General features: G+C 40.4%; 7 protein-coding genes and 1 long non-coding RNA gene across 13 annotated transcripts; 4 read left to right on the top strand and 4 right to left on the bottom strand.

Moving 5' to 3' along the window:
* Positions 1-10,720: 10,720 nt before the first annotated feature.
* Positions 10,721-17,284, bottom strand: MS1 (RING/FYVE/PHD zinc finger superfamily protein). Its single transcript, XM_039129360.2, has 3 exons — positions 15,946-17,284; positions 14,781-15,072; positions 10,721-12,255 (listed from the first exon to the last, which is right to left on the bottom strand). The coding sequence occupies exons 1-3, from the start codon at positions 16,244-16,246 to the stop codon at positions 10,881-10,883; spliced, it is 1,968 nt and encodes a 655-aa protein (XP_038985288.1). The 5' UTR covers positions 16,247-17,284; the 3' UTR covers positions 10,721-10,880.
* A 19,905-nt stretch (positions 17,285-37,189) lies between these two features.
* Positions 37,190-41,268, top strand: LOC103708609 ((1S)-1,7-diacetoxy-luvungin A aldo-keto reductase-like). Its single transcript, XM_008793620.5, has 5 exons — positions 37,190-37,598; positions 39,397-39,640; positions 39,720-39,899; positions 40,593-40,821; positions 40,921-41,268. The coding sequence occupies exons 1-4, from the start codon at positions 37,291-37,293 to the stop codon at positions 40,809-40,811; spliced, it is 951 nt and encodes a 316-aa protein (XP_008791842.1). The 5' UTR covers positions 37,190-37,290; the 3' UTR covers positions 40,812-40,821; positions 40,921-41,268.
* An 857-nt stretch (positions 41,269-42,125) lies between these two features.
* Positions 42,126-56,237, bottom strand: LOC103708610 (uncharacterized). Of its 4 annotated transcripts, XR_001879545.4 has the most exons (14): positions 55,926-56,237; positions 55,715-55,811; positions 55,493-55,580; positions 51,396-51,545; positions 50,983-51,114; positions 48,920-49,070; positions 48,794-48,832; positions 48,635-48,709; positions 44,595-44,654; positions 44,365-44,429; positions 43,152-43,242; positions 42,889-43,071; positions 42,589-42,780; positions 42,126-42,454 (listed from the first exon to the last, which is right to left on the bottom strand). XR_001879545.4 is itself a non-coding variant. In XM_008793621.5 (12 exons), the coding sequence occupies exons 1-12, from the start codon at positions 56,040-56,042 to the stop codon at positions 43,030-43,032; spliced, it is 1,107 nt and encodes a 368-aa protein (XP_008791843.1). In that variant the 5' UTR covers positions 56,043-56,237; the 3' UTR covers positions 42,789-43,029. The 4 variants fall into 4 exon arrangements, 2 of the variants coding, with proteins under 2 accessions (XP_008791843.1, XP_088577577.1); XR_015986915.1 differs by lacking the exons at positions 42,126-42,454; positions 42,589-42,780 and adding an exon at positions 45,898-46,167 and having other exon boundaries at positions 42,789-43,071; positions 55,926-56,213; XM_008793621.5 differs by lacking the exons at positions 42,126-42,454; positions 42,589-42,780 and having other exon boundaries at positions 42,789-43,071.
* A 2,485-nt stretch (positions 56,238-58,722) lies between these two features.
* On the bottom strand, positions 58,723-66,812 carry LOC103708611 (transmembrane 9 superfamily member 2-like). Of its 2 annotated transcripts, XM_008793622.5 has the most exons (7): positions 66,473-66,812; positions 65,804-65,844; positions 65,119-65,704; positions 63,312-63,449; positions 62,970-63,126; positions 62,315-62,799; positions 58,723-59,256 (listed from the first exon to the last, which is right to left on the bottom strand). In XM_008793622.5, the coding sequence occupies exons 1-7, from the start codon at positions 66,634-66,636 to the stop codon at positions 59,037-59,039; spliced, it is 1,791 nt and encodes a 596-aa protein (XP_008791844.2). In that variant the 5' UTR covers positions 66,637-66,812; the 3' UTR covers positions 58,723-59,036. The 2 variants fall into 2 exon arrangements, with proteins under 2 accessions (XP_008791844.2, XP_088577576.1); XM_088721450.1 differs by having other exon boundaries at positions 65,119-65,844; positions 66,473-66,763.
* Positions 66,813-72,797: 5,985 nt separating this feature from the next.
* On the top strand, positions 72,798-74,178 carry LOC103708661 (fasciclin-like arabinogalactan protein 21). Its single transcript, XM_008793697.4, has one exon. It carries the CDS (start codon positions 72,798-72,800, stop codon positions 74,079-74,081), a length of 1,284 nt encoding a protein of 427 aa, XP_008791919.1. The 3' UTR covers positions 74,082-74,178.
* Positions 74,179-75,267: 1,089 nt separating this feature from the next.
* On the top strand, positions 75,268-106,973 carry LOC120103720 (uncharacterized). 2 transcript variants are annotated; one of them, XM_039129357.2, is made up of 11 exons: positions 75,268-76,005; positions 80,325-80,748; positions 81,010-81,345; positions 83,861-84,485; positions 84,635-84,818; positions 87,895-88,246; positions 89,118-89,228; positions 92,518-92,875; positions 96,302-96,527; positions 99,562-99,783; positions 106,607-106,973. In XM_039129357.2, the coding sequence occupies exons 1-11, from the start codon at positions 75,461-75,463 to the stop codon at positions 106,758-106,760; spliced, it is 3,537 nt and encodes a 1,178-aa protein (XP_038985285.1). In that variant the 5' UTR covers positions 75,268-75,460; the 3' UTR covers positions 106,761-106,973. The 2 variants fall into 2 exon arrangements, with proteins under 2 accessions (XP_038985285.1, XP_038985286.1); XM_039129358.2 differs by lacking the exon at positions 106,607-106,973 and adding an exon at positions 103,355-103,625 and having other exon boundaries at positions 75,277-76,005.
* LOC148703329 (uncharacterized) lies at positions 103,680-104,142 on the top strand. The gene is made up of 2 exons (XR_015986914.1): positions 103,680-103,800; positions 103,895-104,142. It is a non-coding gene; the product is annotated as an uncharacterized LOC148703329 (long non-coding RNA).
* Positions 106,974-118,027: 11,054 nt separating the features above from the next.
* On the bottom strand, positions 118,028-119,815 carry LOC103708614 (uncharacterized). Its single transcript, XM_008793626.4, has 5 exons — positions 119,608-119,815; positions 119,368-119,519; positions 119,176-119,254; positions 118,567-118,776; positions 118,028-118,481 (listed from the first exon to the last, which is right to left on the bottom strand). The coding sequence occupies exons 1-5, from the start codon at positions 119,765-119,767 to the stop codon at positions 118,192-118,194; spliced, it is 891 nt and encodes a 296-aa protein (XP_008791848.3). The 5' UTR covers positions 119,768-119,815; the 3' UTR covers positions 118,028-118,191.
* Positions 119,816-143,825: the final 24,010 nt, after the last annotated feature.

Below are 143,825 nucleotides of genomic sequence, written 5' to 3'. Positions count from 1 at the left end.
TTGGTATAGTGCAACAGTTATATTGGTGTATGGGGTATAATTTACCCACATTTTGGCAACTACAAAGTTGTAACCCTGCATGGACCATTGCGGGGACGGTCATCCGTTGATCAATGAGACTCGCAAGCTGATCAGGAAGATAAAATTCTTTCAAGTTGTACATGTATTTCGAAAGGCAAACCGAGCTACAGTCCGTCAAATACTCTGGAGATTTTATCTGGACCACGACCATTGATATTTTCTTTTTTTATCTTTTTTTTTTTTTTTTTGATTTGGCTGACTGTACGACTGAAGAGCTATATGAAATGTCGGATTAATCCAAAAAAAAATTGTAACCCTGCACAAAAAATACCATCATCTTACGGTGACCTCTACATGATTTGATGTCTCCAAGGCTCCTATAGCCGTCGACCGGCTTTGTCCCATCTGGCCACGTAATGACAAAAGGAACTGGCTGAAACGTGGCGGATGTCAGGGACCTTAGTGAGTGGAAGACCAAACTAGGGCCCAGCCTGGCGTGGGTTCCAGCTGGCAGACAGCAAAGATTAGACCCGCACCCATCACCTTGTTTTGGGCTAGTTCGATCGTCCAATAGATAGATTGGGCCTGTCTGTGGGCCCACCAATCACGCCAAATGGCATCAAATCCGATTAGCAAGAGACTAGCGTTGAGACCTTGCCCTATTTGGCTCTTCTGCAGACCTGTACCCTCGATCGAGACGGTCCATCGGATGGGCCAGCTCCACTTCTGGATGCCGCGGGGATCATAGCCATCCGATCGGGTTGCCAATTTGGCTTTTGTGCCCGTCAATCTCTCCAATAATTTTTATTCCCTCAACCATGTTAGCTAGTGGACTTGTTATGTTTGAATAGAAGATTTGATTTCAGGCCTTGGCACATCTGTTAGTCTGTTTCTTGCTAGTCTTGCAAGATTGGTTGTTTAGATGCATCATTGACAATTGTCAGTCTAATTCGATTAAGATTGTTCGATCGTTGGGCCAAGTCCTAACCCTAATGTTGGATGATCGTATCCATTCAGTGTGAACAACAATTTGGCTTTTGTCTTCAACAAGCTCTCACATTATTTATATTCTTCTCTTCATGTTAGCCAAGGCATCTGCCAGAAAGCATGTCCCAACAAAAAGGGTAAAGGTCTTAGGTGTTAAAGGGACAAAATCTAGCTTCCACTTTATAGTGCAATGGTGGGCCTCTTCTTGTTGTAGATCCATGAGAATTTAATAAAAGAACAAGTTTATAGAAGGGGGGGCGAGTATTTATATGAGTCCTGTGTCAAAAATCATCTGATTGTTATGGCTTTTACGATCTATCCATCTAGCAGAAGCTAATCAATGAGAATAATGGAATGCAAGACACGTCTAGCTGCTGTCGATCTATAGTACACCTATTGGAGAATGTTTTCTAAGTTAGAGTTAGTATAAATTGCCATCTCAACCGCCAATGAGGCAAAACAAAGTGATTGATTGGTTCTATTTTTGGGACAGTGGCTCATTGTACCAACCCTCTAGGATATAAGGTCTATATATACAGTAAAGTTTGGAAAACATTAAGTTTCGATATGCTTTATCTTAGTAATATTTGGGAATGGTTTAACTTTGTTTAATGATCTAAAAGTGGTTGTTATAGTCATGGACCACCAACATGGAGTAATTTGTAGCTGGGTGAAATTTTCAGAGTAGCCATGATAACATGCAAGAGTTTTGAATGTGAAGATCTTTGGTAGATGGAAGTAGTGAGATTCATTTTTTTTGTTGACAATATTGATGATGATGATGACAATTAAACAATGTAACGGATGCTATTCCAACCAAACCTATTACAGGATCAATTCAGATTGGCTCTTATTCGTTTAGAAGATGCGGTTCGAGGAACTATATGTGGAGCAATCAGGCATAAATTAATACCGACTCCTCAAAATTTGGGCTTGACTTTCTGAATCAATTTTTCTTTGTTCTGCCAATAAATAATAGTTTTTCAAGAAAACTTCTCATAGAATAGAATAAGTGATGTGGCATGATCCAATGTTCTATCTATTCCACTTACTTTATTTTAACATATTATCTACATATAAAATATTTTTTTTCATTAAAAAGTAAAGTGAGAACAGCATACTAGGACAATAACTATTAGCCCGACTGGTTGGTGTTTGTCTTCTAATTAAGAGCTTGCTCTTGGAGAGGCATAGGGTCCTAGCTTTGATGAGGGCATATTGACACCATACTACTCACAAAAATAAAAAAGGGCTTCGTCCGCTGGCCACACATCTCTACTTAGAAAGTGAGAGGTTATATGTTTGATTCTTTTATATCTATATATATAGGGTAGGTTAAAGTGACATCTAGTGTAACTCTATAAAAGTTGCACCCTTTTTGAATAGGATGATTCATTAGATGTGAACTACTATTTTTCAGCTGATATACACCAAAAAATCATATGATTTGGAAATCCTCATCTTATATATCAAGTGGTTAAAAATTGGGCAGTTTAAATAACACAAAAATAGCTCACTCAATTCATATACCGGGGATCTTTAAATCATATATTTTTCATGAATAAGCAGTTTAGGTTATATATATATACATATATATAAGAGCTAAGCATCCAAGTGCACCTAAAAGGGTGTAGTTGATGTTTAAAAAACATTTTTATAACTTATGAATTATAGAACTACTGTATAAACAAAATTTGTTTGATAACTTGTAATAAAATAAAGGTGCTTTATACAAAAAGGTTCTTTTAAAAAAAAAAAAAAGCTTAAATTTGGCTTATGCTTATATGATTTGCATTATTTCCTTATTGGACAATGGATTTACTTCGTCCAAGCACTGTTTGGTTGACAAGTTCTGCAAATTTATTATATAGCCTGGTTGTTGAGTTTAATAAGATATATATATATATATATATATATATATATATATATATATATATTCTCCTTTTTTTATATAAAACCTGTTTTGTAGAAAATTATGTTTTATAATTATCTAGCTTAGAAAAATTCAAAAGCAATCAAACAGTCTCCCAAAGTTGACATATTAAAGGTGCACTTGAATTCAATAACTTCAAAGCTAATCAACTCCTTATATACTCAACCCAAACCCAACATATGGTTTTGCAAGTCATCTTGAAGTTCTTAAGTTGAATCAAAATCTCAACAAAGTTGGATTTAATTAAGCGTGTCATAACTAAATCTGTTGACACCAAACAGTCAGAAGAAAGCAAATTCCACATATATATCTGTTACCACATACTAAATAGTAAAGAAATGCTTCTTTTGATGGTTTATTCTGAGAGACAGAAATGCTGGGTTTATTCTCAGAGACTGAAATTGAAACCTTATACATGCTGGGCTCGGCGCTCCTTCAATGCTCCGTTATAGAAGGAGACCTTCGGGTAGCATGGAAAGGTCTATGTGCTGCACCTATCAAGACTCTAAAATCTGGCTCGAAGGGAACTCTGCATCTGTTATTCCTGGATTAATTGTCAAACCTCCTCCAAGTAGGCTTTCCTTCCAACTCCCATCTGATGATATTTGGAACACATCTCAGTCCCCAGTTTTGAACCCCATACGTAGTTGCTTCAACATTTGATCCATGCTGACTGAATGAGTTGTAGCTTTCAAAGACATTAGTTTCTTCTTTACTATTTTCTTTCTTGCTCTTGTGGCTTTGCTTCCCTGTAACCACAAGAAAAAGTAAAAAAGCACTGTCATTGTAGTGCTTCATATGAGCCATCTAGAAAGCATAAGCAAAGCTAAACTGCAACAACCTACGAGCTCAACCGAAAAAACTAGTCAGAAGATGTTATTTAGATATTTTGGTCTCATATGACTACCCAGATCTACCGATTATATAACTGATGTGAGACTAAACACATGCTTGCGTCAATCTTCACATACACTCTTTATCCAAACCTTCACATCCTTGGCAAGCTAAGCGTCTAAATCATTTAAATCCAATTACAGGTATCATAATGCCTATGGACAACCTAAATAAGCCCATACTCAAGCATGCCTCGTCCACATGGGTCATAGGCTAGGTCTGCTCTAATAGAAATTATAATAACCCGAAATTGATTTCTTTGGTTTCATATAAATACATACATGCTCGCATGGGTCATTACATATTGAAGGAACCCAAATAATGCCACATCGGCTATACACTAAACAGTAAATTTTGGATATTTATACGGAAATAAATTAAGAGCTCAAATGTACTTTCTGGCTAGCTTTTTTAGGTAAAATTTTGAGTTGTTACCACATGATATCAGAGCAGACTCAACCTATGATCTATATGAACTAGGAGACACTACGACACGAGTCTATTAACATCCCCACCTAGAAGTTGCTTGGAATCTCTATTTACTCCTTGCTCAGTGAAGCCAACGTCCATGGAGGGTTAAGATCTTTGAGACGCCATTCCCTTCTTTTATAGATGCACTGCCGTTGCAGCGGAATAGTCATACCTTTTCATGCCTTCGTCTGCGCCCCCCTCCTCATTAACCCCCACTTTCTTCCCATAACTTGCACTCTCCTTAACAAAGACATAATGATTCATGAATACATGTCATAAAAAAGAGAACAAGACAACTAAAACAAATGGGTCTAAAGCATCTAGAGTTAGTGGATGGAGGGTTCTCTTCTTTTCCCCTTTGCTATATTTTTACTAGTCCCTTCCACCCTTCCTCTCTTCTTTTGGTTGTCAAGTCCCTTTTTGTATGAGCCACCAGTCCATGTGCTCCCATCAACCTCACTCGTGGTGGTGGATCATCTCACATGAAAGACAAAAAAAATAAAACAAAGAGAGAAAGAGAGAGTGGTGCAATGTCACACTGAGAGGAGATGGATAAGAACCAAGGAGGGTCTTGATGCAACGCAAAAGTAATGTCTGAGTGTGACAGAGACAAATGGAGGTGCTCCGGGGAAAAAGAAGGATCTAAAGAAGACTTTGTGGTACAGGGGTTCAAATAGTTGTATAATGAGGTGGTTGCTTTCTTTTTAGCAAAGATAGACTCGAATCATTCAAGGGGGTTGGGGATCCTTCTATTTGGGCATCTCGGGGTCATTGGCCGCTGCACCTGTGTAAAGCTTGGTAGGAGTTCCTTTATTAAAGGTCCTTGTGTGACCACCTTGGGGCCACAAACAAGCCATGTGAAGCCCCTACCTATAAAATGGAAAAGTCAAAACATTGGAATCTTTGGGATGAGCTACTCCTTTTACAAATGGAACCCCACCTTGGGTCACTCACTACTCTAATAGCTTCTGAATCACTTAAAAACATTTTGTGATGTGCTGACTTGTGACTAGGGAACTACCCTCCTTTGAGGGACTTGATGTATGTCTCTCTTTGGTTGCTTTTTGGGCTGTTATGTAGTGTAGGCCATCCTTATAATCTAGTTAGGAATATTTTTTTTTTTCCCCTGTACACATGCTGTCATGCATGATGTCCATGTCTGCATGTGCATGTGCATCTTTGTTGTGTGTTTCCAAGATATTGTTATAATTAACCTAGATGGATTTTTTGTTTTTTGGTTATATTTTTGTCGTGAGTGCGTGCTTGTACACACACGTGTGCGTGCATACTTGAGGCATGTCCTTTATATTCAAAATGATAATACGATGTTAATGTATAAGTATCAAAACATCAAATCCTTGTTTATGTGCACTTCGGTATTTCTTCTTGTCTACGTTGGATCGGTCGAACACCTTACCCTCAATCTCCTATTAGCTGAAAGAGAGCTCTCCTAAATTTTAAAAATCGATGGGCAATATGAACATACTTTAGTTGTTATAGGAAATTACGGCCAATAGTTCATCAAATAAATCCCTTAAGCATGAATATGGAGATTTACAAACCTTATATAATGGCACGAGTATAGTGAGTTTGTAGATGATGCCGAGATGAGCAGGGCTTATGTGATATACCTACCGTTTTGTTTCAAAAATTAGTGGAATCATGACACCCAGGCCCAAATCAGGCTTAGCCCAAGTAGAAGTAAGGTAGCAAGGTAAGAATATTAGTGGTTTTGGATGCCTATGCAAATGATCTCAAGGCAGGTAGATTATGCCTATTATAATTAAAAAATTATATCTTGACATTGATGAGGAATTTCAACATGAGATTTTATCTAGGTAATGTGCATTATGTACCTTTTAAGTATATGAAATTTTGTGAATTCCTGATATCATTTTGAAGGTCAAATAATTACATGAACTCATCTATATATTCTGCAGAACCTGTCAGCTTCCAAAGTTGATACTAGAGTAGGCCAAAACCTGGCACAGAATTAGTATTTTCACATAAAATTTGGTAAGTTTTGGTAATAGTAGTGTAATGCAGTTCTGGAAAGTATCAAATTAATTCAATTGGTATGTTTATAAAGTTTCAAGATTGTCCTTGCTGGTTGCTGGAAAGACGCAGGATTTGAAAGTCTGAAATACCGGTGATTGTTACTCTGTTTAGAGATGGAACTAGGACCAAAAATTTGGTATGTTGTAGGCGGGGTTAGTTCAATGATTCACTGAAAATTTCATGGACATTATTTATTTTGAGGATAGAAAATACACAAATCCAAAAATTTTGTGTCATTGAATCATGAATGTAACCGATGTATTACTTAGTATTTTGATATGCTTTTTGTTTGGAAATTGTAGAGAATTATTGGTTACCTGAGTACATAGCTTGAACATGTGTTTGATAACTAATCACATCTACCGATGCCTGTCATGGGGTGTAATTGTGACAATATATCATTAATGCCCGATCATGTGACAATATATAATTGTGATAATATTAGTGATTCTTGGGCATGGAGTGTAAGCATGATATCTTGTTACCGATGCCCATCCATGGGTTTGTGAACGAAATCTTGTTATTGATGAGCAGTCAAGAGGCGTAGGCATGATATGTGATTGATGCCCGATCGTAATGTACACATGACAAAATATTAGTAATGCATGGTCATAGGGTGTAAGTGGGACATCTTGTTTTTGATGTCTAGTCATGGGGCTAAAACACGGCATCTTCTTACCAATGCAAAGATGAGGCATAAGTGTGATATGTGATCAATACTCAATCATGGGGCATAAGAATGACAATGTAGTAGCTATGCCCCATCATGGAGCATAAGCATGATATCTTGTTATCAATGCCCAATCACAAGGCATAAACATGACATTTTGTTATCAATGTCTAATCACGGGGCATAAGCATCACATGTGATCAATACCTAGTCCCAGAGTATAAGTTGATATTGCCTTATTTATCAGTTTTGATTTAGTTCTATAAACATGACATAAGCCAACAAGTGCATAACTCAAATAAAATGTTCTAATTAGACTGACTAAAACTCTAATGAAAGTATTTTCGAAAGAACTAACACACATCCCAAGTCCCGAGCCGTCATACATCTAGATCTACAAAACAGAAAAAATATAATAATAAGCTACACTAGCCGAGTAAGCAACATAATACCCCAAAGTGGGATCAAAGCATGTCAAATAATTTAGTTAAAAGCACAAATTTAAATTAGAAACTAAATTATTTCTCAAATAATGCATATTTCTTGAAATATACTATAGTTTACACAAGAAATGCCAAAAACAGAATCAGGAATCAGAAATCAAGCTATGGCCATATAACTCAGTGGCATGGGTCGTACAAAGTTTCAGAAACCACTATTATTAACCACAGGTGGCCGCAACGGTGTCCAAATATTACTATTCTAATCAAGGGGGATGAAATATCGAAATCAGTTTCTCACAGATTACAAGTCGACAGGGCCAACGAATAATCTTTATTCGTGGAGCCAAAGCAAATCATAGCCATGCTGAGAATGCATATTTATATAACAATTTTTTTATGATTTTCCGAATCATATTTTTCATATTTCATAATATAGCACATAATATATTTTAAAATCATAATATTAACATACCTGACCTATTTAACTAAATATGAAATAGATATTATAATTAATATTTAATTAACTAATTATTATTTTATCAAAAATTTAGAAAATACACTTTGAAGCATTAGCTACTTACCTCTTCTTGCTTCAAAAATTTTACTTCAATTAGACGAGTTAGATGCACCTGTTTAAATATAATTTAAACATCATAAATTTCATCATTATCGAAAAAATCAAGTGAAGTCAAAATCAAACACTACTAGCGAACAAACTCATGCCTCTAAATCAGGTCAATTAGGTGAAGATCAAAAATGGCTAAATCTAGCTGGAGATGAAGTAATGGGCCAGTCTATCGCCCGAGCATCGAGGCGGTTTAGGATCTTCAAACTGGATCAACTTGGATCCGAGCAACAAGAAAGTCAGTGCTTACTCTAGCATCCCTAAGCTTGTCTAGAGAGAGTCTCATAGAAAGAGAAAGTCCTATAGCGAGAGAAACTCCTGTAGGAAAAGAGTGGAGAAGAGAGAAAAAGTAGGAGAGGGGAGAGAATCTTAGCTCTGGTTTTGCTAGAGTTATGGGTTTGGGTCCGTCATAGTGGCATAGATCATCACAACATCTGGCCCATGGGCCAAAGAAAGAAATTAGCAATTTAGGAAAGAACAGCAAAATTCATATATTTATAGGGATTAATAATTAAATAAAAGAAAGAACGGGAAGAAGAACAAATAAAAACTAAGAAGAAGAAGAAGAAGAAGTCGGAAAGAAAGAGAGGGAAAGAAGGAGAAGGAAGTGGCCGAAGAAGAAGGTCTGACGACGACCGAGCCTGGGTGGTCGACGGCCAGCCGTCGGCAGCAAGCCAGAGCTCAATCCCTCAGCGGCCGTCCTAACCTCGGCTTTGAAGCCAAGAAAGTGGAGATCCATAGGCCAAGGGGGAATGGAAGTAAAAGAAAAGCAAAAGAAGGGAAGAACCCCAAAGAGATCTGATGAGAGAAGAGATGAGACTATGCATATCTTACCATACAGGCGAGAAGCTGAGATATCCAAGAAGAGGCAAATCTGCTGAGAAGCATCTAGCATCCGAACCGAGACCCACCGTCCATGAGCACCGCCAGATCTCCACCCACCATGCCAGGTCCGTCCTACGATCAGATGCAGGAAAGGACTGAGACCTAGATTTAGGGCAAGAGAGAAGAGGTCGGCGAGATGGGGATGATCCCTAACTCCGCAGCTTTATTTTTTAAATCTCAAATCAAAAGGAATTTCACCTACTCTCCGGATACCCATCTCTGCCGGCTGCAGAGATCCACCACTCCTGGGAGCAGCGGAGGTCGGGGTCCTCATAGCGTCGGCGACAGACTTGCTACATATGGAGGAGAAGCTTTCCCCCTTTCCATTACTGTCGTTTCCCCTCATTGTCACCTCCAACGATGCCATATCACGCCCCCCGCAGGAGATCTATCATCCATGCCCCAAAATTGAACATTTCCTCCGGTCAATCGCCTCCCCTAAAACTGTAGATATCGCTTCGATATCTCCTTCGAAGCCTTTGGATATCTCTCTCTCTCTCTCTCTCTCTCTCTCTCTCTGTCTCTCTTACCCCTTTCTTCTGAGCAAGACAAACAAAATAAATAGAAGAGACGGGGATCGGAAGGCAAGCGACGGAGAGAGGAGGGGAGGGGGCTAGGGATTTGTAAGAAGGGGGGAGGGCCTCCAACAACACTTTCCAAAGCGTCGTTGGGGGTGGAGGGTGTTGGGCAATCAGCCTCCGACGATGCTTTAAAAAGCACTGTTGGGGAATTAGCCTCCAACGACGTATTCTAAGGCGTCGTGGGCCATTTTGGTTTCCAATGACGCTTTTTAGCGTCATCTAAATCTGGCTACCGCTCGGGGGGAAAGCGTCGGTATCTCTCGACGCTATTTAGAAATGTCAGCAAATTTTGGCGCGCTGGCCAAAATCAGTAGTTAAGTGTCGGGAATAACTATTCTTTCTGTAGTGTACGATCAACTGTGGTCAATGGGTCTATGCTACAATAATCCCTTATCCGCATAGGCTGGGTCCCCTTTAATATTACTTTTGATAATACATGACCTCATTCAAAGCTAGTTGGAATATATTATTTGGATTCCTTAGTCATATATAGGTATCCAAAATACCCACTATGCATAACTAATGTGGTACTAAATACACGCCCTTACAAACATTCACATGGTTAAGCTTTTAACTGTGTAAGCTTTTCACAAGAAAACTGATCATCCAAGATGACATAGTATTGGGTAGTAACAAATGTTGGGTTGTTCATCAAAACGACACTAGAAGCATGTCGCTCGTAGGCTGAATGCTATTGTTAATGGAGAGCTAGTGCATATTACCGCGCTACCCCTTATTTGCTCCCAAGGGATCAAACAGCTAATGGCTTCTATATAAATCTAGATCATGGTAACCTTTCATGGAAGAGTGGCCGTTGTGCCTCACTACAATTCTCAAAAAGGATTCTTATTGCAACTTCGGAGAAGTCGCAGTGCTAATTTATTGATTCCCTGAACTCTCCTACGTACATCAAAGGATCCATCGTTGATGATGTCTTGTTCCAGACAAAGAACTGGATCTCTAAACTTCTATTTTTATGCTTGGATAGTTCTCCAATCTGGCTTGCTTTCTTGGTTGAAGGACCACAATGTTTCCTCAGTTAAGCTTCCAAGGGACCCGGAGTTGCTTCAACTGGATGATATATGTCTCATATATAGATGAAACATTTGGGACAGCAGAAGGCATGACTCCTCACCCGATGGGATCCACCCTATATGTTCCCCAATTCTATGTATTCCCATCAAAATCAGACATCTGTAACCACAAGCAACACTTTAATTATCTTGTTAATACAATGCATACTTCAGTATAATTCTTGTTTATCATCAACTAAGCCCTCAATAACTACTAAACCATTGAAGATGACCGCACTCTAATGGTGAATAGAAGGGAAGGAAACAATGCCATTCTCACACTGTCTACAAAGAAAGACATGAGGAATGTCCTCATCATTTGGAATTCTTACGCATCGAGTGTGCTGCCAAACTTCACATATATCGCAGCAAACCATCCGTTCACCATCCTCCTCCCTTGCACCACATGGACAATCTACCATCCCATTATTTTTCCCACATTCATAAATCTCCTCTTCATCCTTCTCAATTCTTCCCTCAACGATGATGCTAGTCCCTGACTTGATCTCCTCAGAAACCAAATCCGAGTCCTCTCCCTTGGCATCGATCAACATCTCAGCTACGAAGCTCTTCAGACCCCAATAAGTCTCCCTGAAGTACCTCTCAACGTCCTCTTTTAAGTTGGCCATCCTTGCATGAATAGGTATAGCTACTATATCGTACGGTGGCAACTCCTTCATGGTAATTTCCACTTTAGTCTGATCGTTTCTGATCCGGAGCATGCACGTTAGTTTCATATGTCCTTCGCTTTCAACTTCCCTGACTGACGGGAATGGTTCTTCGCAGTCCTTCACAAGGTGTTTGATGTCAAGGATCATTCTTACTGCCATTGGAATAGCACCAAATATACCTGTGGCTGTTGTTGGCCTTTGCTCTTTGAGGATGTGCTTGTATAGATACAGCATGTCTCTCATGATCTGCACCCTTGTAATCTGGAATCCGACCCTCGCCTTCCAATGACCGCCTGATGGCAAGCCATCGAGGTTAGGAAACACACTTGAAATGTCTTCCAAGCAGTATTCCAACACTTTGGTTACTGGATTCACCATTCTTCGAACAATGTAGTTCCCCACAATGTGGTTTCCAAGCGATTTGAGCACGTAGTCAAGCAGGCCCGTATCGCCAATGTAGTTTCTAGCAGCATCCCTGACCTCTTGCCTTGTTACCCATTTGAACTGAGACTTCTTAAGTGCTTCCACAATCACCTGAGCAGCCATCTCCACACGTTTCACTGACCATCTGCATGTAGCTTCGGTTATAATTCCATGGTAGTCCATAGCAGTGGCAGGGTGTTGGGGTAGGCGTGCCTTCAGTTCAATCATGAAGTGAAAGAGTTGGCCTAGGGTTCCAAGTGTGTGACTGCAGACTCCCTGATATCTGGTGACAATCATTGAGATTTCATGACTGGAGAAGGCAAAGTGGGGAATTAAAAGGCAGAGTGGGAGGGCTCGCAAGGCTTCAAGAGATTGTTTGTACATTTGATGAGTGATCCCATAGCTTCCATGGCCAAATTTGTAGCCCCATTGTCCAAACCAAGACTCACCATAGGCCACCCCATGGATTAACCTTAGCTCCATGGTTCCCTTCCTTGCCTCGTCAATCAAGCTCACCTTCCTTCAAAAAATAAGAATAGATAAAATTCAGCTTGAGTTTTTTTCTCTCTTTTCTTTTGTCTAAAATCATCACATGAGGTTTATGTCGTGCATTCTCTAGAAATGAGTTTAGTAACAATTGGAAATTAGAACCAGGCTAATCTATATTGGACATGCATTCCATTTAAGGCCAGAGTTTTTACATTCAGGATGTATGGCAAATCAGAAGCTGTGGAACTGGAAGGAGGGAACGCTTGTGTAATTATGATTTTTGTAACCAAAAACCATGTCTTTTTCTAATTGCAATTATGATCTCTACCTCTAAACTTATTTTGGTACCACATGAATCTAAAGAGATGGTCTCTGGAAGTTATGGGTGTATGTAGGGAAAGCATACATCCATATCTGGGCTAAGTTGAAAATTATTGAGTATCTCATAGATTGAAGTACATACGGGGATGTAGCTCAAATGGCAGAGGGCTTGCTTTGCATGCGAGAGGTGTACGGGGTGTGACACCCTGCATCTCCATTGCTAAAAGTTTTTGCTTTGAGCTTCCAATTTTATTTCTTGAAAAATGAAATAATCTGGACTTCCACTACTCAAAAAAAAAGGGAGAAAAACATGAAATAACAAAAATAACAAACTCTTACACAATTATTTAATATTCATGATATATAATAATACATTGAAACCAGTGAGGACTGATAGGGGTAAAATAAATTTAAAGAAAAATGAAACAAGGTGCAATGCCTTTAATTAGTGCAAAAAACAAAAAGGAAAAATGACAAAAATAATATTTAAGATATGTTGTGCTTGGCTTTTTTAGGATTTTTTTCTAAATTTTGGAAAAAGTAGAGGTTTCTCTCTCCTATTTATTTAAAAAGGCATACATATTTACATGTATGGATTTTGCTATGAGATATTTTTAACATATTTTAAGGTGGTACTCATGAAGCCTAGCCATCCATTTGAGAAGGGGTAAGAATATAATTCTGCATATAATCCGGTTTCATTCGAGTAATCGGAGCAGCACAAGTTGTGGTAATGCATGAATGGTGAAAGATCAGGTAGAGATGGACTGCCGGAAATGGCGGCTTGGAGCCTGAGACAGAGAGATGGGAAAGAGGCAGTAAATCAGAGTCTTGAAGCTATTTTCATAAAGAATTATCATGACTAAGAGCACGGTGGTGGGGAATCTAAGCCAGAGGTGATGAAATGGTACTATTAGACAGCTGTGGAAGGGGAATGTGATGGCTGAAAGAATTGCGTGGAGAGAGATTAGGGCAAGGAAGCCGATGAGAAGGAGGGGTTTTAGATTGATCAGAAGAGAAAAATGGGAGGATATCAATTATGATCCTCCATTTTTTTCCAAAATATGGTATTTGCCATTTTTACCTGGGCTTCTCACCAGCTTTAACCGGTTGTCATAGGAAATATCAGGGGACATTCATTATATACTAGCTAGTAGAGAAAAAATTCTAAAAGTTATTTTGTATAGATTTTAGGAAGTACTATATCAAAATCCTAACACATGTATATACATACACAAATACATACATATATATAGATATATAGATATATGGGCACAGCACCAATGGATCGAATTGTTGGATGTGATCTCCAAATTGTTTTCTATTAAAAAATCATGTGATTTGGAAGGTTGCTCTCTTTTAACCTAGAAGTTATAGGTCTATAATACGAAAATAGCCTCTCTATGTGCAAAGATAAGGCTGCATACATGTGACCCTCTCCAAACCTCACAATAGTGAAAATTTATATATTGAGCCATCACACATGCACACTTGGCATTGTTTAACAACTAATTCTGAAGTTAGGGTTAGGGCTAGAAATAGGTCGAGTAGGATCGGGCCATGCCCCTACCAAACCCGACCCAATTTTTTTTTCGAGTTTCGGACCGAGCTTAGGCCCAAAATTTTTTGAATAATCCAAGCTCAAATCCGACCCGAGCCTAGGCCCGAGCCCAACCCGAATCCGATTGGGACGGCCTTAATTATCCGTTCAAGCCAAAAATAGGGCTGGCCTAAATCCAATTGAAGTTTGATATTTCATAATAGTGTTTTAAAAATAAATGAGTAGCTAAAAATTAGGCTCTCTCCTATAACACAAGTAAATAATGCATGATTCATTATTCTCAGCTAAAGTCATTTTAGTTTGTCTTTTACTTCATCATTATTCTATCTAAATAATAATATACAAAAATAAGTTGATTCGGGCTTGAATTCAGGCTCTATTTCCGGCTTTCTTCGAGCTCAGGCTTGGCCCAGGTCCGAGCCCGGTCAATAACATACTCGAACCTAATACGAAAAGTAAATGGGCTTTACATTTAAGTCCAAATCCGATCTGAACTCTTTCGGACCTAGCCAGAAGCCCGACCCAATGGGCCTCGGGCTGGCCCGAGACCATTTCCAGCAGTAATCAGGTACCAAGTTTCCAAATTAATAGAGTTTAACATGTAATGTTATTTTGTATTTATTTTCTATATTCCTCCTCTTAATTCAAATGGAAAAGAGAGGGCAGTGTGCTACCTTACTTGTAATGCGCCGCATATTCGATCCCATAAATCTAGAATTTGATGACCTGAAACGAAATAAGAACCTCCTTCAAAGCCATTGATGCAAAGCAGATGCCCAAAACCATTTGAATGAATTACGCCATGTAGTAAGTGGCCTTCCAAGTCCTGTGATTTTGATCCTGTTGTTGCTTTCTTGAACCCTTCATTGCTAACCTTGATGCTGAGTTCCTCCGCTTCTGTTATAGCATCCTTTGCAGGTAACACAAAGTGATATCTCTTGTTGCAGATCATATGGTGACCCCAACCTACAAGGTGGACCTCTCAAAGGAAAACAAATCATAATTTCTCCAAAGAATACAAGTAAATTTCTTCTAGAAGATTATGGCAGAAGCAAATATTTGAATTTCCCTCAAAAAAGAAGTAAATGTTTGGAGAAAAATCATCTTAATGGAAATGGAACTGGTATTTTACCAGATGTGATTATCAAGTAAAATTTCATCAAAATACCCTTCCAAAGATTAGCTATGAAAGAACGGCTATTAAATTTAATATATAGTTATATTAATAATGTTGCCTCAACTCTGCAAATAATTCAATTTTTCATAGTTTAACTCACAACTCCTTTTTCTTTTTCCCTTTGAGTGGAAATTGTTTAATCAACAGGGATTCATTTCATCAGAGGTAAGACAAAACAGTCAAGAACCCAACAAGCACCTTGGTAGAGTTGTAAAGGCAAAGGTATACAAAAGAATGCAGCAGAAAGCCTGCTAAGAAGGTAAATAAGAAAGAAAGAACCAAAGAGTCCATTAAGATTGTCTAAATTTCTTTCTAGAACAGAGAATTCAGAAAATTTACTCTAGTAAATTAGAAATTATATATACCAGAAAAAAACTGGAAATAATGTTTAGTAGTTAGTAATCCAGCCCTGAAATGACCAACATGTACGTTCTTCTACATTTACCGGGTCGCCTAAGGTTCAATGTAAGGGATTCCTCCAGCATTTTTAGTATATTTCTCTTCATCTTCTTCTTCATAGTATTAGATTAGCAGTAAAACTTTGCTTCGATCATTGTTCATATCAATTAACTAAATCATAATTGAGATTTGATGTTTAGATGATTCAAATTCAGGTGAACAAAAATTAAGACAAATTAACTAAGATGCCCATATGATAGTACCAGCAGAATGGCAATAGCGACATCGGCGGCAAAGTGACATTCCAACCAGTTCTTCGACGATGAACAGCCTCAAAATTGTTTGAGGATGGCGATGGAGTTCAAGTTGAAACGATCGAAACTTCATATCTTCATGATCAGGAGCCTCTAGGTGCCCATACCCTAAGAGGGCTTCAATGTTCTCTTGGAACGTGCCATTGAAATCGGTTGGCTGTCCAGGCTCACCGAAGGAATCGAACGTATAGATTTGGTCCCCTCGCTTCCTCTTTCTTGAACCTCCAAGGTTGTTATGCATCTTTGCCATGAACAGAATCTCAGAGCTGAACTGAACGTGAGGCTTTTATTTAGATGTGCATGAACATGAGATGTAAGTCTATAAAGTTTGATCACACACTTAGTGCCTAGCTATTAAATTTGAAAGGAACCAAACATGCAATGCCTTATCAAATTGGCTTGCATGACTACTTGCTTTCAGCATGATCCATTTCTAAACTCCAAATAGACCTTCGATCATGTCGTGGGAGCCTATGGTATGATGGAAGATTCGAGTTTTTTAATCGAACCATGCTTTCGTTCATGCACCTCTCACTGGTGAGAAAGGCTCGTAGCGATCACCAGGAGAGTCATCAATTTCTCCATAGTCTCCGACATTATCTCAAAAATGGAGAGATGGAACAAGGATAAAGAAAAATAAAATGTGCCTTGGCTAACCAACCATCGAGAAGTTATTAGTTTAAAGAATCATCCTATAGGAGTTGATTACTATTCAATTTAGGAGAATGGGATGCATGCTCTTCTATAACTTCTCCTCTATGTGAAATGTATGAATTCCTCCTGGTTTCTTTGAGTTAGGTAGCAAATTAGTTAGGGGAAGATTGCAGGGAGGAACCAAGTGGAAGAGAATCAATCTGGAATCTACATTCATAGTTTGGAAGAAACTGAATTTTAGTAAAAAAAAAATTGTCTTGGTTCGAGCGATCACAACATTGGCACTAGGAGAAGAATCGAAGCTTAATAAAAATGAAACCACGTTTTATGTGTTTAGCTGTATCTATATGGGCTCGAGTTATCTCACATTACATATTGGCTTGGTCCAAGTTGTGAATTTTCTAGGTGTTATATTCTTTTCGAGTTATCTCACATTACATGCATCCTGTTCAGATTCAAATTCAAACGCTCTATAATCTGTATGCATTTCATGAGAATTGACCATGCTTTCATCAACTTGATCCAAATGTTAGTCACATTAAATGTGACAAGAAAGTATATATCAAGCACATACAAGGTGAGAATAGCCTATGTGAGGATGATTACTCTCGTATGTAAGATCCATAACCCTAGAAATGCCAGTATAATCCTCTTTTAAAATGATTAATTAGTAATGGCCAAACTAGGTTACTGATTACTAAACAACAAATCAAACATTAAGTAATTTTTCTGGAAAAAAAAACACCTAGGTAATTGAATGCAACTAAAAATTTTAGCACATGGATTGCATGTGAATGTGCAACTAACGTATTGCCATTAGAAATAAAAAAACTTGAACACAAACACATCCACAAGACCAAGAAGTTCAAACTATGCCCCTAATTCCTCTGTGAAATAAACAATCAAACATCCGATAGTATGCAATTATAGGATTAAATGAGCCTGGAGTTAAAGCATATTAAACAAGATTTAAGAAACCATGCATTTGATAGAGCCTAGGATTATAGCATATCGACGGGTTGCCATTGAATGGAACAAAATATTTGTTTTGGGGACCACTACATGTAATAACTCTTGGATCTTACCCAGAATGACTAATTGGAAGTTGTTATTTGAGTTCCTTGGCTCTGTATAAGATATAAGGTCTACACCATGCACAACCAACGTGGGATTAAATATAGAGTTTTTTTTGCATGAATACCCTTCTAAAAATTCAAATTTGCATGAATACCATCTTAAAATTTATATTTATTTTTGTATCCTCATAAAATACTATTTTTGTACAAATGCCTCTAATACAACGTGATCGTCTTATAAATAATTCTTTTTGTACAACTACCCATTAAGGGTATTTTAGTCATTTTAATTTGAAATTATTAATTTTTTAACGGCATTAGATGGTATAGGTACATATGCAAAATATAAGGATAAAAAAAGAGTAGAATAGCAAAACAAGTGTTCTATGAGGATATACATGCAAATCTCAATTTGAGAAGGGTATTCATGCAAAAAAACCCAATATACACCTACACAAGTCCTCGCGCACTCTCTTAATTTAAGCCCTAGTATGTATCCTCACTAGATTATGGGTCCAAATCTAATAAAATCCGATGACAAACACCATAATTAGTATATAGTCAACTCCAAATGAACCTGTACTATAGTGTCCTAGTCCACATGGGCTATAGATGGGTCCGCTCTGATACTATCTATACTAATTTACAACCTCATCCAAAAAAGTGAGTTAGTATTTATATTCCTTGGCTCTATATAAGTGTCCAAGATCTACCAAGTGCGTAGCCGATGTGGAACTAACACATATCCACATAGGTTCTCACAATCTTTCCGAAAGAATTAGCCCAAGTCATAAACACTATGATTAGCCTGTGATCAACCTCAAAAGAACTTATGCCGCAATATCACTAGTCCATATGAGCTATGAACCGGTCCCCTATGATATTATTATTAATAACTCAAGATCTTACTTGAAAAAATAAGTTGAAAATGTTATGTGAATTCTATGGCTCTATATAAAGATTCAAAATCTATTGTTGTATAGCCGATATGATACTAAACATATGCCCACGCAAGTTTTCATACTATCTCTCCAATAAGTCCAAATTTGACGTTGTTCTCGTGGAGAACTATCTATCTTCTTCTAATTGATTCCCTGTAAGATATCTATGAACCGAAGTCAGTAGCAATACAGAATAGCTATGCAAGGAATTCAACCCACTTTTGGTCCCTTTGACGCAAAGTAGGTGCCGTACCTGCGCCCACACTTTTTACTCGGCTTGAAAAAACGGCATTGTGATTGGGTTACGAACTCCCCGTATATTCCGAAAAAACTGCTGTCTCACAGACAAGAATTAGAGCACGAGGCTGTTAGCCAACAGAAATAGGGCTGCAAGAAGTTGAGTTCTTGAATTATTTAACATATTTTAAAATATTCCCAGGACAACAACTTGATGTGATCCTTAAATTTTCTCTTACAAAAATTTTGCCCTTGAATTATTATGGCTTGAATTTTGTGCTTAAACGATCATTATTTATAATGCTGTGAACCAAGAGAATCACCAAATTTGATAAGAACTACTTTAGCCACCACGTAGAGGGCTGGATATAGAGTCCAGGAACGAGATCCATTAGATCAAAAAGCCGAACCATGATCCAAATTTCTGGAGCCAAACCAAAAAAAAAAAAAAAATCGACAAAGATTTTGATCAATCCAAGAAGAATCATGCGAAGCAATAGAAAGTAAAGTTGATATACAAGTCGAAATCTACCTCAGAATTTTAGCTTCATCAAGTTTATTTCTACTAATTATATCAATTTTTAGAGAGCTAGTCTTATTCAAATTAAAAGAAAAATCCGACTCAAATTGTATAAGTGCGGACTTCACTACTACTACTATAAATAGAGGCTATGTAACTTAGTTTTAATTCATCAATTGATCAATGAAAAAAAAAAGGAGATGTAAACCGTACTTCCATAATGTCTCCATCTTTTTCTAAGTTTCTTTTGAAAAATCCAAGTTGAGTAGATTAAGAAAATTCTTCCTTCTCTTCGATTGGATCACGTTTCTAACATCTCCCTCTTTCCCAACACACCCCGCAAAAAGAAGGAAAAAGAGGATATATAAAGATAACTTTTCAATCTTAATGCATAAATTTGCACACTTATATTGTGGGGACCATGTAAGTTGTGTTTAGTCATACATCGGCTACGCTAGGTACATTTTGGATAGTTATAGAGGGACAAGAAACTCAAAAAATATTTTTTAAATAGCTTTTTTAAGCTAAAGTCTTGGTTTATTATAAATAGTATTAAAGCAAATTTAACTCATGGTCTATGTGGACTAGGGAACACTGCAATATAAGCCCACTTGAATTAGTTATAGATTGTTCGTAGTGCTTGTAATTGAATTTATAGTTCTTGTGAATAGATTTGGACATTTACTCTTGCAAGGACTCCATTGAGTTATATGAGGGGAGAATGTGAGGATGTTTTTAGTTCTACATAGCTATACATTAATAGATCTTAGGTACTTATATAGGACCAAAAAATCTATCTTATATATTTATATATGGCATGGTTGGCGAAACCATCCTAAACCGCCTTGTTTGGGGTATACCAAACCATGCCGGTGGCGGACCAGGATGGTTTCAGCAACCAAAATAATAAACCAACGACGGAGGGGGAGAAGGAGAAGAAAAGAGAGAAAAAGAGAGAAAGCAGGGGAGGAAGGAAGGGAGGAAAAGAGGAAGAAAAAAAGAGAGAGATAGAGGCCGGCCGGCGGAAGGCCGGAGAGTCGTCGTGCATCGACTTTCACTTAAAAATTACAAAAATAAAAAGAGGCCCCCTCCGGGACCCTATTTCAAACGAAATAGGAGAATCGAAGGTGGAGCCCCACCTTTGTGTGACTCGTCGGTCCTCCGCCAGCCTCCCTCCCACTCTCTCCCTTCTCTTTTTTTTCCTCTCTCTTGTTCTCTCTCTCCCCTGTCCCCTATAATGTATTGCCGCCTAGCTCTGGTTTCGGCACAACAGTCCTTGATATAAGGTCAAAAAAATTAAATAATATTTTGTAACTAGCCTTTTTTGCGAGAACCTGGAGAGATAGTACGAAATTTTCTATTATTATAATAGTATAACAAGGTTTATTAGCTGTCTTGGGAGCAGCAAAAGTGGTAGCAAGATGGTGGCACTACAGAAAAAGTCGGTTTTACCGACGCTTTTCACAAGCGTCGGCAATATTTGGTCTAGCGTCAAAATTTGCGGACGCTTATAAAAAGCGTCGGCAAAGGACGATGCTAATAAGCGTCGGTGTAGTCGCCGGATAAGACGACGCTAAAAAGCGTCATCAGAAACGAGCCCTCTCTCTCTTTCCGTTTTCCCGGCCACCGCCCTCCACCCTCAACCCATTCCAGAGTTTTTTAAGAGGGGATCATCATCCCCATTCCTCGTCCATTCCTCGTCTTCTCTCTCTCTCTCATCATCATCGCCCCCCCTCCCTAACCCCCTCCAGATTCAAGAAGCAGAACGGCTCCGGCGATGATATCTTCGCCCGCCTCTTCGCCGCCTCCTTGGATCCCGACCTCGCCCCCCTCTCCCTCGAACCGCGGATCCTCAAGTCCCGCCTCATCACCGGCGAGACCCTCTACGGCCTCTTCCTCCTGTGCTCCTCCCCAACCCTCGCCGAGATCGCTGGCCTCGCCGGCTACGACTACGTGGTCGTCGACATGGAGCACGGCTCTGGCGGCATCGCGGAGGCCCTCCCCTGCCTCCTCGCCCTCGCCGCCGCCCGCACCCCGGCCATCCTCCGCCTTCCGGAGCTCTCCGCCGCCTGGGCCAAGAAGGCCCTTGATCTCGACCCCCAGGGACTCATGTTCCCCATGATCGAGTCCCCCGGCGCCGCCGAGCTCGCCGTCTCCTTCTGCCGTTTTCCGCCGCGCGGCGTCCGCGGATCCGTCCACACAGTGGTGCGCGCCTCCGCCTACGGCATCGACGACGGCTACCTGGCGCGGGTTGACGAGAAAACCAGTCCTCCTCCATGGCGTGAGCCCAAAACCACCATTTCTCTCTCTCTCTCTCTCTCTCTCTCTCTTTCCCCGAATTTTTGCTATTTTATATTGTGTTTGCTGTATAAGAACTGATTGTTTCCTCTCTTTTTTTAACTTTTATTTGTTTGAATTTAGTTTACTCGTTCGAGACCTGCTTGACTCTCTTTGTATCTTTAATATGCTTCTTGATTACTAATATGAAAATAAATGTTCGTATATGTGCCGCTTGTATCTGTCACGCCCCGGATCCGGTTCCGTGACACGGCCGTGCTATTGCCGACTATCGCCCACAGTAGCACGCAGCCTCATACAGGGTAACAGGTAGCCAAAAGGATTTATCCTTATATATATATATTAAAAGTTTGCAGTACAACCTTCAAGTTTGAAAACCAAAAATACAGAACTTCTAGGCTATTCATATGTACAGAAGTATATAAGCTTCTCCAAAAATACGAAGCTCTGTAACAAAATAAAAACATGTCTGATGGCAATCACTGGTGAGGATCTGAAAGAAAACGAAACATAAACAGATGTGAGTTACACGGCTCAGTAAGTAATCCTGCATAATCCTACCGGATCAACCAGTAGACTAAACATGTAAATTAGGGTTTTGAGAAGCTGACATGCATGTTTATCTAAAAATCATCCTGGCATAATAAGTATGCAATTTAAACAAAGCAGTAGTGCAAATCACAAAATTTTTCATAAAATATGCATATGAAACCGTGCCCCGGCATGCCGTGGTCCTTTTTCTCTCGGATGCTACTGCGAAGTCAGACTCGACCACTGGCGGGGCCAGCTCAGTTACTATTCAGCCACTGGCGGGGCAGCTCAGTTACTATTCAGCCACTGGCGGGGCAGGCCCAATTCCAATTCAGCCACTGGCGGGGCAGGCTCAGTTACTATTCAGCCACTGGCGGGGCAGCTCAGTTACTATTCAGCCACTGGCGGCTCAGTCATTCTCAGTAGCATCTTTGAGCCCATTATAGTGCCTCTGGGGCTAGCTAAGACTTTATAAACTTACATGCATGATTAAAATACCAATATCATCAGGTTGCATACATAGCCATAGCTTCTGGGATCATGCAAGTTACTTATGCATTGTAACATATCATGCATGAAACATATGTACTTAAAATAAATGCTTAGGAAAACATTAATAACATGACATGATCTATAATAGGATTAGAACAGGTTACTTACCGTGATTCGCCTTTCTCCTAGGTCTCCTGCGTCCTGGTGACGTGTCCTAAGTCACCTACAATCATGTCATAATAACAATATATTATTTCCTTTTCTATCTGAAATTTAGCCCAAGCCTAATTCCTCTGTATTGGGGTCTTGGCTGGGCTCATAAGTCTTAATTGGCCTTCCGATTGGCCACTAAGCTTAATTCCCAGCTTAATTGGGTTTAATTTCGGGTTTAGGGTCACTGTGACCCGTTTGGGCCTGAGTCAGGGTCAATCCGGGATCAATTTGGCCCCCAAATTAATTACATTGGCTTAAATTGGGCTTTAATTTTGGTTTAATTTATAGTCTGGCTTGTCCAGACTTAGCCCAATTTGATTGGGCTCGGGTTTAGTCAAATTTGGCTAAACCCTTTCCCTTTTTTTTTTTTTTTTTCTTTTTCTTTTTCTTTTTCTTTTTCTTTTTCTTTTTCTTTTTCTTTTTCTTTGGGCTTAACGGGTTGCGGGTTCGGATTCGGATCCGACCCGCGAACCCGTTATCGGGTTCTTTCTCCCCCCTTCCAGAGGCTTCCGCCTCTTCACCTTCCCGACCCCCTCTCCCTCATCCGGCCGCTCTCTCTCTCTCTCTTTTCTCTCCGTCGTCTCCACCGAAACCATACCTCCGGCCGGCCCTCCGGCTCCCCTTCTTCTCCTCCGGCCAGATCTGTGGCCTTCCCCCTCTCGGTCACTCCCTCTCTTTCCCTCTTCTCTTCTTTGTCTCTACCGAAGCCCATGCTTCCGGCCCTCTTCTCCGGCTCCCCTTCTTCTCCTCCGGCCAGATCTGTGGCCTTCTTCTTCTCCTCCGGCCGGATCTGCCGCCTCCTCCTCCTTCCGACCTTCACCGAACCCTCCCCGGCCAGATCTATCAGCCCGGAGTGGTGCTTCCCCTTCGGGGCGGCGACGGTGGGAGGCCGGCCCTTTCCCTCTCCTTCGAAGTGATGCCGGAGGAGAGGAGAAGAGCCGGGAGGTGGGATCGAGGCCGATCTCCTCCGGGAGAACTTCTCCGGCTCCGACCACGGCGAGGTAAGGCCGTGGTCCGCGGTAAGTGCCCCCTCTCTTTTTTTTTTTTTTCTTTACTTTGTTCTTCTTCCTCTTCCGTTTTCTTCTTCTTCTTTTTTTTTTTTTTTTTTTTTTTTTTTTTTTGTGGGAGTCTCGCCACCACCTCTCGGCCGGCGGAGAGGTGGGGCTCGGCTGAGGCTGGCGGCCTTGAGGCCGCGTTGGTCGCCGGCACGGCAGACCCGGCGGCCCTTGGCTGCCCCTCAGCCCTAGGGCAGCCACGGCCGGGGCCTGTCACCCGCAGGCCGAGTCCGGCTGGGCTCGGCCGGGGTGGCGTGGGCTCGGCTTGGGCCATTCTCAGGCCGGCCCGCGGCCTGTTGGTCCGGCCCGCAGCCTGTGGGTCCGGCCCACGGCCCTCCTCCTGTTCTTCTCTCCCGTGCCGGTCTCCTTCTCTCTCTCTGTGCCAGTCTCCTCCCCTCTGTTTCATCAGTGAAACAGAGGGGAGAATACCCTACAGAGGGGTATCTCCACTCCCTAAAACTTTATTATTTAACCTAAGGGCCACTTACCTGGATTTTTGCTGGTTACCGTTGGGCCGTTCCTCCCCCTCGTAGTCCCTCCTTCCTCTTGGAGCTTCAGAGCTCTTCCGCCTTAGGCTCCAGGGCTTCGGCTCTCTCTCTTTCAGTGTTCTTGGGGGCCTCCGACTTAGGGTTGCCGGCAGGGACTTAAATAGTGGTTTAGAAGATGAGACCCCCCTCTCTGAGAGGTCCCATCCGCTCCATGCCTCCCCTCTCCGGGAATGGCCGCCGCCCCCTCTGTCTCCGGTGCGCCGGCATCGACTGCCAGCAGGGGTGGGGGTCACCCTTCCCTGTCGGTCTTATCCCTTCGTACTGGCTACAGTATGATTTTTTTTTTTTTTTTTTTTATAATAATCATTATACTGGCTACAGTAAAATTTGGGCCCAACCCTTAACTGGGCCTATTTTTCTATTGGGCCTAGTAGGTTGTGGGCCCGGACATTACATTCTTCCCCCCTTAAATAAATTTCGTCCTCGAAATTAAACATACCTTGATTCTCGAAGAGCTGAGGGTAGCGTTGTCGCATCTCTTCCTCCAATTCCCAGGTAGCTTCCCTTTCAGTGTGGTTGGTCCACTGGACTTTAACGTAGGGAATGGTGCGCCTTCGGAGGATTTGCTCTTTTCTGTCTATGATGCACAGGGGAGCCTCCTCATAGGTTAAATCTTTATTTAATTGCAGAGGTTCATGTGGTACCACATGGCTGGGATCCGGGACGTACCTCCGTAACAAGGAGACGTGAAAGACGTTGTGTACGCCTGATAGCTCTGAAGGTAGGGCCAATTTGTAGGCAACTTTGCCTATTCTAGCAAGAACCTCAAATGGGCCAATGTAGCGAGGACTTAATTTGCCGTGTCTTCCGAATCGGGTAATACCCTTTGATGGTGAAATTTTTAGGAAGACAAAGTTCCCCTCCAAAAATTCCGAGGCCCTTCTTCCTCTGTCAGCCCATCTTTTCTGTCTATCCTGGGCAGCCTGAAGCCTTTGCTTAATTAGTAGTACCTTGTCTCTGGTGTGCTGGACCAGTTCAGGTCCTAGCATTTTCCGCTCCCCGACATCATCCCAGTGTAAGGGGGATCGGCATCTTCTCCCATAGAGAGCTTCGTATGGGGCCATCTGGATACTGGAATGGTAGCTATTGTTATAAGCAAATTCCACCAGTGGTATGTGACTATCCCAGTTTCCACCTAGGTCCACAGTGCAAGCCCTCAGCATGTCTTCCAGAGTTTGGATTGTCCGCTCTGACTGGCCGTCAGTCTGGGGGTGGTATGCTGTACTGAGCCTCAGTCCGGTACCCATGGCCTTCTGAAAGCTTTCCCAGAATCTGGACACGAATCGGGGGTCACGATCAGAAATGATGCTCACTGGTACTCCGTGCAGGCGTACAATCTCATCGATGTATAATTGGGCCAGCTTGTCTAAAGGAGTACCAATTCTGGATGGCAGAAAATGAGCTGATTTTGTAAGGCGATCAACAATCACCCACACTGCATCATTCTTTCTCACCGTTTTGGGGAGTCCTGTAACAAAGTCCATCGTGATGTGCTCCCACTTCCATTCAGGAATTTCTATTGGTTCCAGCAACCCTGCTGGCCTCTGGTGCTCTGCTTTTACTAGCTGACAGGTCAAGCATCGGGCCACAAACTCAGCTATTTCTCTCTTCATCCCCTTCCACCAATAATGTTCCCGAAGGTCCCGGTACATTTTAGTACTGCCTGGATGAATAGAGAAACGGGATTGGTGGGCTTCTTCCATGATTTCCCTTTTTAGGTCAACATTTGCCGGTACACACAGTCGGTGGCCAAACCTTAGAGTGCCATCTGGGTGCATTTGGAGTTCGGGTCGCAACCCTTTCTCCACTTCATCCTTGAGCTGACAAATGTGCTCATCAGACTGCTGGGCAACCTTTATTCTATCAATCAAGGTTGGTTGTATACTCAAGGCGGCCAGCAAAATTTTTGTAGTTTGGGTAACCACCTCAACCTGCATTTCATCGAGATCCTTCTGAATCTGTGGTTGAGTGGTGAGTAAAGCGGCGGAGCTTATAACTGACTTTCTACTTAGGGCATCCGCCACCACATTGGCCTTTCCTGGGTGGTATTTAATACTCAGGTCATAATCCTTCAAGAGTTCCAACCACCTTCTTTGCCTCATATTCAATTCCTTCTGGGTGAATATATACTTCAGGCTCTTGTGGTCGGTGTACACATCACAGTGTTCGCCATACAAATAATGTCTCCAAAGTTTCAAGGCGAACACTACTGCGGCCAACTCTAGGTCGTGTGTCGGGTAATTCTGTTCATAGGGTTTCAGCTGTCTCGAGGCATAGGCTACCACCTTGCCATCTTGCATCAGCACACAGCCTAGCCCGTTCTTGGAAGCATCACTGTAGATGGTAAATTCTCCAGTTAAGGACGGTAATGTCAAAATTGGGGCAGAAACTAACCTTTGTTTAAGCTCCTGGAAGCTCCTCTCACACTTGCCGTCCCAGATAAACTTGGCCCGTTTCTTAGTCAACTGGGTCAAGGGGGTAGCTATTTTGGAGAACCCTTCCACAAATCGCCGGTAATACCCGGCTAATCCCAAAAAGCTTCTTATTTCCTTGGCGTTGGTGGGACGAGGCCAATCCACCACCGCTTCTATCTTCTTGGGGTCCACTGACACTCCTTCCTTGGAGATTATATGGCCGAGGAACGCCACACTGTCCAGCCAGAACTCACATTTGTTCAGCTTGGCGTACAGCCTCTTCTCTCGAAGGATTCGTAGCACTATCCTCAAATGGTCTTCATGTTCCTTCCGGCTCTTTGAGTATATCAAAATGTCATCGATAAAAACTATCACGAACTGATCCAAATATTGTTTAAAGACTCTGTTCATCAAGTCCATAAATGCAGCCGGGGCATTGGTCAGTCCAAAAGGCATAACCAGAAATTCATAATGCCCATACCTGGTTCGAAATGCAGTTTTTGGCACATCCTCAGATTTGATCTTCAGCTGATGGTAGCCTGACCTCAAATCTATCTTGGAGAAGACCTGGGCGCCTTGCAGCTGATCAAACAGGTCATCGATCCGTGGTAGGGGATATTTGTTCTTTATGGTTATCTTGTTCAATTCCCGGTAATCGATGCATAGTCGCATACTCCCGTCTTTCTTTTTCACAAATAGGACAGGAGCTCCCCATGGCGACGCACTGGGCTGGATGAACTTTTTATCCAGGAGTTCTTGTAGTTGTACCTTCAATTCCCTTAACTCAGCAGGGGCCATCCGGTAAGGAGCCTTGGAGACTGGCCCCTCTCCTGGTGCGAGGTCGATTGTGAATTCGATCTCTCGGTCTGGGGGTAATCCTGGTAATTCCTCCGGGAAGACATCCGGATATTTTCTGACTACTGGAATATCTTCCAGTTTGGTCTCTTTCTGGGTATCCATTACACAGGCCAGATAGGCCATACACCCTTTTCTCACAGCCTTTCCAGCTTTCAAGGCAGAAATAAAGTGTAGTGTAGGAGCATCTTGAAGGGGTATATCGCCCTGAAAGAAAAATTCTTGCTCCCCAGGTATCCGAAATACCACCCTCTTGTGGTAACAATCAATGTGGGCGTGATACTGTGACATCCAGTCCATGCCCAAGATAATATCAAAGTCTTGCATGTCAAGCTGTAAAAGATTTGTCTCTAATTCTTTTTCCCCTATCTGAATTATGCAATCTTTATATTTAATGTCAACAATTGCGGTTTTCTGAAGGGGTGTAGCAACATGCCATGGTTCCACTAATTTCTCAGATGTGCTATGTAATTGTCTGGAAAAGCTAACCGACACGAAAGAATGCGTAGAACCAGAATCAAATAGAATGAGGGCAGGAATCAAGTTGACCAGAAGTGTACCTGTCACCACTTGATCGCTAGCACTGGCATCCTGTCGAGTCAGTGCGAAAACCCGAGGGTTACCCCTCGATCTCTGGTCCTCTGGTGCAGTATGTCGGGGCTCGTCCTTCTTTCGGCTAGGGCAGTTGCGGGCGATGTGTCCTGTCTGCCCGCAAGAATAACAAGCTCCGGTCTTCTTCATGCAGGTACCCCTGTGGTTTCCGCCACAGGTGGGGCAGCCTCTGCTCTGTCTCTTCTTGGGCACAGCCCCCTTGCTACCTCCAGCCCCACTACTCGGTGCTCCTGATGACCGGGTCCTCTTCAGGTCCTCCCTCTCTCTCCCGGACCGTATCAGGTCAGCCTCAACCTTCAAGGCTCGGTCCAGTACATCTTTGTAGCTTGAGAATAAATGGGAGGATATTCGGGACCGAATCCCGTACCTCAATCCCTGCTCAAACCGGTTCACCTTACTTCTCTCATCCTCCATGAACTGGGGGCAAAATCGTCCCAGTTCGTTAAATTTATTGGCGTACTCCAGAACGGACATCTGGTCAGTCTGGGTTAGTGTCAAAAACTCATTCTGCTTCGCCAGGTGCACTGAGTCCGGAAAGTATTGATTGTAAAACATCCCCTTAAAGTCCCTCCAGGTGAGTCTGTCAACGGCATAAGCCGTCTCCATGGCCGTCCACCAGTATTCGGCGTTTCCTGTCAGCATAGAGGTCGCCAGCCGGACTGTCACCTCATCAGGAAAGTGGAGGGCTCGGAACATCTTTTCTATCTCCCGGATCCATGTTTCAGCCGCCATAGGGTCAGACCCACCCTCAAAGGTCGGGGGGTTCAGTCGGCGGAACCTCTCATAGCAGGAGTCTGCTGATGGCATAGCGGCCAACTGCATCATCTGCTGCTGTTGCAGCACTTGCGCCATAAGCTGATACACTCCGGCTAGGCCTGCCTGACCTGCTGCAGACCGTGGAGTATCCGGGGAAACTGACCGCTCGCTGGGCTCCGGGGAGGGTGGTCTCCGGTCGTCATCCATATTTTCCTAATGATCACCTAGCAGTCAAAATTTTTTAAAGTGAGGTTATGATAACTAGCATATTATAACATTTTCTATAACGGTGACATTCTTAACTACCCTTTTCCTTAGGCATTTTATGGTTATTCTATTGTTTAACCTAAGGCTCTGATACCACTAGACGTCACGCCCCGGATCCGGTTCCGTGACACGGCCGTGCTATTGCCGACTATCGCCCACAGTAGCACGCAGCCTCATACAGGGTAACAGGTAGCCAAAAGGATTTATCCTTATATATATATATTAAAAGTTTGCAGTACAACCTTCAAGTTTGAAAACCAAAAATACAGAACTTCTAGGCTATTCATATGTACAGAAGTATATAAGCTTCTCCAAAAATACGAAGCTCTGTAACAAAATAAAAACATGTCTGATGGCAATCACTGGTGAGGATCTGAAAGAAAACGAAACATAAACAGATGTGAGTTACACGGCTCAGTAAGTAATCCTGCATAATCCTACCGGATCAACCAGTAGACTAAACATGTAAATTAGGGTTTTGAGAAGCTGACATGCATGTTTATCTAAAAATCATCCTGGCATAATAAGTATGCAATTTAAACAAAGCAGTAGTGCAAATCACAAAATTTTTCATAAAATATGCATATGAAACCGTGCCCCGGCATGCCGTGGTCCTTTTTCTCTCGGATGCTACTGCGAAGTCAGACTCGACCACTGGCGGGGCCAGCTCAGTTACTATTCAGCCACTGGCGGGGCAGCTCAGTTACTATTCAGCCACTGGCGGGGCAGGCCCAATTCCAATTCAGCCACTGGCGGGGCAGGCTCAGTTACTATTCAGCCACTGGCGGGGCAGCTCAGTTACTATTCAGCCACTGGCGGCTCAGTCATTCTCAGTAGCATCTTTGAGCCCATTATAGTGCCTCTGGGGCTAGCTAAGACTTTATAAACTTACATGCATGATTAAAATACCAATATCATCAGGTTGCATACATAGCCATAGCTTCTGGGATCATGCAAGTTACTTATGCATTGTAACATATCATGCATGAAACATATGTACTTAAAATAAATGCTTAGGAAAACATTAATAACATGACATGATCTATAATAGGATTAGAACAGGTTACTTACCGTGATTCGCCTTTCTCCTAGGTCTCCTGCGTCCTGGTGACGTGTCCTAAGTCACCTACAATCATGTCATAATAACAATATATTATTTCCTTTTCTATCTGAAATTTAGCCCAAGCCTAATTCCTCTGTATTGGGGTCTTGGCTGGGCTCATAAGTCTTAATTGGCCTTCCGATTGGCCACTAAGCTTAATTCCCAGCTTAATTGGGTTTAATTTCGGGTTTAGGGTCACTGTGACCCGTTTGGGCCTGAGTCAGGGTCAATCCGGGATCAATTTGGCCCCCAAATTAATTACATTGGCTTAAATTGGGCTTTAATTTTGGTTTAATTTATAGTCTGGCTTGTCCAGACTTAGCCCAATTTGATTGGGCTCGGGTTTAGTCAAATTTGGCTAAACCCTTTCCCTTTTTTTTTTTTTTTTTCTTTTTCTTTTTCTTTTTCTTTTTCTTTTTCTTTTTCTTTTTCTTTTTCTTTGGGCTTAACGGGTTGCGGGTTCGGATTCGGATCCGACCCGCGAACCCGTTATCGGGTTCTTTCTCCCCCCTTCCAGAGGCTTCCGCCTCTTCACCTTCCCGACCCCCTCTCCCTCATCCGGCCGCTCTCTCTCTCTCTCTTTTCTCTCCGTCGTCTCCACCGAAACCATACCTCCGGCCGGCCCTCCGGCTCCCCTTCTTCTCCTCCGGCCAGATCTGTGGCCTTCCCCCTCTCGGTCACTCCCTCTCTTTCCCTCTTCTCTTCTTTGTCTCTACCGAAGCCCATGCTTCCGGCCCTCTTCTCCGGCTCCCCTTCTTCTCCTCCGGCCAGATCTGTGGCCTTCTTCTTCTCCTCCGGCCGGATCTGCCGCCTCCTCCTCCTTCCGACCTTCACCGAACCCTCCCCGGCCAGATCTATCAGCCCGGAGTGGTGCTTCCCCTTCGGGGCGGCGACGGTGGGAGGCCGGCCCTTTCCCTCTCCTTCGAAGTGATGCCGGAGGAGAGGAGAAGAGCCGGGAGGTGGGATCGAGGCCGATCTCCTCCGGGAGAACTTCTCCGGCTCCGACCACGGCGAGGTAAGGCCGTGGTCCGCGGTAAGTGCCCCCTCTCTTTTTTTTTTTTTTCTTTACTTTGTTCTTCTTCCTCTTCCGTTTTCTTCTTCTTTTTTTTTTTTTTTTTTTTTTTTTTTTTGTGGGAGTCTCGCCACCACCTCTCGGCCGGCGGAGAGGTGGGGCTCGGCTGAGGCTGGCGGCCTTGAGGCCGCGTTGGTCGCCGGCACGGCAGACCCGGCGGCCCTTGGCTGCCCCTCAGCCCTAGGGCAGCCACGGCCGGGGCCTGTCACCCGCAGGCCGAGTCCGGCTGGGCTCGGCCGGGGTGGCGTGGGCTCGGCTTGGGCCGTTCTCAGGCCGGCCCGCGGCCTGTTGGTCCGGCCCGCAGCCTGTGGGTCCGGCCCACGGCCCTCCTCCTGTTCTTCTCTCCCGTGCCGGTCTCCTTCTCTCTCTCTGTGCCAGTCTCCTCCCCTCTGTTTCATCAGTGAAACAGAGGGGAGAATACCCTACAGAGGGGTATCTCCACTCCCTAAAACTTTATTATTTAACCTAAGGGCCACTTACCTGGATTTTTGCTGGTTACCGTTGGGCCGTTCCTCCCCCTCGTAGTCCCTCCTTCCTCTTGGAGCTTCAGAGCTCTTCCGCCTTAGGCTCCAGGGCTTCGGCTCTCTCTCTTTCAGTGTTCTTGGGGGCCTCCGACTTAGGGTTGCCGGCAGGGACTTAAATAGTGGTTTAGAAGATGAGACCCCCCTCTCTGAGAGGTCCCATCCGCTCCATGCCTCCCCTCTCCGGGAATGGCCGCCGCCCCCTCTGTCTCCGGTGCGCCGGCATCGACTGCCAGCAGGGGTGGGGGTCACCCTTCCCTGTCGGTCTTATCCCTTCGTACTGGCTACAGTATGATTTTTTTTTTTTTTTTTTTTATAATAATCATTATACTGGCTACAGTAAAATTTGGGCCCAACCCTTAACTGGGCCTATTTTTCTATTGGGCCTAGTAGGTTGTGGGCCCGGACATTACAGTATCTAGTTGAAGTATTATTACTCTCTTATCTGGGTAGGTGCTCCTACTAGATTTAGTCTTTTGTTGCTAATTCAGTAGGATTTATTTAATGTTCTTCCTTTTTCTGCTTTTGAGGGTTTCATTACTTTGTTTTCCATCTGGTGTGGGTTTTTGGCTGTTAGCGTCACCTGTTTGGCTTAATGGCGAAATTTCGATGCAACATCAATAATTTTGTGGCTCTTCTAATGCAGCGGAGGCTATCCTTCTCGGTTTCCAGCACTACCTGGTTATGCTTGGCACCACTGTTATGATAAGTTGCTCCAAACATCTGGAACTCTTATGTATTGTGGTCCTTCCCTCTGTTTTGCTAAAAAAAAAGGGGGATTCTTGTGAATTTTGAATTGATTGTTTTAAATTGCTTAGAACCTCTAATATGTGCTTTGATCATCTTCAGATTCTTTTGACAGAAGAAATCTCTGAGTCTCTGCGTAAGCTGAAGGTACTCACTAGGTTCTCATTTACATATTGATTTAATTATGATTGGCTTATATTCTAAATGATCTTCTTCCATGTGGAGTACTAAACTCAAAGGAAGGGTGGCATCTTTCCTTATACTTTACTTCTTCCATAGCCTTATTTAAACAAAACTTGATATTTCTGCACATATTTCACAGACTGGGAGAAGCTGAGAAGGCAATTCACCATTACAAGCTATCACGAAAGGAAACCAGCTCTAATGACTTCTCACAAGTGCATGCTCTCCTTATCTATTTCCTTGTCCAAATTGATTCATTATTTCAAAATGTTAGTTTTTACTTAATATTACTATGTTATATGTTTTTGCCACACCGCATATCGTTGCCCTGTTGAGATGCAATCAGGTTCCATTTGAAGATCTAACTGCAATCAAGATTTGAGTAGAACTTACAGTGAGGAACATCAGTTGAACGCTGTCTAAAAGATTTCCTGTGTCATTTTGTTTAATATCTTCATAAGAAGAGTATTAACTGTGGTTGGATAGAGATAATTTAAGTCTATACATTTTTTCTTGTTCAACTTCATCTTACATGCCCATTGTGTTATGCTCTTAAGGTCTTTGCATTGCAAGAGGAGGAGGCTCTTAAGCTCCTAAGGCATGACGATGCAGATTCAGTGTTAAATGGTGCCGCTAGGAATGCATACATCCTCATAATCCGAGCACAGGTTGATATGGCTTTAATTTACATTCGTATTTTTATTTTTATTTTTTAAATAGCAATCCCGACGCTTTAAAGCGTTAGTAAAAAAAAGTTGTGGCACACCTACGCCGACGCTTTATAGCGTCGGCCAAAATACATTCGCGGACGCTTTAAAGCGTCGGCGAAAACCCAAAACGTTTTGGGCTTTCCTGACACTTTAAAGCATCGGCGAATGTCGTTTTTGCCGACGCTTCTATTAGCATCGGAAAAGCCCTGTTTCTGCCGACGCTTTCTCTTAGCGTCGGCAAAAATCGGACCCACGCCCACCTGCTCGACGTCTGACCCACGCTTTGGGGTGCGTGGGCTGAAAATTCGCCGACGCTTAAAAGCGTCGGTAGAGACCAAAAAAACCGCCGGGAGATATCCTTTCTTCTGTAGTGTGGAGTTGATGCAATTATTCTTATTGCTACCGAAATTAGGCTGAGGTTGGAGCGTAACTCGACGACCCGAAGGTCGGCAGGAGACGAGTTGAGCAGGCAGAACGAGATGCGGAGGGTGGATCTCCTCCGTGTGAGGCCTATAAAAGTCCGCTTGCCGGAGAGTTTCCAGCGGGGATCCTCGAATGCCTAAGTTAGAATCGAAAGCAATAGTGTAGAAGAAGATAATTTTAGTTGAGCGAGGGCTCTATCAGAATGGTTGTGTGCATATTGCGTACCTCAAGTTCCCTGGGTTATTCTCCTTGTATAGGGGAGCAACTTTGTCATTATCTTGGCTGACGTGGCATGCAATGAAGGCCAGGCAACGGTCGGTCGCACGACCGAGGCATGGGCGCTAGTCTACGCGGATGGTGTGCGGCGCAAGTCTGGTGTAGGGCATGGTGTTGCCGCGACTGCAAGCTGCCAGGATTGTTGGTTGTTAGGGATGTCAGTCCTTTTCAACTCATGCATAGGGGAGCTAGTTTTGTCATTACCTAGGCCGACGTTGCGTGCAATAATAGCTAGTTAACGGTCGGTCACATGACCAAGACATAGGCGCCAATCTGCGTGGGCGGCGTGCGGTGCAAGTCTGACGTAGGGCGTGGTATTGCCGCGACTGTGGGCTGCCAAGACTGTTGGTTGTTAGGGCAATCAGTCATTATCGACTCGTGCCAATAGCTCCTCAGCCGATGCCAAGGTAATTTACTTTGATTGATCCGCTGCTCGGCTGGGGGCTAATGTTGTTCCTTTCGGCTTATATCCCAGGTCAAAGAAAAGATATGATTCGAGATCGACGCGTTTAATTTTTTTTACATCAGTTCTCAGTTGCGACAGTATTGGGATCCATATAAAAAATAAAAAAAAATAAAAAATAAAAAAGAAGCAGCAATCCACGGTCAAAGAGAACAAAAGATTTTTTTGTTGGGAAAGAGTTATTTTTTTATTGCAAATAGGTAGTGGAAGAAGACGATTGGAAGAGGATTAAACCAATGGGGCAGTTATCTGAGGGGACGCCAGTGTTCTATTTCTTTCTTTCTTTCTTTCTTTCTTTTCTGGGTCGCGCGTCCAGTTGCTTAAAACTCCTTGAATAGCCCAGCTTAGTGAGGCCTCGACTGGCCTTTGGATTTGTTAGGGACGAGGTGGCAGCAATCTATCAAAGTGATGGAAGTTTCATTGCCCAGCCCCTCTTCGATTTGATGACGCACGTTTTGACGTGGGAAGTAATATATGATGTCATGAATACTGTCATCATCTTAAATCTGATGTCACAGATTATGCTATCAAATTTCTGACTAAGAATGTCGTGACGCTGCTTCAATAAATTGGCCATAACTTAGACACAAGAAGTAGTGTAAGAAAGGCTAACCGATGTTAGACATGATGAAAGTATTTGGACTTCAACTGTACTTTTGTAACCACAAGACGTGGGATTGCAAATCTGCATTATATCAAAAATATGTCTAAAAACTCGTTTGATTCGTAAAAAATATATATATTAAAATATTTTTTAAAAAAAGCTAATTTTTGAGAATATGATGCCTAAAAAAATAGTTTGGACATATTTAGTAGAACATGAGAAAATAGTATATTTTATAGTGGCTTATATTTTGTTATACATCTACTTTTTAGAAAAGTTGTGTATTTTAGAAAAAAAAACTTAATTCCCAACTGGGGAGAAATTAGGTTTCTAATGTTTCTTTTAAATTTTTTTTCATAAAATATTGCAATCTATCTTTCTTCTTTGAAAATTTTAAGCAAATAAGAAAATTTTTTTTTGTTTTTCCATTGGCCACACTTTTTTTTTCTTTCTCTTTTTTCGTACCAAAGGAGTCCTAGATTTAATTTAGCTCTTTTTGTCCAAATTGAATGGGAGTATCTGAATAAGTATGGTAGACTTATAATCAGGTATTCAAAATGCATCATTTCAGTAACAAAATTTGGTGGAATATTTGTTAAACACTGCCACGACTCTGGAACTGGATTTTTTTCAGCATTAGAGAGGTAGAACAATTAGATTTTGGGAAGATGAGGTTGGAGATCTAACAGCAAGCATATTTCCACAAGTCTTTCTAGGTGTGGTAATGTCGTCAATGATAGGTTACCTAACAAAAAGATGCACCAAGCAGTAGCTAAGTAAATTTTAACCTTCCAAACCATATTAATCTCCTCTTGCTATGTGGCAAGAACTCTTCATGTGCACACGGGCTCCTGATAGCATTACTCCCTTGCCAAACACATTGACAAGCTACAAGATCTGGATCCATTAATTAACATCCATTCCCTCAACGTGTGCACCGGAGTGACTAAGTTTGGAACAAAATTTTTGACCAGATATATGCCCGATCCGGTCCAAACTTAAACGCGCTAGGTTGGGTTTGTGTCGTGTTTGTTTCAACCTAACCCAAATGATCCCTCGGACCTGCAAATCCTTTGTTTCGGCTAATATCCAATCTTTTTTTAATTTTATTTGCTCTCATGCCTCATCGGGCATATGCTTTTGGAATAGAAATAGTAATGAGTCAGGTATTACTGTGGGAATAAAGAGTCTCGGACTTAGTCCCACATCGACTGAATAGCGGAAAGGTCTGTGCCTTAAATGGAGGGCTCGATTACCCTTTCCTCAGAAGGCGCCTTTTAAAAAACAAAATCATGAGGAAGGCTTCTACCTGCTAGATATCGATGTAGACTATTACCTATATTTATTTCGTACTAATCGAACCGATATGGATTAGACAAATTAAGTTGAGTAAAACTAAAAAATTAATTATTTTTATATAAATATGTCCTTATCTGAAGAAGAAAAAAAATTATGAAGAAATATATATTCAGATGGAAGTAGGTTTTACCACTCTCTGTACCTGCCTGCCTTGGATGTGCCGGTCCGGTAAAACCTACCCAATTAGCGTCATTGCTATCGTATTCTCCAAGCATCTCAGGTCATTAATTGTGGGCTTATCTTATGCAAGTCATTTTCCAAGGTCAAACTGAAGAAAACTGAGCCATAACAAAGTTTCTTAAATGCCGGCAACAAAACGATTCCGGGATCCAGAAAACTAGAGCCACAATTACCTTCCAAGAGATATGGCGAGCATTCCGGAAGTGGCCCTGAGCTCAGGTTACCGTTCCATTCCCCTGGTCGGCATGGGCACCGGCGGCTTCCCTGTGCCCGAGGACGCGAGGCTCGCCGTCCTCCATGCCATCGAGCTCGGCTACCGCCACTTCGACACCGCCTCCGTCTACCAATCCGAGCAGCCGCTCGGAGAAGCCATCGCCGAAGCCTTGCAACGCGGCCTCATCAAGTCTCGGAGCGAGCTCTTCGTCACCTCCAAGCTGTGGTGCAGCGAGGCCCACCCTGACCTCGTCCTCCCCTCCCTTCAGAGGAGCCTCCGGTAATCATTATACGCTTCTCGTTCTTTCACCATTTCTGAGAGCAAATCGGACGAACATCACAAGTTTTTCTTTTCTGCGTTGCTCTTTTTTTTTTTTTTTTTTTTTTTTTGTGGAGATGCGACAGCAAAGTATTGATATGTAGTAATTAATTAAATATTAGTAACATTCTACGTGTATTCCAACTAAGATTTGTACTGAATCATTATACAGTACCATATCATACTGATACTTAGTATATTGAAGCCAAGCATATTGATACTATAATAAATAATACCGATACGAGGTTTAGTATCGAGACGGCGAATCTTGATTCCAATCTTGTTAATATTTCATACCCTTCCAATTATCTTTACAAATGAATCAAGGGGGCATTTTTAATCTTTTTGTTTTCTTAATTTTTTTTGGTAGAAACCTTTTCATTCAAAATATATTAATACATCATGTTAATGTTTACTATCTTTCAATGGTAGTATCATTTACTGATTTTCTCCCAATCAGTGACAATATTCAATAGGTTATGACTTTTTGGGAATTATATCAAGTAACTATTTGATAATTGAGTATGAATTATTGAGTTTGAGTGATACTTATCTTCAACTTAAAAGAAAAAAAAAATAAAGTCATATATCCTTGTATGATTTTAGTAGGACATTCATCAGCATCCTTCTGTCTCTCTGTATGTGCATGCTTTTCATTTTTTTTTTATAGCACCATATATAACAGGCTGTTACCAAGACCAATTATTGATGCGTGGCTATGAGAAAGGGTGAGACAAAGGGGAGTATCCCATCTTATAATATAAACATATATTTTCCTTTTTAATACCTTTTAGTTAAATTTTTTCCTTTGCTTTTTGTTCAACTGCAATACAATGCATTTTCTTTTAGAATTTTATAGCTATTTTTTTGTTTTGTCTTTTGTTATACAACATTCTACTACATAGGAAATGATTGTTACCTGTTTCCTTTGAGAAAAGTTTTAGTGGGCTCAGGAACAATTGATCTTCTTTCACAATGTTGACCATTGGATCGCTTCCTGCACAAATCTCAAAGCAGCATGAATTGTTTCATTCTTCCATCTGCAAAGATCTCAAAGCGACTTTTCAACGATCCGATGGTGGATTTGCGTGAAAGAAAGGAATCCTTCTTTCTCACCAGTTTTAATTACTTGTTTCTCATGTACAGTCCGTAAATGGTATAGGGTGGTTTGAGGTATATATAATGTTATTATGATATACGACAAAAATTGTGTATATATGGGATGCTCATCGACTTGCCTCACTTGTTTCTTTAGTTAAATTGGTATTTTATATGACTTTTGTACGAAAAAAACTCGTGCAAAATGTAAGAAATCAAATATTTGAATGCTCTTGATTTTTTCAACAAAAAAGAACTCCAAAATGAGGATTGTTGATACAATGATCAGGTCCTTCAAAAATGAAAAATAATGTAACGCAATTCAAGGTAGGAACAAAAGGCCTTCAATATCAAAATAAAGTAGAAAGCCTGAATTGTTACTGCTCCTAGATAATGTTACATTTCTCCTTACTTCTTTCCTTTCCTCTTCCTTTCTTTTCTTTCCTTTCCTTTTTCTTTTTCAAAAATTATGGCAACAATAGCACCAATCACTCTATTGAAGTGATGTAACAATTACCCATATCAAACACTTAGGAAAATGCCTCTCAAATTTTAGAATAAAACATCTGAATGGAAGATGAGTGCAACCGATATGCTATGATCATGTTTACCATTCCACCTTGCAATCACATATTTTTTGATACTTTCTTTCACGGCGCAGAAATCTTCAATTGGATTACCTCGATCTCTATCTCATCCATTGGCCTATGTGCTTAAAGCCTGGGGTATATAATTTCCCTATAAACGAGGAAGACATTCTTCCCTTTGACTTGAAGTCTGTATGGGAAGCCATGGAGAAGTGCCAAAAGCTTGGTTTAGTAAAGTCACTTGGGGTTAGCAATTTCTCAGGAAAGAAACTAGAAGAATTGCTTGGGTTTGCTGAAATTTCTCCAGCTGTGAACCAGGTTTGTTAATCATTATTCTATAATGGGAGACATCTAAATCTATTGTCTTGATGCTAATAAGAGAATATTAATATTATAGGTGGAGATCAATCCACTTTGGCAGCAGAAGAAATTGAGGAAATTCTGCGATGATAGGGGTATTCATGTGACTGCTTACTCTCCTATAGGAGGCCAATCTTTCCAAGGAAGCAAGAACGTTGTGATGGAGTCAGAGGTGCTCAAAGAGATAGCTAAGGCTAAGGGAAAGACTCTGGCTCAGGTACTTATCATGTCTCTTTCCTAGTTTGAACTTGAATCTTAAATTGCAGCTATTCAAATTGAAATTAACTGCAGTCTGACTTTTTGCAAATCTAAATTTCTTTGTCAACTTTGTTACATGCTTTGTTCAAAGATATGTATGGTGGTGAGCCCTGCTATTTACTAGTAGTTATCCATTTTCAATAACCTAGCCTATATCAAGTAAACATCATACTTTGGGTCATATGCCATCATAAGATTGTATGATAAAAAAAAAAAAGAACACTTTTATCTATTTTGGAAGTGATGAATATGAAGAGAATAATAAACTGAAGAAAATTTAGTTCATGTTGTATGGATATCATCATCATCACCACCAGCAGCATCATCAATCGAGCAAATTAAATGAGGACACTCCATCATCCATGGAAGTATTCTCGAAGATTCTAACACCGGTTGTCGGCCCTCTGAAGTTGGTTCTGGTTCCAGGCTTAGACAAATTTAAAAAAGATTGATCTGCCATGAAATCCATATAATTGGTTGGTTGGTAGGGAGCCCAAAAAAAGGAATAAGATTATAACTTTTGAAATAGGAAGTTGGGTTCATCTCAAAAGCACAAATAAATTTAAAAAAGTAAATAAATATTACACTACCTTGGATTGATAGTTGATATTCATCCTTCTTTATTTTGTTTTAATTTGTATTTTTCTTTTAGGTTTCCCTAAGATGGGTATATGAGCAAGGAGTGAGCATGCTAGTCAAAAGCCGCAACAAGGAAAGGCTCAAGGAAAATCTCGAGATCTTCGACTGGGAGTTAAGTGATGAAGAACGTCAAAAAATCAGTCAAATTCCACAAAGTAAGAAATATCCCTTACAGCTAGTGCTCTCCCATGGAGGGTCTATCAGATCTCCTGACCTTTCAGATATTGAGTGATAAAACTCAGGTAAATATTATGGAATTTAGACAAACATAATTACATGCCAAGGATAAAAATTTACATGCAACCCTAAGTATTACCTTTCTTTTTTTGTCCTGTTTGTAGGTTGAGCATATGAATAAAAAGGTTCCTCTTTTGTTGATTATTGATCCAAGAAGTTATGTAGACAAAAGGAGGCAAGCTAGAAAACAGCAAATTATAAATCCATGGATTACCAGCAGAAGTTGCATGTGGCCAAAAGCTCTAGGAGTTTAGCTTTCAGCCTGAACTTTAATAAGCTCTAGCCCAAATGGAATGTGTTAGTACGCTTGGAATGTTTAGAGAATGCTGATGTATGAGCATGCCCTTAATTTGCTTTTTTACAAGTTCACTAGCATGTAATTCAATAATTTTCTCCGAGTGTCGAGTAACCTTGAAAATATAAAATGATAAGAGTATTTGTTTGTCGGAAAAGCAAGTAGCTTCATCATGAGGTTGTTTTTAGACGCTTTATTGGTAGTTTCAATCTGTAGTTGTCATACTACTCTCTTCGGTCTTAGAGGGTCGAAGATTTGCATATATCTCAGAAGTGCTGCTTTTCTCACTTGGCTTATGGAGCCATGGAGGCTTTGAATCTCTCCAGTTAAGGGCTGTTTGGTATTGTGGTGCATGTCGAGCAATGGGTGCTTTTAATGGCTTTATCTCTAGGAACAGCCTTATTGGTCTGCTACACAATGGAAAGAATTTTAATTGATCAAAAAGAGAGGGTCTCCATCAGTGACAAAGTTAGAGAGGAGGCTTATAATTTCTGATGCATGGAGTATCTTCACCTGCAAGTGGTGTGCAGGGCTTTGGCATGGCCAACTTCCGATTATTGCTCATTCTCCTAGATAACAAGATTTTCTCATCTCTGTTCCTCTTGTAGGTTCCATATGGCCTTTTTATCTTCGTTGTTGATGATCGATCAAATATTTCCTAATCCACTGTTTGATACATCAAAATTCGTAGTTTTATCTTTCTGAATGATTTTGCTAGCTGACTATTTAAAAGACAGCCTTTGTCTACCAGACATCCATACAGACAATTTAATCCCATATCATAGACAGATTTAGAATCCAAATCCCAAAGTTACACCACCAAGATTTTGTTCCTCTGCATCAAATGAACAGCATGAATCTTTGAGCTGCCCAATTTGCCGAGCAAAAAGGTAAAAGCAAAGCTCAATGTTTCAATATCAGACCTCACATTGATACCATCCTATTATAGTATCAATATATAGTATGATATAAGAAAACGAAGCATATCGAATATTGGTACAATACAAAATTACATACTACTTTAGTACCAATATAATATGGTATGGTACCGACTGATACGGCAAATTTTAGGTAAAAGCATAAGTGCGGCAAGTTGGTACAACCTACTTTCCTGGCTTTATGATGACAGGTCTGGAAAAATGTGCATCAGTAATATCAGCTAATTTACGCCTATTTCTCATATGTACAGGAGATGTTCATGAAATGGTCTGCTGGCCAATCACTTGAATGATCACTGGCCTTTCAAACGTACCAAAATGAATCGAGAATATTACAGAATTATAAGATCAGCTCTTAAATCCTTCCTTGTTCGTTGCCCAACCCGATTTCCTCTCGCCTTCGGTCTGCACATCATTGATCCAGTCAGATATCTTTCAGATATCAATTTATGTTTCTCAACCATGCATAAGGCATCGTAAAAGGTCAATAGATAATTATCAAAACACCTGCTTGCGCTTTGACTCCAAACAAAACCTACCATGTACAATTTAGAAGGGCCACTTCTTATTACAAGATGGAAAAGGATCAGAGGATTATTCCACCCGATCATACTTTCCCAAGCTTGCTACAGAGGCATGCGAAGAATGCTTTGCATTTCATGCACAACATGATCTTGAAAGAAGGTGACTCGTATATAACCCAAAGCATGCTACCACTGCATTCTCTGGATCTAGCAAATTGGATGAAAAATTATACTTAACTCGTGCGTTAAAGAAGCAACAATAATATATCTAAGATCTTACCAAACAAAAAAACAAGAAAAAAAATAAAAATTTACAGAGAGCTTCGGAGCTGCAAAAGGGGCAGTGCCACCACAAAGAACATCCTAAAGGCAGCTTCAACCAATCCGATATGTGCTGATCTAAACAAGGCAGACAAGACATTGATATGCAAAAATAGAAAATCATCAACTCATCACTCATTGTTTGGAAGTCCAGCCATATGTTCGTGTAAGGCGGATCTGTTCAAATAGTCACTTGAATTAAGTTGCATCATCCGAAATGCAATTGACACGGACATACAAAAATCACTAAAATTTACCTGAGCAAATGCGTAGATTGCCCGCAGAACCCGAGCATAATCAGTGCCAAGCATTTGAATAATGATGTCCGCCAGAAATGTACCCCACATCCTGCATAAGTTTCGCAATGCAACAATTTTCATCATCAAGTGGCAAATAAGCCTTATGATAGAAGAACTGAATCATCTGACTGCATAGAATTGAGTTTTATGTTTATGGTTCACCTCGGTTTGCAACTAAGGATAAGTTTCCAAGCCACATTCTCTAGATTAAAACCATGGATAATTAATAAACAAAGTTTAATAGCAAATAAATTGTGTCCTGATGGAAGGAATTGCAAATGGCTTGTTGAGACTGTGTAATGTTAGAATCAAGCATAAGGAAAACAGACAACATGAGCAAACAGCAAAGCAGACAAGTACAACAGGCAAATCCTAGGTTAAAATATTTTTCCAGCTCACAAGTGCTTGAAACAGCTTGTACTTCTAACTACTGTTAGAGGAAAAAAAAAATTAGAAAGCAGGACAAGCAAGCTCTGCCTGTAACAAATTCGTTATGTTAGTCATATGTCCTACATTCTATGCTATAAAAATGATACCAGTTCAAGCATTGGTCAATTGTCCGTCACTATCTAGACTTTATTTCAGCACCAAATATAAATTTAACAAGCAATAACAAGAGGACAAAATCAAATAACAAAATAATTTGATTACAATAAAACAAGGTTACAATGGAGCTGCAAACACAAGTAAAAGTGATCATGAAGGTCCGCATTATGCATGAGCTTCCTATCAGTTAAAACAAAACCAAACCATAGGGAGCAACATATTCCTAGCTGGCACCCCGGGAAAGATAACAATATAAACATCCACATACGCTATTTCACTTGTATAATCAGAAGGGCTCTAAAGTTTCTTGAAGTTTTCTGTTGTAAAAAAATGTTTATGAGAATTATCAGTTTCCTCAAAAAACAGAAAAAGGAAAAAAGTTTTCTAGTAAGAAGTGCCATACTGATAATTATAAATAGGATCGCAGAATAATGCTTATCAATCAACAAAAAATCTTTCACCAGTTTAATGCATTATCATTTTAAGAATGTTTTATGTCTAGCAAGTTTAATGCTCAGTTGAAGAAAGAATTTGAAATCAAATGCCCAGTACGTGCCGCAAACTAATAAATTCCCCCAATGATGCTTTTGAAATTGGAAGTAAAAGTAAAGAAGAAAACACATACAGTGGCCCAAGTAACATCATAAAACTCTTCAGCCCAAGATACCGTGTTGCAGCACGAGCCAAGCCCTACACATGTTCAAAAATTATGAACTAGCAGAGTTAACCTAATATCACCAGACAGATCAAGAAATCATTCAGATTTGCATTCATATTTCCAACTCAAAGTAAGCTGGCACTGGAGACAAAAACATTGTTTTTAATGTGTAAGAGCCTTCCTAAAGAAAGAATGACCTGTCTTGCAGCAATTGCAGCTGCCCTTGACTCCAGGCCAACAGCTACTAGTTGTCCACCCTGACAGCCACAAGGAAGGAAACATGTTTGAAAAGGAAGCCATTTACTGTAGTATAATAAGATGTACTTGTCAGAATAAGTTGAGAAATCTCGCTGGTTATTCTACACCAAAATGAAATCAAATATCCTTTGCTAAATATTGATAGCATTATCACCTAGCACACTAAGCACTATCAACTCATAATATGAAAACTGCAAAGCAATATATTTCCTGAATGATATTACTGCAAACATTCTAATGCGAGTATGACAAGTAAACAAACAAATTGGAGAAATCCAGATGCAAACAATATTATGCAACAGAACTAGCAACATACAGGTAGTAGGACATGTATCTGTCATAATGTTATTACCCAAAATATGGAAAAAAATTTTGCAATGGTATCAATTGCAACGGTACAGACAGAAATCAATAAAAGCCAGTAGCTTCGATATATTCCATATTTTTATTTGCATGATTCATTTTATATAAAAGATACAATTAAATAGAATAAGGAAAGATTTATGTACGAAATTCTTTTTAAAATTTTACATACATTAGGAAAAAAACTATGGCTCATAAAATCACCCAACCATTACATGTATAGACTTCAATGAACGGTTCGCTAAAATAATAGATTTATACTTATTTCAAATTGTAGTACCTCCTCAGAGTTCAGGATATGCAATCAGATGATGGCATGGCTAGTTACTAATTTAAGAGTCAGATCCATTGGGAAATTTTCCAATATGGTTTCGCTAGGAAAAATAAAGGATATGAATCAAATGTGTGTTTGTCCGTCAAATGGTTGCTCTGGTTCAACTGGATTTGAGATATTGAAGCCTCTGATTTCTAATTGACATTAAATAGTGCTATATAAAAAATGTTGCAAAGAATGGATCATTTTGGTGCATGAATCTCCATCATGATCATTAAAAGAACACTAATCTCCAGTATGATTGATGAATTTTCTTGATGTACATTTTGTGGATACATTTTCAGCAGGTTCTGGTATATGATGACTTGGATCCATGAACACATCCAAGCTGTTCTCAAGTACCATATGCAGCAGTTGGCTGCTCTAGGAAACAATAACCAGCATATGATTGATTTTGGAAGAGGAATCAGCATATTCCTACCCTGTATTTCAAAAATCTTAAAGTATAATTTTCCAGGATACATAGATACTGTTTTTCTCATATAACATATGCCTTAATCTAGCAATTATCTTCTAACTTGGAACAAGAGAATGATATTACTTACCCTTGGCCAATCATTTCAAGATCTTTCAAGATCATCAAAGTACATCCATGTTGCTCATCAGCTTGTCCCAGATTTTGCTGTTGCATGTCTTCTATTGTGGGATCCAATCATTCAAGTACATCCTTATGTAATTATAGTCTCTTGTCATAATCCATGTAAGTCACCATGTTATATTTGTCGAAGAATTGTTTCAGCAATAAAACATCTGATCTACTGACATTAAGATGTAGGTCCAATCCACAATAAGTGGGACCTGAAAATACCTCGGATCTGCAATTAAACATGACATCTAAAATAATTTCATATTCCCACATGGAAAATCTACAAAGGGAACAAACCTAAGCTCCAGAAGGTGATCATTTTTACGATCTGGTTGAACACTCGAAAGAAAAAAGAAGATGAAAAGATAGGACAAGATACACGAAGAGAATTCAATTCTTTTCATTCTTCACCAAGACCCGATTTTGCATCATCTCTTCTCTTGCTTTTATTGCTAACAAACATTATAAGACGATACAATTCCTTGATTAGGAAAGAAATAATCAAAATAGAGAATAAGACACTTAAACTTTCTAATAATAGAAAACTTTTTATCTCTACAAAACCAATGTAGAAAGCCATAAATATCTCCAAATACAATTTATACTTAAAATACTTTCAGAACTTTCTGACAACTGAAAAATATGTATTTTTACAAAACCAACATAGAAAGTCATTGATCCAGAAGGATCACCAACCTCGATATAAACCACTTTGGCCACTACAGGTAGTGCTGGACAGAGTCTAAGAGCAAGATCCACCACATCAAAAAGCCGACTCACGTGTCAAACTTTCGAATGTCATAACTTGGTCATACGATGTCCAATTGAGATGATTTTCTTTTGTAAACCACTTAACTTTTTGAGCTCTATAACGTGACACCGCCCCAATGGGCGCAGCATAGCTAGCGACCAAGCCCAAATTACATCATTTGGGCCCCGACAAGGCCGATCAAAGCAAAAAATTTCTTTTCTAAAAAGACTTTGACTGGGCATACTCTTAATCCAAGAAGAACTAGACGGAGCGATGAAAGGCAAATGCAGGAGTTGAGATCTACCTCTAAAACAATTTTAGCCTATTTTTGTTTATGTCCACTATTCATGTGTATGTTAGGAAAGCTCGTCCTATTTAAACCAGACGAGTAATCCAAACCCGAATTATGTAAGGACGGACCTCACCAGCATAAAAGAGGCTATGTACCTTAGTTTTTGATCATCAATGAAAGAAAAGGGGACTAAGACCCTACTTTCGCCAAATTTTCTATTTTTTTCTAAATTTTTTTGAGAAATTCGAGTTAAGCAGGCTGAGAAAATTTTTTCTTCTCTCCATTGGATTAGTCATAAATATCTCCAAATACAATTTAAACTTTCCTAAAGCAATCTAGACCTATAGAAGCGCCAATAGATAATATTCTTACTTAAAATGGGACCTAAAAACTTAGTAAAAGAATAGACAAAAACTAAGTAGGAAAATAATAAGAAAGAGGAACATAACAGACCTCCTAGAGGATTTAAATGAAAGAATCCTAAGAACCAACAAAACAGCAATTAACCAAAAATAGAAAATAAAAAAAAAGAATATGATTAAATCTCCATATATTTCAAACTTAATCTACATTAGTAAGCATGGGATTCCACTTCAATGGTTTTTGAAGCATAGATTCCACAAATGCAGGCTAACAAGGGTTGCTTCAACATCTATATGACTAAAGTATGGAGCGCCATCAAAATTGCAGTGCGGACACTAAATATTGTTTATGATGAATCAAGTTTATTTAATAGATTAGATATTCGAATCAAGAAGCTTCTATACAATATCACAATTCAGAATCAATAGTTTAGGCCCAATAAAGTGCATATGGAATAGTGTATGCTTCACACATCATAATGCATAATTAGATTACAGGCTGCTAAAATTTGGGACGAATTTATTGTTATGTTAGTAATAGAGTAAACATATTGTATCATTTTACATTAATTTTCTTGAAAAAGGAAAAATATAACATAAACTAATGATTCAAATGCAAAGCACATGCTTTAACTAGTATAATATAGAACTAAAGGGTCCCTAATATAGAAGGGTGTCAGCTAGTAATAACATCAAAGATAGCTCGAGCAAACATTCATCGAGCAGATCACAAATAGTTATGAAAAGGTTATACGGCAATGTTTTGTGGCTACAGACGCATATATCTAAGTGCAAGAAAAAGGTATCAAGAGATTATCAAATTTATTCCAATCTCAAAGTTGGAAGAAGGGCAAAATCGCTGCATCTTAGTAATTAAATCAACCAAAGATAAACCCATGAGATAACTTAGAAAATGTATTGGCAAGGAAAAGAAGAAGAAAATACAAAGGGACTCTCAAGTTGCTAACAGAATGCTAATAGCACATAATATAACTTAAAAATAGACAGGTAGATAGCATACATATATAATCTGCATATTGACACAAAATTGGTTTCTATCAAGGCAGCCTAGGATTTCAATGATGTTCGTACACAATATACAAACTTTGTCCATTACATGCTGCACTATATAACAAATATCACAAACTGAGATAATTTTCAGAAATATATCACAATCAACCAAGTTATATGCCTGATTCATTCTAAGCTAAATATTAGGAAAGTCAAAGAAAAAACTTGTTTATTGGATAACAAGAAGTTGTGTAATGTTTGAAAAAATGCAACCGCATACCTGTTTTACAATTTCATGCTTTATCTCATAGTTTGCAGCCTCCAGTAGCATCTTTCCAGATAGTCTCTGAGCTAACTATCGTAAAAGGAAAATAATAAAGAATTGAGGCATTGCAAGAAGATAACTCCACATGTCATGATACGCAAAATGCCTTCATACCGTTTCATAAATCTTTGCCACACCTAACATGCCACCACCCTATTGAGAGGTAAACAGATTTACTATGATAGCCCAATGACAATAGAACATAATTTGGCTGAATACAAAGCTTTCAAAGAAGAAAACCTTCAGAAATATTTGCTGGAGTTCTTTTGCCCCAAATCTCAATGCAGGAAAGGCATGCACCTTCCACTGGCTGAGTCCAACTTCAAGACTTCCATGACCATTTGAATGTTTGCTGCCATCCCATGGAAAAGAAATAGTGCCCACCTCCTTGCTGATTTCAAAAGCAAATCGAAAAATCAAAGAAAAAAACTAGAAAAATCTAATACCTAAATGAAAGACTGAAGAGAGGAGACAAGGAATCTTTTCCAAGGGAATTACATGGTTATTTTTCTTTTAAAAAAAATTTAAAAAAAAACGCATGCTAACTGTTAAACATCTTCATCATGTATCAATTAGAGGTATGAAGAATCTCATGATAGTAATGGAGTTTTAAAAATTATACCTACGTGCAAAGCTGCTAACCAACAGAAAAATTAGTGTGCACCTCTCACTCTCATTCTTGCACTATGTTGAACTCTGAACAACATAAATTTCAATTTCCCCTCCTGAACTCATTCTTGCTTGCAGTTGTTACTTCTAAATTATGATATTAGCCATTCTCATTGTATCAGAAGATGGTATAGCTCTCTCAACATACCTAAAGCTAAAACATAGTCACAAGCAGATATTTGAGATATTATCATTCAAATTAATCATTACTTTTCTGCTTTATGAAAAGTTCCTAAACCAGACAAAGTCAACATTTTCTCGTGGTTGGCATCAAACAAACAGATATTAACATCTGCAATGGAGACAGGTTACATGTAACAATTCAGGATCTCACCCAAAAAGGCTAGCCAGAATGTATTATTTCTGCATGGATCCTCACATACTCCCCTTGTTTAAGCATTGGCGTCATTGCCAGGTTAAGGATCCAAATCCATTCAAATCTAATCACAAGCACTACAATCAGCCCGTGGTCAGCTTCAATAGGCATGTGCTGTAGTATCTCCTAGTCTATATAAGCCATGGGCTGGATCCGCTCTGATACCATTTGTAATAACCCAGGACCTCATCCAAAAAGATTAAATGGAAGGTATTATTTCCGCATGGGTCCTCACGATCATGTATGGCCATGTTACGTGGCCAACCCAGGTGATGGGTTCAAGGCTTGACATTATAATCTCCTTATAAAATGCCAGTTCACTAAGTTGAAATGCAAATATTCAAAGAGTATCTGAATATCAGTGCATCGCCTATGTCTATATTGTCAGTTTGGGATATCTGGAGGTGGAAATAAGACTAAGGAAAAATCTCAGATTGGGCTGGGATAAGTAGGTGATGGCAGATTGGTGGAAGACTTGGAAAGAGAGAAATGAAAGAATCTTTAGGGCAACACAAGCTTCAGCAAAAGACATTATTAGAGAGGTTGATATTTTTGGGTGAAGTGGGCCTCGGTTGCTCCAAATAAATATGAAAAAGACATTTATAATTTCAGATCAGAGCGCTTCCACTGATGGCAACATTGTAATGGCTTCAATTCATTTTCTCATGAAATGAATAGATGGGAATATAGTGGATTAAGAATATACATCACATAGATGAAATTTGGCAGGCTAGCACTCAAGACAAAAAAGGGTGAAAGAGGCGAAGATAAAGAAGTCTACACAGAATATTTCAAGCTTCTAGTTCAGGGGCAAACAACATGCAAGATTTCAAGAGCAAGAAGACATGTATCTATGCTATGCCCAATGATGTAATAGGAAGCAAAATAAAAGTGATTGCATGATGTCTGTTTGATTTTCTATTGCAAGTATGGTTTCTTTGGAGTATGGTGATCCTAGTTCAAAGAGGTTTTTCTTTGGTCTCTTTCTCATTTTTTCTTGACCATTCAGGCATTCAGGATAATACCATAATGGTCAATCTATGTCATGGTCTCTGCAACAAATACTTCTCGTCACAAGTCACACATGCAATAATTTTGAAGTATCAGTTTATTGCCAACATGAATCAAACTCGGATTATTAGCTTAGATGGAATTTCAGTTTCCATTTAGATGGAAAGATGTCATGCATGAATTTGTTCTCTTTTCCCATGTTGATTTTTTATATATATTACTAGCAGGCAAAACTTATAAAAATTACCTTGAATATTCATTCAACATGTGAAGAAAAATTTCAACTTCAAGGTCTTCTGCTGACAATTTTTTTGAACATGGAATACCCAGTTTTCTTCTCACATCAAGTAAGACATTTCTGTAAGATGGTCTCCAACCCCTTTCAACAAAAGACATAAAAGGTCAGATACTTATACAAAAGGTACGTCACAGGAAACTAAAATTAAATTGGTTTTTTCTTTAGAAAAAAAAAAGAAAGAAAAGAAAGAGCACTTGGAAATCCTTTAACATATGTAAGAAATTGAGGGCAATAAGGCTCAAAACATTATATGGACTAAGTTCACCAAAAGAAGAAAATAGAAGAATAAGTAAAGAATCACAGTTTGAATTAACTAAAAGCTGTCAAGCACAAAGACTCAAAATCCAGAAAACTTCACGGACCGCAATGTTGAACGGGCATCTGCTGCAAGGTACAAGAATCTTGACTCTAAATGTGCTATAAAATCTTCTCGTTCCTCAATAGCCTCTCCACCCATAAGAAAATCAGCATGTTCTCTACTTGTAAATGATTTTAGCAAGGGACTGAAGTAGCTGCAGAAAAATGTTCAATCTGAATCACTATACAGATAATAAGGATACTTTGATTAAATCCTTTATGAGCTAAAGAGCTGAAAGTAGGTACAGTAGACAAAATGAATATTTGGCTGTATGTATGCAATTGTTTTTATAATTCTTTTTGGAAAAATTACTTAGACTCTCCCTCAACTTAGAACCAGTTTCACTTGGTATCCCTTGAGTTTAAAAAGTTTCAAAGTGGTCTTTCAAGTTAGTTAATTGGTTCCATGTAATCCTGCTATCGATCTTTGTTTATCTGAGCTCATGAAATTCCATCGTGCAATAGTCACATAAGATTTTTAGGACTGAAAATACCCTTGTGAGGAGTCGTTTACATGGAAAGGAGGGATGGCGAGGACAGATGAGGAGGGATGAGGAGGTTCGGAGTGGAGGAGAAGGTGGTGTTGGAAGAGGAGGTGGTGCAAGTGGGTGGGGCTTGGATCGGGTTAGATGGAGAGGAGGGATAAGGATGGCGGCAGAGTTTAGAGACAAGGAGGAGGAAGTGGAGACTGGAGAGAAGGGATGAAGATGATGGTGGGGTTTAAAAAGGAGGAGGAGGATGTGTTGGAACAGAAGGAGGTGGGAGTGGATGAGGCTCTGGTGGACAACGTTAGGGAGGAGGGATGGAGTGGAGGGATGAGGACAGTTGCGGGGTTTAGAAAGAAGGAGGAATTGTTGGAAGAGGAGGAGGTGGTGGGAGTGAGGAGAGATGAGAAGAGGAGTAGAGAAGGCATATTTTGATAAATAAGCCATTTCTATGTGAGTAAAGTTATCCTTTATGATGGCGTCTTAAATGTGTTGGACATCAAATGAGGCTTGGGACTATATTGAACCACTTAACTAACTTCAGAAACAACTTTGATACTTTTCAACTTGAGGGATACTAAATAAAACTAGCCCTAAGTTGATAGGGTATTTAAGTAATTTTTCCTTTCTTTTTTAAGGATTAGAAACCTTCATCAGAACAACAAGATCAAAATTACATGTCCATAAGATTGAGAAAATGAAATGCAAAATGCTCGCTTCCATTACCATGTCTATAATGCTATCATAATAGGCACTAGAACTCCCATGATCTGTCTGTGAGATGGAGAAAATTGCTTTGGGAGACATCGGCAATGAAGTGAAGACCAATTTTTCAGAGAGAAAGAGATCTGTAATTGTTCTTACAGAAATAGGAGAATGGCGAGTTACGATAATGCCTGTAATATTTCACTTCATTGAGATTTGAATCTATCAAGATGCCTTTGGAGTTGGTTTGAAGCATCTAGACACTCTTTTAGCCAATGAGTTTCAGCTCCTTTTTCAGCAGCCAAAAGTTCCCTTGAGATTATCTGAACCTTAAGGGCATTTTGCTAAAAGACATTACCTGCAGTGGCGAGTTACAATATTGCCTGTAATATTTCACTCCACTGAGATTTGAAGCTATCAAGATGCCTTTGAGGTTGGTTTAAAGCATCTAGACAACCTTTTTGCAAATGAGTTTCAGCTCCTTTTTTAGCAGCCAAATATGCTCTTGAGATTATCTGAACCTCACACTCTATAGCTCTTGATCAAAAGAGACGGTGACAAAGGATTTACATAGCTAGCCCTCAGTAGATGGATAAGGCCTCTAGGTTAGATTTGTTGAATTTGAGACCACTAGGAAGTCAGATTTCCAAAGGAAGTAGGGTTTTTTGGCTTCTAGTTAAAAGTGAAAGTGTTCCATTAAGTAAATCTATGATACCACCCAATCTCATATGATGAACTTGCAATGAAAGAGTTAATGAAGTCCATCAAACATTCACTTCTCATGCCTCTAACTTATAAGGTGCAAAACGATTGAATTCATGACGATCTGAATTCAAAATAGAGAAGATAATTAGTATGGATTTTAATGTCTTTTTTTCTCACAGGGTTTTGGATATTGAATATCTCTAAAGTATAATTTCAAAATTATGTTTTCCCTGAATGCAAATCCTTAAGGTCTTCAAAATGTAATTTGAATATTGCGTTCAACAGAACATAACCTTACAACGGTGCATCTATCAATTTTATAACTAGGATTTTCATATACAAAATTTGTTTTGGATTTTTCATTTCTTACGTAGTCACCACATAATACAAATAGACAACCATGACCTTTTGTATGAATTTCAAGTATTCATTCTCTTGAGTTTGATGTATCCAATTTAAATCAATTGAGAGCACTTTTAACAAACCAATATGCAAAATGCAGATATTTTAACATACAAAAATTGTAACTTTACATAATTCAAATTTATATATGTTATCTAGTTATCAGCCCAAGCCAAGCTAGTACCCAAACCTAACCTAGTAAGCTTCTAAGACCAGTTTTTAGATCTTAATTTAATTATCTTCTAACAATCAAAATATATTATTAGGCTATTGGGTACTAATAACATCGCCACAATCAAGTTTGATTTTAGATATTACTTCCTTCTACCAGGTCAAACTATGTATTTAAAACTTACTAAGAAAATGAATTCTTAAACTTCTTGACCAAACTCATAGAGTAACAGAACACAATTATTTCATGTATCTTACACTAATGTATCCAATTTTACAATGGAACCAAGAGAAAAATCAATGATTTAAAAATTTAAGAGAAGAAAAGCCATATCCATAAACCAAAAGCTGCATCAACTGAGTATTGACTGGATTAATTTTGCTTTTTCAAAGTTATATCTCTCCTGAGTGTTCCACATAATAGAAAACCACCCTTTCCTCAATGCATTCCTATCCCCTATTCTTCTATACAAGGCCCATGAAACTAGTACCAAGAACTGTACAAGTATGTTCTATCCCCTATTCCTCTTTACAAGGTCCACAAAACTAGTACCAAAAACCGAACAAGTGTGTTACTGATTCTATACGGTATGGTACATGGTATGCACCCTATACTGACGCAGACTTCCAATACTCTTCTCGCTCCTAGCCATGGTACCACCCAAAACTAGGAGATTTGGACCAATATCGAACTGTACTAGTTCAGCTCATATACTAAATCAAACCTCGGTTCTATATCAGTACTTATCAATATAGTACAATCCAGTCGGCAAGGGGTGGCACGGGTTAGTACGATAGATCTTGCTTCTTTGCATTTAAGCATATTTCTTGCAAACCACCACCACTATCCCACCATTCTCATCTCTTCCTAAACCTCTGACCCATGCTCTCTCCATCACCATTATCCCGCCAAATCACTAGCGATTGCAACATTGGGCAAGAAAGGATGATGGTAAGGAAACCTCAGATCATGCACCCAGTATAAGTTTATGTATAGATTCTTAGGAGTATGAAAAGTTAAGAAGGCTAACTAGCATTCAAACCCAACATAGTACCAAAAGAAACCTCTTGCTTACTAATCCAAACAAGATTTGTCGTCTCAGTACCGGACCCCATACCGGTGCCACACTAGCACAGTGTCAGTACGGTACATACAAATTTTTTTTGGCATACCAAGTGTCGATATACCACCTATACTGAATACCGGTACCGAACTAGTATGGTACGGTCCGCCCGTTTGAGCCGGTACGATATATGAATCCAAGGATAAAACTATTCATAAATATATAAACTACAACATGCAATTTCACACCACTCTGATTTCATTCATCCTATACATCTTAGTATGAGGTCACCCCAGAATAAGATGTTTTCATGTAGCGATAAATTTCCCTAACCAAGCTAGAAGAATTCAGCACAGTAGAGTTCGTTCATTTTGAGGTTCTCAGTACCTCATCCAAACTGGTAAAGTACCAGCTACCAAGAATGACATAATTAATTGGCAACAAAGGTAGCAAACCAGTGTGGAAACAAAATGAAAAGTTTTAGCTCTTCCAAAATGGGTTCCAAATAAAGACTAATACAATAAATTTCTGAAAGATTAAAGGAAAAGAATGGTAAAGGAGAATACTTACCTCGGCCCAAAGAGAATGCTTTCCAGCTCGTACAATTCATCATCAGTAGCAAGTTCAAGCACAGACCGCAGCTCAGTGTCGAATATTTCTGCCAATTAAAAAGGAAATGAAGTAACCAAAAGAACACACAGGATTAATTGCTTTAAAGCCTGCATCCACCTCGAATACTATTCCCTAAAAAACGAACTTTTATTTTTAAAAAAAAAAAAAGCCGCCCATCACCTTCTCTTCGGGCCGAAATCGCCGCCTGCAGAGGACGAAATCGAACAGCCAGACGCCCCGGTGAGAGAAGAATCCGCCGATTCCCCACGAGCTCGAGCTAGGGTTTAAGCACATTGGGCGACAAAAGGGGCGTCAGGGGATCCAATTCTTTTTAAAGCCCCAAAAAGATTAAGATTTTTAGAGGAGAAAAAGGAGGTAGAGAAGGACTAACCCAAGAAGAAGAAGAAGAAGAAGAAGAAGGGGAGAAGAATGCTCGCTGGTGGTGGCTTCTGGGGCTAAGAGCGGGGGAGGCGGAGAAGGAGATGGGATGGAAGGTGACGGCACCCATCGATCCTCCGCCGCTCGGCACGGCTGGAGCTCAGGGCGAGGCGGTGACCGGATTCATGCAATGGACGTGAGGAGACCGCATTTGGGTTTTGTCTACTTTTGTGAAGATTTACATCGTTGTCGTCGTCTTCACTAGCCGGACAGAGGGTGCTTTGAATTTCCATTCTGCCACAATGGGATCTCTTTCAGCGTTCACGATTATTAAATCTGAATTGGTGGTGGACTTATTTGAGGTAAAATAAGCGTCGAGTAACCATAGATCAGTACATGGTGATGCATTTTCGTTCAATTTAAGATATGAGACATTTTATATGATCATGTATGTTTAGGGGCAAAATGGATAATTCGCCCACATCGAGACCTTGTTGTGCCTCAAATTTTAGAGATGTGAGAAAGGTTAGAGGAAAAAAAATTAGGAAGGATGTAGGTCTGATGGCCGGATAGCCTGCTCGGCTTGCTCAAGACCGAAACCTTTCAAATGAGTTTGGGCAAAATATTTTAAGCCCAGCAGGCCAGGCAAACCTGAAATAGGCTAGACTAAAGTTTAGGTCTTTGAACCCAGATCGAGCCCAACCCAATAGATTGCCTTGATTTAAATTAAATAAGTGGCTAGTTTAATTGAGGAATAAGGCGGCTAGGGTTAGTGGTTCTAGAACCGATATTCTAAGTTTAGGAACACCAAAACTCTTTAATGTCTATGGCTTATGAGCTTTCCTGCTGTTTGCACCCTATATCAACAACTCATATAGCTGCCCCATATGGACGAGGTTAAGGGCTCAAAATAGATTGAAATAATGCTATCCTTGCTAGACCTGATGGGAATCGGTCATGATAGATCAAAACATTAGCTAAAAGAATGGGATTCGGCCATGGCGTGTGTAGGCACAATTCGAAGGATAGTTTTATTTCATATGCGATTTGGCTTGCGGTTATACAACATATTAGGAACATGGAATCGTAGGGGCAAACTTCTAGAATCATTGAAGAATGTGACGATTGGTGTGGATGGATACAAGAATTCAGCAGTTATGTTATAATTTTTGTTATGTATAAATAAGTGGATTATAATCAAAAAGGGATCTTTGATGCATCACTAAAAAAAATTTATCTTTAACCTCCCTATCTTAGTTTACCAGTAGGGTACTAATTAATGTATGAGTAACAATAGAATACTTCGGCTACATCCTATCCTACCCTATCCTCCTCTTTTTTCTTTTAAATGGATGGTATGATGGTAGCGATAGTTTTTAAAGATTAAGATACTCAAACCCATGTTACTTTCATCATCTTCTTTATGACCCTCCTATCTTTTTCAGCTAATTTAAGATGGCACATCCGTGCATCTACCATAGTCTAGCCACTACACTTATCGTGCCAACATCTGTGGTCTGAGAATACTCACGATGAATCCAATTAGTGAGAAGAGAAGAGAAGTGCTTTCTTTTGGTATCAGATTTGGAGCAAATACACGGCGAGGCCTTTCTCTTTCTCTCACCATTATTTTTTTTTTTTTTTTTTTTTTTTTTGCTAAAGAAAAAGGGGTAGGGAGGAGGAAGGGACAAGCCCACCCCCGCGTAGCAGCCCCCACTGGGCCCCCGCCCCGCCAGGAGAATGTTCGATGCGGGCAGATCACCATTGTTTTCTCCCACCTACTCTTATTCTCTCTCTTTTGCTTCTTTGTTCAAGCCAAACCACCACCTTCACTACCATATCTTTCCGTATATCAAATTTTCCCACTCTCCTGATAACTGTTGGATTTTCTACAGGCGGCTAGATTCAAGGCCTTGTAATCGCCATGCTTGGTCTCGTTTCTTCTCCTGTGGGATGGCGCCCTCCTAATAATGAGAAAGGGTTATGGCCTGCGGTTCTATTTTATGTTAACATTCAAAGATTGCAGGCCTTTATATCTGGGTAAGCCTGGAGCCTCCAAACCACGTTCCAGTTGATCCATAAGGATGGGTTTGGGTTGCATCTTTACGTGAAAGAATGATTGATCTTCTTTCACACACCAGCCATTAGATCATGCCTCACGCAAATCTCTAAGCACTCCAAACTCTTTTATTCAACCATTTGCATAAATCTCGAAGCTGCCATTGCATAATCCAATGGTGAATTCATGCAAAAGAAGGTGAATCCTTCGCGAAGTACAACAACATATGTTGGAGTAAACTAAGAAAGTCTAAGGAAATCCTCCTATTTATATCCAAGAAAATGGTCAGTCCAGCTTCACTATAGTGACTTTAATATTCAAATAATCTTGTTAGTTAAAAAGGAATGTTACGGTCCTTTGGAACATTGCACGGAAATTCCAGTCTTTTCTGAAGCTTATGAGAGAGATAAAGGAGCAGATAGCTAGCTATTCTATTGTATTCTCCTATCTTGCTTTGTTTGGGGTAAGACTACAACGAAAAGAGAAGTTCTTCTCCTCTGCTTCCAAGACCGTTGGTGTGATATCCATCCAAGACCTTTAGAAATCAACAAGTTGGAGAATATATACCATGGTGAATCAAAAAATAATCTTTGTAAGTGTATTTGTTGCATTTTTTTAACAAAAAAAATGTCTAGAAAACCTGAGGCTCAAAAAAGGTCTAGTTTGGACTCTGAATTGTCAAAAATTTATTTCATATAACTTTAATGAGTACCGTCAGATGGAGAGCTATGGATCAAAAGAAAAGCTTAACTTAAAAAAAAAGATACTGTATTCTAGAATATGTAGGTCCATGTAATGGTACAAACTTCTTCGCAGAGTAACAAGAGCTCTTGAGGGAGCAGAATACAAGAAGAACAAGATTACAATTGACTCGCACCAAAATAACAATCTAGAAGGTTCAGCCTCAGTTCAAGAAATGGTGATCCAGCTCTAAATCCAGCTGCTGCTCCATGTCCACAGGTAAAGTCCAACCACCTTTCACAAATAGCAAGTCTCTCTCTCTATGGGAAAGCCTATATAAAGCAGAAAAAAGAAACATACCTAACATGATCCAAGGATGACTGATTATTCACACTTGATAGATCGGTATATGTGACGGACGAATAACAAGGCAGCACGGAAACCAATGGCCCCGAGAAGTAGGAAGAAACCATAGCAGATGCAAGCCATGTACCCGAAGAAGAACGACGTTTGCATAAAACCTGACATGTCGGACCGAGCATGGTAGTAGTACAAGCAGTACCCATAAATGAATAGACCGGTTGATCCTCCGCAAAGGAATGACCTGCATCAGAGCAAGCAGACACAAGGTTTCAAAATTCAAAGACATGTACACAAAAAGAATTTGAGGTGCATCCCTAATTTAGAAAAGCTGCATACGAGCACCAGTGCAATCAGCAACATGGTGTGCCAACTAGTGCATGCCCCTGCGATCTAGCTCGGTAGCCCATGGCCATCCAAGAGAACATTTTCTTTCATGAAACAATATCAGCAGCCAGCAGCAAATACTCAAAGCTAATGTAATTTTATCATTTACATACACCAAGCCAACTTTAAATTCGGAAGAAAAGGTACAAAATAGGAACCACTAACTAGATCCGTTGAGTTTCCAAATTCATGCATCACCAAGAGGAGGATATATTTTCAATCGAAAACATTACACATGCTGTATAAAATAAGCAATCTGAGCTACTGATCTTTGTTAGTCTTTTTTGATAAGAGTATAAGGCTCTCGGCATGAGTTTTACTCATTCCAGTATTTTTTGGATGAAATGTTCAGGAACAGATCAATTGCACCTTCTTTTGGGACACATGTAAAATAATGCAGAAAATGGACAAAGTTAAGAGGCAGAAACAAGGATATGTATATGCTTCTAAAAAAGGCTGTTTACATATAGAGCTGCTGAGTTTAACCTAAGTCTTTTTAGAATAAGGATATCACTACATAATGCTGCATGGAAATAAGAAGTAAGAACTATAAATAACTCCAAGTCTTCAACAATGTTTTGTTCTAAAAACCTATACCCATTTTTGGACTCTCTCGGGCTCAACTTTAAAAGACCTTCTAAGGCAGCTCTGCAGCATTGACCCAGGTCCAAAGAATAACAATACTCAAATCCTATTGGTGAACTATGCATGCTATAGTTCACAAACTGCACATAATTTAAAGGAAACCGCAAGCCCAGGAGCAAATAAGTATTATCTTCCATAATAAGGTCATGATGATAGGTATCTTGATCCATGTCAACTATTAAGCTAACAACAGAAACCCTAAACCCTAACAGCAGAAAACCTCTTTTAAAGCATAACTTCATTGCCATGTAATCAGCAACGTAATGGTGGATGATGTTTTATGTGAATTCATGAAAATCAAGACACGCAAAGGAGAGGATTGGAATATAAGATCACGCAGCAGTCCCCGCATGCATTAATAACCTACTAAATCACCATAATAAGGTCATGATGATAGGTATCTTGATCTATGTCAATTGTTAAGCTAACACCAGAAACCCTAAACCCTAACAACAGAAAACCTCCTTAAAAGCATAACTTCATTGCCATGTAATCAGCAGCGTAATGGTGGATGATGTTTTATCTGAATTTCATGAAAATCAGACACGCAAATAAGAGGATTGGAATATAGCATCAGGCAGCAGTCACCACATGCATTAACAGCCTACTAAATCAGGCCGAACTTCAACTATCAGTCCAGAAAACCATCATTTCAATACCTTTATTTGAACATATGCTTCATACCAAACTTCCAACTTTTGGAACCTATTTAAACCAGATTCCCCGTTCTTAACATATTGGCTCATCAAAGCCCACCACCTAAGGCTCCTCTAAGCACTTCTACCTTGCTGGCTAGCAACAAATCCCTTCGATTGAAGCAATTATACCATCTTTTCAGCTATTTCATAGGCTCCACCACTTATGAACATCTGAAACTTCTTGTCTCGGATGCATAGATAGGGCTGGTGGCATGCACTGGATGTTCATATCTCTGACACACTGAACATCAACTTGATCATTTTTACAAATAAGTTGTTTAAAAATTTATAAATTATTGTAGTATTTCTGTTGTCTTTTTTATTGCCCTTCAGACCTTAAATTTGAATATCTATTTTATTGCACTGGACTAATTGCAACAAGGCAGTTTTAAGCAATCTAGGCTTGAGCAAATATCAATCTGACTTGAAAATTAGACTCATAAGTCCATTATCTAAAACATAAATTAGAAAACATATATAACCAACGTGTTAACTGTGATCGGAATGCATGTCTAATTTTAAATTAAAGGTTCCATAATTTAAACTAACTGGAGTTGAAATTTAGCATTTCATGAAATGAACAAGCATTTATAAAGCTGTAGCACACAATACAACTGTAGAAAATAGCATTAACTTCTCACAGATGAGAGTGCACAGAAAAGAAAGCACAAAACATTAAAGACAAGATGGATTGTCACTCTGAATGCCTCAGAACATCCATATGATGTAGACACCTTTCTCTTTAATGGATAAATTTCATATAGGCTATAGATCTTTCGAATTCAAAAGTGTTTAAGTTGTACAATTTACGCAACCCAAGAGCCAAGATACCTCTAACTCCATTCCCTGACCTCCCTTTCCTTCTCATGCACACCATAAATGACTCCATGGTCATCTTTTCTGTAGGGTCCCAGATTTACCTTCCATTGTTTCACTTTTCTCCATAAATAAGGGGGGAGGGAACACATGGGCAGTGACAAACATAAGGAGATGAAAAGAGCTAACTTGTGATCCCAACTTGAAAAGTTCAATGCAAGATCCAAAGCTTTTGAACCATTATTTTTCAAACAAAATGTCAACAATTAAATTATTAGATCACCTTCCCTCAGTACTAACAAAGGAAATGGGTACGATACATGATAAAAAAATACAGATTGTGACAAGAAACAAATTCAAGAACTTCGAGGAGAGAGTTTTGGAGTAGTGTGCATTTATATATACAAAGTTTTTAGCTTAAAAGTTAGTTTTAGTGGCATGTCACTAGTACAAAGGCATTCATTGCAGCACTCATTGGCATTTCCCTTACAGGATAAATACAAAATTTAATCTTGTGCAGATTAACTTCCGAAAAATCAGCAACAAAAGGTGATCAAGAAAAAGAAAAAAAAGAAACTAACTAAGGCCCCATGCATACCAAGCAAAAGTTACAAAGTTATATAAATAGCAGGCCTGGAAGGATCTGGAAAACCATTAGAAATATATATGTAAAGAGAGTCTCAATGCAGGGACAGCTAACACAAATAATATGAAATACCTATCAAGTCAATGGATAAACAAAAATATCTGGCTTACCTCCACCACCATTCATGATCTTCAGCAGCAAGTTGAAAGTAGGTCAATGCGACAGTTATGAAGGCAGTGACTATGAGAAGAATGATAAAGACTATAAAGAGGATGCTGTAGATTGTGTAAATTCGGTGGCCCCAGACACTTGCAAAAATGTAGTAAAGTTCGATATAAATAGCACTAAAGGGTAGAAAACCAGCCATTGCCATCTGCGGAATAGTTCCTCTATACCAAGGCAGAGGTGGGATTTCTCGAGGATACTTAGTAGTGCGACAAGGAGCCTGGAATTCTGCCTTGCTGTTCTTGCCAGCAATCCCGCCCAGAACAAGCAGAGGAGAAGTTACCAGTGTCCATATGAGAAGAATCACTAAAATAGTGCCAAATGGGAGTGCTGCTGTAGCACTATATACAATGGCAACAGTGTTCAGAAAGCAGAATGTCAGGAACAGAGGCCCGCAAAACAGGCATCCTGTCATCAGCAAATTCCTTACCTGCAAACAGAAATGTGAAAATAGTAACAACAAATACTTCCATTTATTCATCCCATACATTTTATTTGCACATATTGCATATGTTTGAAAAGCAATTACATGTTAAGACTAATGAATGAAGAAAAAAATGAAACATAAAATGATAAATGAAAAGAAAATTAGGGACGCACCCAGTTTGTTCCTTCGAGCTGAAAATAGAAAGAAGTGGAAGTATAACCAGCTATACCAGATGTAAGTGCATAGATGACAACCAGTGCAGTGAAAAGAGCACCTCGATTGTAAGGGTAGAACACCCCAACTAAAGCCAGAATAAATATGAAAATTGCACTGCCAAGTATGCCACACAAAAAAAAAACAGTATAAGGAAGATGAAAGACAAACAAATCATAGTTTGCTAGATAATATGTGGACATTTAAATAAATGATACATCTATTAGTTGAACATATTATTTATCAGTAGTGCATTCAGATTAACAAAATCAAACAATACAAGATTTATATCCAAAGCTTACAGAGCAAATAGCTGAGTGCCAGAACCAACACAGGCAGAAAAGAGTGACTTGTGCTTCGGGAACCTAAAGACATCCCCATGGATATATTTCCATCCAGTCTCTTCCTGGTCTTCAGCTGATTCCTCATCATGAGCATACCTTTAATCATAGAAGAGAGATTAACAGAGGGTTAATCAATTGAATGTTGCGACTATATTTTTAAGCATATAAAGAGAGCAGATAAATTATTCTATTGCTCTCTTTCTCTAGCATGCACAGAAACACACCATCATGATCTGCAAACACCTCTGAGGACCCGATTCCTGTTCCGTAAATCCAATTAAAAACTTGATACTAAAATCTCAGAGATTACTAAGAATATAGTTTATAGCTTTAGACTTCAGCTAGCACCAGTATATATCTTCTAAATGTAGCATGACAAGCTAATATTCTTCCGGCACGAACAACTCCATGCCCCATCCATGCATTGGGCGCCATACTGTCTCATCTGAGGCTATATCAAGTTCATCTTGGGCCATATAATCTGGGAAGGTTTTGCATTTACCAGTGGTGAACACATTGTGATTCATACAATTTTCTAATATGTTCCTATCATTCTCATACTTTATATAGTTAACTATAGATAGCATTGTAGACTTTTTTTTTTACACAGGACTTTTAGGCCATCAAAGCTTGTTAATTGTTATCTTTAAACAGCTCAACAAGTAATAGAATTTTAAGAGTATGCCAGATACAGAATTCTAATTGGTGACTGACTTCAAAACAGTAGCAAACAAGGATTTGAACATCTAAGTAAAGATTTTGAATGAAATCTCAGTATTTCAATAATAAATTTCAAAATCATAATAACATATATAATATTGGACAATGTTTATCACCATATATTTATGTTATATACTTATTGTTCTAGCAAGTAGCATATTTTGTCGGTGTCATAGCTCGTAAGCCACTATGTTACTTCAGCCCATATTAATTGCTGTCCAGTGGAAAATGCACGAAGTGGCATGTTGTGCTTTCAATAAGATCTAGAACTGACAACCACAATATTATCATAATATACAATAGCAGCATATTATGAATCAATTGCAAGTTCCAATAACCAGTACCTATATATACACATAAAATACAGTTTTCAAAAAAATCTATGATGGCAACATATACTGATACAGATCACATGTGTCTTCAAGAGCTACGTTGACATACAAAATAATAATTAAATCCAAGAATTTATTGATTTTTGAAAATTGTTAATCCCTTGCTCCAATAAAATTTGCACATAGTTTCTAACACATATGATAAAGTATACTCGGGTCCAAAGTTCGCCGTCTCGGTACCAAATTCCGTACCGGTGCCACACTAGCACAGTATCGATACGATACGATACGATACGAATTTTTTTTGGCATACCAAGTGTCAGTATGCCACCCGTATCGGATATCGGTATCGAACTAGTACGGTACGGTATGTTCCGTGCCACCCGATTCGAGCCGATATGGTGTATCATGCAGTTAGGTCAATAAAAGGATCGAAACAGATGTGTTGCAGCAATATGGATGTCCATGCTCAAATATATGAAAACACAAATCAAAGTTCATGTAGTTTTAGTGGAGTTGTTAATCTATCGTTTTTCAAAAAAGACCAGGTTTTATAGATTCTATCTCAATTCTACTTATATTGCTCTTAGAGATCCATTGATTTTCTATATCTCATGTGCCGTGTGCTAATTTCCAAGCATGCGCTTAAAATGGAAAAAAAAAATAAAACAGAATAATGTAAAAAAAAATAAAGAAATTGAAAACATTCTCACTTGACAAAGTCATTCTTTAACACCCGCATGAGAATCGTGGCAAGAAATCCAGTCAGCAGAAGAACCGTGACGCATGAGTTAATTATGGAGAACCAATGAATTTCCAAGTGATGTGGCAGTGATGAAGTTTGCGAATACTTATCCATCCGGTTCTCAAACGGTGTTCTTGTCTCCTTCCACTTCACTGAATACAAGAACTCCACCTCAATTTCCCTGTCCTTAGTGACATCAGCCAACGCATTGGGATCGGTGTGGGCATTGATCTCAATCACACGGTCACCGTTGTATAAGACCTCAAAGTGGATATGCCTGTAAAGGTAGTACTTGTACTCATTCTCATCAGTTTTGCCTTCCCTGTCAACCTTCCCAATGAATCCCCAAATGGGGAGGTCATCGTAGTACATCTGGAAGTAGTAGTCCTTGAGGACTGCACTCCTAAACTGGGCCACATCTTCTCCCTTCAGCTTCTTCGGGCACACCACTTTGGAATCCAGATCGACGCGGAAGTCAAGCTTGTATGGAGCATCGACCAGGCGGTCCCCATTCAGCACTTCACCAAGAGCTTCTGATTTCTCCTTCACATGTTCTGTTTCAACACATGATTGATAAAAAAACAAACTATACGTAGTATGAAGCATGCGAATACATAAAACAAGGTAGCATGAAACAAGGTGTGTAACCAGACCTGGAATGCAGAAGGGGAGATCAAAGTACCTATACGTCTCACTGAAAGAAGGAACACATGAGTGCAATTAGAAATCATAACATTTAAGTATTGAATCCAAGTCAAAGAAGAAACAATGGAGGTTGCAGTGAAGGGTGTCCAACAACTACATCTTGTCATAATGGTCAATCAATATAATCTCAAAATCTAGAACAACTTCCCATATTCTGATCACAACTAAACAAGGCCTAGTAGATCTGAACAATCTTAACGGAAAGAAACCTTTTTTCATGAAATTTCTTCTATTTTGAATGGACCAACAATTTCACAGTCACAAATTCTCCTTAACTTACAAACTAATCAAATAATTATCAAACTTTTACGACTAAAAATTTATATTTTGGGTACAACATCTACCAACTCCCCCATTACCAGTCGAGTAGCGATGTTCCCCAGATTAAAATCCCCAAATTCATCCAGATCCAATGGATCTAAACTAATAGAGGTCAAATCAGATAAAAAATCCCATAAGTAAAAAATAACCAGACCAGACAGATCCCGTATCAAACCCGACATGGCATCTAGACCCTAGAAATCTAGCAGATCCGAAAGGGACAAGAAGAGATCCAATGCCAGAAGAGGCCATTTCAGCCAAAATAAACTTTATAAAGGGGAAGAGATGAACCCTACCTGGGGTTGTGGAAAGGGCCGACCTTGTTGGCGTATAGAGGGACCGCCTCCCCGGCCTTGTAGCGGTGATCGGACGCGTCGGCCGCCACTCCGGCAATCCCGTAACATAGACCGAAAACCGCTGCCAACGCCGCCACCAAATCCATCGGCTTCTTAATCCCCATCTCCTCCCCTCGCTCCCTCTCGCTCGCGCTCTCTCCGTCTCTCTCTGCTTTGACGCGAGAGGTATTTTATAGAAGAGAAGCAGCTCGCCGACGCCGAACTCCCTTAAACGAAGCACTAAACGAAGCACCAAAAAATAAAAAAAATCATATATACATATATATTTGGACCCCAACCCAAGTGAGTTGAAGCGAGGGCGAGCGAGGACTAATTGGGTATGTGGGTCCTCCAAAAAGTGACGGCCAACCGGTTGGTGGCCGGTCAATACGCATTTGAGCCGGGTTTGTTGTGGGCCAGGTGAGCCGGTGTAACAGGTTGGCATGTAGGTGGTGAAGAATATGTATTTAGGAGCATGGCTAATTTTGGGCTGAAAACATAGGAAGATAAATTGAGATCTTGGAATTAGCTGAGATGAAAAGCTAAAAAAAAAAAATAAGTTATAGTGATATAAATATCTTGATTGATATATGGTGATTATTATAGTACAAAATTGTTAGAATTCATTGATTAATTGATTGTGCTAAACTTTGTCGGCCTTATCAAACTTCGTCAGCCTCCTAATTTATATAAAGGCTGCTTCTGTACATTGTAACAGACAGGCAAAAATATAATTTTCATCTCTTATTTTTTTTTCAACAAAAATATTAGCCAGCAAGCAATAGAGAGAGGGTACGTATTATTTAAGGCATTGAGTTGATTTATAATTTATAATGCTATATTTAAAAATATCTCAAAAATATCAATTTATATCAAACTAGAAATATAAAATTGATGTTTTATATGTAGTACCGGTTAGTGCCAAAAATATTAAGCAAAATGACATCTGTTAAAATGGTTATTAAAAAACTTGGTTTTGCACTTTCCTTCAAGCTGTCACTTTCTGTGTTGGTGATGGTTGATGGGTTTATTGCTTTGAAGCTTCATGATCAAATTTCAAGATCGTTCAATATGGATTGGATCGATAGCAATTTCAAGTTAGAGATTTTGCGAAAAAATGGATTTTCTAGTTAGATCAAATACTAGATCATTCAATCCTAAATAAGTAATCCAACTAAAAACTCATTGTTCCAATTGAATGACTCAAATTTTCAGGCCCAAGTGCCTCTTCTAAAATGTACTTGGAGAAGTTATATTTTTATTTATACACTTGTATTTATTATGTCATTGTTAATAGTCATGCTTCAGTGTATTTTTTTTCTGCCATTTTTGAATTTTGCTTAGGGAGCTAGGATCAAAAGCAAGAACTTGCTGGTACCTCATCATTTACAAGACATATTTCCATCTATTTATCCTCTATATTTCTATTAGCTAATTTCTAATTTTATTAAACCAATATCAGGCTAAATGGCTAATTATTTAGCACAAAGGAGCCAAATTGAGTGTCTCAAGAAGCTCCATCTAATTAAACATCATAGAAAGGTATGTAGGAATGTCAACAAGGACAGACACCGAATATTTTATCTTTCCTCGAACTGAACATGGTGGTTTTAAGCAAAATAAAGTGGGGATGGCTTCCGTGATGATTTTAAAAATTAAAAGCTGTTTGGTTTCAATTTTAATTTCAAAACCGAATCCGATACCGAACCTAAAACTAAACTCGATACCGAACCTGAAATTGAATATACCCAATAGTTAATACCCTCAATATCCTTTGTATTTAGTATAAATTCAAATTAAAAACTTCATGAGATAATCTGGATCATTTTCTGTCCCACTCAATGACTCAATCTAGACTGCACATTCTCCAAATCTAGAACAAAGAGGGATAGATTTTTTTCCTCCCTTTGATTCGTCATGTTAAGTTCATCAAAATGCATTTGTATTGAAAATTTTATCATTATATTTTTTTTGATATAGTTGGACTAATTTTTAACTTGAATAATTGTGTTTGTTGGATGGTTTTGTTATTATTTATGGATATATATATTAAATGAGCTGGTATGTTATAGTATGAAAATTTATAGATGATATTTTTAATTTGAAATAAATAAAAAAGTTAAAAGGTTTTCAATTTTTCAATTTTGATTTTTATTTTGCAGTTTTTTTAGTGGCAATTATAATTCTTTATTGCAAAAATCATTTGGTTTCCATTCCAGTTCGAGAAGCGGTGGTTTATTACCAAATCCACCCCTTGACATTCTTAAAGTTAGTATATGCATATCATTCTTAATTCTTAAGTGCGGTCAACTAATAATTAACTAATAAGAACTGTAGCTTCTACTATAGTACTATAAACCCCTAAAGTCTTGGATTGCCTATGCCAAATAATAAATAACAAAATCTTTAATAAGAAAAAAGTCCATCCAAACTTTAAATTAGATTGTGTTGAGCCTAGCATAGGCTCAAAGAAGGCTTGGTTGATCGGCCTACAAAATTAACTAGGTTACTTGTGAACCCGGAAAACAATTGATAAAGATTTTGATTGAGTGACCTGGAAATATCAACTAGGTTGGTTGTAAATCCAAAAAATAATTAGTAAAGATTTTGATTGATTGACTTGGAAAAATTAACTAGGTTTTGTTGTGAACTCGAAAAACAACTAGGTTGTAATATGGGTTATAGATTATAGTAAAATTTCCAAGAGACCTTGGAAAGTGGATATAGGTGCAGGGTTAACACTAAACTATAATAAATTTCTTATGTTTGCTTTGTTTGTTTTACTTGCTTTTATCTTTAGCATATCTGTTTACTGCTCATTTGTTAAATTCAATATTCATCAATTAAACATTTATTTTCATTGCATTATTGATTGAAGTTTTTGAAAAACCTAATTCACCCCCTCTCCACTCTTGGGCTGCATAACTGGGCGACAATTATCATATCACATGATCTCATGTTAATATCAACTCTTATAGAATGAATCATATTGCTTTTACAATATTTTCGCCTTAAAAACAAACAATAACTTAACATTTATAAATTACTAAAAAATATTTTACTAATCTAAGTATCTATAATTAATTTAAATTTGATATGTTTTAATCTTTTAGAAATTATGAAGAATATATAAATGTCAAAGATTCAATAATGATAATTATATTAACAGAGAATAACATTACCAAAATGATCAATTAATATTCCAACTCGACCGAGTTATAATCTTAGAAAGTAAGATTAAAATGTGGCTCAATCTTTTTTTGACTTGTCAATCTAACTGAATCATAAAAGTCTTAGCAAGTTCCAGCCGAGTTTTGATCTTTTTTTAATATATTTTTTACATAAATATAAAAAATTACATAAATACCCTCATAAAATTTGCTCTATATATATATATATATATATATATACACATACTCTAACTTTCTTTTTTTAACATATCTACCTGTAAGGATATTTCAGTTATTTTAGCTTTAAGCCGTTTAATTTTTAACAATGTTAGATGGTACAAATATAAATACAAAAAAGAAAAATAAAGAAGGATATACATGTAAATAATAATTTTATGAGGGTATTCATATAATTTTATATATTTAAGAAGGTGTACATGCAAAAAAAAAACAAACTAAAAAAAAATATTATCACAAACAAAGAATAAATAAAATAAAAAAATTATAATCAAAATAATAAATAGAAGATGCAACCGATATAATGCAAGCAAAGAATCACTTCTCGAAGGTTAAGTAGAAACTATAGGAGATAAGGCGAGTTTAATTCTGTGCTCTGTTGTGCCTAGGATCAGGCACTTGCTGGTTGGCTTAAGCCAAGGCCTAACTCCATTGAAACAGGTTCCTATCAGTTCATATCGAACTGAACCAAAACTAAAACTGAATGGGCCTAAACTGCTTACAACTAAATGGGCTCAAATTAAAGAGTTCAAAAAAGCTCACATGGACCCAAAAAACAATATTGATAGGCTTTGAAGGGCTTAATAGCTAGAGGAAATTAATACTTGGTAGGTTGAGTCTAAATCTAGTCTTATATTTTGAAGGTGAATTTGAACGTTTATTTAATCTCATCAACATAAAAAAGAACAAAAAAACCTCTGAAAATAGGTAGGTTTCGGCCCTTTGGATTACAAAATGGTTCAAAGTACTTAAAACTCTTTTACCGTGTTACAGAATAAGAAGGTCAGCCTTGACAGCACTACGATGCATCTAGACACCTCAAGTTAAATCCTCGCCAAGATTAGGGATCTTGGAGAAGGCTGAGTCGATAAGATGATCAATTTTTGCTCCTACAAATTGAAATTGACGTTTATAATTTAATTGATGAATTAACTTTTTAACTTATTTTTCCTTTGAGAAAAACCTACTCTATGGAATTAGATGGCTTTAGGCTTTATCTAATAGCCTCGATCCCCATGGAATGGTAAAGCTAGGCTTACCAAAGTAGTTCATGTCTAAAGGAACATACTAAATTAATGGTCATATATATATACCATTGTAAATATAGCTTATTGCATATTTACGCTCCGAATATCACTATTGTCATATACCTCTCCAATCACTACGTTTTTGTGTGGATAACCCCATGTTAGTTTCCGGTTGCAGTATTAATAAATAACCATTGTAATTAAAAAATCATTTTATTATTTTTTCATTAATATCCTTGAAATTTGATTAAAAAAATATGGCACTTTTCAAAACAAACTAACTTTTAATTTCTTCAGATATATTAACATGAAAGGGTACTAGTGTTAAATGATACTTAGAACAATTATTCATTAACACCTCCAGCCTAAAAACTAACATAGGAGGCATCCATGCAAAAAAGAATGATATGGAGGGTGTAAATGTAAATAGTGATTAATAGGGTAAATATGCATAGATCATATATGCAAAGATATATATGTAAAAAAATAATTTGGGCATAACAAGCCAAAATCAAATTAACTTAGGCTTCAGATAGGCTTGAGCTAGCAAATTCAAATCTTAAATTATTCAAACCTACAACTCGACTGGCTTGAAATTGGCCTAAGGCTTTCAAAACAACATGGAATCAAGAATTAATATTAGTTTACCATCATTGTCGAGGCCTAGACTAATCACATAGGAGTTACGTACTCTTGAACATACAAAAACCTAACTATGTTTCGATGGTTACAACTCCGATCAGTCTATTGAGAACATGTTGGGCATAAGTCCAAGTATAAATGTCCATAAGTTTAACCATGCCTACAATGGTCAAATATAGAATAGCGAAAGCAAGGGCTAAGCCTAAGTTATGTTTGAAGGCTCTTTGTACACTAAGATTTGTGGTGAGCCTAAATTGTCAAACCTAACCATGTTTCGATGGGTACAAATATGATCAGTCCATTGAGAATGCGTAAGGCATAAGAGCTGCGAGCAAATCAAGTTTATTAGCTTCGTTTGTTGACATCACATTTGAAGTAGGTGAGCTATGCATGGAAGCTTGCTTTGCATGATGTTTGGACCTTAAGAACTAAAGTGAGAAAGTTTTTAGATATTATAGCAAATTTGAACTATATGAAATCTAGAAGCTAGAGTCATATCCAATCTAGATCGAGGAATAAAAAGAGAGTTGCTGCCTCAACCTCATGTCACCAAACAAATGACCTTTTTTCTTCAATATTTCTGATCCAATTTTGTAATAGAGCCCGATGAATGATCAACCACTACTTCATTACATATATGCACCATTTAGTATTTTGGAACATAGTCTGCCAATCCTAGTAGAAGGGAAGGGATTGAAAAGTTTTATGTTCAAAAATCTAACCCATCCAAATATGCAAGTTTCATAGGAGATTATTCATAATGAAGTTGGATAACTCAGCCGCCCATAAGAGTTAGATTGTTCTAGCCGAATTGTATTTGTCTTTGTATAAAACTAATTACATTCGCTCAAAAAAAAAACTTATTAGAACATTATACTTATAAATTTATCTTTTGTTCTTGTACAACATGTTGACACATAGCTAATCTCAAATTTATCGGGTCGGGTCGGGTCGGGCTGGGTCGCACTTGCCTGACCCTTACCCGGTTCATTTTAATCCTTGCGCCCCAAGTGTGATGCCAAACCCCTAGCAATTTAGGTAATTCATGGAATGCTAAAGGAAATTTTAGTCAGATAAAATTTTGAAAAGGACGGTACGGACAAAACGGCCTAACCGCCCAGCTCCCACTCCACCTTGGCTCTATAAATACCCCTCTCCGCTCCCAGCTCCCTCCACTGCACTCACTCCCCACTTCTTCTAGAAGCGTTCATGGCTTCCCCTTCCCCTCTCTCCTCCCTACTCTCTCTCGTCTCCCTCTCCCTCCTCCTACTCTCCTCCGCCGCCTTCCAGCCATCGCCCCCTTCAGCCTCCGCCGCCGGATCCGGTTCTCCGCCGCCCCAAGAACCGCACCAGGCGACCCTCCTCGGCTCGATCCTTGCCAACCTCGGCTTCCAGGAGCTCGCAATGGCAGTCCCCGCCCTCGTCTCCTCCGCCTCTGCCGCCGCCTCCTCCTCCCCCTTCACCGTCTTTGCTCCCTCGGACGACTCCATTCGCTCCTGCGCCGCCTGCTCCCCCGCTGCCCTCCTCCGCGAGCACCTCGTCCCCGGCCTCTTCTCCAAGATCCACCTCTCCAAGATCGCCTTCGGCACCAAACTCGAGACCGCCAGCCCGGGCCGCTGCCTCACCGTCACCTCCACATCCCCTCGCCCAGGATCCAACTCCTCCTCCCCCGCCGCCGTCAAGATCTTCGTCGACGGCGTCGAGGTCACCCGGCCGGACCTCTTCAATGACGGCCGGATCGTGATCCACGGCCTCCAGGGCTTCGTCAGCCCCCTCTCCCCGCTTTCTTGCCTCCAGGACCACATCCCCTACCCCAACTCTTACTCTCCGCCGGAGATCGCCGGCAATATCCACAGATCAGCGATCGTGCAGCTCATGCTGCGGGACGCCATGGTCCGCCTCCGCATCAGGGGTTACAGCATCCTCGCCCTTGCGATGCGTATCAAGTACGCGGAACTCGCCGGCCTCCAGAACATGACGGTCTTCGCCCTCGACGACTCCGCCATCTTCGCCGGCGGCCACGCCTACGTAACCAACGTCCGGTTCCACGTCGTCCCCAATCGCCTCCTGATGCACGCCGACCTGCTAAGGCTCCCGGCGGGAACTGCCCTCCCGACGCTGGTCCACGGCCAGCACCTGGTGGTCACCAACTCCGGCTCCGCGGGCGCTGCCGCCGTCGGTCCCTCCGGATCGGGCCTCAGAATCAACTACGTGCCGATCAAGGCCCCCGACGCGGTTTACAACTCCAAGATTGTGGTCCACGGCATCTTCTTGCCGTTCCCGCACCTGTACCAGGCGGATATGGCGGCGGCGCGGTCGGCTGCAGCGCCGCCGGAGGAAGGGATCTTTGAGGCAGCGGCGCCGACGAGGGCAGCCTTCGGCAGGAGGGGGGCCTGCGGCGCTTCGGGTGCCTCCGCCGGGTGCTCGGAGATGGCACCTAGCGTCGCTCCAGCGATCTCAGCGTTTGTGGATCTCGACGACGAGGGACTGTGACTTGCCGACTCCTTATCCCTTTTTTCGCCGATTTCTCACTCCACTCGGTATTTTCGATCCTTTCTGATATGGAAATGTAGAATGGGATTTCCGAGTCTCTGGTGCTAATTGCGGTTACAACAGCAAAGTTCTTCGTTCTAGTTGTTTGTTCGATATTTTGCTCCGTCTCGTCCGCTGTTCTTTCTAAAACATGACATTCTAGTTTGCATTTCTTAAACAAAGAGAAGAAACCAATGGCTTCCATCTACTAAATGAAATAAAAAGAAATCCGTGTCTTCATTGACAAACAAAGGAAACGAAGCAATTGAGCGGATTTAACATTAAACCTTCGAGGACAGTAGTCTGATTGCCCAAAACCAATTCCGCAACATTTCGGTGCTTCCTCTGCCTCAGCCTCATTGCTTCTGGTCATGTTCTCTCGGATTTGAAATTGTTCATGACAGCTACCTGTAGATGGTGTTCTTTTTTGTGGATTCTTATCCTAAGTAGGTATTGTGGTAGCACTCACATTCATATATGTGAACCAAACGTAAACAGTTATGACAAATTCAAGGGATGCATGGCTGTCAATGGGAACGGTTGAGCCCTCAGACTGAAAATTTGATAAAAATTTATAGGGCCCATTTTTAGCCCAGCCCGGCCGAAAAAGAAACTATCAGATGGCTCAGGCTCGCCCCCCATGGGCCTAATCCAGGCTCTAGCCAGGCTTCGGTCTCAGGCTCAACCTACTCCCAAAATGTCTACTCCCTAAATATCACAAGAAATGTAGCTTTTGAATTACATTTTTGATTCTCTGGTTTAAGAGGTCTGCGAAAATGTGAAACTTCTATATCCAGCTGGTTTTTTGATTCTAGGTTGCTTCCGGTAAGTAAACATGAGAGCCATATTAAGAGGGAAAAAAATTGTGAAGGCTAAATCCAGTGGAAGTAGGGGAGGGGGGAGCTGGATTTTTTTATTCTAGGTTGCTTCTATTAAGCAAACAAGAGAGCCATATTAAGAGGGAAAAAATTGTGAAGAAAAAAATGAACCGGTTTTGTTGAACCGGCATTTTAAACTAACATGAGTACGGAGATATCCATGTGGATAGTAAAAAATGAGAATTTTTTTTTTTGTGTCTAATAGAAACAAAATTTCAAAATAAAATATAAAAATAAAAAACATGATAAATGAATTATGACCATCCAATGTCTTATGTGTACCTCTCACGTGCACCATTCATGTGGCATATGCGACCTTCTTGTAGAATGCCAGAACTCTCCGGTTTTGGGTTCGCTCCTGCGAGTCGCTGCTTCGGCGGTCTTAACGGATCCTTTTAATAGCGGCCGGGCGGAGGCTCGCCTCATCCCATCGCCGTCTCAGACGAAGCAACGAAACCCGACATGGAGACCGAAGCCGAGAAGAACGGCGGAAGAACAACCGACGAAGGAGGCCGAGGAGAAGACCCCCAGCCAAATCCCCCAACCCCCTCCTTGTTCCCTCTCTTCCCCCTCTCCTCAAACCCATCTCCGCCTCCCCTGAGCTCCTCCACCGCCTCCCAGTGGCTCTCCAACCCTAGCTTCACCTTCGACGTCTCCTCCCTGCCGGGATCCGGCGGCGCCGGCCCCGTCGCCTCCTTGCCGCAGGACTCCGACTCCGAGGACGAGGCTGCCGCAGCCGAGGCGGCCCCTCCGGCGCGGCCGCCGACGTACGATCTGGTGGCCTCCTCGCCCTCGGCGTCCTCGTCGGAAGAGGATCGCCGGTCGAAGCGCAAGGAGGGTAGGAGGAAGAAGAAGAGGAGGAGGAGGGAGAGGGAGGGGCTGGATGACGGCGCTTCGAGGAAGTCGGGGGTTCGAGCCTGGGTTGGGTCTGACACCAAGCCCGCCAAGGATTACTACTTCGATCTTCGTGGGGATAGGGATAATTTGGCCTTCGGGAGCCTCTATAGGTATGTTTTCCTTTCTGTAAAGCTTAGATTTTGCCTTAATTTAGGATTGAAATGGTTTGGTGGAAAATTGATTTTAAAACACTCCTTTTGTTTAAATCTCGTTTGCTATTGCTCTCGTTTTCTGTTTTTGTTTTTCAAGATTCCAAGAGGAAAAATGAACAGCATGTATGAGAGAATCCTTTTTTTTTTTTTTGTGAAATCTTTAGAGCTTTAGGAAGCCAAGATTTATTACTTTAAAAAAAAAGTGAAAACAAAGGCAAGGGTTGGCAGAAGTTTTGTGCAAATGCTATCTTCAACGTCCCTCACTGTGATATTTCGCTAATTTGTGAAGAAACAATGAAAAAACGACAACAATGCCAAACAGGCCCACAGCTAATATCAGTTCTAGCAATAATTTCTAATAAAATGTCTGTTAAAATTTTTTTTTGGCCTTAAAACTAACCAATGCGAAGGCTCAGTTCACTTGTTGTTGGATGCATCCATTATTTCACGGTCTTTTAATAGTGTTTCTCAATATACTTGAAGAAAATACGGTCATGAGAAATTTGGACATGTAGAAAGAGGTGACAAGATAGGTGAGAATGAAAGTACCAATGCCATTTGTCATGGTTTTAAGCACATGAGGTAATGATCAAGGGTGAAGAAGTAATGATTGCTTGAGTGAGCTATTGTTGTTGAGGTATGTTGGAAGAGCATGGGATGATGAAGCTTGGGTTCTCACTAATATTTGAATCTAGATGAAGTCTTTCTTCGATAGAGTTTGATTTTTCTTGGAAAGAGCATATTTAGGAAGATAAGTATGAGATTAGTGTTAGTCTTTGAATTTACAATCCATCACAATAGATGCAGAAGATACTTTCTAACTTTTTACCTTAGGATGAGTTCTATACTTGTTTGATCGTGGTAACTAGTTCTTTGTGTTGACTAAATATATGCTATCAATATTGTTATTCACGCCAAATATAAAATTTGAATTCATCTTTGCTCAACAAAATTAATAAAATATTTCACACCTGGTTTCCGAAATCAACAAGTTTGATTTATGCAATAATAGAACTAATTGACCCCAATTAGGTTAGAAAGTACATGAACAACTCACTTGTCAAGGTTGAGGGAATGAGGAATCATATATAATTTCATCTTTAGGCCTTCTTTGCATGCTTGACCATACCTGAACACCTTTAGATCAACTTTAAAATCTCTCTTTGCACCTTGTATCTCTTGAAGTGAATGGATAGTTTTCAACCAAAAAAAAAAAACAAACAAAATCTAACATGAAAGCCATTCAGAATTCATGTAAACGATAAGGGAATAGGTGGCAAGGACCTCAGGGTGGCCTATGCCAATGTCTTCCTAAAATATAAAAGATGGCAAAAAATTAAAAAAGAACAAAACAAAGCTTGGGCTGACTTTAAGGATGCTTTGATACTAGTTAGAATCTTTATAGATCATACTTTGCTTTAAAATATATTCTGCACTACTTGAAAAGATAAATCAGTCCAATATTTGTTTGTTATCACATGTAATGCTGATGTGCTAAAGAAAACCTCGTCACATTTGATGACCAGAGTGCCAAATATCTAGAATGCTACCAATGACTTTAACAACTGCATTATGAAATTACGGAACTAGGACTGATATACTACTAAGGCCAATTATAAGGGAAAATACTTTAAAGTCTAAAATACACGTACTCAAATAACCATAACATCATTGCAATTTAACCAGAAAATTTCAACACCTATGTTTGCACAGTGGACTCTCGTGTTTCCTCATTGAGCTGGACTTCTTATAAATTTCCTAAAGTATTCCTTCAGGGTCTTAGGGTTGCGAACCCTCCCTTAGTTTCTCATTGACCTTTTAGTTCTTCATCTTCCCCATCATATTTTTGTTTTTGTATAACTACATTGCTTACTCTTTTATCATGCCAGATTGAAGTCTGATCTACATAGCACAAATTGTGATTCCATCATAGATAAATTTTGAATTTTAAGGATTATGCTGATCACATGATGGTGTTGGTACTAGATGGTGTGTTGGAAGAGTTACAACAATATTTGCAGCACTTTGAAATATCTCCTAAGATATTAAGGACACATAACTTAGAATTCTATTTGACATATTGAAGAGCGATCATATATCAGAGGTCTAAAAGGGTCCTGATTGTTCTTTAGTTTATTTGATAATAGAAATTTCAAAAGAACATATTCCTATAAATTTGGTCTTTGAATCTCTTTAATGAAAGATCACTTTTCTTGGTAAAGATGGTTGCAGTTAGTACATTAAAATGTTGCTTCCACATGCTTCAGATTTTAGCGATGCATCAGACTTCTGTATTGTGGTTCTTAATGTTGCAAATCATATTTCTTTGACCTTTACCATTTTCTTAAACAATACATTTGTTTGATGAATGAAGGCATCAATTACCAATGACTCGCATCTCATTGCAGTGCACAAAGTAATAATATTACCACCAAAAGTAAATAATGATTCTATCCATGTACAAAATAGATTCTTTAATGATAAATACGTGAAGATATTTGTTGATGTTCAAATGAAGGAAAACTTTTCTCACCATCAACTCTCTCACTGCAGCAGATGTTTCATCATCAATTATGGGAGGATTGAAATGCCAGAATTATTTGTCTAAATGTCATTAATATCTAAATCATATCTTTCATATACTGTATTATTAGTAATATTCTTCCAGAATTAGCTTTGGCACTAGGTAATTGGTTACTCAACAAATTAACATGCTAGTGTATGTTTGTGACTTTGTGTTACCTTGAGTCTTAATTTTAGCCATAGGCATCCACAAAAATTAGGTCATTTTTGTTTGTTTTACACTTGGATACAAGTCTGTGAGAAGAAATTCTTGGACGTGGGAAGAACCTGATGCTCAAACATGTCTGCACCAGACACATGTACCTGAGTCCATGTAACTGGTCTAGATCATCAAATTTTCTCAAGGTCATGTCGGTGGGGTATCTTGTTTCAGTCTAAAACATTCTAGAACTTTCATTATTAGACCGTCGGCTACTATGTTTTATATCAAATGTGGAGTCAATATCAAAACTTGATTTTTGTCCTGTCTCCAAAATTGAAGTGGAGTTTGTTTAGAAGAGAGGAAAACTTTTATAGGATCAAATGCATCGCAGGTTAAGACTATATTAAGAGCTCACAATGTTTGGCTGTTGCCATTATTTGAATAATATGATTTTTAAGTCATTAACTCCTATTCGAGTCAGGAAGTCTTAAAGAATCCTTGATTAGTTATATATTCAGAGCGAAAATTGTTGTTCTTGTTACTTATTCCAGGTTTCCTGAATACCATGTGCCTTTTATAGTTTGAAGGCATGCATATTGAGCATTCTGTCTATATGTCCTTTATTTATTTTTCCATGATTTTGCTACTATTAGAGCTTGTCATATACTTATTCAAATAAACCAAACCAATGTACTTTTTGATATGTTTGATTTGAAAGATGTGCACATTTATTTTGATGCAATCTGGGATCTTTAAGAAAATAAATACATTGCTTTCTTTTAAGGGAGAATCCATAAAGCTTGTACTTTGCACTATGAGGCTTATTTTTTGCCATGTTGAGACATTAAATACCTTACCTTTGGCTTCTGCAATTTATAAAATGTATTAAGCTAGTCGTACTATTGATTGTAATTCATTTAAAAGTTGCTTGGTATCTGTATTATTTGGTATCATGTACTTAAACGGGTATAGATACAATTTATGAAGGCAATCATTTTTTTCTCTGTTTTCGCGATGGACTCAACATATCTTCTGCTCAAGGTAGAGTCATTATTAGCATGCTAAATGGTTTCTCAGCCTTCTTTCTTATTTCTTTGTAGACCATTTCCTCTTCCTTCTAGAACAGAATGTATGATTGTTATTGCAACTTTAAATGGCTTTATAGTAAATTGAAATTTGCTTTTACATATGCTGTAGCATAACAGGTCCCTTATATTTGAGTCCTTGTTAATGTCATTGAATTTAGTTGGTCATTCTCCAGGCATTATGCTTTATTTGGAGTTGGGAGTCAAAGTCATCTAATTATCATCAATCTAAGCTTTGCTTTTTTCGTTGATTTCCATATTTTGCTGTTCTTGTTCATTCAGCGTCATTGTCTCCTTGAATGACCGTCGCATCATTCTTCTGTGGTTAACTTTTTCTATGCCACTGCTATTTTTTAGTTTAAAATGTGAAATTCCTGAGTTTGTATAATTTGTTAAAGAAAAACTCAAGGAAACCAAGCATTTTAATTGCTAATTTGACTTTCCTGTTTGTGAAATGAAAATTGCAGAATGGATGTTGCACGGTACAAACTCCAGAATAGGATAGGATTTTCTGGGATTAATGTGCAATTGTTTTATCATTGGAAACCTCCAAACTCATGTGTGGATGTGGATGGAGATCTTGATGTACTGGACAGTAAATTGAGAGCAGGAGGCCGATATTATTCAGTGAAATATACTGCCTTGGAACGAAACAAGGGTTTCAAGCATGCGAAAATTGTTGAGAAGATGTCTTCAATGATTCCTGGAGAATTTATCCCTCTAGCAGAGCTGCACTCTTCTCCTGAAAATGGTAAAAATGTTTCAATAACAAAGGGAGAGGTTGAGGAATCTTGGGAAGATGAATTAATCCAAAGAACGAGAGAGTTTAACAAAATGTCCAGGGAATTTCCTCATGATGAAAAAGTTTGGTTAGCCTTTGCTGAATTTCAGGTATTTAACTGATATATTGGTCAATATGTGAGTTAAAAATGTGGGGCTGAACAAAGATTACTTTTATAAACCTATCTTTTCCAATTTTTTTGGCAGTTCATAATACTTAGTGTTATCATGAATCTGCTTAGGTTCTTGCAATCTGTCATGACCAGATTGAACTGCATTTCCAACATTTCTCATTCTATTTGCTATTCTTATTGTTTTTCTATTCAAGCTGTAATCGGCTGATCTACAATTAATTTTCATCTTGAAACCTAGGATAAAATTGCAAGTACTCAACCTCAAAAAGCAGCTCGCTTGCAGACACTTGAGAAGAAGATTAGTATATTAGAGAAGGCTGTGGAGCTTAATCCAGATAATGAGGAACTGTTGCTTTGTCTTCTGAAGTCTTACCAGGGAAGAGATAGCACTGATACTCTTATAGGAAAGTGGGAGAAAATACTCATGCAACACTCTGATAGTTGTAAGCTGTGGAAAGAGTTTTTACTTCTCTGCCAAGGAGAGTTTTCCCGGTTCAAGGTTTCTGAAATCAGGAAAATCTTTGCTCATGCCATCCAGGCTATATCTTCAGCTTGCAGCAAGCTCTGTAGGCAGGTTCTATATTTTGCATTTAATTATTGCTTTAAAATAAGTCTACTAGGATTCAGTTTACGTCATTTTGTTTATATCTTCATATTTGAAAGCTTACTGCTGAACATATTTTAGCTTATGTATTATGATTTCATAGAACTTCTAACTTTTCGTGGCTGTCAATGAACAAAGTTCAACAAGCATGATGAACTACATTTATACTGTTGCATCACATGAAAAGCTTGGCATATCTGCAGGGCTTCCTATTTAATACTTCACACTTCATCATTTGACCAATTGATCTATATCCACGTGTTTATGTTGATGTACTAACAGTGACCTGGTCATATGTTGTTTTCAGTTCATGTGTTAATTGGCTGTCAGGCTTAAGGCCTAGCTTATTTTGTAGTTTCACAAAACTGGCAGCAATCTTTAATTTAGATATATCAAGCAGAATATTTTCAATTTGGCCCATCATCAGCTTTCCCAAGTTTTTCATGCAAAAATTTATCTTTTGTTGATTTTGGGAAGAAACATGTCATGAAGAAGATTACTTGTCTAATAGAACTGTAAAGGGAAAGTTGTATAAGATACTATTATAATGCTTCATAGAGTCAAAAGAGTTATGCATTCACTCTGATGTTTTTTCTTGGTGGTACTCAGGGTTCAGTGTTACAGGTCTAGTTAGCCATGTGCAATGTTGTCATTGGCAGCAACCTAGGTGCTTGAGCATGATTACCATGTAGACTACTTAATTGTGTTTTATTTGATATATAGTTGATATGATATGCGTGTGTGTGTGTGTGTGTGTGTGTATATATATATATATGTGTGAGAGAGAGAGAGAGAGAGAGAGAGAGAGAGAGAGAGAGAGAGAGACTTAAAGTTCGCCTAGACTATGCTATGCCTTTAACCCTCAAGAGGTGCCTACTGTTGCCAGTGCTATCATTGCAATATAGTTTACCTTATGACAGTGGAAGCTGATGACCACATTCCTCTTCTGTGGAATGAACAATCTTTGTTACGAGGGGGGTGTATCCATGTATGCAATAAGAAGAGTTATAAAATTTTAAATAATACATTCCTTTTGTTTCTCTTTATCTTAAGAACTGTCTTGAGAGAGTCATAGGGGGCATAGATATAATAAACAGATAGTATAAACTCTTGAATGTGTCATTATTAATGAAATAATACCAGAATATCTGTTTATTGATCCTTGATTCTTGTATGCACTGCATCTTGTGCATTTGCATGTAGGTACCCCATATATGCAATTGAGCCAATTGCCTGTTGGCCTCACTTGTGGAATATCTAGCGAATTAATAACTTGGTTTCCATTTTTCATTACTTACACTGCTTAAATCAGTTTTCTCTGAAAAGTGTTCACGAGGAGAGAGTGCACATGAGAGAATAAAAGGAGAGTGCATATGTAATAAAATGTTGTGTCAATAAATCTTGAAAATGAGATACATAGAAATAAAAATATTCTATCTGGGTGTATAAACTCTTCTTCTCTCCCATTACATTCTAGCAGTCCCCTATTTAATCATCATTAGAATTGATATTTAAATTGCTCTTCTTTGTCAATTATCCATGAGAAGGCAACCACCCTTAGATCATTCTACAGAGTTGGTGTGTAATCTCAGTTTTTGTTTTTCCATCATTAATTTATATCAGTCACATGTGTGCGGAGGGTCCAATACTAGCATGCTTAAGTATACTCAAGTAACTTGTCATCTACTTAAGCATGTGTTTGTATATTTGAAGCTTATTAAGATTATTAAGTCTATGCGAATGAATGCACAGTTAACTATCTGTAAATGCAATTTGCACTTTATTATGCATATATTAATTCATGGATGTCAAGTAAAGTAGCTCATGCATATATAAATAAGCATATACGATCCTATTTCAATTGAAAAGGTGGATGAAGATGTGTAGATTTGTGGCACAAATTGATGGTATATTGCCCACTGTTAGGGGCTAGGGATATTGTGTAGCTAATCACGGGCCGGGCCCTAAGCCGAAACTTTATTCATTTTTAATCGGGCTTTGGGCCGGGCCTATTTAAAATTTGACCTTTTCCGTGCCCAAGCCCGGCTCATGATCAGCTCTGATATTGGTAGCTTGTTCTTCATAATGTAGTGGCATGCATCATTTGATGTGATGAAGCTCATTATGTTTGTTAATAGATCTTTTTTTTATCAAATAAAAAAAAGATATAAGCTCACTATAAATATGATAAGCTCATTCAATATGATTAAGTTTTTATTTTTTTGTCCTGAATATATTTTTCTTTGTTCTCTTTCACCTTTGATTTGTGATAGTACTTTGAGCATCCTTGCAGCAAGATTTGCTTGTGTTATTGGATGTTGAGAGGAAGATGATGTCTAACTTTCTTCATTGCTTTACTTTTATGTTGATTCAGGAAGTAAACAAGATTGTGAGAGTAATTTGTTTGCACGTTTTATGTTTCTCATTTTCTTAGAACTTTGTGAGTTGCACCTCATTTTTGGTTTCTCTACATTTTCTTCTGCAGGGTAGTCAAACTGATAGCCTGCAATCAGTGGATTCATCGTTGGCTGAACTAGAACTTGGTCTGGTTGATATATTTGCAGGCCTTTGCAGGTTTGAGTGGCAAACTGGCCACCAAGAATTAGCAACTGGATTGTTTCAAGCTGAAATAGAGTACAGTTTATTTTGCCCATCCTTGCATCTTGGCTCACAAAGTAAACAAAGACTCTTTGAACACTTCTGGAATAGTGGTGGTGCCAGAATTGGAGAGGATGGAGCACTTGGCTGGTCCTCGTGGCTGGAAAAAGAGGAACTATCCAGGAAGAATGATTTTACAGAACTAATATCTCAAGAAACTGAAGAAGGTGGCTGGACTGGTTGGTTTGACCCTTCATCAAAAAAGACTGGAACAAGTAATGAGCCGGAAAATTCAATGGTGACTTCTCTGGGTGATGAAAAGATCGAGGAGAACCCTGAGACCGAAGACACTCCACTGGAAGATGATATAGAAACATTACTAAAGAAGCTTGGAATCAACGTAGATGCTGAGCTTGATAGTGAGGTTAAAGATGCAAAGACTTGGAATAGATGGTCTGAGGAGGAGCTATCAAGGGACCATGAGCAATGGATGCCTGTTTGCGAACATTCTGGTACTTGGGTTTATCTCTTTTTCTTCATGGATGGCTGAACCTTTCCTTTTCATGGTTGGTTTTGCCTGATCTTTATTGATATATTCTGTTTGACTTAAAGTTTCATTACTTATCTGACCGTTTCATCCTCTGAACTGACATCTCTGAAGGTGATGATGGAAAATCAAGATACCCTCCTGATGATAATCCAGACAAAGATGGCAATGAACAACTTTCAAGGGTCATCTTGTTTGAAGATGTAAACGAGTACCTTTTTTCTTTGTCTTCAGAGGAGGCTCGTTTCTTATTGGTGTGCCAGTTCATTGATTTCTATGGTGGCAATATTTCTCAATGGTTAGTTATCCATAGACTAATATCTATGTGATTTTAGTTTTATTTATAATTAATTTTCTAGCCATATGGTATATCGCACTATCCAGAACCAGGTATGACATTGTTGCTTTGATGTGAACTTCCACTTTTTATATATTATTCTTGAAGCTTACCAGCAATTGAACTATGAGCTTTTGGAACATCAAATGGTTTTATTGCTCGTTATCTTGTTGTGCTGTCATCACTATCTAATGAAAAACTGGAGTGTGGTGATTTGCGGGCCAACTTTAATTCCACAAAGAAGCATAAGAATTCTTTGTCTGCAGGGACCACTTTGATGTCTTTAACAGTTATAAATTTCAAACTCTGGCTTGCTTTTAATACAGCTGTATTATAATATCTGAAACATGCTTATATGATTGAAGCTCTGTACCAAAACTTATTTACTATGGTAGACAGTAAATTAATATTTTATATTGTCAAGTTTTGAGTATCTAAATAAGCTAATGTATTAACTACAGATCAGTGTGAAGCCACAGGGATTGGCTTGGAATTCATGAGTGTAGGTTTGTTTTTATGAAAACAAGCTTGAAAAATTATGTATTGTGATTGCTGGTTGGAGTTTTTTTATTCAGTTTAAGCCTGGCTGATGTGAGCACAACTAGTTGTTTTATTCAAATTTCTTCAAATTTCTGTGGAGGCCGGCTTTTAATTTTGGTTCCATTTTGTTTTTGTCTATGGTGTTAAAGGAGAAGTGGGAAGATGCATCCAGCTAAACTAAAATTTTATGATGAGATAATTTGGTTATCAAATGGTTCACACTTTCCATACCAAGTACCATGCGGCTTTGGTACCAAATTGGTATGGTATGGTACTATACTATATTAACACTCGGTGCATTGAAGTGTAACAAATTGGTGTCGGTTCACTATTTTCTATTTTTGTGTTTTTTCACTTTTTTGATTATGGTTATTTTAAGGTTTAGAGATCTTGAAAATGTGATTTTAAGGTTATTTTAATGTTATTTTCTATTATATTGGTATCATTGCTTGATGGCTACATCATAAACCACCTCCTTCATTACCATGAACTACATAAAATGGATCTATGCTCTTAAAAATAAAAGATATTATCTATTTTTAGATATATTAGTGACTTTTATAATTTAATTTCACTTAATACATTTGGTAATTATGAAATAATGTAAAAACTATGTATGTTGTCCTAGAAAATATGTTCCAATTAGTAGTATATATTGCCATATGTTTCATGATTTTTAGTTGAATTACTAAAATTTAAGTTATTAAACACTTCAAATTTTTAATTTACATTATATTGCAAAAAAAATCTTAATTACTTCACAAAATACTTCTAAATTATCTATTTTTAGAATATTACTTTTTTTAAATTTTATATATTTTTAATTTATTTTTAGCTAAAAATCTATTTAACCTTAATTTGGATTAATAGGGAACCCTACCAGGGATGGTACATATATATTTTTTCCTACCGATAGATATGCCTTAGTCGCTCTTTATTTGTAAAATCTATTTTAATTTAGGCTTAAGTTCAGATAGCCATAACCTTGCCTAAATTTAAATACATTATTGCCAGAAAAAGACATCAAGTAACAACCCCCAAACATGCTACCTATTTTTCAATTTTCAATATTATTTTTTATTACTATTTTTTAAACCAAAAATATTCTTAATCTAAACAATTACACAATCAAGGGAAAATCATGATTTCTTTTTCAATGCTCATATCACTTTTAGATCTATAACATATCATAAAATTGTGCCAAAATCAAGGTACGCCGTACCGATACCGGAAGGCGTACCAGTTGCCTACCAGACCAGTACGGTTCCAGTTCAGACTGGTTTAAATCAGTACCGAACTGGCCAGCTCTTCCTCGCGGAAGTAGGTATGCCCAGCCAGAGCCGGAGAAGAAGAAGAGAAGGAGAGAGCGAGTAGGGGAGGGAGGGAGGAGAGGCCTCCGCTGCCCGCGGAGGGCCGCGGTGGAGGGGGCCGGGGGGTGGCGGATCCCGCGGGGGCATGATAGAGGCCGTGGACGCGGCCGCATCCTCTGTTTTCGAAACAGGGAAGGCGGCCGCAGAAAAAAAATTTAGGATTTTTAAGTAAAGTCTGCAAGTGATTTGCCGACTTCACTTAAAAAATTTCCAAATTAAAAAACCGTGTCCGCATCCCCTATTTCGAAAAACGCGGCTATGGCCTCCGCCATGCCTCTGTGGGCTCCCCCCCCCCCCCCCCCCCCCCCCGCGCGGGCTCCGCCGCACCCCCTCGGCCTCCGCCGGCCCCTTGCGGTCCACTGTGGGCAGCGAAGGACTCTCCTTTTTCCTCCTTCCCCTGCTCGCTCTCTCCTTCTCTTCTTTTTTCTCGGCTCCAGTTGAGTTCGGCATCTACGACCCTGTACCGGCTTCCACGGCTCCGCTGTACCGGTCAGGGTATGTGCTGAATCGGCCGATATGGGCCGGTTCAGCATACCGTGGCCAAAATACAAATATTTTGCATGATTTTCCCTTATTTTGCCATTTTTAGTTTATTTTAGGAGTAAAAAAAGAATGAAGAGGAGGAAGGAAGGGGATTATACATGATCTTGGACTTGGATTCGGGCTCAAAATCATGAAAAATCCTTTATTCTCTGATTTTCCTCACCTTCCCACACTTCCCTTCATGTTCTCAGTAGAAAAGGGAGGAGAAAGGCTTTTGGGTGCCTTCTTCTCTTTCTTTGTTTTTTTTTAAACTAAGGGGAGGGCCTGTTACTTGAATCGTTCCGAACTGAGTGGAACCGCTCAGTTTTGCTCAATTTGGACTGTTTTGGACTTGGTGGAAACAAACCTCAAAACCAACCCGGTTTTGCACCAGTTTTGTTTCATGTCTATAAATTGATTTATGTATATGCAGCCTATATTATTATGGTTTTTACAAATTTATTCAATATTTGTAAACTTTAATCATTTGATGGACAAATTACCTAGCATGTTTTTATCCATAAATGCTTATGCTGTTTTGAAGTATTAGTAACATAATTAATTTTGAGGGATTCTAATTGGGGTTATGTGGCCTTTTTTATCAGGACATGTACAAACAGACCCAGTTGGACTGAAAAGATTCTTAGCTTAGAGACTGTACCAGATTCTATTTTAGAAAATCTGAGAGTTGTATTTGGCCTAGTGAATAAGACTGAAGCTTCTGTTAAATTGGAGCATCTTTTGTGCCACACAAGTGATTTATCAAGACAAACTAACATGATGAAGTTCCTTCGAAACTCAATTCTGCTTTTTCTTAATGTTTTTCCACGTAATCATCAGTTGGAAGAAGCTGTTCTCAGTGCTGAAGAATTGTTTATGTCTAAAGAAAGTTCTTCAACATTTTCTGTCAATCCATCACGAACTTTAGCCAAAAGCCTATTAAAAAGAGATCGACAGGTACTCTTAATATATTGTCGTAGCATGTAATTTTTGTATTGTCAATGCATCTGTCCATTTCAATAATCTCATTTGTCATTTTTATGCCTTCTTTATTTAAAAATGTCCCGTGCTACTTTTTACATGAATCTTCAACCAGACATTTACTTTCTTTTATGATTTTCATTTGAGGGCTTGCCTACTCCACTCTGTTTTTGTTGAATAATGTAGCATTTTTGTCTTTTGAATTATTGTGGAGTTTGTCTTTTGAAACTTTAACACTTGTATATTGAATCATCATGCACACACTTAATATTCTTATTCTCTATGCATTGTTTGGTAGATTGATGTATAACATGCCTTTTCACATGCCACATATCAGCTCAGTCCTTACCATTATGCTACATAACCATGTGCTAGAAGGCAATCTAGTTCATGATTCAAAAGGAGCAAGACTATACTGTAGGTAACCTATCGTTCTAATGCAAAACTGGCACTGGTACTGGTGTCAAGATGCTGAACTGTACTGGTGTGCATTGATGTTACATGTCAGTATTGATGGTTTTTATCATCTTAATGCTATTAGTTTTGGTACATGCAATCGGTTTGGGTACAATACCAATCCCGTATCTTTCCATTGATAAAACGGTATGGGGTATGGAGTTTGGTATCGGAATTTAAAACCTTGTTTATTTATTTGTCTATATTGCTAGTTGTGTAAAGTATCACTTAGGAATATCAACCTTATAAATGCCTTTTTGTTCCGTGGTAGGTCTTGAATTGAGTTCAAAATCTACCTTCAAATGAATCATATTGCAACTATCTACTAAATCAATTATTGCTAGATTGCAATAACTTTCTCCCCTTATTCTGTATATTTTCTTCTGTGAAGGACCTGTTACTTTGTGGTGTATATGCACGAAGTGAGGCCTCTTATGGGAATATTGATCTTGCAAGGAAGATATTTGATATGGCATTAGCATCTATTGATGGACTTCCAATGGTATGATTCTAAACCCATTTTCATCCACCTGGGGGGTGGGTGGGTTGGCCTTTGGAATCTATCTGATTCTTTTTTTTTCCTAAATTTTTATCTGCAATGTGCTTTGAGTTGCACTGCAAGACTCATCTTTGCCAATATCTAGAGATATATTTAATTCTGTAGATGGTCATGAATACATTGTCAAAATTGTTTCCATGTTATAGTTTTACTCTGTCTTTTGTTATATATGATTTTGCTTGATCATGTGCAAATAAAGCAAGATATAAAGATTCCATATTGTGCTCATGCCAGCTAGGTTTTTACGTGGTACTTGTGCCATGATAGTATGCTGATGTTTCACACAGACATGCACTAATTCATAATTAGTTCAATGTATAGATATGAAATTTGCATGTAAGTATGCTGATGTAATTTTTAGGGACAAACATTAACTTAATTATGCTAGTCTTAAATGTTATTTTAACAAAAAGAAAGTACTTTTAACTAGTCCATGGAAAAATCTAGCATCAAAAGCGATGTGTGCTAATCACCATATAACATGTACATTGTTTAGTTTCAAGTAATTTATTGTGCAAAACTAATATCACTAAGCTATATGTGCAAGTTGGTAATACTAACCAAATCAAAAATCATTATACATGCTTTAGGGGGAAGATGTATGTTCCTGGGAGTTTTTTGTCTGTCTGCTCTTTTAACCACCTTATTCTGAGTATGTGCTTTATTATAATCACACATCTAGCTTACTATCCCTGCCTTTGTTATGATTATTTTATGCATATATTTCCTTTCAAGATAACATCTTGAGTTATGCTTTTGTGTGACCTACACTTTGAGTTGGCCCCATCCGAAGTTTCAAGTGCTGGTGCTGGTGGGTGTGCTGATATGGCATGTGCATGTGAAAGCTTTGGTTGGCATGGATTGGCACAGGCCAGCACTTGAAACCTTTGCACTGAAATGGCTATGCATGTGAAAAATTGGTGCATTAATTAATGCTATTTTACTATTAACAAACTATATAACTAGATATTTCAGTTATTACTATGTCACTGTTAACAAACTATGTAACTAAATATCTCAATTTTTAAATATTTATTGTATATTGCAATATCTCATTTCAAATAGTAATGGAACATTATTTCTTTGGCACCGTCATTTTTTTTATAATTTGATTTCTCAAAAAAAAGGGATCTCTTTTTAGTTTTATATGAAACTAGTTTTTTAGGAGAAAAACAATAGCCAGTTTCTGCATAACTAGCGTGAGACTTATTGCCAGCAAATATGCTCATTATTCAATTATACTAAAAATGAGTACATTATTGGGTGAAACATTTTATAGCAAGGTGGGCAAAATCGGTACTGATAGACATGCTGGCCGACGACTGGTACATTATGGTACCCCCCTTTGTACCATTTTGAACTGCGGCATACTGGAATCATGAAGAGGGAGGAGAGGGCTGGAGAGGAAGGAGAGGGTGAGGGAGAGGGGGAGATAAAGGAGAAGGGAGAGAGAGGGGACTCGCTTGGACCAAAGGGTTGAATTTGGAGGAGGCGTCCTATCTTGTAGTGGTCGGAGAGGGCCGGATTCGAGATGGACGATGACGAGGGAGAGAGACCGCGACGATGATGATGAGGTTGGTCCCTGACCTTTGTGTCTTCGTCCTTGAGAGAGAGAGAGAGAGTGGCCATGGAGCTGTGGAGGTGCAGAACTGAGGATTAAACCCTAGCCCTAGCCGTGGCAGGGAGGGAGAGAGAGAGAGAGAGAGGAGAGGGGGGAGTGGTGGCCTAGTAGCTTATGATTGAGCAGCTCTCGAACAAGGGGATGCGTGCAGGGGGTGTGAAGTCACGAACATTGCAAACCATTGAAAGTGAGAAGGCGTGGGGTGTTGAACCATCGAACCAGAATTAATAAAGTGGTTGAACTGACTCGAGTACCCGAACTATCTCGAGCTGGTGTCTGTAAGGTTCGGTACAAGCCGAACTGCCCGGTTCGGCGATCCATGTTCTATAGTTTCATTTCCTTGAGAAGTCCAATCATCCTGCAGTCATTTGGTAAAATACCTGCATGGATTAACATCACATGAAGGATTTGTAGCAACATGGCATAGACAATAGACATAGTCACTCTTGAAGGAGGCTCTCTCCTATTGTTAAGGGAATTGGCTTTTGTGGGCTTTGAATCTCTCAACGTTTATCTTGTGAATGGATTGGTTTGACTAAGCTTCATATATTACTAGTGTCAACTGGAGGAAAGTTTCATGCTGGATCAATTTAGAATGACTCTTAATATTCTGTAAGTGTTGTATTGTTTGGTCTAATACCCTAACAACATGGTTAATATTCTATCAACTGCATGGAGGTTTCATGCTGGATCAATTGAAAATGATTCTTAATATTCTGTCAGTGTTGCATTGTTTGTTCTTATCCTAAAAACATGGTTCATGCTTGCAACATGACACATCTTTGAAATGCCTCTGCTTCATTCAGACATTGTGGAATAGAATTGTGAATCCATGCACCATCAGTGATGAATCTGATCTTGAAGTTCTACTTAATTTTTAGTGACCTATGACATCGAAATAATTTACAACATTAGTGATTTCTTAAAATGCTTGTTTTTGTTTTAGTGGGGCACATTTTACAGTCCAACTTCATGGATAGTGAATCTGTCAAATACTGTGCTCATATGTGTAGTGTTATTACTTTAAGAGCGCTCTTCTTTGTTTAACTTTATTGATTTTGTTTATCATTGGTACTGGTTGGATGTTATGGAATCCCTATCTTGTTGACCTGGCTGATTAAGAGCAATTTTCCTGCATGAGTAAACTTCAGGTTGTCAAAACTTTGGCCTATTCCTTGAAGGAACCATCATTGCTGTTTACCTCTAAAATGCACGATGTTGCAATTATTTGTCCCATCTTCCCTTTTGCTTTGAATGCTGCTCCCTAATAATCTTCTTGATCTACTCTGGTATTTTGTTGTGTCTGTTGTATCTGCTTGATTCTACCTCTAGGATTTATTGTTGGGAGATTATGGATTTTGTATCTCTCTCATTTCTGGTAGATGATCAATGTTTCTTCTAGTTTCTTGGGGTGGCATCCTTATATAATTTTTTACGTATTTTATCTTTTCAAGAAAAGTTAGCTGCTTTTGATCTTGTGTTAACACTAATGCTGTTCTCTTAGCTGGAAGTTTATGCTCTTTATATAGTTTTTTTATGCAATGTCCTTTATGTACATTTCAGTGTCAATTGAGATTTATTTATGTTTTGTTCTTGGAACCTTTGGAGCAGGACCTTTGGGAAAATGTCCCCCTTCTGTACTTCTGGTATGCTGAAATGGAAGTGGCAACATCTACTTCATGCAACAATTCTAAGTTGTCCTTGCAACGTGCTGTTCACATTTTATCCTGCTTAGGTGGTAACATGAAGTACACGCCTTTTAAGTGTCAAACATTGGGTCTGCAACTCTTAAGGGCACGTCAAGGGTTCAAAGAACAGATTAAAAGCTTGCGATCTGCATGGGCCCGTGGCGATGTAAAGGAACATTCTGTTGCTTACATTTGTTCAGCTTCTTTGTTTGAGGCCTTGACTACGGGTTGGTCTGCTGGTATTGAAGTTATAGAGCAGGCCTTTGCAATGGCACTTCCAGGTCCCTTTTGTTTGTTCTTTAATTTACAAATTTCTCTCTCTTCTAGTTCTCTAAAGGGATTGTCTTACATTTGGTTTGTATGGGTTATCCATATCTGTTTGATGCTTTGTAATTATTGCTTGCATTTTGTTAATTTTTTGCACAAAAGAAAAGACAACATAGACAAATTTGTTTTACCTTTTTAAAAATTTAACAAGCTTCTCATATTTTTGATTATTATTTTTTTTCAAATTTTCAATGCCATTTATTTGATCTTGGCTTGTTTTGGTCTCAAAGGCTGAAACTATCCTAAACAAAAAGAAATGCTGAAAGTGTTTTGGCTTAAAGTTTTGTTGAAATGTACTTTGAATTCAAAATTACAAGAACTGCTGCAATCAGGGTCTGCTGTGCTGGTATCAGGCACCATACCGGTCGCCCGGCGACACGAGTCAGTATGGGCTTGCACCGTGCCGTACTGGGCCTGTAATGACACGAAACCGTTGGAGAGAGGAAAAGAGAGAGCGAGCAGGGGAGGGAGGGAGGCCGGTGGAGGTCGCGGCCGAACCTCTATTTCGTCCGAAACAGGGGTCCAGCCATAAAAAATTTCGTTATTTTTAATTTTGCGATTTTTAAGTGAAGTCGGCAAGTGATTTGCCGACTTTACTTAAAAATCGTGAAATTTTTTACTGCTGGACCCCTGTTTCAAACGAAATAGAGGTTCGGCCGCGGCCTCCACCACCCGCACTAGCGCCGGCCTCCGCCGGCCTCCATCCCTCTCCCTTTTCCTCCCTCTCCCGTTCGCTCTCTCTTGTCTTCTCTTTCCTTCTTTTTCTCCTCCTCCTATTGCGATGACATTTCGGTTTCTTTGCTGGAACATCCCGGTAAGCCACCGGTATGGCTCGGGATGCCCCGAATCGGACAGTTCGGGATGGTTCTGCCAACCTTGGCTATCATATAGTTATATTTGCATGTCTCACTTTTCTTAAAGCATTGCTAGGTAAGGGGAAGAGTTATATTTTCAAGATCTTGAAGCCTTGAATTTTTGTCTGGATGTGAATACACCTTTTTTAATGTCAGACGTTAACAGTACAATTAATATTGCTGTCAAGCATCAACAACTTTTATATTCTCCAACCTTCAGATTAGGGTTTAGGATTTTTTAAGTAAATGCTGCCAAGAAGGTGTTAATGTTGACAGAAAAACAGGTGCCACAGAATGAAAGTACATGCATTATGCAAGCAATATATATTTTTTAACATCGAAAGCAGTAAGTCATCTTAGGCTGTTATAACATAGTTTACAACATTGTCAAAGACAATGTATGTTTGTTCCAAAAGTTATGCATTATCTAATGAGTCGATCAAAAATGGGATAGCACAACTAGATTCATCCTCTTGATTCCTGTCATTTATTTTGGATAAAAACATTATAGCATTTCCTACAGTAACTTACTTTCTGATAATATTAGCAAGCTTATTTGTTGTGGAAATTGAAATAGGCCAAAAGAGAAGATGAGGAACTTCAGGTTACTTTGATTGTAATCATCTGAAATCAACTGAAACTGGTCAACGGACATTAGATTGGTTTCAACTATAGCTAAATGAACAGGTTCTAAAGGTTGTAATCATAACTTATTAATAAAACTTTCAAGATTCTCGTTTAAAAATCAGAAGATTGCTTTAGGTTCTTTTCTTTTTGGTTAATAATCATAGCTTGAGATTCCTTGTTTCATCAAGTTGTTTAAGTTTTTACCAAACCTTTCTGTTTTTAACCCAATAAGAGTCTATCCTTTTTTAATAAGCTTCTTTGAATTTGCTGTTAAAATCTTTGCAAGTTCTTAAAAATCTGTCCTGCATTTGATCCAAGGTTTGCTGGACCAGTACATGGGCTCGTGCTGGTCAGCGCCAGTTAGGTATGGTACAAGTCCGTGTCTGTGTCGGGGCATATCGAAGTAGAGAGAGGTTGGGGGAGAGGGAGGAAGGGAGGGGGGAGAGAGGGAGAAACAGAGAGAGAGGCGTTCCTGGATCTTCGAAGCTATGACCATGGCGGAACTTGGGGGAGGGGGCAGTGGGCACCTTGGAGCCTTTGGTGGAGAGAGAGAGAGAGAGAGGCATCATAGGTGGGGCTTCCATTAGGTACCGTGGAGTCATTTGAATGTGGCAGAACTGGGGGGGGGGGGGGGGGGGGGGGGAAGAGGGAGGGAGAACATTCAAAGGCTCGAAGCCTTCAAAGGGGTCAGGGGGAGGAAGAGGGCTTGGGGTTTATTTAAGGGTCTAAGTGGTCTCGACCACTAGAATTGTTCTAGTTCTTGATTGGTTCAGTTTTGTATGGACCGAATCGCGTGATTCAGGATCGTTCAGCTAACCCAAATCTAATCCACTTCTTCTATGACTTATCTCTCTGACTTATGTAAGGTTAGATATGGTCCTTGTTTACCCACATTGCCGTGAGGCAGCATATTCCCTGTTATCTTCAATTTAAAGATCAGCGTGGTTGTCTGAGCCAAATTAGATTGGGAAGGAGAAAGCATGGCTTTCGAAAACAAATTCAGATATAAAAGTGCAAAAAAGCATCTCTATGAAATAATATTATGTGGTGACAGATATTTGTTCTATTGTTTTTACATACAAATTTTTGTGATTCAAGATTTTTAGAAAAATTAAAGATTGGCCTATTTATTTTTAATATAATATTGGTTTTAAGTTAATAGTGGCAGCGATATAAGTTACTTAGAAGGTGGACTAGAAATGTTTAAAAGTGGGTGGGTGTGCAGGAGAAAGATTTCACAGCAGATATGGCCTCCTAGCTGGAAGATTATTTCCAGAAATTTGTCCATCATAATACCTCAAATTAATTGAAATGATCTGTTATGACATTAACTCAGAAAGTCAGGTGACTCTTCTTCTGCAGTGACATGAGTACTACTAATGTGAGGACTGAGGAGAACTAGAATAAAATAACTATTTTAATATAAGATAACCGTTTTGTTTTGTTTAGTGCCTACTTTTTTCTATTATTTTGGTCTTTGCTGCAGGATTAATAGCAATTCTGCCATAGTTCTACTTTCAGAGTCATAGCACAGCCTCTTCTGTCTCTTACTTTGAACATTCTGAGCTCACAAATTTTTCTTCCAAAATTGCTTCAATTGTTTAACTACAATATTTTATAACTCCCTCCAGTTTTGCAACTCCATTCATTTGTAAATCTAGAGAACATGGAGAATAAACAAGAATTGAGTGAATTCTCTGTGAAATATTTTTTATGCTGCATTCCTGTAGATTTGTATGCAAATTCTATGTCACATTTGCTGATTATGTGGCACTTTATTTTGCTATTGGGCATGTTAATTATGCATCATATATAATTGACTGCTCTAGTTCTTTGTTCCTTGTCTTCTGGTATTACACTGTTCCGGCTTTTCTGTTAACTGAAGGTGGTTGTTTTCAGAAAGAAGAAGCAGGAGCTTGCAACTTGAATCCTTGTGGGTCCATTACATTGGTGTGCTCCAGAAACATGTTAAGCAGTTGAGGTTCTCAAGGGTGTGGGAGGCTATAGCACAAGGGCTTCAAATATATCCTTACAACCCAAAACCTTATATTGCCATGATAGAAGCAAGCTATCTTTATACCGTGCCAAACAAAGTTCGTATTATGTTTGATGAATGTAGTCAGAGGTAACTTCATTTTCTTTTGTGTCAAAATGTCCAGATTACTTATTTTTCCTTTGTGAGCTTTAAATTAACATGCACTTAGAGCAACTTGGTAGTAATAAGGATGTTCTTATGGAACAATCATGTTTTATCATCTAAATTTGAATTATAAGATCCTTTCATTTACATTTTCTTGCACCATAAACCTCTGCTCGCATTTTGTTTCTGATATGGTGATGGCAACTACTATAAGTTGACTTTGCATGGACATTGAGCTTATGCTGCATATTTCAAGGATATATTTGTATAGTTGCAGCCTCTTCATAGAATTTTCTGAAACTATCCGCTGAAAACTTCTCAAATGCATCTTTATTTACCAATATTAGATTTTTTAAGGCTTAGTGACATTAACAGGTATTAGATCATAGGCCTCATCTATCTTACATTTTATTGCTTGTAGCGTCAATCAATTATTCCATCTCATTCACATATTTAGATTCAATTATTGGTCTCACAGAATTCACATAATGCACGTATATCTGTCTAGCTCTCCATATATATTATGTATATACAATTATATGTGCTTTGCTTTGACATGTAGATAGATTTCTGTTTCATGGTACTATAAAGGTTTCCTTTATGGACATCTCTCATATGTCATGGCAGCAATTTGTTGATCACTTGAAGTGAGAGCAAACACCAAAGAATCCTAGGAATTGTTGGAGGCTGCTAGGTAAAGTTAATGCTGAACAAGTGTGATGGTGTTCTAGTTGTGACAAATGGTAGAGAAGATTGAAAGTTGGAGAGTGGGGATGTCAGGTAGTGGTGCTTGTAGGGGATGCTGAAATGCGGAGAAATGGCATTTCTTTTTGTTGGGCCGGGGTGGCGCCCGGGGGGGGGGGAAGCTGGAGAATTAGGGGTGATTGAAGGTGGCTGGGTGGATGAGAAAGATGTGGCTGCTAGTGGTCTAGTGATGAGGGCGTGGACATTGGTGTTAGTAGCAGGTGGTTTGGATGCAATGAAGTTCAACAAAATTATGTGAACAATAAAACCAAAAGGTCTATGATTTTTATCGATGGAACAATATACTTTTAGTGATCTACCATTATTGTGTGGTTAAAAGATACAGAAGTTTTCCTCAAATCCTCTCAAAAGCAGCCAATCTGTCCTCTATTACTACACATGCATGTTTACACATTGTTCGCATAATTGCATATATTATGAAAGCTTAAATTCTTGACTGTAGTGGATCATCTTGACATTGTACCGCATGCTAGAGTGATCCATATCAACATGGGGGATATTGTCTACTTGAGCAAATGGTGGATGGATAATGGAGTGTATTGCATCTTGTTCTATACCGTTATGTGCAAGGTATGTGGTTTGTGGCATACCATACTGAATCGGTATGGGACAGGATTGTGGAGGCGATCCTCACTCATCAAGCTCTGGCTCCTGCCGTTGGCCCACAAGCCATCCGATCATAGGATCATTTGGGGGCTTCGAGCCTTCCCAACATCTTCTTTTAACAAAAGAAGAAAAGGGGGAGTGGGCCTGGTTCCAAAGTGGGTCGACTCGCACCTAGTTTGAATGGAATTGACAGGTTCGCGACTGGTTCCGGCTGGTTCCGGCCCTTTCCGGCTCGTTTCGGTTGGTTCAGGATTCGTTTCGGTCGGTTCAGGATTCGTTTCGGTCGGTTCGGGGCCGGTCTCGATTTTAATTGGTGCACTGACCCGGTCCCTAACCAGGTTGGCTTGGTATGGGCCAAATCGGGTGGTTCGGTTCAGTTTGGCCGACCTTAGTTTTGCCCTTTAGTTTGGGGTGCAGCAGGAAGTAGTCAAAATTGGTCCGAATTAAGCCACGCCTAGTTTTGCTGGATTTAGGGCAGTTCTGACTGTTTCCACCTGGTTCGTGCCAATATAACCCTTGACCTTGCCTCACTCTTTCGATCTGAAAACCTCTCTTTAGTGAGCAACTCATGAGCGATCTACGAGCACGTTGCCCTTGCCGGTTGTCACGAGCCTTGCTTGGCCATCATTGCCTCTAGCCTTGATCTCTTTCTTCTCTCTCTCCTCTTTGTTTGATCTCCCTCGACATTGATTTCCCTCCCTGCTAATCCGGCATGTACACCACCCCCACTAGTACACCCTACCTCCCTCCTTCCCTTTCATCCCATCTCTCTCCAGATTTGAGGAACCACCACCTTATCAGCATATCTTGTGTCGATAGGATACGGTATTGTTAGTACACCAACATGATTCCTAGAAATACACCACTTAGTACTAGTTTTGTAGACCTTGTTATGTGAATGAGACAAATCATTGCCGCTTTAAGTTAATTATGTCTATGCATATTTGTACTCCATTAAGAAAAGTCGTTGCACTTGGTAGTGAAGATCCTTTTTTCCTACACATTTTATTAAAGAAGTTTGGGGGAAAATTGTGACACTTGACAAAGATTCTATAAACACTCCAATGTTGAAATACTTCAAACTATTTGGCACTTAAAACAAGATTCACAATCTTGATATCGGATATCATGCTAGTACCATCTTGGTATAGTGTCGGTATGCTTGATATGAGAGCCAATTCAGTGTACTAATACTCGGTACGCCCCCTGTATTGCGTACTGATTCCATACTGGTAGGGTACGTTATGCCCAATATGCACCAATATGGCCTACCATGCTTAAAATGATTGAGAATTTGTTACAGTTCTTGTACTACAACACCCACTTTTTGTGCTTTGGATTAAGCATAAATACACGTAATTTTTGTAGCGGCCAAGAAGTGTCTTGTGGTGTTCCGTTGGTTTGATTGTCCAAACATGTTAGCACTTCAAAATTGGAACCAACCAGTGTCTAGGTAGAATTGCACGTTGGTGGACCTTATATAGCTTCTTTGGTGGCCAAAATGCACAATATTTTTGCTTTTGTTTTTTTACTGATTATTTTTCCTTGCTCCCAAAATTGTAGTACTTTTTTTTTAAATTCCAAAATAGCACTTTTAAAGATGCTTTATTTTGCAATATTGAGAACCTCTTCCTTGCTGCTTTCCTAGGAACCCATCTGTAATTTTGTGGCTCTTTGCATTGTCATTTGAATTGGGCAAAGCTGGCTCTCAGCATAGAATTCATGGACTTTTTGAGAGAGCGTTGGCGAATGTTAAATTACAGAAATCGGTATTAATATGGCGCTGCTACCTTGCATATGAGGCAGATATTGCACGTAATCCTTCTGCAGCAAGACGGATTTTCTTTAGAGCCATTCATGCCTGCCCGTGGTATGTGCCTATTAACTGAAAAACATAATTTAATGCAGTGCATGCCTTGCTTGATTGGTTTCTTAGTATGTGATGTAATTTTTGCATCATAATATGCAAATCCTTGTTGATGTTGGATAAGACTTATTCTTTTGTCTCATACAATTACACCATTATTTTAGCACTTACTGTGACAAGTGTGTCCCCCCCACCCCCCGCTTCTTTTGTTGCAGGTTGGTGGGTTGGGGAAATTATAAGTTTCTATAAAGCCTGGAACATTCAAAAGAAAATAGATTTATTGAATTTCTGTCATTGTGTATATAACTTTCACTAATTTTGATTCTTGTTAGATCGATGGATGTACATTGACTCATAAAGCTGGTCCCGTAGATTTAGGAAGTCTTTTCGTTAAGGTTTTCAGAGATGTTGGATTATTGTAAGCATGAGTTTTAAAGCTCACAGCATGATACATACTGTGCTAGCAAGGTTTGGAATAATGAGGTATTGGGGAATACTGACTGTGGTACTGTAATGAGGATTTTACCAACAGAGGAAACCGAGTTGTATTCATTGACACATCTGGTATGCCCTCAGTATCGTCATACCTTTTTTGGCTTCCACAATCTGACTTTGGATGTTTTACTTTTCCCCCTCTCATGCGTGCTTGTCTTAATGCTATGTTTCTTACAAGAAATAAATGAGATTAACAAGTCAACTTCCATAGTCTTGGTTTTCAAGGCAAGCTGAAATCAGTAACATGCACCTTTATCACATAAATCATGTAACTTAGCAATGTAGGTGTAAAACTTAGCAATTGAAAGACAATTAGGTTACCAGAAATCATTTAACTAGTTTGCAAAGGACATCTTGACCATCGATAATTAGCTTATTAGCATGGATAACAGGACATAGACAACATATACCAGTATTTATTCTACAATATTTGGAAAATTATAGTATTCTATCATGCGTTTATTTACTAATCACTCCTATTCAAGGTGAATTATCCATTATAGCTTTGCCGTAGAAATGTTAAACCAACCATGCGACATATTACTAATGTCGAAGAAGAGGGAAGCTAAAATCATAGTGTAATAGTTGATATATAATTATGACTGTATAAATGGTTATCCTAATATAGAGTCAACAAAATATGTTAAGAAGGATGCTTATGCACATGTTGGTGGTCATTGTAAAATTATGTTTCACAAACTACAAACTGTTTGTTGCATCATTGTAGCGAGTCATGTGATCAGGGTGCACAGCTGATGATGAGCTACACCCATAAGCTTGGTAAGATGGAATCAAGTTAAAACAACTTGATATTCATGAACAACTGCTGCATCACCTGCCCAAGGTAACTTATATTTGCAGTGTTGATGGTGAGGAAAGCGGCTGAAAGATGATGTCAGTAAGTGAGAATTTCATTATATGCTAGGTGATCTAGACTGGTGATCCAGTCCTGTGGGCAAATGTTGTTAAAGACCTGCATGCACCCATTACCAAGGAAAAGAGCCACCAGTAGAAGCCAATCATGGCAAGTCAGATGGTTCTCAAATAGCCAAGTTTTAAAAGGATAGGTAATGAAGATAGGTCTCCACAAGGTTATTAAAAACATCCGCAAAAAATGCCCAAGTTGCTCCATAAATGAATTTGTGATGTCTAGCTGTTTAAGCACTACCAGTTTGATATTGCATATATAAATATGCTGTGCCTGGTTTTTTAAGCCTTAGCTTTTACTGTAATGAGCTAGCTGCTTGGTCTGTTTAGCTATGTACCATCTGCTAAAATGTCTAAGTGGCTATTCCATTTATGCATGTATGTAGGCATGCATGCATTTATGCATGTATATTGGGTAACTGGGTTGCCCTACATTCCATTTCTTGACTTGTCCCATCTTGACACTCGGGCAGTGGGAGCGCCGCTGTTCCATTGGTTTTTAAACCTTGAATTTAAGGATATTTTGGAAAGAAAGATATTTGTAAAGTTATTTAATGCCCACATTCTTGATCAATCTCTTAAAAGTAAAAAATTCACTTTTAAATACCATTAGAATGGGGTCAAAATCATTATTGGAGAAGTCCAACTCTCTACCAATTTTGAGAAGCTACTGTTAGACAAATTTGATAGGTAACCAAGTGTCTGATATGTATTTGATTCTGATGTGTATCATGTATTCAACACAGATTCTAGGAGCTGAATGTGCGTCCAGGTAATGCCATTGGTACATGCATGAAATCTATCACGTTCAATGTGAGACATGAATCAATCTTTCAGGAAATGGAATAGGGCGGTAAAATTAGGCATGACACATTTTTATATCGCTTTATGTCCTAGGTATAAGTGGTGTCATCTCATGCTTGAGCACTTTATAAGCGTGTTCGAACATGATTTAAATTATACGTGAGCACTTTATTCCGAAAAAGAAAAGAATTATATGCGAGCAACCCTACCCAACCATAGTTTTATGATTCATAATCGATTTGCAAATGAAGGTTCACACTTGAACCTGCTTTTTTCATTTCAGCTCCCATGTCAGCTTCTGAGCTGTGGGTTCATCCATTCCAGCTGTGCTATAAGGCTATAGTGCCTTATATCTATCCACAAAATTCCTCCTGTCACAATTTGGCAATTCAGGCAATATGTTAGTGCTATTGTCCACAATGTGGTGTCATCTCATGCTCGCTGCAGTTGCTAGGCTCCTGTTCCTAAGAATTTTCTCATTGGCTTAGCATTGAAACCTAGTCCCTACCCTTGTGATGCAAGGGAAATTTGACACCAGGGAGGGGGTGTGTGTCACTTTACCACAACGATGAGAATTTTGCATTGTCAGTTCACTTCTAAAAGGGAAAGGATAATTTAATGGATATGGTACCCATTATTGCTAACTCTGAGGATTTATGGATTATAGAGCATATTGAAGGATGTCGGTTTGCTGTTGCAGCAGTCGCAAGTACTAGGTACGAATAATATGTGCTTTAGAGAAAAACCATTATATGTTGTCCCAGACCAGATCTTCAAGTTAAACTTGGTAAATATAATTGATGCTTATTTTTAAGGAATTATGTCTTGGTATCTTTAGCATTTGGTTTTGGGGGTTCTTGAGCGACATATGACTCTTCTTGAGAAAATTGTAATGAAGACTGGACTAATGTATTTGTAGGAAAGAGGTTCGCGGCGGGGGGGGGGGGGGGGATATTTCTGCTTTAAAATAAAGTAGTGATGTAGATTCGACATTGTCGTATAAACACTAGCAAATATGGTATGCAGTACCAGTCGGTATTGGGCGTACCGTACCAATACCGGTACTGGTATGCCTGGCGTACCACATACCGTACCGTACCGACACTCGGTACGCCTATGCTAGTGCGGCACCGGTACAGCGAACCTTGCTAGCAAATGTATCTGACTAGGAGTAGCTCCATGTGTAAGGTTGACATTGCCCCTTGTGTGATGAGGGGCAATGGTCTGCTGTGATCAGCTAAATATAGGACTGGAGTTTTACATGGTGGCAATGGAGAATATATGGTATTTTGATAGCTGATATTTTTCTCATTAAACATATTCTTACCAGTTTCCACATCCTTTTCAGATTATCCCTTGTGGCTGAGGTGATGATGTGATGCTGTGATGAAAACAAAGTGGTAATATATGGTTCTTGACCACTTGAATAAAATGAATTTGAGCAATTCAGAAAATTGCTCAATTTTTTCCATTTTTAGTTTCCACATCCTTTTCAGATTTTGGCCCTTGTGGCTGAGGTGATGATGTGATGCTGTGATGAAAACAAAGCGGTATATGGTCCTTGACCACTTGAATAAAATGAATTTGAGCAATTCAGAAAATTGCTCAATTTTTTTCCATTTCTTTATACTTAGAAAGGATAAGGGATGATGCTAATGGACTAATGAAGCTTTTACAATGAACTTCAATTATCCCTTTCCAAGTGATGCAGGTCCCCAGTTCCAAGTCGAGGGATTTACTTGGAATACAAAGATTCCCTCTAAAATCCAAGTCTTCACTTAGTTTGTCACCAAGGTGATTGTTCTCATCTTTGGTAGTCATTTAAAGATGTGTTGGTCCATTGATAGAATGCGTAATGTCAATGGATAATGCCTTTTTCATGAAGTAGGTCTGAGAGGGGATGCTGGTATCTGCGACACCCCTTAATGAGGAATCCGGCACCTTTATCCTTATAATGGGTTGCTTAGAGACAGACAAATTAGGTGGGCTTCATATTTTTTGCCAGTATGGTGTGAAATACTGGGCATTTTTTCTTTGTTGGGCCATGGGGCTGGTGAATGAGATTTTAATATTCATTGTTTTGGCACTTTGGCTGCTCATTTATACCATGTTGATGAAGAATGGAGCTTTGATTAATGATCTGCTTAGTGTAGTACGATGGATGTACATATATTTCATTTTTGTATCATTTAGAATGGAAATTGGTCCCTGATTCATGTGGGAATTCAACCAAAACTTGCAACCTTTGTGCCGATCCCAAGTCCCCAAAGTTCAACCTCCCTTGATCCATGCTGGATTTTAGTTGAAACATCCATCAATGCCTGTGGTTTCTTCTAAAACAGATAATGATAAAACACGATTCTTTGTAAAACAAGTTTTGTGGGAAATAAGGGGAGATCTGTTTTTCATAATGCTCACTTTTCTGGTTTTATGACTTTTTAAATTTTGGCAAAACATGTTTGATGAAAAACATCTAAACAACTATTCTTGTAATGCCCAATGATTTTGGGTTTTCTGCAAACCTGTTTTACTACCTCTAGGTTATGGCATAATCATTGTATGCATTCTATTTCTAGTTCTAGTATATACTTGTAGATGTCTAATTGTAATAACCTTTCCTAACCTATGACTAAGGCCTCGTTTTGCATTGCTATAAGTAGTAGAGCTTTTGTCTGAAGAGCTTTGGCTAGCAAAGCTAGCTTTGAATAAAAAGTTGTTTGCTATTTGGTAACTAACATTTCTGAAATGCTGTAGGACTTTAACATCAATTTAGTAATCAAATCAAGAAAATGATAATAAAGGACATTAAATAGTGTTTTTTTGGTGGTGCATTACTATATGTGTCGTTTATAAATACATCCATGAGAACATATAAAATTTCTAAGAAAGAAGCTGGAAGAATAAAGTAACACTAAGGTGGTTGGCCACATAAGACACATCCCAGTCTGTTGTACCATTTGCCTTCGGATGATATAAGCCACCATAAAGGTATCGAGGGAGTTCAACATCTGCCTATAGTCCTAGATGAGAGGGTGAGTAGCATTATTCTCGGGGGCTATATATGACAGCCATTTGATATCTGCACTCGAATCCCTATCTAGCATAATTCTGGATGCCCTCAAGGTTATAATGGCATAGGTCAGCTCTTCCAATGCTCCTGTGCAACTTGGCCATTGGGACAATAGTATTGCATAACCGACTTCCTATAGATGCAAGGAATGACCCCCTATGGTCCTTGATAACAAAGGCTGCTCCACCATAGACCCCACAGTCATGCACGCTACCATTGAACTTGATCTTGAGGAATCCTAGGAAAAGGAGATCATCCGAGTATGCGCCGAATCTGCAGAAGAGAGTCACAAGTTCCACTTGTTGGCAAAGAACCTGGGAAGGAGCGACCATGAAAACTGAGAGATGTGAAGAGAAGCTTTCATCCAAATCAATGTTGGCTTCTCGGGCTGCTTTGAAAGATGTGGTCATTCTTGACCAAGCAAAGGTGATAAGCAATGTAGCATATAAGAACCGCCTTGCTCCCATTAACACGGTGCTTTCAATTTTCTAGTTATTTATACTATCAAAAACTATTATTATAAATATTCTTAATTTAATAATTATTATTTTTATATTTAACTAGATAATATAATAAATACTAAATTTTTTAAATTTATTACAAAAATATAATATTTTTACTATATTATTTTATTATGATAATATGATATTATCATTTTAGTATATTATAAGCGTAAATTTTTTATTATTATATAATATGATTGTTATAATATAATGATAATGTTTAAGATAGTAATAATATAATATAATTATATTGTTATTTGATTATACTATGAAAAACTGTTATTATAAGTATTGCTAACATTAATTGTTTTTACATAATTTTTTTAAGAATTTTGTTGATAGAAATTGAACTAAGAGATTTTGCAACCCCCCCTCCACAAAAAAAAAAAAAAAAAAAAAAAAAAAAAAGAAGCTTCTCGACCCATCTCAAGTACAGCTTTTGCCCAAAAGCTCCATTTTGGAGCTTTTCTCTAATAAATCTTTTTCAGCTTTTGGAGGAGTCAGGAAATTGTTCTGAAATTTTTTCTATACACTTCAAAATCATCCAAAAGAGCTTTTGGCTTTTCAAAAAGTACTTTCTGGCTTTTCAAAAAGTACTTTTTGGCCTTCCAAAAAGTATCTTTTGGCCATGTAGAAGCAATGCCAAATGGGACCTAAATGTTGTTGGAAATCCTTACATGTCCGCATTTTTTTTTTCTTTTAGCAAATCATGGGCCATTTTTTTGTATCAATAAAGATGATTGCCTAGCATTCTTTACTACCTTGAGGGGGATATTCATTTAGATATACCTTTATTTTCTTCTATTGTGCAATGATTTTTGTTCTTTCAGAAATCCAGTTTTTTATGCTTTGCTGTCTAGAACAGTTTGTTCTGAAAGCTATGAATGATGGTGCTGAACTTATGCCCTGTGCTGCTGTAATGGAGCTGTTATTGAATTGTATTTAGTAAGGGTACAGTACGAGTAATTTCAAATGTTTATGACTTCTGACATAAGCATGTTTTCTACTTTCTCTAATGTTATTTCAGGTCGAAAAGGTTATGGCTTGATGGATTCCAAAAATTAAGCTCTATTTTGACTGCGAAGGAGCTGTCTGATCTCCAGGAAGTCATGCGTGACAAAGAATTGCACCTGAGGACTGATATCTATGAGATCCTCTTGGAGGATGGGACAGAGATATGACGTTTCTTACCGTTTAATGACTGTAACATCACAATGTAGCATAAAATCTGACTCCTGTCATCGTGTTCAGCCTAAAACCTTGGTTGTTCAAGGAAACAGAAGGCCAAAAGAGGACTGGAATCGCCCATCAAGGTGTGATAGCAAGTCCCATTCATGTAAAGATTCTGCGACGAACATTCTGAAAGTTCTTACGAGCAGTAGTCTTTGCATGAACTGCCAGGTGGTTATTTTGCTGGTGCTCGAATAGTTGAATCACCCATAATTAGAAACCCAACAGATTGTTTTACTAGGTCCAGAATTAAGTGCGAGCCAAACTCAAGCTGCTCGCGAACAGCTTGTTGAAGGGATTTATCGAGTGTCACAAAAAAGGGGATTTATTGAGTGTTTCTGACCTGTTCGAATATGTGCTTGATTATTTCCAGGGTTAGGTCTCAATCTTGTTGCTGAAATAAGCTCTATTATTTTTAGCCAAAAAAAAAAGCTCTATTGTACGGTATGCTCCTAGCTTAAAATAAATATGACAATATATTTTGTGTTTATCAATCACGATGTATAATATATATTACATGATGTATATATTAGGTCTAATATTTATATTTATTTATTAAATAAATATTTATATAAATTTTAGGTTTAAACAGGCTAAACATTAATGAGCGAAGCAAATTTTGAGTAATGCTGATTCACTCTGTTTCTTCTGCAGTTTCTTGATGGGAGCTCGAACCTGCGTGATCTCTCCGAGGTTGTCAAACCTGCAAGCTATTCATGAGCTAGCTTGAGTTCAGCTATCTGGAACCTGGCTTGATTTAGCTTGAAATGTAAATAATTTATTTAAATTATATATTATTTTAAAATTGTTTCTATATTTATTTATGGTAAATTAATATAGGTTATGTAGAAGAGAATGAATCTCAACCTTAAGATTAAAAATATGATTGGGGTTATCAATCTAAATTATATAAATTTTTATGGTGCCTAAACATTGACTCGATCTTAAGTGAGTTATTTTAGCTACCTCACACCCTTACTTATAATCCTAAGGTTCCAGATAAGTAAGATCCAGTGGCACCAATCTCGTAAGATAAGAAATAGGCGTCACCAATTAGTGGTTAACAAGAAAACGCGTCTTGGAGAATAGCTAGATCACCTGTAATACGGGAATCAAATCAAAGAAGCAATAAGAGACCAATATTTGAGCAATCAGGCTCAACATAGGGCAACCGATCCAAAAGAATTGTATACAAATTGCATTGTTAAGGGTCTCTTTGGCATCATTATTATTTTTATATTTTTATTCTCCATAAATTAGTAAATATTACATGAATATTGATGTTGAAGATAGCATTTGCGTAGAACTTTTGCTGTTCCTTGCCATTATTTTTACTCATTTTTAAAAATAATAAACTTTATTTCCAAAAACTTCAAAGATTTTACAAACAATTTAAAAAAACAAAAGAGTTTCATTGCACATCTATTCTAGTCTTGCTCACCTTTTTGCTTGAGGCTTTTTCAAACAAATGCTAGAAATCAGAAGGCAATGTCGAACTTCCCCTAAATTATCAACATCTTGGCAAATTGTTATTTTTCAATTGTACTTTTAAAAATATATTTCGGTAACCAATTTATTATGTTCCTATGGTTCATTGGTTAGCTAACCTTGCCCATAAAATCTCTTAATGGTTTTATTAAACACATAGTTCCTTCTTTTCTCTCTTTTTTTTTTTTTAAAGTGTAGACATGGACTCAATTTTGCCTTTACTAGGTTTAGAGGATCTGGCATATAATGATAGATCTATCTTTGTTTTGTAGCTGCCTCTTTCTATGATTTCTATTTATCTCAAATAGATGTAAATGAAAAATTCAATATATCAAAATAATATGAGCTGTAACTTGGAGGAAAGTACTTCACATAGAAGCCCTGCAAAACTTCTCCCAGCTGAAAGACTTTATATGATTGGCATGCTTATGCTTCACCATCTGCAACCAGTTGGATGCCTCTTCCCATGACATATAAGAGGCATATGCCACCTTATTTTTCTCTAGGTATTTCATAACTGCAAACACCATTTCCATCTCATCTAATTAATTCTCAATCTTTAGGAGTTCACTGGCTCCTCTTTTTTTTTGCTGAAACTCACTGGCTCCTTTAAAAGTTGGTATCCCCACCTTCAGAAGCTCTGAGATACAATCATGCTATCATATCCAGACACCAGTCCCTATTATTGTTGTTCCTGCCGCTGCAATTATTGCTAGTATAGCTGTTGTTGCTGCAAAAATTGCTACTGTAACTGATATTAGAATTGCTATTGCTGTAACTATTATTGATGGAATCACTGCTGCTGCTCTAATTATTATTACTGGAATTATAGCTGCTGCTGCAACACTTCAACCAAGGTCTCCATAAACTAAAACATCCTAGGCTACTGTTACTTCTTAGCTTGGATATTCTCAGTAAAGATTCTAGCACATTTTTCCTGGCAGGTGTTACCAACCTACTTGTTCAAGGGCTCCCTAGCATAGGACTTATCAATAATGTTGGCAGACTTCCTAGCACATCGTGGTACCATCTCAACTTATATCAGTAGGAGCTCATCATAAAGTTCTGAATTTTGCTAGGTTGCAAGAATATTTAACCACTTATAACAAAGTAGGCAGTACAAAAACATATCTCAGCATCTAGTAGCTACCCTACTACACTCATCCCACATCAAATTATAAGACCTAAACTAAAATCTAAAGATTTAACATATACTCTTATACCACTTTAATTGTCACACTCTGTTCCAAAATCATAAGTCAAGGACATGGTAACCATCTCACACTTACAGAGATTGACCCAATAAGTATGCGAGGATTTCAATCTGCTAATGAATTTAACATAATTCCGATAACAATTTAATTCATACACAAGTTGTGATAATTGTTAAGACAGCTAAACGTCAAAAATAAAATATTTGATATATTCATACAAATCACCAAAAGCTATAAACAAGGTAATTCCTTATATTTACAACTCTAGAAAAACTTCAAATACTTAACATATTGATAGATAGTTCTCAAGTAAACTCAACAAACAAGCTAGCTAGGTTTAGTCTATATTACAATTCTGACCTTGCCTCTACTTACGCTTCTAAAAGATAATATCATTCTAATCTCTTAAAGTTCTAGATTTGAAAAGAGAAAAGCAAAGATAATGAACTTGACAACCGAATAAGTAATAGTCACTCTAGTTGGATCAAGTGAGTGCCAAAGAAATTTAAATCAACAAGCTTATATAGTGAAATGTTACTTTTTACCAAAATAAAGTTTGCAGAACCCTCAAAATCTTATAGTCTGAAATCATAGATATATTAAAATAATACTACGCTAATATTCTAGAATATTTCTAAAAATTATCGAAAACATCAAATTCTCCTTTATTAATTTATTTTAAGTGCCTAGGGGATCTTAAAAATTACAAAGGGTCAACCGTGATCTACATTTAGGGTCTAACAAAAACTACAATAGTCCTAGACCAATCCAATGTTACATAAAATTTATCATAAAATATAGTAATAATTCTTTTATTTTTTTTATTTCCAAATATAGACCGAACAAGAAGTTCAATTAAGGTTCTTGAGGTTTGGAGGTTTTGAAGGCATCACACATCCTATATAACCCTCATCGATGTATCCAGTGACACCATTAAGAAGATTCCACTATTTATTTAAAACTATATATTGTTGTTAAATTAGAAATCTAAAGAATGAGGATTATTCCTCAATCACGGGAAGGGTTTTCTAACTCAACTCCACATGCCTTTTTTTTTTTTTTAGCAATTGCACTTTTACGAGCAAAGAGGAGGTGAGAAAGGGTGAAAGATTGAGAGTGTACGTGGGAGAGAGAGTGTAGGAAGCTGAGCGATGGCAAGTGTACGAGAGATCAGGGTGGGTGGGGGGAGGGGGACTGAAAGATTGAGAGAGAGAGAGAGAGAGAGAGAGAGAGAGGAGAGAGAAGTGAGAGAATGAGAGGGAGGCCGTAGGAAAGAAGAATGCAATCAGAATCCTCTATGGTGCGGCCCATGCATTGCATAATGTTGTGCATCTCTGGATGGCCGCCATCAGGAGATGGATGACCATCAAACAACACATGCCATGTATGATATGGCAGATGCTTGTGGACTGCCTTGTTCGATGGCCCTCCATCTTTTAATGGCAGCCATCCACGGCTGCACAACATTCTGCGGTGCCACACGTGTATCACTAAGGTTTTGACCATCTGGCCTAGTACAGTGCTTCTAGTTTCTCTCGAAGATTCCTTCATGCCCAGCGACTTTTGGATCATCCACTGAACAGATCTCAAAGCATTCTGAACTCGGTGGCCGAGGGACACCTTTTGTTGCATCTGTATCTCTTGAATGAGCTTCTTTGAATGCAATCCTGATGCATCTCTTATGAATGCAACTCATTCCACTAACCTGCACATCACATATTTCTCACCCATTCCCGTCATACACTTGGATTCTCGGTTATTGGACCAATGCATTACGTAATACATACTTCTATCTCAATTTTAACCGGAGCTCCAACAATCCTGAGGTTGCTTAAATATAACTGATACAAACACAACCATCCAAATTGCACATTTTGGACTTCCACTTATTGAAGCAATATGACCAAACAGCTCAATTCATGCAACCAAAGAACTCAGACAACCATTTTTAAACCCGAGCTCGCACACATTTTATACATCTCTTGATCTGACAGACACTTGAGCTCATAAATCCCAAATGCTCAATACAAGCAATTCTTTGTATAAAATCAGACATACTATCAATTGGAGCAATATGACCAAACAGCTCAATTCATGCAACCAAAGAACTCATACAACCATTTTTAAACCCGAGCTCGCACATATTTTATACATCTCTTGATCTGACAGACACTTGAGCTCATAAAACCCAAATGCTCAATACAAGCAGTTCTTCGTATAAAATCAGACATACTATCAATTGGACCAACAAAAGTCTAAACATACTACCAGATATAGATTTTTCACCAAATTAGCCAACAGATATAGATATACTTTCAAGCCCTTATTACAAAAAAAGAAGTTAAGATATTTTCTCCCTAATGTTGGCAGTCATATTAACTAAGAGGCTGATTATTTTCAAAGCCCCTAAAAATGATTTTTTTAGATGTTTTCCAACTAAAAGAAATCCGGAACAAGTGTATTTTTTTTCCTGTGAACTAACCTAGGTTTAGAGAAAAACAGTTCCTAAGAATGTCTTGAGACTTGTGTGTTAGTTATGAAACAGTGAGTTCCATCTATCAAATTGCATGATAATGATCTGCTACTTCTAGTAGAATATGATGGAATTCTATTTCTGTAGCATTCTGTTGACATCCAGCTTTCACTATTAGCAGGTACCAGCATGACAGGCTTTTGTGATCAAGAATTCTATTATTACCTGGTTGGAAACGGGGCTAGAGTGATATTTAATAGGAACAGTTCCATATACTTCGAATGCTACTTTCTAAAGTACTGTTTATTAGTCTCTTATTCCATTGAAGATCCACAGAACTCATGGGAAGTAACATAAAGGCATCAAGAGCTTGGCAGATTATTTCAGCAAGTGAGAGAGCTTATATCAGGTTCACAAGTAAAATTGTTCATTCGTAAATAATTTATTCCTAGAGGAATGGCACTGAGCATCTTCACATTGTTTCTTATATATTTGTAATAACTGAGGATCTCATCTAAAAAAGCTAGCTAAAAGGTTAATATTAGGATTTCTTGGTCCTGTATAAGTACTCAAGATCTATCTAGTGCAAAATCATTGTGGGACTAAACACATGCCTGCACGGATTTTCACAATGTTCGCATGTGTAAGAATCCATGACCAATCTACTTTTTTTTTTTTTGGTGCATGCCAATCATATTTTTTGAAGTCATTGTTTGGGTTCTTCCAATTGTATTGCATGTTTACCGAACAACTAGGAAAACCAAAATGGACAAAGTTTATTTAACCACCAAGGACTCTGATGAGTGTGCTGCAGCAGCTATACTGACAGATGCCTAGCAGCATTCCACGGGTATCGTAATGGATTTGCTACCCTGATCTCCTTGGTCCAAGCTTGTAAAAAAAATAGGGACTTTAATTCTGAGCTAGATCCAAAACAGTACACCTAAAAGGAGAGACAGTTCTATGCCCGCCTGCCGGAGTAAAAAGCATATCTTGGTGAATATGGTTAAAGTGATGACTGATGAATCAGGATCTGAAGAGCATAAAGTGAACCCCGACTCTTGCCAGCTCTCTGGAAGATTGTTTTCTTTATGTACAGCAGGAATCTGAACATGTTGCTCAAAGCCTAGAGGGCATGTGATAATCTTGGTTTATATTAATTAATGTTTATGGACAGACTAATACCTGATATCTTAGGTACTTCAAAAATTTTATGACAACTGCTAACCAAAGGCAGAATTTCAGAGAAAGTTGGATCCGAAAGGACTGGACCCATTTAAACAAAGTTCAAATTTCCGATCCGACGAGATTTTTTGAATCAGGCTTTGTCGAGCACCATCTGATCATGTTCTTTGTTTACAGTCGGAAAAGCCTTGTTTTACTTCTTTGATGCAAGTTCTACGATCAGGAGTTATATCATTGGCTCATGCAGTACTTTGCTAATGTGTCATGAATGCAGGATATAACATCATGCTAGTGCATATAACTGTAGCAAGCATTCTAGGATCTCTGTCTGCAGAGAAGATTGTTTTTCTTTAAGGCATGGCGGAATGAACAGTTCTCCTCCCTTTTTACTTGATTTTCACAAAAAGTATTGAAGAATCATAAAAGCAGTCCATGAAAGGTTAAAGGTGGAGTGGAAGGAGTTTTATAATTACAAAAAAAAAAAAAAAGGATTTTGTTAGGATATGTACTTTTCTTCAATATACATATGGAGTTAATAAAACCACAATAATGTGTTTTAATCTTCTTCAAAAATTTACCTTCTTAGTATTTCTTTTGATTATGCCTCTTTTATATCATGTCAAATGTACAGAGAATAAATAATTCACAAGAAAACACATATATAATGATCAGTAATCAAGCTTGCTTACTAGCACCCAATGTTTTGAACACAATGGAATTGTTCAGCATGGATGCTGTTTTTGTACGCATCGATTCCTTTTCGACCACTCAGCAGGTGAATAGACCACCCTTTTCTAGCCATCGACTCCTGAAAACCATGCACTAGTACGTAAAGCCAGCATGGCTGCCACTAGTCCAAGCCCATCGTCCCACACTTTATCAAAGAGAGCTCATAGCCACTGTCCCAAATCACCCCCACACCCCAATGCACGGCTCGGACGATACATTCAGAGCAGTCACCAGAACTTGTGTGTCACTGCATCCATGAGGCCAGAGCTTAGAGCCGCTATCCTCTTGCTCTGGTTGATAAAAATGAGGAATCTTTGTAAAACAAATGGGGAAAGAAAGGGACTCGCACAAGGTGGCTTTCTGGCCTCATGTCTCCCTATAACCCATGGCCGCATGGCCTATATCTTGTACTACGATATACAGTTCTATATTCCACTAGCACGCAAAACGATAGTTGGGTACGGCCAGGTCAATCATTCACCCACTTAGGCCCTTACATGGGTGGGTTTGGACAAGGAGGCAAGCTTGGAGAGTTCTCATAATGGAAGTCGATGTCTGGGCGTGACCTTGTTTGGCCTCTGGGATCGTGTCAGTGGTACGTGGGAGCAGCTGAGAGCTTTGGCTTGCCTTTTTATCAGTAACCTTGCCTTTTATCTGGAACCGTATCGTGCCAAATCTTCGAAGCAATTTCAAAGAAAAGTGCCTGAATTCAAAAGATGCGTTGGATTTCTCTTGGCTGCTTAGCACGTGTGGATATCTCTGGACAGATTTGGGAGAGGACATGAATCTTACATTGCGAACCATAGCAGCAATCTTTGTTGATATATATATAAATATGAGATGGAATTTTCTCTTGTTTTTAAGCTTTTGGATGTCTGCAGTCTTCTTGTTTGTTTAAGCCAGTATTATTTGTGGGTGAAATTTTGGAATGCATGTAAGTATTTGTCTCTTAAGAACTTAGTTTAGGAAGTTGCACAAGTAAGAATTGACCTTTGGTTGAACGTAGTTAAGGTTTCCCTCAAAAGAATGTATGAAAAGTGCCAGACCAATCCTCAAAAAAAAAAAAAAAAAAAAAAAAAAAAAAAAAAAAAAAAAAAAAAACTAAGTGGAGGAGTTTTCACTCTGATTAATTGCATTATTTGATATATCTTAATATTTGAGCTTATAATTGAGTACAATTAATTTTTCAATCTACATTCTGGCTTTACCATGACGGAAGTGGGCAACGGAGACAGAGAGCGCAAAAGGCGTCGGTCGTGGGGATTATTATAAAAGTTGCTGATGCTAAAATATTATTTGAACTAAAGTTGTTCCTGAGTTGTACACGCACAAACACACACTTGAACTTAAATTCATATTATCACCAAACGTATTCAAACATGATTGTCTCACAACATCAACTTAAAGCAAGATTAAAAGATAAGAAAAAGAATAAAGAATTGCACCTCACGATAGGAGAAGTTATATTAATTAATCAGAATTAGTCTATTTAAATTATATATGTTCTTAAAGTTACAAAAATTTATTTGATTAATAAATAGGCAGAGTTTGATATGAAGTTTGATGGAAGACAATTTACGAACTATTGACGCTGATGATAAATTTGAAGGGATTGTAAAACTGTACCTAGTACCATATCCACATTCCACAAAAAATATTGTATGGCTCTAATTGGATGTAGCATCCATATAAGATAATTGTTCTTCGAGCAACACTAATAGAATATGCATGCCAAGCTGGTTTGGAATTTAGGTATGGCTCTAACTAGAGGAAGCATCCATATAAGATAATTATTTTTTTCGAGCAGCACTAATAGAACATGCATGTCAAGCTGATTTGGAACTTAGGTGACATGTAGCTGAAAATAATAATTGTAAGATTTAATTAGGATGGGTCAATTTGCAAATCGTGATACGAGTTCTAGTCTCGTGTAAAAATCATTTGTCTCTAAATTTAGTTCAAATTACAAGTTATTTATCTCAGACCTGCCAACTTCAATCGTCATTTAACTGCAATATTGTCCAAGGGCTTCTATACTGTTCTCTACATTCTGATTACCCTCGCCTTTAACTTTCCCGAGCTACCCTAAACCACCATTAAAAACCTTGCACAGTTCCAACTCCACAACCACAAGGGAGTTTGCTCTTTCCTCTACCCTCCAAATTAATTCTCAGGACTAATGAACAATAGTTAAAAATAGTACATAACATATACTTCAACTTTGCAAGATATACTCACTTTATCAATCCCTTTTTTATATAACTATTACTCAAAGTTTTAACTTTTAACACATGCATTCCAATTTCCTAGGTATTTATTAATGAATTACCACTCCTTCACTAAATCAGAAGCATGTTGTTACGTGCCATCTACGCATGACTATTGACTTTGAGCTCTGTATCTCAGTGGGAGGCCAATGATTATGTCTTCTGTTACCATGCGGGTATAAGTCTCAACTCATAAAGCAAGATGCATAAACTACAAACATTCAGAGGAAAAGCTAAAGGATACACAAACTCTCTTATACTATCTTAATTAAAAGAAGCATATCAAGATGATTAGTATACATAATTCTACTGAGTTAACCCATTCTCCAAGGCATCATTTGTCGTTGGTCAGGCAATTTTATATTGGTAATACCTATCAAATCGGGATCAGACAGTCAGAGTTATGATCACCTGCAGCGAGTTTGGTGGGGCCGATCCCACCCACGCCTTGTGCGAGTGTGAAGCTGGCTCGTGCATGCGGCCACATGCAACGTGGGGGCCACTGCCATCATCGTTTTCCGTGAAACGGCCGGCAACTTTCGGACATCCATCATCTCGGACTGTGGGGGTGGCAGGCCGACGTCTCTGCATGCAATGCTTAACTGCGATCCGTTAGTGGGAAGGCCAATACACGCAGAAAAAGAGAGAGAGAGAGAGAGAGGCAATGGAAATTGGAGTTGATGGAACTTGGGCCCGGGTATTCCTGTTTTTAGTTCAAATCAGCTTGACTTTGGGGGGAGGAGGAGGACAGGATCCAACTTTTGATGCCGACTCCCATCCATGGGACAGCCATCCCTCTCATTTTTCTGTGAGGAGGACCCACAGGTGCAACCGATTTGGTGACTTCAGTAGGTCTTTTTTGCATTATTTTTCATCACTATGTATCATAGGTCATGAATGGGGGAACTGTTTGTGAAGCAAGGACCACTTTGTGAGGTTGGATTTGATCTGAAAATTTTCAAGTACAAATATATCTTAGGCCTTAATCATAGGCTGGGATGGAGTTGTCCATGCAAATATTGCATGTCCCAAGCATAGGCACAAGTGTGCATAGTAGGAGGTGGCTTGTGAGTTTTGGAATAAAGGTTGCTGGTGCAAATTTCAAACATATGGCTCAAATGACTCTAGTTTAGTATTGCTCGCACCATTAATTTCTCTCAAGAGAGGACGGGTGGTCACGCATTAGTTTCATGCTGAGTTTGAACATTTTTAGGTTGGACAAGACTTTTTGAGCTATTTTATTATTTTTTTATTTAGTAGATTGATCTAGTTTGATTTATGTCAAATGTAATTTGCGAGGCCAATATATAATAGGCTCGAGTCCAAAATATTAGGTAATATGGGCCCAAATCAGATTGGACTAGCTATATATATGGGGTATATATAGGTCTCCTCCACCAACTTGCTGTCCTATTCTTGGGGTCAGTATTAATTAATTATCAATAATTCTTAACACATACTAAGCTAAACATCTCATTAATCATATATATATATATACAATATGTTAATTCTTTGTTGTGGGCCGGCAGTCGCCTCAAATCTCAAATTTGGACACGTAAAAACATCGTTTTTCAATGCATCTTTGAAAATATGTCGTTGCTTCTCTTTGTTTTTATTTTTATAAAGAAAATTCTTCTCCTAAATCCAATTAGGAGCTGAACCCAATCATCTCTCTTTTTTCGTCTTTTGAGTTCCTCCGATTTCTTTCGGTGCTTGAAAATTTGCAATGGTTAATTAATTCCTGTGGCAACATGTGACGAGGACTAAGAAAGGAGGGTCAGATTAGTTGCTTTCAATGCCCTTCAGAAACTTCACCATGTACTTCGCCATACCTATTTACATGCCCAACATGGAAAATATAATTAACCAAATATAAATCTGATTCATAGCTATTGTTTGGAATATTTATTACCACAAAGCTAATATATATCATTACCACTGGAAACGTTACATTTACATGGATGCAACATCTATACATACACATCGAGCTAGTCTCATATTGTACCCAGAGCAAGGCTTAAAGCCTTCACCCTCTTGTTCTTATGATAGTGATAGTTCCGCTCCCCTGAGTGTGGATCCTTGTGAGGCTCACGACTGCCTTCCCGGAAAGTCCTGGTCCGTCCGGCGACACGCATGGACCGCAGGCGTACTCCCCCACAGGGTGGTGAACAGGCCTGGCTGGGCGCATGAGGAGCCTTGCATTGATATCGTCAAGAGTCACGTCCCCCTCCAGTCCTCCAGGCTTCACCACTACAAAGGGATAAACCACCCCCACTGCCTTCTTCTTCTTCCTTGCACCATGCCGGATCTCGGTTTCTAGGAGATAGCTTACCATGTCAATGAGATTTTTCGTAAGAAATGAGAGAAAGGAGGTGCGCTCTTGGTTGTAAGTTATGACTACCTTTGGGAGAGAAACTTTTGATTACTGTAGGGGAAGGATGAGAAGCCTCGGAGTCTTTTGACTCATGGGTAAGTTTTCCACTTGGATCTTCAGACAAGGGTTTCTCCAGGGAGGAAAGAGAAGGGAGGGGCTCTTGTTGGTGTGGCGATGCATTAGCTTCCTGCAGCGTGCTGGGGCCTTTCATAGGCATGAGTAAGTTCAGCGGATCTTCTGTAAACAATAGACGAAGAACTTCCAATAAGTTAACAGTTTTGATAATCGCTCTAATCATCGCAGCAATTATGCAATAATCACGACCAAAGCTTAAAAAGTAAGGTGGTCAGGCTGGTGTTATTACTAATTCATTGCAACATTATGTGCAAATCGTGGTCAAGGCTTTAACTTATCAGTACCACGCCTACGATCTGGTGTTGGGCCCAAACGAATCTCTTGGTGGGGACGTAGTGACTCGGGGAACCAACAAATGGCAAACTCTCTCTCCTTCCATGAGCTTTCGCACATTAAACTAAATAACTTCAAAGGATGGTCATTGTGCTAACAGGGTTCGCCGTATGGAAGCACCTATGAAGTAGGTATAGATTGACAAATAGGAAGAGCCTTGAAATTTACCGGAGACAGTACTGTTATCTTGAAACATGTAATTCAAATCGTCCAAGGGATCTACATGGCAATTTGAATCCCAGAACCCCTACAAACAAAAGATATCAAGAAAAATAAAAAGAATCAGTGCTTAAAAGCACCAACAGTTCGGATGACAATTAAAAGCACCATAATTCAAAAAAAAAGAAAAGGAAAACGTACTTGAAGAAGATCTTGGAGGTCTTTAGTCGTCGAGATCGGATCATCATGACCATTTGAAGCCGTTCGTCTCCGCTTGCACCGATCACTCCACTCGGCCACTGCATCTTGTAAGTACCCAGTGGAGGCCTCTGAGGACAGTGGAGACTCCATAGCTATCACCAAAACACAGTGCAAGCTCAAACATCAGGCTGAAACTACCATGGATGCTAAGAAAAGAGATGAGGAAGTGCTGCTGTGTACCCAAAGGTATGAATTCATGGTGATCGCCAAGTCCAAAGGTTGGTGGATCCCAAATGTCCAAAGAGGGTTGGAAGGGAAATAGAAAACAGTTGTCTAAGGCCATCATGTCTCTAGACCAAGCCTGCTGCTGCTCTCTATCTCTCCCAAATGCTGTCTCCATGGAGGTGTGTGCTTAAATAGGAGGCTTTTGGGAAAAGGTTTGGCCTCTCGGATGATTAGGGGCACTCGGTCAATGGCAGTGGGAAGGTAAAAGAGCAAAGAATAAAATAATATTCAAAGAAAAAGGTAGGTGGTTTGGTTCTTTCTCGTGATTCGCTACGTTGATCCCTTTTATCTTTTTTTTTTATAATCTTGTGGAAAATCTTTTCGGAGGGTAAACTTTTTTTTTTTTGAATTTTACTGCGATAAATATATGTGTTACATTTTTTGGGTGGGGGGCTAAATTATTGCTCGCTATGATGTGTTTTATATTCAAAGGACGGGCTCCACGTTCTAAACAAGAAGCTCACCAAGGAACAGGACACCCAAAAAATAACCCCACAAAGATGAAAGGGGGTCTTGGACCTCTTAAAGGGTTTAAAAGATGCTAGATTTCTATAGACAAAGGGATTCTAACAGACTTTTTTTTCAAAAAAAAGGAAGAGTGGAAGTAATATGATTTCATACTAACTTCTAAATCAACGGGTGACAGAAAATATGGACTAAGAGAAGAAAATGAGATAATAAGTTAGAAGAAAATTTAATTCTGAAATAATCACTTTCAGGTTGTTTTATAATTCAGTTTTAACTAAATTTATCCAAATCTAAAATTTTTAGCACCATGTACATTAGCATGTGAATTATAACTAGTACCTAAGATGTTTCTAATTTGAACCTATTACTCTTCATAGATGATAGCAAATAAGGGAAGATAATAGCTGCAGCTATGAAAAAAGTTAATGAAGAATAATTTCAGGAGCTCAAAGAGTAATGTTAAGCAAATATGGTAAGGGAGTAAGGCTTGATATCCTGCTGCTATTTATATAAAATTATTTTTGGATAGGGAACCAGCAATATCAATTCTATCATTTCATTAAAATCACCGAGAGACAATAAACATGGATTTAAGTGTTTAACAGCACATGACAATCACTAAATAGTACTGTACTAAGGGGTAGGTGGTTTAGTAGAGTACTAGAGGGTGCCTAATTTTAAGCATTCGACACTTTAATTAGGAACTAGTGCTTCAGAAGTAGTAGAAAGTCACATGGCCACTTTTAGTTAAATATGGCTAGACATGGCTAATTATGCACCGCATAACTATAATCGCTACCATACATGATAAAGTATAGTCAAATACAGTAACAATAATTTGAAAAATGCTTCTCCATAGCATTTCCAACGTCGCTCCAATCCCATACATGTTGATTGGTGTAATGATTTATGCAGCTTACCTTTCATCCTTGCGACTCTAGTACCAATCTCTTCATCGGAATTCCAAGGCAAGTGCTCTCAGTATGGAATGAAGTGATGCTGGAAGCAACACTCATAATTTAAATAAAATAAATTATTTAAACATCTTTTTTAACTTAGGATCTATTTTACTTAGTACCTTTGATTTTAAAAAGTTTTAAAATGGTCCCTAAAGTTCATTAAGTGGTTCAATATAGTCCCGAGCTCTATCCAACATCCAACACCGTTAAGACACTACCATAAAGAATAATTTTTTTCTTATAGAAATTGTTTATTATCAAAAAAATATACTTTCTTCTTGTCTTCTCATCCCTCCTACTTCCACCACCTCGTCCACTTCTGACACCTCCTCCTCCTTCTTTTCAATCCCCATCGCTGGTCTCATCTCTCTTCTCTATTTCTTCATTTATCTAACCTAGTCTAACCTGAGGCTTATCTACTCTCACCACCGCCTCCTCCTCCTCTTCCAATATGTCCTCCTCTCTAAATCTCATCACCATTCTCATTCCTTTTCTCCATCCCTTTTCTTCATCTAACCTTATTTTAGTCTTCACCCGAGCTCCACCCACTCCCACCATATCCTCCTCTTCCCGTGCCTCCTTATCTTCTTCTTTAAATGTCACCAGTGCCCTCATACCTTCTTTACATCTAACCTGGTCTCAAGCCCTATTTGCTCCATCATCTCCTCTTCCAACACCTCCTTCTAGCTCTTTAAAATTTGCCACTGTTCTCATCCCCTCTTATCCCTCCTCTCTATCTAAACCACTCTTCATATGGATATTTTTTGTCCTAAAAGTCTCACATGACCATCATATGATGGAATCTTTTGAGCTCAGGTAAACAAAGATAGACTACATGACCATATTGAATCACCTAACTAACTAGAAAGACAACTGTGAAACTTTTTAAACTCGAAGAATATTTGGTGAAACTAGCTCTAAGTTGAGAAAGTATCTTACTAGTTTTTTAAATATATCAGTTTCAATATGTAAGAAGTGATTTTGGAAAGCTTTTTCGATGAAGCCGCTTTACAAAAGTGAGAGATTTGCAAGTTACACTAGTTACTTCGCTTGCTTGGATCTTTAAGTCTAATGAAAATGGGCCCTTGATTTGCATGAACCATATTCTAATTTTGTGTGTGCATATGTATTTGTGTGAGAGTGTGAGAGAGAAGAGAGGAAGAAAGAAAGAAAGAAGAAAAGCAAGCCCCAGGACAAGAGCTGCGTTGAGCCATTTGGTGCTTTTCACCATACTTTTGTAATATTAACTTATTCTCTGCCTTTGAGGCTTCCTCAAATCAATTACCATTGACATTACTTTTTGTGAAAAAAAAGAATAATCCTCCTGCAAGTTTGATAATAATGCTAGAGATATTTGCACACTATTAATTTTTTTTGCCATATGGTAAGAGGGGATATTTGTGCAACTCACAGGATTTTTGCAAAACACAAAAGTTGGTTCATTATAGATTGCTAAATCGGCAGATATGAGCCTAGTGACCTTTTTGTGCATGCATAGTAGGTACCCTAAAGTATTTTCTTAAAAAATTTTATATTTGCTTGAGTAACAAATTTATAAGTTGGAGGCATCTTGCAACTCCACCTTATAATTTATTTTAACATATATACCTAATGTGGTAGATTCTGAAATTATAAAATTATTGAAATCTTTGCAATAGTAGCCACCAATAGCTTCTACATGAGATAATTTTTAGGTTCTTAGGTAAATGATAAAGTTGTTTGTGGTTCAACCTAGACATGTGTTGGAAGTATGGCTAGTGCATAAGAGCTTGTTCAAATGGTATATTTTAGAGGTTTGATGAAGATTTATAGGCACTCACAAATAAAATTAAGAATTCAAATTGTAATTGAGATTACAAGTCATGTGAATTGACTATTTTTCCATAGGCATGATTCCAAGTTTGTGTTTTTGAGATGTCTAAGTATTTTCTTCAAAGCTGACTTTGATTTTGTATTTTGAGTTGACTAGTTTGATCATTTCAATAACTAAAATTATTCTAGAGAGGTTTTGTGACTTTTCTTGGATTAAAGAAGGAAATTTATTTATTTATTTATTTATGGATTAAAAGAGTTGATATTATAATCTTGAGTTGAGATCATTCTTTTTTTGTTTTGGAGATTCAGAGAGGCTAATCCCCCCTTTTCTATCCTATATCGAACCCACTGTCCAAGGGTAGACTTTGAATTGCCCCTTTACTCAAGTAGCAAGGGGTAATACCATCTAGGCTAGCTAAGTGGTTGAGTTGAGAATTATTTGGCGGTTGTTCAAGTGTTCTAGTTTGCTTAGGAGTTGTTTTAATCAATTCATACTGCCATTTAGTCTTTGCAATGCACATCTTTGAAGAAAAAGTAGAACGGATAAAAAGAAAGATGAGAAAAAAAATAATAAGAGGTGGTGTATGAATGGATTTATTTTCCAAAAAAGAAACCTATGAATAAAAGATATGGTGGGAATCCATCTTGTAGAATATACTTTTTTGAGTAGAATAAAAATGGATTTAAAAGTGAAGGAGTCCTACACTTGAATAATCCATTATAATAGTAGTGATATACAAGAGAAGAACATAGTTATAAATTTTATTATTAATTTTCTGTTATAAATCAATTTTCTTTCTCATGGTATATTTTATGGAATCATAAAGTGGTTTTCTTAACTTTCAACCTTTTTTTGTTGGTGTTACTAGCCCATGCCAACTACTTTTGAACAAGGCTAAGTAATATTAGTGAGCTATCTTTTATATACTCAATGGTGCCTTATGAACTTCATTTTCAAAAAATAATTTAGTTGTAAGTCCTATACTCGAAAATTTGCTTACTTGAAATTAGAAACAATGATCTCTTCCCTTGTGTTATTTTTTAGTGTTATAAAATTCTTGCAAATGTTGATATTCTTTTTCCCTTGAGAATAGTTACTAACTAACTATCTTGGGAGAGGTTGATTGCCAAATCAATTACTCCTTCATTACTAGCTCCTAAAGTATTCTAGAACTAAACTTGAGGAGTTGTTGGTGGTTAGACCTATTACTCATTTGACCCATTCCCTATTAATTTTAGGTCATGGTCTCTAATATTCATTTAACATAGTGTTGGAGTTAAATTTGTTGGAGCTGTTAGAGTCAAAATTTTCCTTTATCCAATTATTTGTTTAATTAACTTAGTTTATCGTATCCAAGTTTCAATCTTTATAAGTGTGATGTAGCATGCACTAAGGGAGGTGTTAAGCTTGATATATAATCTTATAGTATTCCCTATCCACTTCATCTTTTCGAGTATATTGTTTAGTTAGCAATAGTATTATCAAAAAAATATTTCAAAATGCAAATCATCCCATGTTTGCTTGATATAATGATAAACATGGCTAGGTGAGTTAAAATGTTGATACAAAGGATCTTGGCGTAATGCTGTACAATATAAGAGCACTTGGTTTCATCTTATTAGGTTCGTGAGACTTCATATTGTGTGCCTATCATCATAAACTTCTTAATGCTATCCTAGAACATCTTAAAAAAAATCAAGTCCACAACCTTCTCTTAAGAAAGGATAGAGAAGTTTATAACCTAAATAGAAGGTATAAACTTAAAAAAAATTTATCATAAAAAGATGGTTATTAGTGATGATACTATTTCGTCACTCAAAATTAAATAATAGAGATGAAATATACCGAAGCTGTTTCAATATTTGATATTCGATCGGTAGGGCTGAAATTGGATTGAATATAGATCGGATACTAGCATATTCATATCTATATTTATTTTATTTGATAAATACAGATACAAATATGAATGTTAGTTGGATGTAAAAATTTATATTCATATTTATTTTAAACAGGTACAAATACATATCGAATACCAAAAATATGGATATAAATACGGATATAAATCGGATAATTAAACTTCATGGCCATAAAATCAAATATATTACCAAGTAGATGACAAATAAGATATAGATCTTAGTCAGATATAAAAATTTATATTCATATTTGTTTTAAACTGGTATGGATAATAATTGAATATCAAAACATGGATATAAACATGGATAATTAAACTTCATGGCTATAAAATCAAATATATTATTAAGTGGATGACAAATCAAGTTAATAGCATGTCAATGTGGTCATTTATTTTTCTAAAAATTTAATGAGTCTTATATAAAACTAAAAAGGATTACAAAGGATATTGGATATGGATACAAATATTAGTGGATAGATATTATCCGATCAACTTTCACTCCTATCAATTGGACTTATACAAAAGATCTAGCCCATCATCTCTTGGTTTGTTATATACTACTCAACCACTATAACAACTTTAGTTTGTAATGTAAAGTTACAATTTATTATCTTGTTCATATTATAAAATAAAATTATTTCATATATATTATGGTACTTGTATATTTTACTAATTATTTTTTAGAAAATTTATTTTTTTTATTTTAAATAAAAAATAAAAAATAATTTTATTTTATTCTTTATTATTGTTGCAAATATTTTGTTTAAAATATTTAGAATAGTTTCAACATATTTATATAATTGTATATAATTTTTATAAAGTTATTTTAAAATAAATAATTCATGATTTTTTTTGTTGCAAGCTATGGTCATACAATGACATATAGATGAAAACATCCATTTCGTCGTTAAATGGTCAATATTTGCAACAAAACTATATATGTTGCCAATAAATATATATTTAAGAATAAAATGCTATCGTCTCTAAATCCTATAAATAATTTACAATAAAAAATATTTCATCATAAAAGTTTTATAATGATTTATAGGTGATAAATTCTAATTCGTTGTTAAATAGTTAGTATCCTACGACAAAGATATATATTACCAATAAAAATATGTTTAACTATGAAATATCATCATTTCTAATAGTTAATTAGATAATTAGCAACGAAAATAATTTTCATCATAAATTCATACACTGAAGAATGTATGATAAAATACTATTTTGTCACTAAATAGCCTACATTATGCGACAAAACTGTCACCTATAACTAAATTCTTAGTAATGAAATATTGTCCTCGCCAAAAAATAGATATTTTTTGTAATGAAATGTCATTTTATTATCAGATATAAAAATATTAGTGATGAAATTAATTTATCACTAAAATCGCTAATATTTTTTAAATATATTTTTGGAATGATTCTAATATCATCGTTAAAATTAATAATTAATTTATGAAAAAAATATAAAATTCATGATAATAATTTTTAGTTGCAAAAATAGCATAATTTATTGCCAATAAAATTACAACCAAAAGGCCGGAGTGGGAGTATTTGGTGCCACAAATTTAGAGACAAAAATTAGCCACGAAATATAATTTTATTGCCAAAAATACTACTTAAATGATATTCCTTGATGAATATTTTATTCCGTTGTCTTATGGTATTTATTAGCAACAAATTATAATTCATAGCAATATATTTTGTCGCTGAGTGACTATTTTCTTGTAGTTTTGATAGCAAGATACTATATTTTATTCTAATATAATTATTAAAATCTAGTAAACTTAAATCTATCTATGTTTAAGATGCTTAGATCAAGAGAATAAAAGTGATTTTCAATTTATATATCTTATCATGTATTTTGGAATACTAGCATATTTGATAATAATTATTTCATAATTTTAATTTGTAGATATTTTTGGAGGTGTAAATATTTGACAATATGGATCTTTAATTTTGATAATCCATCGTCGAATTGAAATTGTTAAAATATATTTTTAAAAAATAGTAAGTGTTACGGGGGAACTCAGCCACCATGCCCCACGTGACCGACACGCGCGCCCAAGAAGACTACAGCTGCCCCTTGATCCAGTAACCCGACCCCGAGTCGGATATCTTCGGCTTCGCAGCCCGACCCCGAGTCGGCTGCCCCTTGATCCAGCAATCCGATCCCGAGTCGGATATCTTCGGCTTCGCAGTCCGACCCCGAGTCGGCTGCCCCTTGATCCAGCAATCCGATCCCGAGTCGGATATCTTCGGCTTCGCAGCCCGACCCCGAGTCGGCTGCCCCTTGATCCAGCAATCCGACCCCGAGTCGGATATCTTCGGCTTCGCAGCCCGACCCCGAGTCGGCTGCCCCTTGATCCAGCAATCCGATCCCGAGTCGGATATCTTCGGCTTCGCAGCCCGACCCCGAGTCGGCTGCCCCTTGATCCAGCAATCCGATCCCGAGTCGGCAACCTCTCGACAACGACAGGCTGTTCCCCTGAAGCACGCCACGACCCCCTGTCCCTGCAACGGTCGTATCCGGCGCTGCTCCACGATCTCCTGTAACAGCCGTACAAGGCGGAGCTCCACTACGCCCTGTCACGGCCGTACCCGGCGCTGCCCCACGACGCCCTGTAACGGCCATGTCAGTGGCGACTCCATCGTGCCACACGATGACCAACCCCCCCGAAGGACCCCCCAGCCTGGTATATATGCTGCGGGGGGGGGGGGGGAAGGGGGGAGGTAAGCAAGAACTTCCAGAGCATTCTCCTACTACCTGCAATTATCTCTCCTTCTCCTCCAACATCCTCTGACTTGATCGTCGGAGGGCCCCCACTACCCCAGTGGTGGTGCGAGGCTTGCTTGCAGGTTTCCCGGTGGAAGGTGGAGCACAACCAACGCCAACCAAGGCAACTCAGACGGAATCCCGTTCACATCGCTGTGCCAATCGTTCTCGGTTTGGACCACCAGCAACAGTTGGCGCTAGAAGGAGGGCCGAATCTTAGAGCGATCGTAATGGCACGGCGAGGTGGTCGTGGAGCTTCCAATGCCTCCGGTCGCGGGGCCTCTCGCGCCTCCGGTCGGGAGGCCGCTGCGTCTCCAACACATTCTCAGCAACACTCCACCGTTCCACCCCCCATTCAGATGGTCGAAGCCGCTCAGTTCGACCAGTTAGCCCAGCAGGTTCGCACCCTCGCGGAGGCGGTGCAGAACCTGCAGGGTGTGATGTCTCGGGCGCCGCAGCGGGCCCAGGAGCCGCTGCTCCCTGAGCGCTCACCTGTCCTCCTTAACCCGCGCTCCTTCCTCTCCCATGGGGAGGAGCGCCGGCGCGAGGAAGATTCTCGAGCACGGTCCATTCTGCCGGGACCGTCCCATCGGAGCTGCGCGGGGTACGAGAGGCGGGCCCGGGCGCGTTCCCAGACCCCCCAGTCCACAAGGAACCCGCGCTCCAGTCGGTCCCCCTCTCGGGGCTCCTTGTCTCCCACCCATCGGTCGCGCTCCCTGGACCGGCGGGTGGACGATCTCCACCGACAACTCCAGGTCCTGAAGGGCCACTCTAAAGATCCCTTCGCCGACTTGGAGATCTCCTCCCAACCGGCGCTTGCCTCGAGGATCCTGCGGACCCCGAATCTGCCGGGGTTTAAAATGCCGGCGATCGAGCCCTATGACGGGGCGGCGGACCCGCGGGATCACGTCGAGAGTTTCAGGACCCTTATGCTCCTCCACGGAGCATCAGGTCCTCTCCTCTGCAAGGCTTTCCCGGCGACCCTCCGTGGCCTGGCAAGGGCGTGGTTCGCCGGCTTGGAGGCTAACTCGATCCAGACCTTCGATTAGTTTACCCGCCTCTTCATCACCCATTTCGCCGTCAGTAGCCGGCGGCGACTGGTCTCCGACTCCCTCTTTGATGTCCGGCAAAACGAGGGAGAAAGCTTGCGGGATTATCTTACCCGCTTCAACAAGGCTACGTTGGAAGTCCGGAACCTGAGCCAGGAGGTGGCTCTTTCAGCCCTGAAGCGTGGCTTCCGAAAGGGCAGACTCACCTTCTCCCTGGACAAACGCCTGCCGCGGAGCTTCCCGGAGCTGTTGTCCCGGGCGAACCAGTATGCGGACGCCGAGGAGGCGGCCGCCCACCGGAGCAAGGAGGCCGCCGAGATCCCTCCAAAGCTCGGGAAGAAAAGGCGAAAAGAGGCACGCCAGGGGAGGAGCCCGACGCCTCAGCGTCGGCGCAGAAGCCTGTCGCCGGTGAGGAACCACGGCGCCCTACGCCCTCGTTCTCCGCCCCGACGTTTCAACCGATACACTCCTCTCCTGACTCCCCGGGCCCAGATCCTCATAGAAATCAAGGGGCGGGAGGACCTCCCGGTCCCGAGACAGATGAAGAAGATCCCTGGGAGGAGGCCCTCTCGGGCGTACTGTGAGTACCACCGGGACCACGGCCACGACACCGAAGACTGCTTCCAGCTTCGGGACGAGATCGAGGCTCTCATCCGCCGAGGGCGTCTTGGTCGATATGTAAACGACCGACGTCCCCCCGCAGACTCGCGTCCGGCCGACCCGGCCCCTCCGGAGCCTCGGGAGCAGAATCGACCCGCCGCGGGCGTGATCCATACTATCATTGGGGGCTGCCCCCGGCCCGAGAGGAACGCGGGGGGCTCGATTGAAGCATCAAGGGCAGCCGTCGCAAAGAGGCAGAGGGTCGGTAATGTAATCACTTTTTGTGATGAAGATGTAAAGGGGGTTCAGACCCCCCACGACGACGCCATGGTGATCTCCCTCACTATGGCAAACTATGATGTAAGGCGTGTTCTTGTGGATAGTGGAAGCTCAGCTGATATTTTGTTTTACGAGGCCTTCCAAAAGATGAGCTTGTCCAGACAATTGTTGCACAAAACATCTACCCCCCTCATGGGATTCACTGGAGACGCTGTCTCGGCCGAAGGTGTCGTTGAGCTGCCTGTGACTGCGGGCGTTGCACCCGCAGAAGCCACGGTGCGGCTCGGGTTCTTGGTCGTCCGTGTTCCCTCGGCCTACAACGCTATCCTCGGACGACCCGGACTGAACGCCCTTCGCGCGGTGGTCTCAACGTACCACTTGCTCATGCGGTTCCCCACGGCGGCCGGGATTGGAGAGGTCCGAGGTGACCAACCGACCGCAAGGCAATGTTTCCTAGCAACTCTCAAAGGGAAGAAGCCCGTAGAAGCCTTAAGCGTCGAGTCCCTCGACGCCAGAGACGAGGTGGCCTTGCGGCACAGGGAGCCGGCCGAAGGTGTGATCGAAGTTCCCCTCGAGGAAGGTCGCCATGACCGGACGGTCCGGGTCGGCACCAATCTCGACCCGGGAGCTCGGGCTCGGTTGGTGGAATTCCTCCAAGCCAACGCCGATGTATTTGCCTGGTCGGCGGCCGATGTACCTGGGATCGACCCGGAGGTCATTTCTCACGCCCTCAACGTCGACCCAACCCACCGACCAGTAAAGCAGAAGAAGAGACACTGTGCCCCGGATCGGATCCGAGTGGTCGACCAGGAGGTAGACAAGCTCTTGGAGGCAGGATTCATAAGGGAGGTCAGCTACCCCGAATGGCTGGCAAATGTCGTACTTGTCCGGAAGGCGAGCGGAAAGTGGAGGATGTGCGTCGACTACACCGACCTGAACAAGGCATGCCCCAAGGATAGCTTTCCGCTTCCGCGGATAGACCAACTGGTCGACGCGACTTCCGGATATCAGCTGCTGTCTTTCATGGACGCTTTCTCCGGCTACAACCAGATAATGATGGCTCCACAGGACGAGGAGAAAACTGCCTTTATAACAGACCGGGGGCTGTACTGTTACAAGGTAATGCCCTTCGGTCTGAAGAATGCTGGCGCCACTTACCAGCGCCTTGTCAACAAAATCTTCAAAGAGCAAATCGGCCGGAACATGGAGGTGTACGTGGACGATATGCTGGTGAAGAGCCGCTATGCAGACCAGCACATCGCGGATCTGGAGGAGACTTTTGCCACCCTGCGGAAGTTTCGCATGAAGCTGAACCCAGCGAAGTGCGCCTTTGGCGCTTCGGCCGGGAGGTTCCTCGGTTTCATTGTCAACCAGCGGGGGATCGAAGCCAACCCTGACAAAATCAAGGCCATCCAAGATATGTCCCCTCCGACCAAAGTGAAGGAGGTTCAGGAGCTCGCTGGGAGGGTCGCCGCGCTTGGACGATTTGTGGCAAAGTCGGCCGAACGCTGCCAACCTTTCTTCAAGGTGTTGAAACGCCCGAAAGACTTCCTCTGGACGGCCGAATGTCAAGCAGCATTCGACCAGCTCAAGGAATACTTGGCGTCTCCTCCCCTGCTGTCCAAGCCGCAAGAAGGGGAGATGCTCTACCTTTATCTGGCGGTCTCCCCAACCGCAGTCAGTGCGGTACTGGTTCGGGAAGAGGCAAAGTTCCAGAAGCCTGTATACTACATCAGCCAGGTCTTACGGGATGCCGAGACGCGGTATACGAAGGCTGAAAAGATCGCCTTCGCGCTGCTGACCGCGACCAGGAGGCTTCGCCCCTATTTCCAGGCCCATTCTGTCACCCTCTTGACCGATCAACCGCTGCGGCAGATCCTCAGCAATCTTGAGAATGCAGGACGGCTGGTGAAGTGGGCAGTAGAACTTGGTGAGTTCGACATCCGCTACCAGCCCCGACCCGCTATCAAGGCCCAGGCGCTCGCGGATTTCCTCGCTGAGTGCACGGTGCAGGAGGCGGAACCTAGGTCGCCGGAAACACCTAGCCTCGACCTCCCGATTTGGACGCTTCACATCGATGGGTCGTCGAACCCCGAAGGTGGAGGGGCCGGGCTGGTCCTCACCAGCCCTGATGGAGTGATAGCCGAGTATGCCTTGAGGTTCAGATTTTCAGTGACCAACAACGAGGCGGAGTATGAGGCCCTAGTCACGGGACTCAAACTCACCAAGGAGCTCGGCATCCGGCGCCTGAAGGTCTTCACCGACTCCCAGTTGGTGGTCGGGCAGGTCCGTGGGGAGTTCGAAGCCCGGAACCCGACCATGCAGAATTACGTCCGGAAGGTGCAAGCACTCATTCCCGACCTCGGCAGTGTCGACATCCAGCAGGTCCCAAGAAGTGAAAATGCCAGGGCCGACAGGCTGTCCCGCTTAGTGAGCGCAGACGCGCACAACTTGTCGAGGGCGATCTACCTGGAGACCCTGGATGCCCCGAGCATCGGTGAGGCTGGAGCGGTGATGGCGATTGACCCGGAGCCGTCTTGGATGGACCCGCTTGTCGCCTACCTCGCCGAAGGGATCCTCCCTGAAGACGAAGATCAAGCTCGGCGACTTATTATGAAGTCCGCCCACTACGTACTCAACGAAGGGAGGCTGTATCGGACCTCGTTCACCGCCCCCCTCTTAAAGTGCCTCCGCCCCTCGGAAGCGGCCTACGTCCTCGGCGAAGTCCACGAAGGCGTTTGCGGATCCCACTTGGGGGCTAGGTCCTTGGCGCACAAGATCATGAGGCAAGGCTATTATTGGCCTACCTTGTTGGAGGACTCAAAGGATCATGTACGGAAATGCGACGCCTGCCAGCGCCACGCCAACGTCCAGAGAGTCCCTTCTGTCCCCTTGGCACCAATCACTGCACCCTGGCCCTTCGCCCAGTGGGGAATGGATATCCTCGGACCATTCCCCGTCGCTTCAGCTCAGCGGAAATTTTTGATTGTTGCAATCGACTACTTCACCAAGTGGGTGGAGGCAGAGCCGCTGGCCACTATCACGGAGGTGCAAGTCCGGAAGTTCGTGAAGAAGAACATCATTGTCCGATTTGGGGTACCTCGGGTCCTCATCTCGGATAATGGCCGACAGTTCGACAACAAGCATTTTCGTGACTTCTGCGAGGAGTTCGGGATCGAGCATCGGTTCACATCTGTGTCGCATCCCCAAACCAACGGCAAGGCCGAGGTCACAAATCGGACAATCCTCCAAGGAATCAAAGCGCGAATCGGTCGGACGGGGCAAGCTTGGGTCGAAGAACTCGAGAATGTCCTTTGGGCGTATCGGACCACGCATCGGACCCCTACCGGGGAGACGCCTTTCAGCCTAACCTATGGCACGGAAGCCGTTGTCCCCGTGGAGCTCGGACTCCCCTCACCTCGGGTGGCCGCGCACCGACCCGAGGCCAATTCGGAACAACTCCGAGGGAACCTGGATCTCTTGGAAGAAGCGAGGAAAATGGCGCAGGTTCGGATGGCGATGTATCAGCGGAGGGTGGCCCGATATTACAACTCCAAGGTCCGACCGAAGCTTTTCAGAATCGGAGATCTGGTGCTAAGGCGAGCTAAAGCATCTCGACCTGCGGAAGGTGGGAAGCTAGCGCCAAATTGGGAAGGCCCGTATAAGGTTCGCTGGGTAAACCGACCTGGCTCCTACCAGTTGGAGGCCCTAGATGGTCGAGAAATTCTAAGGAGCTGGAATTCCGCTAACCTGCGGATGTATTACCAGTAGAACGACGATGCCAGAAAGACAGTTCGAAAATGTATAACACTTTGCATTTCAATAATTCCTGGTTACAACGGCGTGCTCGTGTGATTACAAGGAATTCCCAGAGGAGAATTAGGGTGTAAAGAAAGTAAAGAAGAGGTGGGGACTCCGAGGAGCTGAAGATCTGGGATCCCGAAACCTCCATCTGAAGCGGTTGCAATCCCGTCGGAAGTGGGTGCTTCCAACCGGAGGCGCCATCGGCGTCTCACGAAAGAGACGAAGAGCCGGCGCGGATGAAGAAGAAGTAGACGAAGGAGAAGTCCACACTGCCTCCAACCGGAGGCGCCATCCACGCCCCACGAAGAGGACGAGGAGCCGCCGCAGACGAAGCTCCCGCTGCCTCCAGGGGAACGCCACCTCCAAGGGATATTCCGGTCCTCCCCAGCGTTAGGGGAGAGAAGGAATACAAGGGAGAAGAGCATATGGAGGCGCGGTCCCGGATCAAGCACCTGGTGCGGAGCTCAATCGGGAGGCCGAACTTCAAGGAGGGGAGACGTGATCCCGGATGAAACGCCTAGAGCGGAGTTCCGCCGGGGAGAACCTCCTTGTTGATCCCAGATGAAACGGCTAGTTGGCGGAAGTCGCGAAGGGCGCGCCTCCCGTTCCTTCGACAGGGGTCTCTCAACCATGCGCCGGAGAGGAGGCCCACGATCCATTGCAACCTGAACAGCTCCGGCTTGGCAGGCTCCATCGCACCTGCACCTATATTTATAGCCAAACTGCGGCCCCCCGGTCGTTCCGATACGGGTAGCTCCAATAAATGCGGGCGCATTGAATCCGGAGCCGATCCGGCTCTCAAGGCGTATCTTCCCGCGATTTCCTAAGCGTTATTCTCCTTAATCGCATTTTTTGTGCAGGACACTCCGGGTGGCCTGTACCCCTAGGCCCACGTATCTTCGCTCGCGCCCCAAGCCGCATCCGCCTCGAAGAACGCGCGTATCGCGGCCGCTTAACTGACACTCCTCGCAAGCAGCAACTGGCGATCCGATTTCCCAGGTAACCCCTTAATTAGCACTTAATGCCCATCTGGTGTTCCCCAGGCGACGCTTGGAGAGGAGGAGAAATACAATCGCAGCTGGCCATAGAGAAATCCCGTCGGGCGGCGAGCGACAGGCGCACGACCAGCGAGCGGAATTTCCCGAGGCTCGGCCCTTGGATGCCAGGCTAACCCGATGATCATCCCGGGAGCAGACTAGCCTGAAGCCCCGACCGGTCGCCTCGGCTTGCGCCAGCCTTGGCCGACCAACGAGCGGAATTTCCCGAGGCTCGGCCCTTGGATGCCAGGCTAACCCGATGATCATCCCGGGAGCAGACTAGCCTGAAGCCCCGACCGGTCGCCTCGGCTTGCGCCAGCCTTGGCCGACCAATGAGCGGAATTTCCCGAGGCTCGGCCCTTGGATGCCAGGCTAACCCGATGATCATCCCGGGAGCAGACTAGCCTGAAGCCCCGACCGGTCGCCTCGGCTTGCGCCAGCCTTGGCCGACCAACGAGCGAAATTTCCCGAGGCTCGGCCCTTGGATGCCAGGCTAACCCGACGATCATCCCGGAAGCAGACTAGCCTGAAGCCCCGACCGGTCGCCTCGGCTTGCGCCAGCCTTGGCCGACCAACGAGCGGAATCTCCCGAGGCTCGGCCCTTGGATGCCAGGCTAACCCGATGATCATCCCGGGAGCAGACTAGCCTGAAGCCCCGACCGGTCGCTTCGGCTTGCGCCAGCCTTGGCCGACCAACGAGCGGAATTTCCCGAGGCTCGGCCCTTGGATGCCAGGCTAACCCGATGATCATCCCGGGAGCAGACTAGCCTGAAGCCCCGACCGGTCGCCTCGGCTTGCGCCAGCCTTGGCCGATCAACGAGCGGAATTTCCTGAGGCCTAACCCTCGGATGCCTGGCTTAGCGCCGGAAGAATTTCCTGAGGCCTAACCCTCGGATGCCTGGCTTAGCGCCGGAAGAATTTCCTGAGGCCTAACCCTCGGATGCCTGGCTTAGCGCCGGAAGAATTTCCTGAGGCCTAACCCTCGGATGCCTGGCTTAGCGCCGGAAGAATTTCCTGAGCCCTGACCCTCGGATGCCTGGCTTAGCGCCGGAAGAATTTCCTGAGGCCTAACCCTCGGATGCCTGGCTTAGCGCCGGAAGAATTTCCTGAGGCCTAACCCTCGGATGCCTGGCTTAGCGCCGGAAGAATTTTCTGAGGCCTAACCCTCGGAGTCGGGAGTCAGCGAGACGCTACCAAGAGTTAAAAAGAAGAAGGATGAAAGTGAAATGAAGAAACTCTATTTGCATTAACTTTCATTGTTTCAGGGCTGAGACCCATACAACTTGGCAAAACGCCAACACACAAAGAAAAGAACAAAAATACAGAAGGTCAGCTTGGAGGAACCCCCGGGTCGGGAACGCCGGGCACGTCCGCAGGGGGTAGGGAGACGGTTGGAGAAGCAGCAGGCAATGGCGCCGGAGGGGAGTCGAGAAGGGAGATCCCACTCAGGTCAATTTCGGGGTACTTAGCCGACACCCTTGCCAGGCCTTCCTCGAAGCCTAAGACAAAGGAGTCGGACCCCGCGTCCGACATATCACGGACGAACTCGTCGGACTGACGATAGGCCTGTACCGCCTCCGACATATCACGGGTGAACTCGGCGGACTGACGATAAGCCTGTACCGCCTGACGCCCGATCTCCGCACTCTTCTCGGCCAGCGTCGCCTCTGCTCGCTCCATAATCTGAGCTTTTGCCTCCAAGACCTTCGCCACAATCCGGTCATCCGCCTCGGAGGAGACCCTCAACAGATCAGCCTGGGCCTCCTTGTGCTTCGCCTCGGCAGCGATGCGAGCAGCCTCAGCCTCCTCCAGGCGCGAACGAAGCTCCTGGTCGCTCGCGCGGGACTTCTCCAAAGCCGACTCCAATTCGCCCAGCTTGGCTTCAAGAGACCGGGTCCGGTTGCGGGCGTTGTCGGCTGACCGCTGGGCCTTCTCCCACCTCTCCCGGTAGTCGGCAGCCTTCCGGGACTGCTTCTCGGCCCGCTCCTCCGCCTTCTTGATCTCGCCCTTGAGACCTGAGGCAACAATGAGTTGCTCCCGAGCCTCCAACAGTTGCTTCTCGAGGGCGGCGAAGCCGAGTGCCCGCTCTTCGGCTACCTGGAGCCTCGTCTCGAGGTCCCTGGTCGTCCTCCCCGCCGCAGCCTGACCACCCTCTTCTGTTGCCTTCAGTTGGCTCTCGGCCCTCGCCAGAAGCCTCGCCTGTTCCTCGTAACACTCCTCCAGGCGGATCATGTACTGGGCGAGCTAAGAGATAGGAAAAACGAGGGCGTCAGGCGGGGATCAACGGAGCCTATAAATGATAAAAGCGACCGAAAGAACACTCACCGACATGAGACAGACGCAGCTGGCAGCCCCAACGTCAGGGACCCTCATCTCCCGGACCTGCCTGCGGTCCTTCTCCAGCAGTACCGTCTCGATGAGGTTTCGGGCGCCGGCGAAAGTGAAGGCCGACCCCGACTTCTCCCCGGAGTCGGACGGTGGTTCCGCAGCCTTACCCTTACCCATCGCTTGGGGAAGAGTCATGCTGACCACGCTCGGGGCGGGGGCCGCCCCTGGAATTGACAGGGTCCTGCTCGGCCGGGGCCTCGGCGCGTCCCTCCTCGTATCATCCGGAGCCGACCGAGTCGAAGGCTGGGCTGGGGACCGATCACGTCCGACCCGTCCATCTTGGGCGCGCCCGGGTGACGCCTCCGGAGAAACGGTAGTCTCGGCATCGGAGGGCTGATACAACGTCAACTCCCGATCCGCGCCCGCGGCGTCCCCCTGATCGGTGGGTCCAGTCCCGTCTGTCGGCGTCGGAGTCGCCTGCCGGCGGGACTTCTTCGCCGGTGGAGCCCCGCTCGGAGGAGCTCGTTTCTTCCTCCGGACTGCTTCCAGTAGGGACGTCCTACCAACAGCCGTTGCCTTGTCCGACCGCATGACGTCGTCGATCTCTGCAAAAAGGACGAGGTGGTCGGAGGTTGAGAAACTGAAGGAAAGAACGAAACGAAAGAGGAGAACAGAGCTAAAAAAGAAAGGGTGGCGGGCTCACGGTCAGTGGGGACCGAGCTCAGACCGACGTTCACCAAGGTATCCTCGGAAATAAGGCGACACACCGGGGGGAGCCGACCCTCAGCAACCAACTCCTTCAAGACGGCGACGCCGTCGGATTCCTCCCTCGACAACCTCGATAGGCCAATCGGGGACTTCATCGGCGTCTCCCAGGTTGCCCTGATTCCCCAAGAGGGATCTGCGTCAACGAAAAAGAAGCGCTCCTTCCAGCCGTGAATGGAGGTGGGAGCCTCCTTGACGAGGCCGCACCCTCGCCGCGCTGCAAAGCACCACCACCCTTTATCCTGGGGGTGGCCACTCAGGCCGTAGCATTCCCAAAAGACATTCAGGGTGGCGGGAACCTCGTGCATGCGGCAGAGAACCTGAAAGGCTGTCAGGGCGCGCCATGAGTTCGGCACCAGCTGCGTCGGCGCCACTCTTAATCCCCGAAGCACCTGAACGACTAAGTCCGAGGGGGGAAAGCGGAACCCGGCCTGAAGAATGCCTTCATTGATGGCAACCTTCCCTGGAGGAGGATGGGACATCCTCTCCTCAGGCCCCGGGAGTGTAACATTGCAGGCCTCGGGAAGGTGGTATCGAGCCACGAACCTATCTAGGTCTTCGGCGGCCAACTCCGACTTAATGCGGTCTGCTCTCACTTCGCCCATCCCTAATGGTCAGTGAACCTACGGTCAGGACAGGGTCGAAAAGGGGGAAAAGACCGGAACGACTGGAGTACACTAATACAAAAGGAGAGTATGGAGAGCCCTAAATTAAAGAATGGAGCAACTCACCGGAAGAGAAGGAAGAACAGCTCCGAGAGCGTCAAAGGAGGAGCAAGCGAACAGTCCGACGGCGATGACGGCAGCGCAAAGGAGAAACTCGAAGATGTCTGTAAAGAGAAAGGCGGACGGAGGAGGACCCCCGGTTAAATAGGCAGAAAGGTGGGTGACGCCCCGGTGACGCCAGAGGACGCCTGGCTGCCGAAGGGTCGTTCGCGCCCCAAAGGCGAATCGACGCCATTAAGGAAGGACGTCCGCCGAAATCCTCAGGCTGCCAGGTCAGCAACAACCGCCATACGCCATAAAGAAGTCGGGGAGCTCGAAGCGCGCGCGCCTCTCCGAGGGATGGCGGCAATCTCGAAGCATCACTTCCTTCGCCCGTTCCCCTTCTGGTTCCAGGCTCGGAAGTGGGGGGCTACTGTTACGGGGGAACTCAGCCACCATGCCCCACGTGATCGACACGCGCGCCCAAGAAGACTACAGCTGCCCCTTGATCCAGTAACCCGACCCCGAGTCGGATATCTTCGGCTTCGCAGCCCGACCCCGAGTCGGCTGCCCCTTGATCCAGCAATCCGATCCCGAGTCGGATATCTTCGGCTTCGCAGCCCGACCCCGAGTCGGCTGCCCCTTGATCCAGCAATCCGATCCCGAGTCGGATATCTTCGGCTTCGCAGCCCGACCCCGAGTCGGCTGCCCCTTGATCCAGCAATCCGACCCCGAGTCGGATATCTTCGGCTTCGCAGCCCGACCCCGAGTCGGCTGCCCCTTGATCCAGCAATCCGATCCCGAGTCGGATATCTTCGGCTTCGCAGCCCGACCCCGAGTCGGCTGCCCCTTGATCCAGCAATCCGATCCCGAGTCAGCAACCTCTCGACAACGACAGGCTGTTCCCCTGAAGCACGCCACGACCCCCTGTCCCTGCAACGGTCGTATCCGGCGCTGCTCCACGATCTCCTGTAACAGCCGTACAAGGCGGAGCTCCACTACGCCCTGTCACGGCCGTACCCGGCGCTGCCCCACGACGCCCTGTAACGGCCATGTCAGTGGCGACTCCATCGTGCCACACGATGACCAACCCCCCCGAAGGACCCCCCAGCCTGGTATATATGCTGCCGGGGGGGGGGGGGAAGGGGGGAGGTAAGCAAGAACTTCCAGAGCATTCTCCTACTACCTGCAATTATCTCTCCTTCTCCTCCAACCTCCTCTGACTTGATCGTCGGAGGGCCCCCACTACCCAGTGGTGGTGCGAGGCTTGTTTGCAGGTTTCCCGGTGGAAGGTGGAGCACAACCAACGCCAACCAAGGCAACTCAGACGGAATCCCGTTCACATCGCTGTGCCAATCGTTCTCGGTTTGGACCACCAGCAACAGTAAGATATGTATATAGGTAGAGTTTTACTTTGATATATTTTCTTCCCATAACCAGCTGTTCATCCCTCGAGATTATGCCGCAGCCTCATGAGATTTCTCTCCCCTACCGATTTCTAGGTGGATATACCTCCCAACCAGTCAACTCATGGCGCGGTATCTGTAACTAAGATGGAGAGGAGACTAAATAATGGAATGAAAAGATTCATACACCTCTCTCTCTCCTCCTCCCTCCTCCTACCGCATGCATGCTGTTTCTCTCTCCTGCACAACCTTCCTTCCATCTTCCCCAGTCCACTTCACCCCTTTCTGTCTTCTAGTATCACACAAACACACACACAGACACGAGGGGGGGAGATCAGAGAGCGCAGGGAACTTGGAGATCAAAAGCAAGAGAAAACTGATCCTCTATTTAATTAAATAGCTCTGATTTAATCAATCCAAACATTTCAAATATAAAAATATATCCAAGCAAACTCCTCGAGATATGTAATTAGTATAACAAGACCCACAGACTCGTGGGGTGTCTCTCCTCGAAACACCTCTGATCCCTCCCCTTTTTGAACCTGAGTTTTTTGAGGACTTGCGCTTTCTATAAGCCATCAAAACACTCTAGCAACAAAGAAAATTAAGCGGCACTTCATTTACATCGATTCTTCTCCTCACAAGGATTGGAGAGTTCTTCCATGCCCAAGAATTTAAGACCTGATGCTAAAAAATAATGCTTAACTGTTGACAAAAAAAAAAAAAAAACTATTTATAATTATGAATGTTATATATAAAATATTTACTAAATTATAACTTTTTTTAAAAATATTGGATAACAGTGAGGACCCGTGCAAGCATGTGTTTAGTCCCATATCGATTATTCGCTCGGTAAATCTTGAGTACTTATATAGAATCAAAAAACTCAAATAATATTTTTTGGCTAATTTTTTTAGATAAGATCTTAGGTTGTTATAAATTATAATAGCAAATGTGATTAGATTTAAATAGATTTGAACATGCAGTGAATTTACTATATTTGGATCCAAGGATAATATTACCAAAGGGCCCTTAAATCCAACTAAGAATCAGACCAAAATGTTCCTAAGCTGAACAGGTACAGTAGGTAAGCTTCCCATAAGGGACGTAAATCCTTGGGAAAGGTACAAACCCTACCCGTTCTAGTATGATAGCTGCTCCTCGTTGTCTTCAGGCGAGACTTGTATCCGGATTCTACCACCTCTCCGGCCAACTGGGCCAGCACGTGGAGCCACCGGGGGGTCACCGCGAATCCAGGAACTCCGACACCGCTGGCCGCCAATCTCGTCGATCCCAATCTCTTTCGGACGATCTCAGCCATTCAATCAGAGGATTCCTGTCGGCCTCTTGCGAAAGCCCGAAAGCGAAAGCTCTCCCCAAAGCCCACCATCAGATGGCTATTGTCATACTGTGGACCATCGATACGGTGGTCCCAAATCAAGTACGCAGCAAGATGGGCTCTAAATCTTTGGTGGTCCCTAAAGCGTCGTTTTCCTGCCTTCTTTTTTAAAGTTTGCATGCCCGTGGGCCCCGCTTCTGAGTTGGTCCCCCCCAGTGCCCGGCATACTGACGTGGCAGCAATTCAATCGGCTTCCACCACCGTGATTATTTCACAATTTGGACCGTCTGATCGTGGCCCATAACGGTGGACCTATCGGTAGGCCGGGACAAACTATGGCCCCATCTCACCTCGCGTGGATGCCCGTCGCGGCGTGCCGCGGCCACTGTCCACCGCCTGATCCTGATCGTACGGTGCATGTTACGCGGGACCGCCATGTCCTCCGATTGCTGTCCGAATGACCGCTGGTGGGCCCCGGTGTGGGTGCCGTCAAATCACGACCGTAGGCTCCACGTCGCAGGGAACCTCGGAGTGCGCTCGTCACAGGACGCCACGTATCCGGGCATCGATGGCTGGTGGCTTGCGGTGGAAGCTTTTCCAAAAAAGGGGAAAGGCTCGAGATTCGTGCCTAGGCACGAATTACGAGGACTCGCGGTAAATGGCATGGATCCGGGCTCCTTTATGCTGTCGCTCGTTTCATTTGTGTTTCCCTGTGGTGGTCCCGCCTTCTGCCCCCACCATTCTCCTTTTCGTGAGACCTGAAAATGGACCCGCCGCATTGGGACCGGCTAACATGGCTGCATTTTCTGTGGGGCCCACGATGAGATTTTTTTGACGCCCTGCTGACGGGAAAGGGTTCCACGTGGGATACGGGAAAAGTGGGTCCCGTTTCTTTTGGTGGTCCCGTACTGGGAGGGCATCCGACACAATCATCCGAAATGATTCATCCGAAGGATCCAAGCTGACCTGTGAGCTCGGCCTTTGTCTCTTGGTCATCCAAGCCTCGGTAACTTTATAGCTAGGAAAGAGCTAAAGGGCACTAGGCTTGGTGGAGAAGGCTTGAGAGTTGTACCCTTTTTGGTGGCAAAGAGATTGAGCTAGGACCATTGAGACATCTTTATGAACATAAGATGCCAGATTAATGAAGGTATACACAGCTTCTCTTTGAGTTGAACGCCAATATAAGCTTATCAGATGTGGTGGACAATTGAGCATGGGATTTCAAAATGAAAAAGATCATTGCACATAAGCACACAAATAGGATTCTTCTGTTCTTTTTTGAATTATGACATAGTGGTGCTTGTCCATGGTTGTGTTTGGTTTTCAAGATAAAGCTATCGAGTAATTCGAAGTTCAAAAAGTTGAAGTCATCAAATAATCGGTAGCAATAATGCTGCGAGACTGTGGAAGCTAATATGTCAAAAAGTAGGGATTTATCATGATTCAATGTATGGGGGGATTTGAACTATTATGTGGGCAGGTTTTGGGCATAAATAATTAATATAGGATTAGTAAGATCTTATGTGATAAAGTTTGTTAATTAAATATTTTAATTTGGTCCTGAAAGGTACTTGGGAAGGCATCAATTTATGAATTTGGTCCTGAAAGGCACATGGGCCTCTTTTACAAAATCATATGTTTTGGGTAGAATAATAGGGAGCCATCTAATGTCATTGTCATAAATGACATGGGATAAGGAGAGCACACAAGAATAGCAAACCATCTAGGATTAAATAATAAAAAAAATGCAGAAGAAAGAAAGGAGGTGGCAAGGGATAAAAGGGTAAAAGCTCTTTTACAAGAAAATATATAGATAAATAGATACAAGAGTTAAAGACCTTCTAGGTTTGTGCTTTGAGGAGCAAGACTTGTGTGGTAAACTAATGGAAGGGCTTGGCATTAGATGATGTGATGCAAGTTTGATCTTGCAGATGTCGCATTATTGGTAATGGGAATGGTACGAAAGCATGGTAAATATCAGGTCAAAAGGAGTAGCTGCCAAGATCCAAATGCTTTTGCCTATAATTGACCAAAATAGGATCACCAAGATCTTAAGTCAGTCTGCAAACTTAATTTTGATTTGGTCCTAAAGGAGATTACATATGTTGTCCTTTCCTTCAAAGGTTGCAGTTTTGAGATTCAAAGAGGAGCAGAACATGTGGGCAGGATGTGAATGCACAAAAGATACATATAAATGTTAAAACATGATTTAGTAATAGAAAATTTATTTATTCTTTATGATCCCTCTTTTCTTCCCCTTCTTGTCCTTCTCTCTCTCTCTCTCTCTCTCTGTTCCTGTTTCTTCTTTGGTGAGATTTATCTCCGGTTGTATTTCTTAATTCCCTTAATAATGAAGTGATGATGCCTAGAACCAGTACCCTAAAGTAGGAATAGGAATTATGATTTAAAAGATCAGTCAACTGGTGTATAGCATTCTCATTGCTCCCTTTGAATTGATATGCTGAAGTTTGTCAAGAGAGCTAAGGGACTCTTTTGAGTGATTTTTCTGAATACCACTGCATTTGTCATTGAGATCAAGTTGTTAACTAATAGGTAGCAGCAGTAGCATGATTGCTTGGTAGCCAATAGGAGGAAAGGATGGCTCACCATGATGAATGTAAGTTGGTGTTTGAGATTCTGAATTATTACAGGAAGTCTGTGTTTGGAAAGTATTCCTATTGATAATTTTCTTCAAAAAAAAAAAAACTCCATGGTGGCTATGAGCCTGTTAGAAACCTAAGTAAGTTACCCCTATAATAAGCATATGTAGATCCACAGATCATGCAATCCCAAAGATTTGGGATACTACATTCCTTGTGAAAGGTGACTTTTGTTGTACAAGTTTTTCTGAATCAAAATTTTCCTTCCCAATAAAATACTATCTGCCCATCACACAACTTCTCAAGGTACTTGTTTCTCAGCCATATA

The sequence above is a fragment of the Phoenix dactylifera genome, chromosome 5, assembly GCF_051530095.1.
Source record: "Phoenix dactylifera cultivar Ajwa chromosome 5, Ajwa_hap1_PhDact_Kaust_v1.1, whole genome shotgun sequence".
Classification (NCBI taxonomy): Eukaryota; Viridiplantae; Streptophyta; class Magnoliopsida; order Arecales; family Arecaceae; genus Phoenix; species Phoenix dactylifera.
This window is presented reverse-complemented; position numbering and strand designations above follow the sequence as displayed.

Coding starts and splice junctions, on each gene's coding strand:
- LOC103708610 (XM_008793621.5), bottom strand. CDS start 56,042: ATGGGTGCCGTCACCTTCCATCCCATCTCCTTCTCCGCCTCCCCCGCT. Junction 55,581..55,714: donor GATTTCGGCCCGAAGAGAAG/GTGATGGGCGGC, acceptor TTTAATTGGCAG/AAATATTCGACACTGAGCTG. Junction 51,115..51,395: donor GATGCCCGTTCAACATTGCG/GTCCGTGAAGTT, acceptor TTTTGTTGAAAG/GGGTTGGAGACCATCTTACA.
- LOC103708614 (XM_008793626.4), bottom strand. CDS start 119,767: ATGGAGACAGCATTTGGGAGAGATAGAGAGCAGCAGCAGGCTTGGTCT. Junction 118,777..119,175: donor AGATAACAGTACTGTCTCCG/GTAAATTTCAAG, acceptor TATTGTTTACAG/AAGATCCGCTGAACTTACTC. Junction 118,482..118,566: donor CAAAAGTTTCTCTCCCAAAG/GTAGTCATAACT, acceptor GCTATCTCCTAG/AAACCGAGATCCGGCATGGT.
- LOC103708611 (XM_088721450.1), bottom strand. CDS start 66,636: ATGGGGATTAAGAAGCCGATGGATTTGGTGGCGGCGTTGGCAGCGGTT. Junction 65,845..66,472: donor GGCCCTTTCCACAACCCCAG/GTAGGGTTCATC, acceptor TCCTTCTTTCAG/TGAGACGTATAGGTACTTTG. Junction 59,257..62,314: donor GATCATGAATGGTGGTGGAG/GTAAGCCAGATA, acceptor GCTCTGATGCAG/GTCATTCCTTTGCGGAGGAT.
- LOC103708609 (XM_008793620.5), top strand. CDS start 37,291: ATGGCGAGCATTCCGGAAGTGGCCCTGAGCTCAGGTTACCGTTCCATT. Junction 37,599..39,396: donor TCCCTTCAGAGGAGCCTCCG/GTAATCATTATA, acceptor TTCACGGCGCAG/AAATCTTCAATTGGATTACC. Junction 39,900..40,592: donor AGGGAAAGACTCTGGCTCAG/GTACTTATCATG, acceptor TTTTTCTTTTAG/GTTTCCCTAAGATGGGTATA.
- LOC120103720 (XM_039129357.2), top strand. CDS start 75,461: ATGGAGACCGAAGCCGAGAAGAACGGCGGAAGAACAACCGACGAAGGA. Junction 84,486..84,634: donor GCCTGTTTGCGAACATTCTG/GTACTTGGGTTT, acceptor ACATCTCTGAAG/GTGATGATGGAAAATCAAGA. Junction 88,247..89,117: donor TATTAAAAAGAGATCGACAG/GTACTCTTAATA, acceptor TCTTCTGTGAAG/GACCTGTTACTTTGTGGTGT.
- LOC103708661 (XM_008793697.4), top strand. CDS start 72,798: ATGGCTTCCCCTTCCCCTCTCTCCTCCCTACTCTCTCTCGTCTCCCTC.
- MS1 (XM_039129360.2), bottom strand. CDS start 16,246: ATGGCAAAGATGCATAACAACCTTGGAGGTTCAAGAAAGAGGAAGCGA. Junction 15,073..15,945: donor TCGCTATTGCCATTCTGCTG/GTACTATCATAT, acceptor TCCACCTTGTAG/GTTGGGGTCACCATATGATC. Junction 12,256..14,780: donor TGCGGCGCATTACAAGTAAG/GTAGCACACTGC, acceptor TATTTTTTGAAG/GAAGGTGAGCTTGATTGACG.